Source organism: Pipistrellus hanaki (genome assembly GCF_964339955.1).
Source record: "Pipistrellus hanaki genome assembly, chromosome: 7".
NCBI lineage: Eukaryota > Metazoa > Chordata > Mammalia > Chiroptera > Vespertilionidae > Pipistrellus > Pipistrellus hanaki.
In genome coordinates, this window is record NC_140509.1 from 80,364,029 (window position 1) to 80,507,628 (window position 143,600).

Consider the following 143,600-nt stretch of genomic DNA (forward strand, 5'->3'; position numbering starts at 1 on the left):
TCCTATAAGATGCCTAAACCCCCAATTTTCTTCTTACTGTCTCTCAGTACCTGTCATTTTTGAAGTCCTATGTGAGAGCTGAGTTTTAAGCACAAAGGAGGAAGTATGCTATGTAGTGAGAGAAAATTAACACAAGAATTTCTCAGGGAGAACTTAGTGAATTGTGACAAGTTCCTTGAAGTTTCTCTGGGATAGATGTAGTTTCTTCTTCATTAACTAAAATGATTGCTGATAGATTAAATAGAGTAGGGCTGGAGACCGGGATGGCAGGACACAGGCTTTATTGGAAGGAAGAGTACCCCTGCCAGCTGCTTCCAGAGAGAGGGGCGGAAGAGAGCGAGGGCCAGGGTACAGGCACCTTTAAGGATAGGGGACAGGGCTTAGGGCACTCAGCACACGCTGATTGGTGATTAGGGACCTAGGTACTTAGGAATGGGGGGGGGGGGGCTTAGGGTATTTGGCAGGTGCTGATTGGTGGTTCAGTGGTCAGGTATGTCTGGCTGCAGGTGGGGTTTACATCTGTCCATCAACTGGAGGAAGAGGGGATCTATCGATGGCTGGTTTTGTTTCGATTGACATTCTCCTGGTTAGTTCAGCTGGTGAAAGCTGGTTCCAGCTAACTTGGATACTTGCCACATGTCCAGAGAGAGACAAGCTTATCCTGTGTGGGGAGAGTTCACCTCGGGGGGTCCTTTCCACCACCTCCTCCTGCCCCACAGAGTCCCTTTTTGTTGAGGCGCTCACCCTCTTGGCTGTGTTCAGGGTCTAAAATGATCTAGATGCCTCCGGCAGGTGAGGGCAGAGGTGATGTGGAGGTTGGTAATCCACCTTTAGGGCCCAGTCACGGTAGTTCCATCTTCCCTAGCCCTGAGAGGGTGGGTGGGACAGCTGGCCTCTTCCAGGGGGCGGAGATCTTTCAGCCTTGACCCCTCTCTTATGACAGGGGCCCGAGACCCACACCTGCCACCTCATTCCACACCATTCTCACCAGATCCGTTCCTTTCACTGTTCCAGGCCAGGCCTGTCCTGTCTTGATGGTGTGCTTCAGGCATGAAACAATTAGGGAAATACCCTACTAAGCTCTTTCTGGAAAACTCTAAATGGAAGACTCAGAGCTGATGGTACACCTGGGAGGAGCAGACCTGAGCACAGCTGGTGGAGAGCCGGAAGAGCCAGGAGAAAGTTGCTGGGAGCTTCTTTTGTTTTCTGGGCCTTTACAGCTGTTGGTGTAGGATCACATAGGATCTTCACCGTAGCGAGTGTCCACAGTGAAATGACTGGCTTACCTGTTTTATCTCTGAGAAACTTCTTTGTGTAGCTGCCAGGAACCTTGACCAACTTAAAAAAAAAAAAAATCACAAATGCTCCTTACTGCGTTTGAGCATCTTTGTGGCTCCTTTCAGTTGCCTGAACAGAAATGTAATGTTATGTACAACAGAAATATATTTAGTGTCTCCCTATAATTTTCCACACACACACACACACACACACACGCACACGCACACGCACATGCACACATGCGGTTTTCTGTTTATAACTTCCGTCCCCATCTCTTTGCCCCAAATCTTGTAATAATAAGCTCATTCATTCCCAATGCCAGTTGGCTGCATGGTGTGTTTAACCCGGTTGGTCCTGCAGTGCTTTCCCGGGTAAAAAGAGATGTTTGGAAATGGCACTGGGAAAGGAGCTAGCTGGCTCTGCAGGGAACACACTACCAGTGAGACGTGCAGGACCAGCAAACCGGGCCTGACTCCTAGAGAGATGCTCGCTGTCTGGACGCCCCCAGCCCCTTGGCCCACGGGACGGCAGCCTGCTGCCCTTTGGGTTTGGACATATTCCAGTGCCTGTGAGCAAGCGGGCGGCTTAGTCAGGAGCGAAAACTGGTCTGAAGAGTTCTCAGGCGTGGCGATCGCCTGATTGCACACACATTGCCTCCTGGGTTTTTCTCCTCTGAGAGAGGACTAGGCATGAATAGGAATGTGCGTGTGTGTGTGTGTGTGTGTGAGTGTGTGTGTGTGTGTGTGTGTGTGTGTGTGTGTGTGTGTGTGGAGCGGCGGGGTGGGGCCGGGAGCTGCGGAGACACTTCCCCTCCCTCGGAGGAGAGGCAAAGAGAAGAAAACCCTCCTGGGGAGCGCGGTGCCTCTCCCAGTCCCCTTCCCGGCGCTCCCCTCCCCGCCCAGGGCGCAGTCCGCGGGAGGCGGAGGTCCGTGCGCCTTGGCACCGCAGGGGGACGCGCGATCCTCGTCTCCGGGAGAAGAGGCCACGGGACCCGCACAGAGGACCGTCTCCGGCACCAGCCCCGCGCCCGCCCGTCCTCCCGTCCTCCCGTCCTCCCAGCGTCTACACCGCGGCCAGGCGCTTCTACGCGCACCCATCGCCGCTGCCGCGCGCAGCTCCCGCGCCCGGATCCCCAGATCCGCCTCCCGCGCCGGAGCCAGAGGGTCCTCGGCGCGTCTCAAAGGCGGCGGCCCTCTCCCTCCCGCCTCCCCGCCCGCGGCTCCCCCGTCCTCCCCGGGCGCCGGCGGGAGCAGGTGCGGGGCCCCGCATGCGGCGGCCCGGCCCGCGGGGGTAGCAGCCGCGCGTTCCGCCCGCCCTCCTCCGGCCGCTCGGCTCCGCGCGGGGACATGTCGGTGGCGGCGGGCAGCGGCGAGGCGGCCGGCGGGGCCGGCGGCGGCGGGCGGGTGTTCTTCCAGAGCCCCCGGGGCGGCGCGGGCTCCTCCCGGGAGGACCCGGCGCCCGTGGCCCCCGCGGCCGGGCAGGCTCCGCAGCAGCAGCAGCAGCAGCAGCAGCAGCCGCGGCGCCACCAGCAGGGAAAGGTGACGGTGAAATACGATCGCAAGGAGCTCCGGAAGCGCCTGGTGCTGGAGGAGTGGATCGTGGAGCAGCTGGGACAGCTGTACGGCTGCGAGGTACCTGCGGGTGGGGGCCGCCCTCTCCCCGTGTGCTCTGTGCCCACCCGGGGATTCGCCCGGGCCGGGCGCGCACCGATCCCGGCTCCCCGGGACCCAGCGCCGGGGCCGGGCGCGGCGCGCTCCCGGTCCAGGGTGCCCCTTGGCCCCGGGGAGCCGCGAGGGGGACGCCTTCGCCTGGGCTCAGCGGCCGGGTGCCCCCTTGCTGGCTGCGGGGGACGGTGGGGTTTGGTCTGGTTAAGCATATTGCATTTCTGGGTCCCCAGGGGCTCACCCCAGCTGCGCTTAACCTCCCTCCGGAGAACAGCTCTCGCTCCCGGGATCCTGGTAGTCCCATTTGTTGTGGCGAGGGAACCGAAAGGAGAGGTTCTGGGGATCTCAGAGGCCCCCTCTGCCCCTAAAATTCTACATCCATCCACATCAGGAGCGGAACGCGTTCCCTCTCCCACCCCCCACTCCCCACCCCCCACCCCAAAGCGTGTCCGCATAATTAATCCTTTCATTGCCCAAAGCTGCACACGTTGAGCGCTGTGGAAGCGGCTTTCTTGCTTCCTGGCCAAGCTCAGAGGCTCCTGTGGACGGTGCAGAATGAGAGCCAAGCTCAGGGGCTCCTGTGGACGGTGCAGAATGAGAGCCTCGGGCCACCTCGCAGGGCGGGCGCCTGGGTGCCAGGAAGATAGCTCAGAGGTCGGGGGTCAGGACGCTGTGACCTCCCGCCGGTCAGGGGCGCGGGCCATAGGCCACTCGGCCTGGCTTGTTTACATCGGATGCCAGGAGGAATGCTTAGAATAAGCGGAGACAAAGGTAGGCTAGAGAAAGGACCAAAGCCAGTATGATCCCTCCTCAGAGTCTTTAACGACAGCAATTTACAACGAAGCACTCTACTTCTCTTGCGGCAGTGGAACTTGGAAAGGGTGGAGGGGTGAGGAGGATTAGTGATCTGGGACATGGCGTCTACGTAGAAGCCAGGTCTGTGTCCACACAGCTGTTAAGGCTCTTCAGTGACAACGGAAGCCAGATGGACTCATTGGCTTTCCCACTGGTTTGGGGAACGAGATGTTCACACCTTTTGTGGCCACCTGTGAATGCCTATCTTCCCTAACATGCTCATCACACAAGGAAACAGTGTTCTCATTGTGGACTACCGCTGAAGGGTTATGGTATAATAAGGCTTGACTATGTGACTCATGGGCTTGTAAAATATATTGGTTTTCCAGCCCAGCTCTTATAAAAGGCCATTTTAATGTCACGCATAAAAGCTGGCCAACATCGGAAGTGTTCGCGTTTTTTCTTAAATAGGAAGTTGGCAAAACTCTCCAAAGGACGATATACTTGATTTGGGTGGGATTACTGTGCGCTCTGTCTTGCTTCTGTAGAATCCAATTGATTTTCACTTACTGGTTTCATTTGTTTCATACAGGCCTTTATACTCCATTTCGAAATGGAAAGATTTGGGTTCATAGAAAAGCTGTTGTTGAAATTAACAATGGAGACTGAATAGATGAAGCAACTCGAGAGCATTCCAGATTCTCAGTGGGTTGGCAATTCACATGTTTTAAAAACTCTTCACAATAATTGGGGGAAAACCGGAGGATTGATTGTTCACTGTATTGAACATGTAGGTACATATATTTTTTAAAGCAGTGGTTCTCAAACTTCTTAATGCCGTGACCCTTTAATACAGTTCCTCATGTTGTGGTGACCCCCAGCCATAAAATTACTTTCGTTGCTACTTCATAACTGTAATGTTGCTACTGTTATGAATCGTAATGTAAATATCTGATATGCAGGATGCCTTAGGCGACCCCTGTGAAAGGGTCGTTCGACCCCCAAAGGGGTCTCGACCCACAGGTTGAGAACTGCTGTTTTACAGGGTAAATATGACCTTGAATCTTTTCTTTTGTATTTCATCTTCTCTCACTTTAGACCTCCAGCATGTAGCAAACAGCTTTGATTTGGAAGATAGGTTTTGTGGTGAAATGATACAAGTCGCTGTGTGCTACCCTCCTGTCATTAAAATGTGACATGCACTTCTCTACCAGTTGTTTGTTCTGTCATTTTGGAGTGAGGGAAGATAAATCACTGAGAAGGCTGTTGGCAGTTTGTAATGAGTATGTTTGATGGCACGCCTCATTTAATAATCGAAAGCACACGGACAAATAATTAGCCATTGTCTTCTTCCATCTATTAATAGTTCTCCCCTGGTAGGGTCCTCTGTTAGCCTCGTTTCTCTGGCCTGGTAGCCTTTCCTTGCTGACAGCTTCAAGGACCTTCCCTGGCTTAAAGCTCTGAATCTCATGAAAGTTAGGAAATGCCTTTTTTTTTTTTTTTTTTTTTTTAACACAAAGTTGGTAATTTTTTCCCCCAAATATTTATCACATGATATGGACACAGAAAGCCAATATGCCTGAGCTAACAGCCAAGTTGGGGGTGGTGTTGGGGGAAGAGGGGTTTGAACACGTATTTAATTTCAGAAGAACTTTGATCAGGCAGGTCAGCAGTGAGATGACTTGTCCTTCACGGAGTAGGAAATAATGATCTTTGGGAGCAGCATAAAGCATGAGATTTAAAATTAGAACAGGGTGGGAAGGAAGAAATATGCTTCCTGGCTGTGGTCTTATCGGGAAGTTCGCCCTGCAGTCAGTTTTGTATGGAGAACAATGCAAAGACGGGATGTGAGGAGAGCTTCCTTGGTGCCAGGTGCTGTTCTAGGCACTCATTCACTTAGTCTTTACAGCAACCCTGTGATGAGGGTGCTGCTAGTATTTCTGTCTTACAGATGAGGAAACGGAGACCGAAAGGTTAAGAGGCTTTCCCAGCTCACATGGTGAGTGCCAGGGTGGGGGCGGGAGCTGTACCCAGGCCTGCCTGAAACTTGGCAGGATCTCATGCAAGAGAACAGATGGAGGCCCTCACAGCACACATCTAAATACTTTAAAGTTATAAATTAAGTCAACAAAGGAGCATTTATCTACCTACCTTGACACCAATGGCTTCAGAATGGCCTGGAAGGTCAGGTTTGGATTTGGAATTCTCAGGCTTCCCTGAGCTCCGAGCTGGAATGCGGTTGGGGAGAATCTTCCTGGGCCTGGGGTCCGCCTCCCTTTGCCTCCCACCTCCAGTGCAGTCCCACCTGGCGAAGGGTATAGTGTCCATGTGCATGTCCAGTCTTTGTCCACACCCGCTGCCACCCCTAAACCATGTCTCTGGCTCAGTGTCCATTGGGAGGACAGATCCTGGAGGAGCCCTGGAAGTGGCTTGGTGTTTGATCAGGGGATCCTGAGGACCTGGAACATAGCCTAAAACCAGTTTTGGCTGGGTCCACTGGGTTCCAGGAACTCTTCAGGAAAATGAGTGTGACAAGAGCGGGCCCAGCCTCCTCACCCAGTCGAAGGCATATGATTTCACACCACGTCTCAGAGTTGTTTGGATACATAGACAAGTGCTTTTTTTAGGTTCTAAAATGCTTAGTTATTGTGTTTACATTTATTTTCCATGTCATCTCCTTGTACAGCTTCCACCTAGGAATTTGGTTATAATGGGGCTGTTAGGTTAAGTCTATACCCACATTGAAGGCTTTCTGGTTTAAGACATTTTCCTATCTCTTCCAAACCCTGTCAGGTTTTAAGAGCATTTGAAATCTGGCATAGCATCTACATGGACAATATTGCAAGATTACTTACTGAGCAAGTCCTATTAGTTTTTTCCCATCTTTCCCAACATCTAGATAACTAACATCTGTACTCTCAATTGTGCAATTCCATTTGCTTTGGAAATAAAAGCCTGCTGTTAATCTCAAAATGCCGGGGGCCGCCTCACCATAGACAGGTCTGTGCATCGAGGGCTTTCCTGAATTGCTCTGCGGACTGTCCCTTTAGGAGGCCTTTCTCTTTGCTGAAGCTGGCTGCATTTTACGAAGTGGTATCTGGCACATTACACCTTTCCTTCCTCCCTGACTCCCTACTATCCTCTGGCTGTAAATCAGGTTTTTATTTTTTATTTTTATTTTTTATGGTAACTCATAGAAAGAAATGCCCTTTGGATTGCTGCCTGATACACACACACACACACACACACACACACACACACAGGCGTGTGGATGTGTGAGCAGAGCCACAAGTACCCCTAATGTTACTCTGTACATTAGAGAGAAAATTACAAAGGAAATGTAAGATGCGGCTTCATTCTTGCTTAGGTCTGATGTTCTGTTCTATTTCATTTCCCAAAGTTGCTCGCTGTGACCCTCTATCTCAGAACACATTTCTGGACCGTGTTCTATAGTTTAAGAAATACTGTAAGGTACAGCATAAGGAATATGGTCAGTGATATTCTAATAACGAGGCATGGTGCTGGATGGGTACCGGATTTGTTGGGTGTGATCACTTGTTAATTTATGTCTGGCCACTGAAACGAACATAATGATGTATGTCAACTGTAATTGAAAGTAGACAATGATTAAAAAAAAATGCTTCAAAAGGGAAAAGTCTAAACATATGTAATAAAATTAGCTGACGTTTATTGAGTGCTTTCTATGTAACAGGTATGATTTGTGTAATCCAAGTAACAACATCTGATATTCCATTTCATGGATGTGGAAATGGAGGCATAGAGAAGTCTGGAAGTTGCTCCAGGGCCCTCGGGTGGGACTTGGCCAATCAGGGATGTGCCTAGGAAGTCAGGGGGCACCTTAACCACTGCACTATCCTGCTTCCTGAGGGAGGACAGTGGGTCCCTTCTGTGAACCCCATCTTTCACCTACTCTCTAGGTGTGATGGTTGGAACCTCTCAGCTGACTGGCATTGCCTGGGTGGGGATTCCACTGTCAGCGGGTGTGTTTCTGTGCCTGCATCTGCCTCTTGTTTGAAGTTCAGGTCCTGCTTTGTATGTAGACCCATCGCTACAACGTCACATTCGCCTGCCGTGCGGCTTTGTGAGGCCCTCAGCTGGAGGTAGAAGCTGCAGCTTAGCATTTGGCCTGTGGATTATTTGGTGAAACACCATTTGTGTATTTGAGAGTGAATAGCATTTTAAACAAAACTGCTTTAAGAAATCCCCATAAAGTCAATCTGTAAAATAGTAAGGAATAAATTAAACATGTTAAAAGTCTATGAATAAAAGAATTCTGAGCTGTCAAAGGAAGGAAGGAAAACTGTACTTAGCACATTTCTGTTGGCAACAATGGCTACAGGAACTTGATGTGGAGGCTGTGGTTGAAAGAACAAATGCTTTGAAGCTAGATGAACCTGAAGTTACTGCAGGCCCCAGCATTCATTCATTATTTTAAAATATATTCTTCTTGATTTCAGAGAGGAAGGAAGAGGGAGAGAGATAAAAACATCAATGATGAGAGAGATCATTGATTGGCTGCCTCCTGCACACCCCACACTGGCGATTGAGCCCGAAACCTGGGTTTGCGCTCCAACTGGGAATTGAACTCAGACCTCCTGTTTCCTAAGTTGATGCTCAACCACTGAGCCACCCAGGCTGGGCAGGCCCCAGCCTCTAGTGGTAGTTAGAGATTAGGCAATTCTTTAACCTCTCTGAGCCTCTCTTTCTCCCTATATTTAAGGGAATCATTCTGGCCTTTTTGTAGGGTTACCATGAGGACTGAATGCATGAGACATAGAACCTGGTAGCTGGAATCATTGTTGTGATTTGAACCATACCCAGCCACTAACTGTTGGTTATTCTCTACGATGTGGGGAGAGGGCAGGAGGAGGAAGAAAACAGGTATTCACGTCTACCTGGTGATAGAATTTGGAGAAGGATGTGTCGGTACTTTGGGGTCAGAGATGGTGTGTCTATGGATTTGAACATTCTCTGTATCAGCGGTCTCCAACCTGTGGTCCGTGGACCATTGGTGGTCTGTGAGGTCCGAAAGGTTGGCGACTGCTGCTCTATATTATTTCCCTTTTTCCTAGAGCCTTCCTTATTCTGGAAGTTACTGTGGTTTTCGAGAAATTAGACTTCAACAATTCGAAGGCAGGGTCTGTCTTAATTTTCTTTGTCTATGGCCCTCGTAGAGCACAGTTCTCCAACCATGATGCATTTGGTGGAATGAATTGAGAAAAGGAAGGAAATATTTTGAAAAGCCACCGGTGTTGTAATATTGAATTAGTTGGTGGTGTTTCTTCGTCATAGTCATGGCTAAGAAATAAAATGGATCCATGATTTTGTTATAATAATTCATATTATACGCTTGCATCACTACTGCTTCATGTCAGCATTGTTGGAAAATATACCTTTCTTCATTGACTTATTTGCTCCAAGCAGGAATTTAAAAATAGCAGTGGCAGCTAATTGATTTTTAAGCTTAGATTGAGAGCATTCCTTTGAAAATGTGACCTTCCCTGAGTCCCCTGCCCACTCTCTTTTCCTTCGCCTCTACTGGGCCCCCTGCCCACTAGCTGTTCTCACCTCTGTGTGTTTGCATCCAGTGTCTTCTGTTTTTCTCCCAGCTTTGAAAAAGCCTGGCTGCCTGTGGCACACCTGGCCTCACTCGTAGCTCTCCTCAAAGAAGCCATCTCTTTCCCAATGGAGGGGAGGATGAAGGCTGAATCGTTCTGTTCTCCATGGGCTGTGTGCATGATTTCATTCTGTAGTTCACTCTGTGCAGTCTCCTATCCTTGCACTTGGCTCTTCCAAACCTTCATCTGTCTTCAAGGCACCTTTGCTCCATTTCTCTTCCCTTCAGAGGTGTCCTTGCAGCTCCTGTTCAAGCCAGTCCAGCACCCTCCCAGCTCTTCCTCCCCTTATCACCCTCCTCTCTTGGCTGCATTTTGAAACCCTGCCCTCCCCCACTTTTTGCTCCCAGCACATACACAAGTTGAAGTCTTTAACTTGGGTTAACCACTACCCCCTCTGTCACAAAAAAACAAACAAACCAACTTCCTTTTCTCAATCCTGTATCTCCTCTGGTTGGCATCCTGTCTTTCTCTCTCCCTTACCATCTATTTTTCCAGATCTTTCTCCACCCACAGTCTGATGTCAGCTCCCACCACGGCTTCCCTGAGGACCTTGTGGTTTCTCAGTCCAGTGGGTTTGCTTGGGTCTTATTTTCCTTGACCTTCTGTGCCATCAGGTCTCCATTTCCTCTAGAAGGCCTTCTCTTCCTGCTGCCCCCTTGCTCCTCTTGCAAACTCCTTCCTGGTTTTCTTTCTCTGCCCATCTCCTCGGTGCTGATGTCACACAGGGTCTGCCTCTGGGCCCCTGTCTTCTCTGTTTTTTTCAACCCTGCACGTTCTTTCTGGGTGTTAGGAATATTCCTGTGACTGCAGTTGCTGTCCATATGCCGACAACTCTTCGATCTGCATTTTTAGCCCCGGTGTGTTTTCTGAGCACCAGACATATTCAGAGAGTTTCGAAATGGACAACTCCACTCAGATGCTCCACAGCAACCGCATAATCAGCTCGTCTGAAAATGAGTTCATCATCTTCCTCTGCAGGCCTGCTCCTCTTCCTCAGTTCTCTCAGGTGTTGCCATCCACAGATGTCCCAGCCAAAGTCTGCGCTGGCCTCCTCCCTCCCGCCTCGCCCTGGCCCGCCACACCCAGTGGCCACGAAGTCTTGTTCGTGCTTGCTCCTTATGGCTCTGGAGACTAATTCCTTTGTCTGCCAGCCACCGCTTTGGCCCAGCAGCTTATAATTTCTCCCTTGTCTTATAGCAATAGACACTGGTCTCGTTTCCCCCAGATGACTGCTAGTACTATAGTACTGCTGCTATTACAAGTCCTCTGTGCTTGCTGTTATTATTACTATTTCTGCCACTAGTGCCGCTTCGTGAGGGCCAGGTTATTTATCAGTCGTGTCTCCTACAGTGAACCTCCAATGCCTTGGTGAGGTGGCTGGTATCATCTTCATGGCTCATGGTGTAGAGCACATGTGTCAAACACAAGGCCCGCGGGCCAAATCCAGCCCGCCAGGCCTTGCAATGTGGCCTGCACCGCGCTGTCATCACTGCACTCCGCTGTCAGTTTATGACATTGTCAGTTTATGACTGTTCAGTAAACCATTCGGCCCGCGATTTAGGCTGGATTTTAGATTTTGGCCCCTTCTCTGATTGAGTTCGACACCCCTAGTGTAGAGGAAGGCCCTGAGATCAGAGAAGTTGTTACTTGCCCTTGTGTAAGATCATGCTGATTCCAGAGTCACCTAGCCACGATGCATTTATTAAGTTCCTACTGCATACCCCCTCCTTCATAAGATCTCACTAAATCCTTGTAAAGGTTTGTGAACTCTTCGAGGTCGGTGAAGAAACTCAGTTCCTGCTGAGGAGGCCACATCCCGGAAGTGACTGAGCCAGGATGGCCCCCTGTCCTGTCTCTGACTCCCGGGCTGAGCCTCTTCCTCCGAGCCCTCACCTCCTTCTCTGTGATGCTTCAGAGCCCCCTCCACACTGCCAGGGCGCCTCTAAAACCCAGCCTGGAGCTTGCTATTCCCCATGGCCTTCAGGATAAAGCGTGAGCACCTTAGCCCGTGACCAGGGCTCAGGGGACTGCCCCACCCACCTCGCTAGTCTCATCTCTTGCCGTTGTCTCCACCCCACCCTTTCAGTTATGAACTGAGATCTAATCAGGGAAGGCAGGAGCCCCTTCACATTTGCTTCTCCCTCTGCCAGACTCACCCCTCCCTCCCCACCTTACCTGTCTACCTGTTACCTGTTCTTCAGGCTCACCCTTGTGCTGCCTCTTCCAGGCAGCCTCTCTGATAGGGCTCCTCACTGGCAGGCTAATAGGCCTTTGCTGGTTTTTTTCCTACACCTCAGCACTCTTTCTATAATCCTGTCCTCACCCAGGGCCCCTCACTCCCATCCCCCCAGCAGCAGCTTCGAGGAGGCAGAACCTTGTGGTCTTTGCAGTCGCACTGCCTCTTGCACACCTGGCTGCACCCGTGCCTGGCTGGTAAGGGAGTGAGACAAACAGGGCCTCACGGCCAGCTGGAAAATTTTCTGGTGCTTCGCATTCATGTAATTTGGCTCTGCTGGTATTAAAAACCTGCTCTTTCATTGGGACTGGAAGTTTCGGCCCTTTTTCATGGTTTTAGGTTATGTCTATGGAGTCATTTGAACCTGTGAACTGAAAGGAAGTTGTTACAGATGCATGGGCAGTGCAAGTCTCCCAAGGCAGTAACCACATAGTTCCTGCCATTCTCTTCTGACGTTTTCAGTTTCCGGGATGCGCATGCATACCACTCTGTTTGCTCAGTGACCGTTCATTTCTGTGGGAGTGCACGTGCTCGCTGTGCTGGGGAGCGGAGAGTGCTGCTCCACCAGCAGAGAAGACCCGAAGTCTTGCGAGAACAGGAGTGAAGGCCAGGATTCCTGCCTCTGCTCAAAAGTCCCGGCGATGCCTTCTCCCCCAGACTCTCTCAGTCATCACCGGCATTGTGGAAATCCGTTCCACTGCGTGAAAGCTTAGGAAAAAAAGAGGAGACCAGAGTGCAGATTAGGCCCTAAAGCAACTTTATGGTTGAGGAAAAGTAATCAAAGAAGGGCTTTTCCTCTGGAAGAATCAGGAAGGCTGGTTGTGGAAGGAGCTATGGAGGGCAGAGGTATTCATTCATTCATTCGTTCATTCGTCCGTTCAGCACATATTTACATAGAGGAGGAAAGGGTAACAAGAAGACTTCATCCTTATAAACTGTGTAAAGTTAGAAGTTGAAAAGTCCAGGGACCCTTCCCATAGGAGAGGAATGTGGGCATCGCTGTGAGGGCAGTCCCTGGTGTGAGCGCACCCAGTGAATGATTCTCTGCGTAGCTATGCGTGTGTGCTTCCTCCAGGGGTCTTCAAACTACGGCCTGCGGGCCACATGTGGCCCGCAGAGGAGTCTGATCTGGCCCGCCAGGTTTTTTGGGCAGTGAGCGCAGCCGAGGTGTTACAGTAGGAATTAGTCGTTCATATAGTCCGGCCCTCCAGCTCTCTGAGGGACCGTGATCTGGCCCCCACTTTAAAAAGTTTGAGGACCCCTGCGCCTGTTTTCAGGGAAAGGGTATGCAGAACTCATTGACACTGTCATATCAACAGCTGAAAACCCTTTATCTTTCATTTCAATGGAAAGTAAGGGCCAAGTAAGAGAAGGCAATCTTTTACCAGCTGAACTTTGGGGATTAATAAACCTGAGCAGGCTGATAAATAATTAACAGTATTTATGGCTGCAGGGCCTTGTTGGAATCTATGAGATCTGTGAAACCCAAACATGCCCAATGTTCCAGCATGATGGTGCAGGCAGGGCTCTGGTCGTGGAACTGTTATAGCTCAATGACCTTGGCAAGTAATGGCTCCTGATAGACTTTTGTTCCTAGGTTTTCTTTCTCCATCTGAAAAATTTCTAAAATCTCCAGACTTTAGAGATTCTTTAATAAAGCTGGCCCCACATTAGAAAAGATGAGATTTATCCAGGAGAAGGTTCTATTTAAAGCAGTGATAGAGCCAGGCCGGTGTGGCTCAGTGGTGGAGTGTCAATCTATGAAGCAGGAGATTATGGTTTGATCACAGGTCAGGGCACATGCCTGGGTTGTGGGCTTGATCCCCAATAGGGGGTGTGCATGAGACAGCTGACCAATGATTCTCTCTAATCATTGATGCTTCTATCTCTCTCTCCCTCCCTCTCCCTTCATCTCTGAAATAAATAAAAAATATATATTTAAAAATAAGGCAATAATAGAAAGGTCTATCACTTGCAAACCTAGATGAGAGCTAGACTAGTTCACCAAAGGATCATTCAATTTACATAGTTAATTTTAGTAGCTAAAGTGAGCATGTATTTATCCATCCTTTCCTTGGCATGATCTCTGGTGTGATGAGACTTAGGAAGGATCAGATCAAGAAGCATTAAAAAAAGAAAATCCTTCTAACCCCCTCTCCACTACAGACTTCCAACTTAAATTTGAAATCTGGTAAGTACAGTTATTCATAGCTAACCTATCTGCTTTTTTGCTTTAATTGGGTTAACCTTTGAGAAGAGCTGGCATATTTGACTTAAACACTTGCAGTGTATAATTTATAATACTGGCTGTCGGAGGGCCTTTCCTGTTCTGATTATTTGTCCTTTAGCTTGGCAGCTCATAATTAACCAATAGTGGTATTTATTTTAACTTGAGGAACATTTGTGTTGAGGTATAAAATGAGCATCTGAGAAGTAGAATCACAGCAGCTTTAGGAAATAAAATTTAAAAACTGTGAAAGCTACAAATTAGCCTAAATAAGAAGCCAAACAAATCTGCACTAAACAAATTAATTTTCACTGGGGAATTTATTTCTGGAACATCCCTTTATAGTTGGTTTCAGAACTAACATGACAGGATAGAAAAAAAAAAAAAAGTAGATTTCTCATGGGCAGTGTTGGTAAGAAAGTGAAAAGCAGAATTTATCCCCTTTGTAATATTTATTTATTTTGTGTGATGATAGAATCCATAAAGCACCCTGAGAAGGAAAAACCGCTATTTTGTAAAAAAACAAACAAACTGCTGTTTGGAATTTTCTGCTCTTAGATGACCTCTTATTCTAAAAATGTTTGCTCTCTAGTCTGCTTTAGCTTGTTTGAATAATGATGAAGATAAACTTAGCTGTATGACCTTGTAGGCCAGAGACTAGATATGCCCACTATCTCAATGCCATGCCAGGTGCACTTTTTAATTGGATAGAACTGTATTGTTTTCAAGGCCAGTATGGAGATAACCACTAAGTGCACATAGGGCTGGCTCTTTCATAAGGGAAGTTCTGCTTGTAGCCTTGCTTAGCATTTGAATTCATTTTCCCTAAGCCCATCGCGCTGGGCTGAATAAAGCTGAATAAAGTAAGTCTCTCCAAACTCTCCTCCTGCAGTGCTTGGTTGTTCAGGAACTCTGTAACATCACCAGACAATCCCATTCAATCCACACAAAAACTCTTTGATGTGAGTAGTTTTCTCATTTTTGTAAATGAGAAAACTGAGGTTCAGAGGGACTTAGTACCTGCCCAAGTTTAGATTGCCAGGAGGAAGAGGAGGAAGACTCAGACTGGGAAACAGCTGTGAGCATCAGTTTCCCCTTCACCACCTGACCATTTCCGTGAAGTCTAGTGTGTTTGACCTCTACACAGGGCAAGGCTTTTCTGCTTCATTTATGTGATACATTTTCAAATATGCTTCATCGTTAACAATTTACAGGCCTTAGAGAAACCATTTATCGGGTTAAGCTGTTTCTTTAGATAAATTCAAACCCATTAGTTCTCAAGTATATTTTCCCTTTAGCAAGCTACTTATTTCATTGATGGCCAGGTTTACACGTGCCCTTAGTATTAGAGCCATATGCTCTCCATCTATCCACTCAGATGGAGTGTTGAGGTGAGAAGTTAGAAACTCACCTGAAATAAGCCCGAGGATGCAGAGTGGTTATTTGATTCTACATGTTTGAAAGGACCAGCTGTTATTACCTTTGGCATGGGAGAGGTAAAGAAATAGAGTTTCTTCTAAATAAAATGTGAAAAATCCTTAACAACTTCTTCGGCTTATATTAAAGGCTGCTCTTGTTCTGTACACTGTGGCCAGTCATCAGTTGATATCTTTTATATTTTATATGTCAATAGTGTGGCTGATGTCGCTGTTTCATTTCTGCTAATATTAAAAATCAAATTTGATTCAAGCGATGTAGCTAGGGTGTTGAGTTTTCAGATTGGCAAAAATGTCTTTTCTGCCTAGTTCTTGTAAGCTAATACTCTTGTAAGCTAATTAGTTAACTGGTTTTTCTCCTGTTTGTCTTGGGGTGTGGAAACTCTGACAGGTCACAAGAAGATGAGTCATGGATTTGATGCTAAAACATGATTATACTTGCTATAATGAAAACACCTTCAAAAATATTACAAAATAACGTACTATCTCTGGTAGACAAGTGCCTTTTGTTCAGCTAAAATATTCTTTTAAAATATATATATATATATTTTTATTGATTTCAGAGAGGAAGGGAGAGGAAGAGAGAGATACATCAGTGATGAGAGGGAATCATTGATTGGCTGCCTCTTGCATGCTCTGTACTGGGGATTGAGCCCGAAACCAGAGCATGGGCCCTTGATTGGAATTGAACCCAGGACCCGTCAGTCCGCAGGCCCATCCTCTATCCACTGAGCCAAACCAGCTAGGGCAATATTCCATTTCTTCATCAAAGCCCCAATGGTTCAGTATTACGTAATCTCATGCCAGAGCAGTGTTTAAGGGTGGCTAATGAGAATTGTTTGTGTATCTAGGTAAACCGACTATCACCTGAACTAGGCTGAGACTCACAGCATTGAGCTGCCCGGGCTGCCTCAAACCTCTGGGATATGGCCATTATCAACTTTGGGGAGGACTAGAGGGCTGTGTTCAATAAGAGCCCAAGCTTGCGTTAACTTATTACTCCAGAGGAGGAAAAGAGAAGAAACTAGTTTATTGATCATTGACACCTTACATAAATTGCCTGGCATAAAACAATTTAAAACAGGGAAGGAAGGCAAAGAGTGAGATTTAGAGCCCATATAAAACATTGAGCAAAATGAAATTCAGGTTCTCAGTCCAGCCATTGAGACTAAGACGCTGACTTCCTGCTTCCTGCGGTAAGAGGCATTGAGTAGGCCCGGGTTGTGGGTGTGGGGCCTGCCTTCCTCTCAGCAACTCAGCTCCTCTCTTTGTCCCTCCTGGCCCCACTTCACAAAATCAAATAAGTGGAAAAGTCCCTAGAGATGGCTTTTTACCGGTTGTGGGAACTAGTTTTTCCCATCGCAGCGATCCCTATTGGTTGTAATCAGGGATTCTTTTTTTTTTTCTTTTCTTTTTTATGATGTATATTATAATCATATATTATATATTAGTGGTTCTTTTTACATATTTATGTCTGAATTCGAGGAGTCACACTCTGAGATAGACCCTTCCTTTTCCCAAGTGTGGGCTTGGTCCACCCAGGAGGATGGAGAGAGAGCTCTCCTGGCCCGCCTTCATTCACAGCATGGCTGTGCGTCTTCTCCCCTGGCTTCCTTTAACCACCCCCCTTTAAACGATAGAGCCCTTTCCTGGGTGTCTTCAGCATCAATAATGTTAAAAATCATAATCTCCCCAAGAAAAGCCCATTAGCAACATCTGTGACCTTTTTGCCATAATTAATTCTGCCTCATTAATACATATATTCAAATTAAAGGTATGTTCTTTGGCCACAAAGAGAGCAGACATTTTTATCATTTCTTTGGTGGGGTATAGGGCTTGAATGAAAATTTTGATCACACATCAGGTTTTATGAATATAGAATAATCTAATCAATATCTCAGAACAAAATATCTTGCTGAGAATTACCTTTTTAATTCAACAGAATTCTGACATTTGAGTTAAGTGGTAATTGATAATAATCTTTTCTGTAAGATACCTTTTATAATTGACTAAAATAGATTGCAAAGATTGCAAAGATATGTAATAAATATTAATTAGTGTCATTATGGGCAATGTTTATTTAATTTATGTTTTGTATAATGAACGTGTATTCATTTTATTAGAGGAGGAATAATCTAACGTCACAATGTTAAGACCATCTTTCTTAAAGAAGAAAAGAAAAGAAAAAGAACTCCTTTCATGGTGTTTTGCCTTCTCTTCTTTATGAGGCAGCGAGGGTTTAAAAAATTGTAAATTGTACTAATAAGTAAGGAAAAATAAGCCAACAATTGCGTTCATCTTCAGCTCTTTACACTTTCAGAATAAGCAATAACCCTTTTAGAAATTAGGGTGTCATCGTGATCTTTTTGGATAAAAAGACCATCTCCAGTGAGGATGGTGGCCCACCATGGGTCAGAGGAAAGTTAGAAGGAAGATTGTGTCACCTCGACCTTCTCTCAGGAGCCCATCCCTTCCATCTGCTCAGAACTTCCCTCTTCTTCACCTGCAGCCTCCCCTCCATTTCGGGAGCCCTTGAACTGCACACCTAAGATCTGTGCATCTCATGATGTGGATGATATACCTCAATACAGCAGTAGGGCACTCCCACCAAACTGTCCTTCCTCTCTCTTCAGTTTGTCTACTTTGTCCCCTTCTGCTCTCCTGTCAGCCCCCTGCTGTGTTGCTTATCTCTATGGAGAGGATCATGCCCTCCATGTTGCTAAGTCCCAGGTGGCCATCCCAGTTCTCATCTTCATGCTCTCAGAATGTTCGACTGTCCTGCTTCCCAGAGCCACTCCATCTATTATCCATCCAGCAGCCATCCCAACCTCTGACCATCCTCCATGAGCCGCTGTGCAGTCCATCTGTTCCTCCCTCCAATACCCAGCCACGTTCTGCCAGGCCCACTTAAAAAAATAAACCTAGCTTTTTAAATATTGTTAGAGTTACGAGAAAATTTTAAGATCCTTCCCATATACTATGTAACCATTTTCACCCATTCGTAACGTCTTAAATTAGGATGGTACATCTGTCACAATTAATGAGTCATTATTGGCACATTATTATTAGTAACTAAAATCTACACTTTACTCAGATTCCTTAGTTTTTACCTGGAGTCCGTTATCTGTTCCCAGATTCCATCCTGGGCACTGCATTACATGTAGTTGTCATGTTTCTCAGATCATCTCGGCTATGACAGTTTCTCAGACTCTCCTTGTTTTTAGTGACTTTGACAATTGTGGGAAGGACTGTTTAGGTATTTTGTAGAATGCCCCTCAAATGGGATTTTTCTGATGTTTTTTCTCATGATTAAACTGGGTAGATTGGAGTTATGGGTTATATCAGGGGTGGGAAACTATACAAGGCCCGAGAAATCATTTGGTCTGGCCCTGCCAAGACATTAAAGATGAATTAATTAGATGTTTGACTAACTATAGCAGATTAATTTTTAAGCTGATAATTTTCTATGGCCCGTGAATGATATTATAAATACCCAAATGGCCCTTGGCAGAAAAAAAGGTTCCCCACCCCTGAGTTATACAAATAGTGGTGAGATTACTGGTCTGTAAGGTCTGTTCAGCTGCCCTAGATATTCCCAGGCAAATTTCTTAAGTAATTTATTGACTTGCATTCCCACGGAAGTAATGAAAAGTCCAGTTGTTTTGCATCTTCACCAACACTTGGTATTTTATCTTTCCCATGTTACCACTGTTAGGAATATAGTGGTATTGCATTGTGGTTGTAATTTGCATTTACTGGGATTAATGAGAACTAGACCCTTTTAATTTGTTTATTGGTCTCTTGGGTGTCCCGTTTGTGAAGTGCCTGTTCAACTCTTTCCCCATGAAGGGGAAAAAACAACAACAACCCACTTTGGATTGTAATGTCTGTCTTGTTCTTACTGATTTTTATATAGATCCTGGGTACTAATCTTTATACGTATATCCCAGATATCAGTCTGTTGTCAGATTGTTTGTTGTATTTTCTCTCTCTTTGTGAGTTGTCTTTTTCACTTTTGTTAATGTTTAGTGTCTTTTGATGAACAGATGTTCTTAATCTTGTCTACTTTATCAGTTTTTTTCCTTTGTTGTTAGTGTACTTTGCATCCTGTCTAAGAAATTTTTGTCTGTGCAAAGGTCAAGATGTTCTCCTTTGTTGTCTTTTGGATGCTTCATTGATTTATCATTTATATTTAGATATGAAATCTATTTAAAATTGATTTTTATATATGGTACTATATAGGGAACAAGATTCTTTACTTTCTGCCTGGCCAGCATTGCTCAGTGGTTGAGCGTCAATCTATGAACCTGGAGGTCATGGTTCAATTCCCGGTCAGGGCATATGCCCAGGTTGCGGGCTTGATCCCCAGTGTGGGGCGTATAGGAGACAGCTGATTAATGATCCTCTCTTATCATTAATGTTTCTCTCTTTCTCTCCATCTCCCTTCTCTCTGAAATCAATAAAAATTATATTTAAAAGAAAAGATTCTTTACTTTCCCACCAGGATAGCCAGTTGACCCAGCACCATTCATTGAAAAGATCATGCTCTCCCCACTGCACTGTAGTCACAAACCAGGGACCTTGTACATATGGGTCTGTTATAGATTCTGGTGACCGTGTTGGATGGGGCTTTCCCGTCTTGCTCACTATACTCCCTCTCTTTTCCTGGCACAATGGCCCGTGAGCTACAAACGATTAGTAATTATTAGTTAGTTGATGGACTGGTCTGGACTTGCCTTTACGCATGAGTATTGAAAATACCTAGGCTAGCCCTAACTGGTTTGGCTCAGGGGATAGAGCGTTGGCTTGCGCGCTGAAGGGTCCCAGGTTTGATTCTGATCAAGGGCATGTACCTTGGTTGTGGGCACATCCCCAGTAGGGGGTGTGCAGGAGGCGCTGATCAATGTTTCTCTCTCATTGATGTTTCTAACTCTAACTCTCTATTATCCCTCTCCCTTCCTCTCTGTAAAAAAAAAAAAAAACAAAAAAAAAACAAACAAAAAAAACTATATATATATATATATATATATATATATATATATATATATATGGAAAATACCTAGGCTCAGGCTCAAAGTATAGATACTCAGATTTCATTTCAGAGAAGACTATCTGACTAGTCATATTGTTATATTGTTTCAACAGGCCCACATATGGGTTGGGCAAGTTCTGCTGGCTGAAGTCCTAGGGAAGGCCCGTCAACTTCAGACTACCCTGACATTTGTAGTGCATCTATCCAGCCATCCAGCCGGCCACACTAACATATTTGTAATGGGCATACTTTCTGCGAAGCATGAAGTATAACTATGGAATAATGGGATTCTTTCTAGAGTTTCTATTTTTAATATTAGAACATTTGTGTTACCTTACAAGTTAAATGCTCAATTCAAAGAGGGTAATTTTTAGAATTTTCTTCTATTTCTTGTGTATTTGGTTGTTCTGTTATAGTTATTTAAAAAAAAAATCTTATGTGACAGTCTGAGTAACAGGCAACAGGCCTAAGAATTAGAGCACATGTGTCAAACACAAGGCCCGCGGGCCAAATCCAGCCCGCCAGGCCTTGCAATGTGGCCTGCACCGCGCTGTCATCACTGCACTCCGCTGTCAGTTTATGACATTGTCAGTTTATGACTGTTCAGTAAACCATTCGGCCCGCGATTTAGGCTGGATTTTAGATTTTGGCCCCTTCTCTGATTGAGTTCGACACCCCTAAATTATAGCGTCTGTGTTGTTATCAGAATGTTTTTAAAACAAACAAAACCTTACAAGAGAAAGGAGATTTTTTATTTTTGCAAAGTACCTGATTTTATCTGGTAAGTTCAAGTTGCAGTTCAGAACTTTTCTTGTTTGCAGAATTGGTGGCCGCCAGTTCCAGCTGCTCAGAAGGCTTTGAGGCCTTGGGGAGAGACAGCTGGGGAGCTGGGCCTTGGGGCCCCATCCAGCCTCAAGGAAAGGAAAGAGCCTGTCAGCAGCACAGGGTGTCTGCTCTGACGTGATCACTCATGCAACAGGATTTTCTTAGTGAGTAAAGTTGGCTCCATTTGCTTTATTTTTTAGTTTGTCTGAATGGAATGTTTTCTTTATTTAATGATACCTCACCTATCCGGAGGTCACCAACCTCAATTACTTGGAACACAGTTAAAAACCTGGAAGAAAGCAGAGTGGGCACCTTTGAGGACGTAAGGAGTTGTTCTTTATTTATCAGAGAGATCCGCAGGCATTGCATTGGTCTTTCCTTTTTCACATGCAATTTTTTAAAATTTTCAATTATAGTTGACATACAATATAGTATTAGTTTCAGGTGTACAACTTAGTTTGTTGGCTCTTTCTTTAGCCACAGTTCTCACGAGCTTGGTTCTCTTCCGAGTTCACCATGATTTAGAAGCAACAGACCAGGCTGCTACACGTAAGTCCTGGGGGAACCTCTAGAAGTGGCAGCTGATTGGCTGACAGTAAAGGGCTGACAGCGAATCTATAAAAAGCTCAGAGGAGTGGAGCCATTTTGAGTAAGAGAAAAAGAGCTCAGTGCATGTCAGCGGCCTGGAGGGTGATGCAGCGCAGTAGGATGCCTCACCGGGCTGACCCGAGTCATTGACAAAACACTGAATTATATTGGTAGCCTCTGACTCAGAATGTGAGTAATACATTTAGAGAGGTGTTCACAGAATTTTAAGTGTTGGATATCTGAAAAAATTGCTCATATAGAGCCATTGTTTTCCTCAGGATACTAATAGGTACAGTAATTCTCCCTTTTAGTCTCTGTCATCCATTCTCTCTCCTCTCTTACTATGGGCCCCCTTTTGATTTCTGCCCTTTCTTTTCCTGTCCCCTTCCCCTCCCCACTGTCCTTTACCTCCGTTTCCTCCCCCCACCTCACTATCTCCTGGACTGCCTTCTCTTCCCCATTTCACTTTCTCTTCTCCTCCTTCCCTTCTCCATCACAATACACTTTCCCATTTTTCTCTGTCTTTGAAGGACACAAATGTCATTGGTTGCTGGTAAATGTTTAATAATAAGCTCTCAGGAGAAAACCTCCCTGATTCATCGCATTTGCCCATTTCCTTGGTGTAAATACTCCCACCATGGTTGATTCCAGGCTACCATTGTGAAGCCACCAGGCATGGAGCAGTAGCAGTTTCCTCCATGTGGACACAATAGGCCTAACTAACCTCAAGAACACACATAAGGGAAATATAATAAAATTGTTAGAAAGTGATGAGTTTTGAGTGTTTATTAACTTCATTTTAATTATAATTAGTTTATTTGTATGTTTACATTGTTTAATTTTAATAACAACTGTATTGAACAGCTGGTTTGTAAAATTCCTGAAAATGTAACAGTCATCTCTCCTGAGCTGCTACAAACCAGCTCCAGTGCACTGTGACACATAACCAACACCGTATGGCTGAGAGATGCCTTGTTATCTTTTTCGAGTGTAACAACCTCAGTTCTGTAAGAGTTCCAGAGCTCACAGTGATGATCTGTCCACCTGACACATTAATTCCATCTACAGCCTGGTGACCGAATATTCCAGGGCTTCTGCTGCTCAGATTCCTCACGCCCCCACACAGAGCCCGTCCATGATTGGCGCACACATTTCAGAGTTAAGGGAAGTTCTTCAGGCTCCAAACCAGGACTGGGAATTTAATCTCTTCCTCCTGTTGCTCTTTAATTTCATTTTCATGAAAACAATCCAATTCCTGATTGCATAATTTAGCACAAGATATTTTATTGTTAGAGATTGATATAAAAACTACCAAACCATGTCATTAAATAAAATGAACACATGCTTATCGCCACTTCTAATGTGATAGATGTTAAGAAATCTGTCCTATTTTTTTGTTAAAGAATTTACTGATTGTTCAACCATCTATCAAGGACATTCATTATATAGGTTGTATATAATTTTATTACATTTCCTTATTATCTATGCTCTTCAGGTTACATAATTTATTACATAATATATTCATTCATAGGTATATATAAAACATATATGTATATAAATTCATTATATGATACTTTTGACATTTGTTATTAACTAGAGGCCTGATGCATGAGATTGTGCACTCGGCGGTACGGGGATCCTCAGCCTGGATTGTGAGAGGGCGCAAGCCAGGCCGAGGGACCCCACCAGTGCACAATTGGGGTTGGGGAGGGACATGGGAGGTTGGCCAGCTGGGGAGAAAATGCAGGAGGGCTTCAGGGCATGTCTGGCTCTTCTTGCTCAATCCTGATCTGCCGGACCCCAGCAGCAAGCTAACCTACTGGTTGGAGCGCCTGCCCTCTGGTGGTCAGTGCTCGTCATAACGATTGGTCAACTGGTCGACTGCCTACCCCTGGTGGTCAGTGAATGTCATAGTGAGCCGTTGAGTGGCCTTAGCATATCATTAGCATGATTTGTTGAACAATCAGACACTTAGCATATTAAGCTTTTTTATGTAGGATGATTCAGGTTATTATAGGTAGGAAATAATTCCCGCAGGCCAGTGCAATGACACCTTTCTAGAAGATCTCTCTAACTCCAGGCATTGGTGCTTTTATGAGCTGCAGTTCTGTGTGTGCTTGTGAAAGCAGCATCCCATACCTGGTCTAGGCCCCTGGTATAATGGGAAGAAGATAGCCTTCAGAGCAAGCCAGTCCTCAGTCTAAAATCCAGCTCCTACGTCCATCATCTTATTCAGTCTTTAGGACAGTACCTATGAGGAGCAATTAGGAAACTGAGGCACAAAGAGGGTTAAATAACTGGCCATAGATGGTCCCACACAGCTAGTATGTGGTTGAAGGAGGATTTGGGCTGACACAGTCTGACCATAGACCTCAGGTGCTTAAGCCCCCCAAGAACTCCCATGGTACTCACTGTGTGCTGGGCTCTATTCTTAAGGCTCATTCCCTTAACAAACCTATGAGGTGGCTGCTGTCACTAAGTCCCCTTTTAAAAGGGTGGGAACCAGGCACTGAGAGGTTCAATCACTCACTGAGAGCCACCAAGGAGCTGGTGAAGCAGGAGGGATGGTTCCCCATGGGCCAGGTCTCCTGGATCTGCCCCTGTGGGGTCTTTGCCAGCACAGGTCACAGATGGACACAGACCCCACCTCCTCTTTTTGTGAAATCAGGGTGGTCATGGGCTGAGGATTCAGAACATTGATATATTGAGTGCATCTTGGGGAAAGTGAGTTGGCAAATGTTGTGAGCCTTATCCATAGTTAACTTCTTGCCCTTCAGGACTGCCTAGTAACTTCCTTCGTAAAGTATTACTTCACCAGCAAACAGCACAAATAGAGGCATTTCCGGAGCACGGCACATGTGTGGGTGCTTTTAACTGCAAGGAAGTGGCTCTGACAGTTTCTGGGTGGTGGGGTTTGGGTTTCTCCAGGATGCAGGTACCTCCAGAACTCTTACCTTCTGTGCCTTCCCTGTCTTCATGTTTAGTCATTTTATAGCATCTAACTAACCACCTGTTATGGGTAACCATTGACTTTGCTGGGATTAACACCAGTGTTTTTCTCAGCAGACTTGGTTAAAGTAAAGCTGGAAAATGCCATCTGAACCACAGGCACAGATTACTGGGGTGTTTCTATCTATGCTATCTTATTCAAAGTACCAAGTGCCTGGCCAGAGTGGCTCAGTTGGGCATTGCCCCATACACCAAAAGGTTGCTGGTCCTATCCCTAGTCAGGGCACATACCTGGATTGTGGATTCTATCCCCAGTTGGGGCATGTATGGAAGGCAGCCATCAATGTTTCTCTCTCTCTCCACTTCCTTCCTCTCTCTAAGCATGTCCTCGGGTGAGGATGAAAAAATAAAAATAAACGTGTGAGAAATTCTTTAGTTCATTTGAAGGAATTATTCTCTGTTCTAATCACAATATGCTTCTTTCTACGGCTATTTTAGTGATCTAGTGGATTGATGTCTCAGGGGCCATAAAGCTATGATCATCTTCATCTAGTCCACATTCTTTTTTCTTTTTCTTTTTTTAAAATATATTTTATTGATATTTTACAGACAGGAAGGGAGAGAGATAGAGAGCTAGAAATGTTGATGAGAGAAACATCGACCAGCTGCCTCTTGCACACCCCCTACTGGGGATGTGCCCGCAACCAAGGTACATGCCCTTTACCGGAATCGAACCTGGGACCTTTCAGTCTGCAGACCGACGCTCTACCACTGAGTCAAACTGGTTTCGGCCATGTAGTCCACATTCTAATAAAACCCTTTCAGGCCACAGTAGTGAGATCTTTCCTTTGCTCTGTTAATGGGAGTGAGGCCCATGTAAGGGCAGGTCCCTGCCATTGCTACCGGTGTCTGGGTTGGCAGTGAACTTGGAGTGGCTGAATCAGGAGAATCTGGTTCACAGTGTGGGGGAACCTGTGGGAGAGACAGTGGGTTTACACTGATTGACGAGGCCACTCAGGAAAGTGAGAAGCAAGACTGCTAGGAATAGCCAGTTAGTTAAGGCAAGTCCCACTGGGCAAGTGATCTGGCCCTACCCTGTGTACCAGCTAGCCTGTCATTCTCCTCCTCTGGCTTCCTGTGTTCTTGATTCCATGTCCCATTTGCCAGACATCCTAATATCCGTGTTTCCCAGCCTGCAAACTTCACCCAAACCTGACAGATGCCTTGCTGGGTGGGTTTGCTGTAGAGTTTCTGACCCCTGCAATGCCCTCTGGACAGGATTTAGCCTGTCTTAATGCTCAGCAGGAGGGTGCAGGCCTTTCCCTGCACTGCCCATCGGAGAGGGCATGGCACTCTCAGGAACACCTAGATGGTGCTTTGAAACGGAAAACAAGACAACCGCCTGGTTGCAGAGCCCTCTGCCTGTTGTCTCTGTGACAGGACCCGCAGAGAGAGAGGGAAGGTGAAGTCAGAGTTTGGGCCCATATTTGGGTCTCGCTTAATGGTGCTTTCAGGCCAGGGTTTATATTGGGAAGGGAACTATCTTGGCTGATAAGAAGTGAAAAGTCTTGCCCATGTGACTGAGGACTGGACCCTGTCTGTTGACAGCAAAGAGGGTAAAGACAGGGTTCGGTGTGGAGTGGCCAAGGGGCTGTGACTTGGCTTTTGTGAAGATGCAGTGGTTTCCCCCCGTAGCTGCCACTTCTTTCCTTCTTTCCAGACTGCTTTGCTGTCCTTTTCTCTGTGGTGCAGTGAGGCAGAGGGCAGGTGGGGGTGAGTTATTTTAACTGGGCCAAGTGGATCTGTGTCAGAACCCTGGGGGCCGGTTCTGCCCAGTGACTCCCAGTGAGTAGAAGGAAACAGACCTCATCCCTGGGCATGGGAGATGGGCTTCCCTCTGTTGCCTGTGTTTTTCCCCTTTGTTCTACTGTTAGCCTGGGACATGGTATAAATATTGTCTAGCTACTCATCAGCTTAATGTTTTACCTCACTCATGAGTAGGCTTCGTACTCTGACCATAATCTTCCAGAGGGCTTTGTGTGTGTCCCTCCTGCCCCCCAGGGAGCCCTGCAACCCCTCCTGCAGACACCTGGAGCTTTTGTGGAGGCTCTGTGCCCTCCCAGTCCACCTGTGTCCTGTGATCAGGGGCTGGAACCACACTGGAAAGGTTTACCCTGACCTGTCTCTGGGTCACGTGGGAGCTGGGATGGGAGATTTGGCTAAGGGTCCAGCTGGTCTGTCTGATAACCCAGCCCAGGTGGGGGGCGGAGGAAACCCTCAAGTGTGGGCAGAGGCATGGGGTCCCAAGGACGCTGGAAGCCATCTGTAGGTTGACAGAGGGGCAAGACCAGCACGAGAATCACAGGAGGCTCCAGCTGCAATCGGAGGGGAAGGGGATTACGCGATAATATCTGTTGTTCTCCTAACACGCAGGACCAGTGCTTGAAGTTGTGTTCTTCAATCTAAGTAAAGTGAACACAATTGATTTATAGACTTACTGGACATATCTCAACCAAGAGATTACCTAAACATGGTAACACAGTGTTTTTCAACCTTTTTTGGGCAAAGGCACACTTGTTTCATGAAAAAAATCACGAGGCACACCACCATTAGAAAATGTTAAAAAATTTAACTCTGTGCCTATATTGACTATATATAAAGTAATTCTCTTGAATAGGAATCAAATAAACACAAAGAAAGTATTTTATAATTACTTTATTATGAAATATTAAGTAAACAAAATAGTGAAAAATTATAAAATTCTTGTCTTGTCTGCACCTACGGCACACCAGGCAACATCTTGCGGCACACTAGTGTGCCGCGGAACAGCGGTTGAAAAACGCTGTGGTAACAGATGTGTTATCTTGACTGCTGCTTCCTCTTTCTTTTTTTGAATCATTAAAGATAAAAATATGCCTGGCTTTCAAAATTACCATTGTTTTACAAAATAGCGCATCGGAAATACTACAGAGGATCTTTTTTTTTTTTTTTTTTTTTTTTTTGCTCTTGGTGATGTGTTCCTTTGAGTGGAAGTGATCAATTAAGATGAAGAGAAAGCTAGTTTCGCTTTGTCTCACATACTTTGACCCAGCTTAAGGAGATATGGAGGCAGCTAGGTGTGCTCTCTGATAGGTCGATTTCCAGTTTCACAGGTGCCTGACTTCCTCAGCCTCAGAGAAGGAGAGAAAATGAGACCTGGGTGCCTCCTGGATGACTGGCCCAAAATGGGCATGGGCAGGCAAAGCCAGCTCTCCGGGGACGCCAGCCAGCTGCACTTGCCACTTTCTAGACGCTTTCTGTTCCTGGGAGGAGAGAAGGCCTACTCAAAGTTCTGCTCAACTCCCTCACATTCTCTCAAATCACTTCCTCCGGGTGGAAGGCAGGCCTGTGGGTCTGCCTGTCCCGAGATTAGAGCCAGTGTGGGGAGACGTGCCAGGGGACCCAGCGAGGAGAGGGTGAGGGGAGTGGGCAGCCCAGGTGAGGAGAGTCCCAGTCAGCGTCTAGACACACAGGCCTGTCTTATATAGAAACTATAATAACTACCGATTTGCCCTTTATTAGACTTGGAGTCCCCCAATACACATGTCATGTAAATCTTTGACATTGGTTCATGGACTAATAAAAATAGTTGATAATATCGATGATGAGGCTTTCCTATTTGTGAGATGAAACAACCTTATTATTATTATTTAGTATAGCTGTGATGTGATTAAATAACGTCATGCATAGAATGAGTAAGACAAAGAGTCTGAGTCATTCTGACCCTACACTGATCGATTGGGGAAATTTCTGAGCCTTTTTGTTCTTTGGTTTCTGCCAGATTTTACCCAAACAATTGGGGTCACAGGGGGGATGTGAGATGTAACTGAGGTGATCCGTCTAATACATAGCATTTAGCACACAGTCTGGTAGAGAGTAAGCACTCAGTCACTGTTAGCTGTTACTATGCTTGAGACAGAATAGAGGCTGGTACAAGCCTTGGCTTCCCCTTCGAGGCAAATAACTGAACCTCCCTCTCTGAACCTCAGCTTCCTCATCTGTAAGATGGGGATAATGATTCCACCCACATAAAAGGGTTGTTGTGAAAGCTATACATCGTGGGATTTGGGAAGGTGCTTTCATGAAATATAAACACTTCGGACTGTTGGACGTGTGAGTTTTAGATTTCATCCTGCATCGCATAAGGAGCACTACCTGTGTAGATAAAACACGTGAGCTCCGCCGTGTGTCTGTTTTCTCTGATGTCAATGTGGCCACAGCCCGACAGGCGCATCCTAGAAGAGCAATTGTAAGCCTGTGTCTTGAAGACCTCCCAGTAGTCACTTCAATAGGGTGACACCAGGGTTGCGGTCTGTGTCAGCAGCTTGAGAAGATGTAACCGGGAGATAAGAGTGAACCCAGAATAGTTTTGAAGACAGGGCCGTGGCCACAACAGGGCAGCTGGGACTGGGTTGTATGAAAACTCTAGGTTTGAGTGTAGAGAAAGCCCGGCGTGTTTGCAACCAGCAGCTGTGTGGTTTTGCTGTTTCAGGATGACTGACTGCCTATGTCATGACCCCGGAATGGTCGCTGTGGGGTTCTCCTCACAGTGCAGGCTGAGCTGGGTGGGAGGAAGGTAGGGAAACTCTAGCTTCTCCCTTAGGAGCCAACGGTTGGATTTTTTTTAAATTTTATATTTTATTGATTTTTTACAGAGAGGAAGAGAGAGGGATTGTTAGAAACATTGATGAGAGAGAATCATCGATCAGCTGCCCTTGCACACCCCCTACTGGGGATGTGCCCGCAACCAAGGTACATGCCCTTGACCGGAATTGAACCCAGGACCTTTCAGTCTGTAGGCCGACGCTCTATCCACTGAGCCAAACCGGTTTTGGCCAACGGTCGGATTTAAATGTAATGAGTGATTATGTTTTGAAAAAGTGAACTCAAGTAGCGCTGTCTTCAGAAGAACAGCTTTCATCTCCTCTACTGTGTCTGCTGATGAGTAAGTGGCTGATCACTTCCAGGGAGGATGGCATCTTAGGAGAGATTCTTGAAAGGGTTGCCAGGCCTGGCCTGGCACCAGGTTCCTCTGTAGGAGGGAGTATTCGGGTGTGTTTCAGGGAGGACAGTGGGCCTTTCTCTTCCTTCCCACTGGAGGATTCACGGAGGCCTAAGAGGAGAAGATCTAACAGAATGGTAGAACATTTTTAAAAATCTCACCTTGAATTTTCAACTGTTAATAGCATTGTCCTTGGCTGTTGCAATTTTCAACTGTAATAGCATTGTCTCCACTGTTGTGCTATTTTCTGTTTTATCTTCTCAAATTAAAAGAAATGTTTTTTTTGCATATAATGTTTTTTGTTTTTTATTCTATTTTGTTCTGCTCATTCCTTAATTAGGAGAAATGTCACATACGAGCCTAGTTTTCTTTTTTCTAATCTAGTGAGATGCTTTATCCTTTGCCCTAATGGCAGCATGCTGGAGAGCCAGGCCACCGAGGTTTGGGTGGAGCTGTGAGTCACCTTTGTGAAAAACAGCACACTTGGTGTGTATCTTTAAGATCTTTCATTAATGTGATGATGCCTTTTTTTATGTGGGCTGTGACACATTTCTTTTTCATTGCTTCTCTAACTTGAGACTTGAAATAAAACTGTGTTGTGCAATAAACACTTTTCGGTATGTTTATCCCTTTTGTCTCCTTCCATAGCAATTGCTTGATGAAGTGAGAAGTTCAAGAAGGGAGTAGGATAAGAACTCGTTTTTCTGGAAATTCGAGTTTGACACAGACTATATAACTAATTAGCATAGGTGTAAATGATATTAAAGAAACCAAAACTAAACCTTGTCATTTGACTAAATTCAGCTTCGTTGTCCATAATAGGAACCTGGTGATCATTCATCATTCCAATAAAGTCAGTGACAATAATCAGTTTAGTGTATCAATCAAGACAGATTAGGTTAGACTATAGTCAAGAAAGTCCCAAAATTTCAGTGGCTTAAAACAACAAAGTTGTATTTCTCACCCATGCTATGCACACAGTGTTGGCTGACATGGGTGTTCTGTTCTTCATTGGTCACCCAGGAACCCAGGCCAATGAGGCTTCATCAGGACACATGATTATGAAAGCAGGTCACGGGCCATGGGAGGCACCCATGGTCTCCGAAAACTTCCAGCAGGAAGGGTATCATCACTTCTACCTCCAGGTTATTCCAAAGCAAGTCACACGTCCATGTCTGTCTTCAGAGGGAGCTTAGACCTACCCATGTTCCAGGAAGGACCACCAGAATATTGTGCTGATGAGCGTTACCATCACTCCCCAAAAGGATTGCTCTTTGCCATGTCTCTACCCTCATTTGAAATAATCAGTTTATTTAGTCAGGGACAAAGGAGATCATTCCCTGGAAGTTTAGCAAATGGGGTTTTCTTTTCTTATGGTTTTTCAAAGCCCCAGGAACAATGTTCCTCTCCACTTTGAAGGAAAGAAGTCCACTGTCTAAAGAGCAAATGTGCTACATAATCCAGAGACAGACCTCAAGGGGGAGTGTTTCACGTGAAAGACCCCTCAGTGAACTTACTTATTTAAAAAATATATATATTTTTATTGATTTCAGAGAGGAAGGGAGAGGGAGAGAGAGATAGAAACATCAATGAGAGAGAATCATTGATCAGTTGCCTCCTGCATGCCCCACACTGGGAATCGAGCCTGCAACCTGGGCATGTTCCCTGACTGGGAATTGAACCATGAACACCTGGTTCATAGCTCAGTGCCCACCCAGGCCAAACTCACTTATTTTATTGGGCTTTTGCTGAGCCTCTCCATGGCCTTTGGTTCAGAGGCATATGTGACTTGTCATCGTATGAATTGGCTGCATGTCCAGTAATCCATGCAGGAAGCTAAGGCAGCCTCTGGAGAGTAACTCCTCTGTGCTCAGCACTGAGCTGGGAGCTGGGGTCCCTAGTTATGTGGTAAAGTGGTTAATAGACAAAATGATGGCTGCTTGAGGAGAAGGAAAGAGAAATGTTGTGTTAGAACAAGGGAAGGTTAAGCCACCTGAGATCAGTTAGGGGAGGACCTCTCCTAAGTGAGGACTGGGGGTTGAGAAGTCAGCTAGACCAAGGGAAAAGGAGGGGTATGGAGAGCATGAGAAGCTTGGGGGCCAAGTCGGGAGTCATAACTTTATGTTTAGTTAGAAGCCATTGAAGCAGGGAGAGAGGTGATCAGATTTGAATTATTTTTATGACTAATACAAAAGATTGTTTAACAACAAAGTTCACTAGTTCATGTCATAGTAAAGCAGGTGCTCTGGAGATCAGAGCCATTGTGTGTGCTGGTCCGAAGACTTCCAACATGATGGTACTATTACCTTGTATTACCTCCATTGCAATATTGTTCTGTTGCCCACTACCTGCCATCTTCACACATTCATCTGTCACAAGATTCATAAAGGGATCAGAGCTCCCCAGTATTCCTTGGACATGTCTACCATCATTTCATTTCAATGATAGCTTCTTGTCCACAAATTTTTTTTTCTTGGGAGAATGAGCTTTGCTCATGGTGTCTACTTGGTGAGCTCCAAAATACCTTCCTCAAAACAAATTTCTTGATTTTTTTGGGTTAAGTTATATTTGATTTATTCATTATTGTCTACTTGCTTTTTGGGGTTTAACTTATATCTCCACAACTAATTTCTCTATACAATATTTCCATTTTAAACCTAAAATTATATTTTAAACTGAATGACCACACTTAAGTCTGATCCTTTCCAGTATTTTTCATTCACACAGAAAATTCAACAATGTGAAAAAAATCAAAGTAGAATATTATACTCTAACATAGATTCAGTCACTGTGGAGAGAGATAGATTTATCACCAGGACTTTTTTATTTCATTAGGTGATGACTACAACTTGTTGTCAAAATTTAACTTTGTATGTATTACTTAAAGCATTGAGGGCTTCTAATTCAGAATACATTCATCTACTTCCGGTTTTGCTGGTTTTGCGGTGAGATAATCTACTTATTTGAATCTTTCTTCTTTTAGTAATAGCTTAATTAGATGGCCAAATCTTTACACAACACATTAAAAAACTATTAATTTTGTTCCTAAGTGGTTGAAGGCAGGTTAGAGTTTTGAAAAGACAGTGTGGCTACTCTGTGGAGAATGGCCAAGTGGGCAGTGTGGGAGATCAGGTGATAGGAAGCCGGGGGAGGCTGTGTGGCCCAGACCAAAGTGTTGAAGGTGGGAATGGGGAAGGGTTGGCAGATATGGGTGCTTTTTGGAGGTAGGATCAACAGAATTTGCCAGTGATTGAGTGTGACATCTGGCAGGAAGGTGACAGTAGTCATTTGCTCAGTACACATTGTCCTGGTGGGTGGATGCCATTGGGAAATGAGACAGGAAATCAGAAGCTTGATTGGTGAACAGAACAAAGAGCACCACCTTCTTCAGAGGTATTTTAATTTACCCTTTGTTCACTCATTAATTCCCTTCTTGGCTTTAGTTTTGTGGATCTAACCCTGGAGGGTCTGTGTGATCTTTTTCCTCCAAGGTGTCAGATGAAGAGTGTTGCATTAAAAATGTTTGAGGCTACTCCCCATCTCCCATGTCTTAACATATTTCTTTCTGTTGACACAGTGTCAGCTCAGACAGAGGCCTTAATGCAATAGAGCAGATTGCAATGTTCTTTGGTGACTTAATTGACACCCTCGTCCCATTTTTCATGGTCACAGTTATTGGATTTGAAGAAGACTCAGGTCTCTCCATTGGATAAGGAAGCCCTCCCGGTGTCCCTGATTGAATTCAGCCAACATTCTAGCCTTGTTATGGAGGACTGGGGAAATACCTGAGTCTCATTTGTCATTTATCATCAAAGCATCTTTTCCATTGGGTGGGTTTCTGGTGATGGCTAAGCTCCTCATGTTGATGTTGATTGTTTTAGCTTTTCTTTCAGTGGAAACATTTCCTGACCTCGCATTCTAGGGCTGCTCCCATTTGGAACCCTTAAAACCTTTCTCCAGACCAATATGGAATGTTTTATTATCAAGTGTGCCTCTGGATAGAGTTTGAAAGCTGTGGACACCTTAACACCAACAACTAGGGTTTGAAATCTTAACCTGGGCTAGTTCTACACTGAATCCAGCCCCTCCTCTTAATTCATATGAATCCCCCAGCCCTATCTCTACCCCCTAAAACAGAACACCTCTAGGAAGCTACAGGAAGGCCAAGGCCAAGGCAGTCACTGTTCAGTAAGGTCTTCCAAGCTCTTAGTCTGGCCTTGATTCCTCATCTGCCTGACCCAGGACCAATCACATAAGCTCCCAAAGTCTTATTTTTCTCACTTGTAATGATAGCACCTAGTACTGGGTTGAGATGAAAAGTAATTAAACTCTTGATTTTAAAAGTTATTCACCCAGTGCCTGGTTCTATGATCCTGATAAATATTAGCTATTATTGTTTTTATAAAAGAGGACTGTCTTACTAAAATTTGCACTTCTTGACCAGGCCCAGGTGTAGAGGGCCAAATGGGAAGACACCTGGACATTCTTTAGTTGTTGACTGGGCCCGGGATATAGGCAGAGTCATGTCAGTTGCACTCCCGCCCTGGGAGTGCGGAGATGTGTTCTTTTATTTTTATTATTTTTTAAAATATGCTTTATTGATTTTTTACAGAGAAGAAGGGAGAGAGATAAAGAGCTAGAAACTTCGATGAGAGAGAAACATCCACCAGCTGCCTCTTGCACACCCCCTACTGGGGATGTGCCCGCAACCAATGTACATGCCCTTGACCGGAATTGAACCTGGGACCTTTCAGTTCGCAGACCAACGCTCTACCTCTGAGCCAAACTGGTTTTGGCAGGAGATGTGTTCTTAGTTCCTGGCTTGTGTTTGTCCTGGAGGAAGGAATGGGTGGAACCTGGGCCTTCCCAGGCTCCTTGTTTTCCTGTGGAAACTTCCTTGTTGGATTGGAGTATAAATAGATGTGCTGCGTTGCTTAGGAGATTAGCAGTCTGTCTCCCCAACAGAGGAGGTCGGCGGCCCACCCACCTCCCAGCTTGAAATCTATCTCTGTGTCTTCTGTCTTTATTTCTAATATTTCTCAATCCCTGGCCACCTCCACTTAGAACCGGTTCGTTCATTTCTCTTTCCGTGCGGGATGCGGAAAAGGGAGATCCCCGCAGCTTCAGGCCCCCACATTCTGGCGCCCGACGTGGGACGAAAGAGGCAACAAGAGGTAAGGCAAGGGATCGCTCCCAAGAATTGCGCGAGCCACAGATTTAAGGAATTGTGAGGTAGAGGGAGGGTATTGTGAAATTGAATTAGCTGGGTGTAAAACATGGGTAATCCTTCTAAATGCTTTAAACTACGCTCAGAGCTCAAAGATGTTGTGTTAAGCATAGTCAGATTCTTGATTTCTTTCTTAAGGTTTGTTGATGAAACCTGGGAAAAGGTTAGAAAGCAGTTGCGTGACTAATACTCAGCAGAAAGTGCAGAGAAAATTCCTATTTTAATTGGTGATGGTCTTGATTCAGCACAGGAGAGTTTAAGAATGTTTAACTGGGGTGCAGCCAGAACCTTACAGCCTGGAGTGGAAGGGTGCGAATCTTTAAGAATACCATCTGCACCTCCTGCCCCTCCACATGTAAACTACTTGTAACCAAGTAAAAAAGATTAAAAGAATTTCTTAGCAACTGCCAATAATTCTTTATCTTAAAATCTTTTTCTAAAAAATAAAAATAAATAAAAATAAAAAAGTAATAAAATAGATAGTAGATAGCAAGTTTACATATGAATAGCCAGAGTTTTGCTCTTGATATTCAAGTTTTGAAAATGATAACATGTATGTAGTTTAGTTTTGCATTGGCATTGTTTGCAATTGTTTTAATTTAGAGTTTTATTCTTAATGTTTAAATTTAAAAAAAGAAAGGGTGAGATGTAGAGGGCCAAATGGGAAGACACCTGGGCATTCTTTAGAGTGTTGTTGACTGGGCCCTGGATATTGGCAGAGTCATGTCAGTTGGCAGAGATGTGTTGTTCTTAGTTCCTGGCTTGTATTTGTCCGGGAGGAAGGCTCCTTGTTTTCCTGAGAAACCCCCTTGTGGATTGGAGTATAAATAGATGTGCTGCGTGGCTCAGGAGGTCATCTGCCTCTCCAGCAGAGGAGGTCTGCGGCCCTCCCAAGCTCCCAGCTTAAAATCTATCTCTGTGTCTTCTCTCTTTATTTCTAGTATTTCTCAATCCCTGGCCACCTCCATTTAGAACCGTTTCGTTCATCTTTCTTTCCGTGCGGGACGCGGAAAAGGGAGATCCCCGCAGCTTCAGACCCCCGCACCTAGGAATGTACGGTGTGATAGTTTGTGGTTTACATAGATATTTTATTATTTTATTTTATTTTATTTTTATTTTTTATGTGCCCCAGGCATGAAACAGCTCTGGCCATTGACACAGGCATCAAGCTAGGATGAATGAAGGACTGTACATCTGCTTTGCCCCTGATTGATTGAAGAGCACCACCACCAATCAGGTGTCTCATTGCCCATGGCTATAGGGTTACACAGATATTTTAAAGCAAACAAACACATGGGCTCCAACTCATTGACATTTTATATTAACCGAGGTCCCCACTCTGGGACTGATTTACTGATTCTTAGAGGGTGTAGATCAGGTTAATTGCTAATCAGTCTTCTGGACAGAGGCCCACACTCCCTAAACGATGCATAATAAAACTGACATTCTGAGCTCTGTAAACAAAGGCATCACCCTGATCTGATAACAATTTGAATCAAGACTAATTTTTACCCTGGCCCAGGTCCACTGTTGATTTCCTCAGATTCACAGTAGCTCTCATTGGTGAAACACTTACTATAAGGCAGGCAGCGTGTTAGGCAAAGACATACTATCTAATCCTTGAGGCCCAGTGAGGTGAGTTCTATTTTTATTTATTTCCCCCCCCCCTTTTTTTTTTTTTTGGATGAGGAAATTGAGGTGCAGAGAGGTTATGTCACACAAATAGAGCAGGTATCAGAGCCCAAGTCTGCTTGGCTTAAAATCTGTTCTGAAGTACTATTAGGTCAAGCTGATGTCAGGTTTCAGAAATATTCCTTTAAGAGAAAATATTTAATGGAGTGTCAACAATGTGTAAGGTGATGCTTGAGGTCCACTAATAAGGAACCTGGATTATTTTAGCAAGTTCCACTTGCTCTCCCTTCTTCCTCCTTCATTCCCTACTACTTTATTCTCAGCATAGAAGCTAGAGTGATACTAGTCATATAAATCAAATTATATACATACACACACACACACACACACACACACACACACATATATATATGTATATATGTTATATATTAGAAGCCCAGTGCACAAATTCACGCACAGGTGGTGTCTGGCCAGCCCCATCCCCTGGTTGAACTCCTGGTTGAGGGGACAATTTGCATATTAGGTTTATATCATACACTGAGTGGCCAGATTATGAAGATCTCTGAACGAATAATAATCTGGCCACTCAGCGTGTATCCTATATAATAAAAGGCTAATATGCAAATTGTCCTCTCAACCCGGAGTTCGACCAGCCAATCTCCCATGTCCCCTCCCCCTGGCCAGGCTGGCCAGACCCTACTCATGCACAAATTCATGCACCAGGCCTCTATACATTCAGATATCATAATAATCTGGCCACTCAGTGAATAGCACATAGCAGGTGTCTTTACACTGATCTACATGGCCCCCACTTCATTACTCTCTGATCTTCCACTTCTTTCCTCTTCACTCTGCTCCCTCTACTTCCTATTACCTACTGACTTCCTCATTTCTTTTTTTTTCTTTTTTAATATATTTTATTGATTTTTTACAGAGAGGAAGAGAGAGGGATAGAGAGTTAGAAACATCGATGAGAGAGAATCTTCGACCAGCTGCCTCTTGCACACTCCCTACTGGGGATGTGCCCGCAACCAAGGTACATGCCCTGTGACAGGAATTGAACCTGGGACCTTTCAGTCCGCAGGCCGACGCTCTATCCACTGAGCCAAACCGGTCCCGGCTGCCTTCCTCATTTCTTAAGTATGCCACAAGTGTTTCCTTCTCAGAGCTTTGTGACTTGCTGTTCTTTCTGCCTGGTACATTCTTTCCCTAGATATCTGCTTGGCTCACCCCTTGCCTCCTTCAGAGCTTTACCTACAGTGCATCTTTTGGGATCACCTTTTTTGTTTGTTTGTTTGGAATTGCAACACGCTCAACACTTTCCATTTCCCTTTCCTGCTTTAATTGTTTTTCTCAGCTCTTATCTTCATCTAACACTATTCTGCTTATCTAAGTTCCAGGAGGGCCAGGATTTTGTCTGTTTTGTATACTACTCTATCCCCAGCACCTAGAATAATGCTTACCATATAGTAAGCACTCAAAGACTATCTGTGGGATGAATTTATCCACAAAGTGTTCATTTATTATAACTATGCACAAAGAAGAGTGCTTAGGGTTGGGAGTGGCACAAAAATAAATCGACATGTGTAATATTCTTGGAGTGTTCCCCACAGTATGACACAAGCCGTGCACACAGCCCCTCCTTTTTATTACTATGAAGTGCCCGGGTGATATGAGACTAAAAGACAGAGAGAGGCCTGACACTGACAGCTGTTCTGGAAGGAATGGTCTCAGGCATGGGAGTGGTCTACAGCTGGAATGTGAGGTGTGGGTGGGGATGCCTGTGAGGCAGGAGTACTCAGTGTGAGGAATGAGTCACTTGGTTTAGCAATTTTCATTAGCTTCTAAGTTTTCTGTTTGTGAAGTGCAGCGTCTCACTGGAGGGGTGCTGAATGCTTACCTAGGGTCCTCACAATGTAGAAATTCAAGGCGGGAGATTTGATGGGCTGCAGGAGTAGGCTGATCCTTTTTGACCTTTCTCACCCATTTTGAGGACTTGACTTGGACCTAGTTATTTACCTGTCTCTAAGACATGGCCCACATTGTTCACATCGTGCTTGAGTATACTTGCTATAGGATGGCATGGGCACAGTGCATTCGGTTGGCCTTTTAGTGGGGTGGAAAAAGACTCTATAATAGTCCGAGGGGGTCAGTCCCCTTTTTATGCAGTCTCTTTTCTTGATCTCTCATTTACTACAAAGTAAAAATTACTTATATAGGCTGCCACTAGCAGATGTGGGCCAGACTTTGATTCATGCAGAGAAGCAAGCTTAGAGGTTACAAAGTCCTGTGTTTTGAGAACTAGTTGCTTATCAGAGACATCTGGGAGCTTTTAGAATCCACTCCAGGGCTCCTTAGTCAGCATCTCCAGAGAACATGCCTAGTAATACACACTTGACATATATGAAGAAGTTGTCTGTGACCTGGAGGAGGAAGGGATGAGTGGAATTTAGCTCCATCAGCCTCTCTGGGTCACTTGGATCTGTCCTTCCGAGGCAGCCATTTGTGATAACAGCTCAGGCCCCATCCCTTCAACTGCCATTTCTGTGACGTGACTCCTGCCCTGGTGCCCCAAACCTCCTCACCCTGGCTCTCCTCCAATTCCTCAGGAGATGTTCACTGAATGCCTTTCTTATCTCCTTTCCTTTTCCAAATCCCTCTTCTATTTTGGTTACCTTTTCCTTACTCCTACTCCCACCTCCAAATGGTTACTCAGCCACTTCATAACCCTTCTGAGGGTTTGGACACAGCTTGAGCCAAGATTTATCTTTGTATTGCACACCCCTGTTTATTTTCTGATTTAAAAATGTGTACGAAATGATGCAGGATTTTAAATGGTGTGTGTAACTTAGCGAAGAGAACCAAATAATGTTCCACCTCCATTTGTATGTCATTAATTGTAAAGAAATAATTCTTCAACCGTCTACCAAGCAGTGGTTTATTATCTTAGGATGGTTTTTTGAATGAATGTTACTTAAAAATGATGAAATATCTTTCCGTTTAAGATATTTTATATTTTATTAAAGTATGCCAGCTTCTCCTCACTCTGCAATGACTCTCCCTTTTGCACAGAAAGAGTCAGGCTCCTCTAGACTCAAGTCACCTTCCGCACAAATGGTCCTGTCGTCTGTGAACCTGATGAAATGCCTGGCGTGGGTGGCTGGAAAGTATACAAGTTGCTCTTACAATTTGTTCCATAATTTAAGACCCTATGCATTTATTTAAATTGCTTGGCAGTAGATGGTTTTTTTTTTTTTTTTTTTTTTTTTTTTTTTTTTTTAGCAGCTCAACAAATAAACGGGAAGTCTGCTCAAGTACTTATACACGTTGACTACTAGTATTGACATGGAATTTAAAGGTGAGACTGAGCCAATTTATAAATATAACAATTGATCAAGAGGCTCTCTGTCTGAGATGAACCAATCAATGAAGGCACGAGTTAGAAAAAGAATTTAGCTCCACGGTCCCTTTGGACTGCCTTTGCTTCCACACCTAGGGCAGGTGCTGTTTATAGCTGTTCTTATATAACCTGTGTGACCAGCTCACCTCCAGTCCTCAGTCGATTTCAAGGGAAAACGAAGCACCCATGCAATTATGTGGGTTCCTCTCAGTCTTAACTCAAATATTCTAGGAAATAGGTTGCGTGATAGTTTTAGGCTTAAACATTGTATCTGGGAGAGAGCTTCCATTTACTTGCTCAATAGAAAAAAATTCACATGTATGTATGTGGGTTGGATATCATGCTATTGTTAACGAAAATAAAACAAAACATTGAAACCTGTAAAGAATTTTTTGTGAGCTTATTTGAGCCTAACTGTCGACATAAGCAGGGAAGCAGAACCTCAACGGATTGAGATAATGCTCCGGAGAACGGCAGGTTACATTTCTATATTTATACATTGCAATCAAAGGAAAGGGACGTAGGTGAGTTACGTGAAATTCATTGGTGATAGATTAGGGAGGTGGGACAAAGCGAAGTGTGTGTGGGGGAAACCTCTGGGATAGGGTAAAAGGTTAAATGATGGACATGAGCTTCTTTCACAGAGATGGATACAGGATACTCTAATGTAGGGGTGTCGAACTCAATCAGAGAAGGGGCCAAAATCTAAAATCCAGCCAAAATTGTGGGCCGAATGGTTTACTGAACAGTCATAAACTGACAATGTCATAAACTGACAGCGGAGTGCAGTGATGACAGCGCGGTGTGGGCCACATGGCGGGCTGGATTTGGCCCGCGGGCCTTGTGTTTGACACGTGTGCTCTAATGTAATTAACAGTTGACAATTAACTTGACAACAATAACAATGAGGAATGTCTGGAGGCCATTTGTTGTGCCCTGAGGGGCCCCGGGTAAAAAGGAAGTTAGAGATATGTTATCTCAGACGCTGGAAGGCAGATGAGTTCAGTAAAAGATCAAAGTTGATCTTTGTCTGGTGAAATATCTGGGACATGACTACCTACTATAACTTGTTAGATATTTAATTTTCAAACCATCTTTTGTGGTTATCTTAGGTCTCTGGGTTTGCAAGACTGCCACGCAGGCCTTCCCTGAGCTTGTCAGGTTAGCATGTGGCTCTTTTCTTTCACACTATGTAGGGGGGTAACAAAAAGAAATGAAACACCGTCCCTGTCCTCAGGGAGCTTTTCGTGTGCTGGTGGAGACAGCACAAGTCTCAATGGGCTTTAATGTGTTCGTGACTATGAAATTTAATGTGCGAATGGCCACAGATCTGTGGGAGGTCAGAGGACAGGAACTCCAGGTGTGATCACTGTCACGTCGTGGGCAGTGGTCGGCCTGCATGGCCTTCACCCCACCTCCAGATGCACACTGGATACGGAGGGGAGAAGGCCTGAGGCCCGTCAGCCTGCTCTTCATCTGGGCTGAAGGACCCACCTCAGTGAGTGGGGCAATGGGGTTCCCCCGGCCTGTGTCTTAGGGACTGAAGCTGTGGTCCTAGGAGACTGGCTCTTTCTAAGCAAGAGCACCCCCAGGGCCTTCAGAAGGGAGTGCTCACAATATGCAGTTGTTCTGCCCTCAGGGCCCCTTGGAACAGCTAGAGGCTGCCAAGGATTTATGGTCATTGAGGGGAGGGGGGACGGGACACCGACACTTGGGCAATCATAAATCTTCAGCCCTGCCTGCCTTTCTAACAAGGAGTTCACTAGCCAGGTCAGAGAGCCATTGGAACTCAAAACAAATCATTCTGTCAGTCACTCCACAGATGTCCACCAGGGTGAGGCACTGTGTGCTCTCCATTTATGCCCTGACTCAGCAAAGTGGGAGGAGCAAGGCATCAGGTTCTTGAACCTAATTTCTGTTCCCAGGCCTCTCTTCGTTTAATTGTTTTGAGCATGCCATTTTCAATCCAACGTGTTTTCTGCTCAGGAGAAAACTCAATAGAACTTTGGGGAAAGATTTGACCATACAGCACCTCTTTCTGAGAATAAAAACATAGAACTGTGTAAGGCAGTGATTTGTGTGTGCCACAAGTGTTTTTAAAACATTCAAAATACCTATTAAGGCAGAGCACTTACCTCTTTTCCCTTAGATTGTCGAAGAAAAAAAGAAAAAGAAAAAAGACAATAGCCAACACAACAATAGTCATCCAGTGTGAACGAATCCAATTTATACCCAATTTTTGGTCAGATTGGCAAAAAATAGAAATATTGTTTGTTGTGCCACAGAATTTTAGTAGTGTATGAATGCCATGAGATGGAAAAGGTTGGAAAATCACTTGTGTAAGGAATTTTCCCCCCTTGTTATTGGCCATCAGTTTTTTTTTCCTTTGAAAAATATATGCGTAGTGCAGTTGGATCATTTGTTGAAATTAAAGATAAGGCCTGGCATCCCCATTCCCTTCCATCTGTTGTCACTTGCCATCTAAGACAACGTCTGTTCTAGGAGCAGAAGTCACAGATGTCGGTGAGATACCAGCGCGCTGCTTTCCACTGGAAGCTTACCTTGGTGGCTGAGTCAGAATAGCTCAACCGGAGCCTTGGGAGTTATTGGAGTTGGGTTATACGCTGCTTGTCTGAATCTAAGCTACCAAGCTGTTATTTTAAAGGTGAAACTTGTCACAATCAGGGTGACATTTGTGGAAGACAGATGAGGGTTTCTGGGGCTGAGGAAGGAAGGCAGGGATGCTCTTTCCTGCCCTCCCTGCCCTTCACACAAGCCTAGCCTCACCCCAACCCCGACGAAGGCTTGAACGTCTGCTACTTGCATCACCCATGTGGTTTCCAGACATGTGACCTTGGGCAATGGCTCAAATCTCAGTCCTCCAAGGCCCGCAGAGGGCTACAAGGATTATCAGCCGTGCATGCCTTCCTTAGGCCTTGGAGAGGTTCCGGATGGGAGTGTTTTTGAGGGAGAGGAGAAAGCGAGGAGGGGAGCCCAGTGTAAGAGGCACTGTCACGTCCCTCGGGGAGGAGCCCTGACTTTCTAGTTCCTGCTGTTTGCCTAGGCGAGTGGTTGGCAAACTCCTTAGTCAAGAGAGCCAAGTATCAACAGTACAACGATTGAAATTTCTTCTGAGAGCCAAATTTTTAAAACTTAAACTTCTTCGAACGCCACTTCTTCAAAACAGACTTGCCCAGGCCGTAGTATTTTGTGGAAGAGCCATACTCAAGGGGCCAAAGAGCCGCATGTGGCTTCAGAGCGCAGTTTGCCGACCATGGAGTTAGATAGTTGCCCCTGTTTTACATGATGGGGCAAGGGTTGGAGGGTGAGCTCTCTTACCCAGCTCACACTGGTAGTGAGGGGCTGAGATGGAAGTTAAACCTGCGCCAGGCTCTCTCTGAACTCCGTGCACTGAGCCACTCACCCCCAAGGTCTCATCTGTGCTGAGAGGCAGGCCAGCGGGGCCTGGGAGGATTTGTTCCCTGGGTTCCTGTTCTGTGCCCTGTTGACCCAGCCCCTCCCCAGCCCCAGGTCCTTTTATTTCAGAAAAGAGTGGCCTCATGACCCTCTGAGACCATTATGTATGGTGGGACACATAACCCTATTCCATTATTCTGCCCAACTATGAGTCCTTTTCTAAAATCCTTGTCTGGAGAGGACGATGATCTCTCCAGAAATATTCATTTGTTCAATAAGTCGCTGTATGTTGGTTTTAAGAAGAGCAGAGATGGGGGGAGGAAGAGGAGCGCCCTGCATGGAGGGTGGGGAAGGGAAATGGGGTTCAGACTTGGGAAAGCACCTCCTCAGCTTGGCTCCATTTCACCCCACTGCTCCCCCTCCCCCCCAGCTCCTCCCTCCTGCAGTCAGCATCCAGTGCTCCCCTAACTCCTCGGACTGAGCACCTTCTCGCCAAGTGCCCCTCACCGCGGAGTCCACAGTGCCAGTGCTCACACCCAGCATTGCGCCCACTGCTGCCCTGCTCACTGGGTGGTATTGCTTCCTTGGCTTCCTGCGGGCATCGGTGCTGCTGGGAGGCCGGAGGGCATCCGACCCCTGTCCTTCCTTCGGAAAGCTTCCCCGTCCCCTTTCACCCCATGTTCTGATGCCCCTCGGGCGATGCGGCCAAGCTGGGCTCCTTGTTCACTGAAGAAATGTCTTGCAGCTCCCAGGGCTGATTGAAACACTTAATAATGTAATATTTAAACATGTACCACTTCAAACCACGTATAAACTCCTTCTGCTTATGGTTCTTCCAGTTATAAAAGCAAATCAAAATTGCAAATCAAACGTAAATAGCCGGCCAAGCACACTCAGCGGATGGCGGTGCCACGTGTGTGGGCTGGGAATGAGGGGCAGACCGCCCCGCTCCGCGTGCTGGGAGCCACACCGCTGGCTCCGCTCGGTGTAAACAAGTCATTTAAGTATTCAGTCTGCCCTTTGGCCCTGTTCTCAGTCGCCCATGACAACGTAGTTCCGCTCGATGCCAATGAGTACACACAGAGCCAATGTGGCTAGTGGCCGGCCAGACGATTCTTATAAGAATAAATGGGCCTCCTTACGGAACGTGGTGTGGATTGTAATTGGAGTCAGACCATGATGTGTAAATATTTTCACAGGCACTCACAGCCCCAGGCTGCAGGCTGCCCCTGCTCTCCGGCCTTCTGTGTGGGTGTCCCCTGCAGGCCCAGGCAAGGGGTGCTCGGAGCTGGTGGCTGTCATACCAGGCTGTCTCCGCCCCCCGCCCGCTGCCTGGTCTCCCTCGTGTCCGCAGCGCTGCCACCCCTGGGCACTTCACACCCCATTCGGAGGTGGAGACTGTGCTGTGAGCCGCTGCCACCTTCGGCAAGCTGTTAAGCTGGTTGTCATGGAGCTTGAAAACCATAATCCATTTTCAAACTGCTTTAGCCTGAGCAGTCCTGCCCCCTTCCCCGTGGAGAGAGGTGAGCGTGTGCATTTTTTAAAAGCTGACGCCCCACTTGACAGGCTTCATGGTGTAAAACTTCTGGCTAGTGAGAAGTGTGTGTGCATGTGGTGTACGTTGAGTGTATGTGTGGTGTGTGCACGTGAATGTGTGTGAGTGTATGTGTGTGTGTGGTGTGCACATGTGTATATGTGTGCGGTGTGTACATGTGAATGTGTGTGATTTGCGCGTGGTATACATGTTAATACACGTGCATGTGAACACGTGCATGTAAACATGTGTATATATGAGACTAAGTGTGTGTACATGTGAATTTGTGTGATGTGTGTGGTGTATACATGTGAATGTGTGTGATGTGTGCATGTAAATGTGTGTGACGTGTGCATGTGAATGTGTGTGGCATGTGCACATGAATGCATGCATGTGAGTGCATGTGCATGTGAGTGTGTGTGTGGCGTGTGGCGTGTGCTGTGACCCAGGCTGGCTGCTTCGGGGACCTGCCTCAGGAGCATTGCTGCAGCCTGGAGCCTGAGCCAGTGGGAGCTCCTGGCTGTGGCAGGCCTGGTGGCAGGCTGTGCCGCTGTCACTCAGCATGGCAGCGTGCCCTGGGTGTGCCAGGAGGGGGCTGGCCCCCGGCAGGCCTGGGCGAAAGGAGGAGGGGAGGGGGCTGCCGAGAGGCACTTTGCTCATCGATCACGGCGCTGGAAATGGCTTAACACGAAACTGCTTATTGGTTTGTGAAATGTCCCCAAGGCCCCAGCGTGGTCTTCTTACAGCATCTTCCTCCAAAACCTCTCAGCTCCAAACCTGATCTCCTCTGCTTTGTCCTTCTCCCTCGTCCACCATCCAAGTCCTCTTTAGATTTCACCTGGTTTGCCCTCCCTGTGTATCAGTGTTTGTTTGAAATCTTCTCACCACAGCTCACTGCAGTTCAAGCCCTGCGGTTTACCTGTGTTTGGGATGTTTGTTCTCGCCTTCAAGCACTGAGTTTTACCATGTCTGAAATGTTTGTTCTCGACTTCCTTCAAGCACTGAGTGTTACCAGTGTTTGGGATGTTTGTTCTCGCCTCCAAGCCCTGAGGAGCGAAGTGCCTCTCGGCAGCCTGCTCCGGCCTCCCTTCGCCCGGCCCCGCAGCTCGCCGGCTGCCCTCCCCGCGCTTCCCTCCCTTGCTCTGGAGCCCTCAGTGGCTCTGGTCTTACGGGATGAGGGCAAACTGTCAGGCTGAAGGATTTTGTTTGTCTCTCACAATATTTTGTAATGGCGTGTTCGTTCTGCTGTCTTTTCTTGGGATTCATTTTCAACAGTTTGCCACACTCCCCACGGCTCCTTACGAGCCCTATCTGCCTCAGCTCTCAGCTCTGTTTCCTGGGTGGCCTCTTTTAATATCTGCTAGCTGATTCAAGAACAGGGGCCTCTCTGCACTCTGTAGTTAGAACACACCTGTATTCTTGCCTCCTCTGTACCATTTTGCCTCTCGTGGGTGCTCCCCCTCCCCCTCTAAACCTGTCCAAATCCTGCTGCCCCACAAGCCGGCTGACATGCTCTCTCCTCTGGGACACCTCCCAGCCCGGCCGGGCCCAGTGGAAGTGTCCCTCTCCTTCATTGCCAGGGCACTGGGGCGGTCTCTCTCTTTTGGTGCCATTGTACATTGTTTTGTCCTGAGCTTAGATGGCATGCCCCTCTAAGGCAGACCCTCACAGCGTCGGACACATGGTGCCTCGTACACAGTGGCTTCCTGGTAGGAATGATGCACCAAATAATCAGTGCTGTGTTCTGTGGGTCCCCACAGGAGGGCCTGTGACTGATGATTTACCACAGCGGCTCTGAAGAGATCGTTTGATCTGTTTTTAATGTGGGGAAATCCCCACACCCAAACGAACTCGGGTACGCCCGAGTGGCCATGAGGATGGCATGTCACTCGTTTAGAGGTTACCTGATTTGTCACTATGGTTACACTCAGTGATACCGCTTTATACAGAAGGCAGAGGCACAGAAAACTTCAGTAGAATGTAGACTGTTTCCACACTCCTCATTAAAAATATCAAATGCCAATAGACACAGGGTTCTATACCTGATACTAGATCAGCTTTTGCTTCCCAGGCCTCACCCACATGTGCCTCTGTGGCCTGTGCCTCCATGTCCTTCTCATCCGGGCCTTGGTTTGGCATCATGGACGGTGGGAACACCCCTGGGTTCAGGCTCCTTTTACCGTCTCGTGGATGAGGGTGGGTAGCTGCATAGGTTGGTAGCCAATGCCAATGCCGATGCCTCATTGTTATTGTAACGACTCAGGGACTAGTTTGCGTCAGCTTTCCCACTGGGATAGCCATGCCCAGGGTTTCCCAGCCACCTGCCTTGGGTAATGGCGGTGGCCTTGTGATGCATTTTCTTTACTCCTGTTGAGGATCTCTGAACAGGGAGGGAGCTTTGCTTCCCACCTCTAGTCCAGGGTGGGTGGGCTCCAGTGCAGTGCTGTCCAGAGGAATGAGAGCCTCTATGGGGACCGTCCAGGGCAGTAGTCACTCACCACTGGTGGTAATTGAGCACTGAAATGTGGCTCATGTGACTGAGAACTGAATTCTCTGTTGATTTCATTTCAGTGCATTTAAATTTAAACACCACAGAGAAGCATGGATCAGACCATCAAACCCCAGAGGGAAATTAGGGGAGGGTGGGGGTAAGGGGGAGAGATCAATCAAAGGACTTATATGCGTGCATATAAGCCTAACCAATGGACACAGACACCAGGGGGGTGAGGGCATGAGTGGGGGGTGAGTGGGGGCGGGGCAATGGAAGGATAAGGACACATATGTAATACCTTACTCAACAGAGAAGGAAAAACACCCAAAACACGGCCTGGATCTCGAGGACTGGGGAAAATGGGTCATGTGGGGCCTGAGGCAAAGCTGGGTGGAGGACACCTAATTGCCCGGGCCTCCTACCTGTGCGGCCTTGATCTTGGGACACAAGTAAAAGCCCTTTTGACCAAATTAGGCGAGTCATCAAAGCTGAAAAACAGCTGCAGGAAAACCCTTCTGGGCTGTTCTGGGCAAGCTTTATTTACTTCTCATTTTCTTTAAGAAGCGCAGACACAGAGGCCCCTGTACCTGTGACTCCTGGAGCAGGTCCTACACGGTCTTTCTCTGCTTGATTTCATGAACCGTCACATAAATATAACCTGCTGCTCCAACCAAATATAAGTGCTGCACCCAATGACGGGTTTGGGGAGGGGGGGGGCATAGGCTGAGAGGCTGGGGCAGGGAGGCCCCGGGGCTGATCTGTGCTCACTGTGCCTTCCCAGCAGCACTCTGAGTCCGGGGGCTGCCAGTGGTGGTGTCATCGAGGGGGTGACAGGTGTCCCCCACGGGTTTCTTAGTCTCTTCTCGCCCATCCGTGTGGGTGGGGGGTTGGAGTGCAGGTATTCTCCTAATGGGAAGGTGCAATGCCAAATGACAGCGTTTCTCAGATGTCCTTTGACGTCAGCATTCTCAGAGGGATGGGGGAAGAGCAGGTAACAGAGGAAATGAGAGGCAGCAGAGAGCTATTTGGATTGGAAGTACGGGTTCCAAATCAGTGAGGCCTTTCACACATCCCAGCGGGACTTCCTTGCCCTCCTCTCCGGATTGGATGTCTTGAGTTTTGGGGAATGTTAAACTCCGGTCCTTCTGGCTGAAATGATAGCCGGGATTTACTTGTGAAGGTTTTAGAGGGGGTTTGACTCCAGAGCCCCCTTTCCCTGTTTCTCTGACCCCACCCCTTGTGGGGTCAGCCCCACTCCTTCCCGGTTCCATGAGGATGCTGGGTTCCAATGTTCAGGCGCAGAGCTTCCCCGGCCCTCCGTCAGATGGGAGGGAGAGTGAAGGGATGCGTCCGTTGGAAGAGCTTCTACTCCCAGACTCCCCCGTCCTCTCTTGAGTCATAACTGGGGCTGGGCTCAGGCGAGGCTCATCCAAGTGCCCCGCCTCAGAAACCTGTGATAAAATCAGGTTTGCCTCAGGCCCACAATCATAAAAGTTATTCAACACCCCCCCCTCCCCCCCCCCCCGCCCCCCCGAGAAAGAATCAAAGATCCGGTCGGTAGTCACTGAGAGAAGGGTAGTCGTTGGCTAGGAAACCACAACTCTCACTACTCTTTCTATAATTTACCAATCCTTATTGTGTACTTATCATTGCAGTCTTTGGCCCGAGAGCAGAAAGTCATTTTTGAAAATTAACCTTTCACTGCTTTGTGACCCTTAACCTTCCTTTGTTCCCCCTCCTCCATCCCCCTCCTCCCTCCCTCCTCTTTTTTTCTCCCTACTTTTTCTTTTTTTCCCTTCCCCCATTTTTCTCTCTCCCATTTCCCTGTCCTTCCCCTCCTTTCCCTCCTCTTCCTCTTAGACTCTTCTTCCCCCTTTATTTCAACTGGTGAACTAGTCATTTATTTAACTCAACTAAGTTGGTTTAGTTTCTCACTAAATAGAATGCCTTCTCATTTGTCCTCCAGGAAGAAGAAATGCCAGATGTAGAGATTGACATCGATGATCTTCTCGATGCAGACAGTGAAGAAGAGAGAGCTTTAAAGTTACGGGTAAGCAGCTTTCAAACTCCAGAACCTTCCGGTCGTCGCTGCTTGGGTCCCTGAGCTTGCAGAGGGGAAAGCGGTGGGATGCTAGGTAATCACCCTCATGAAGCTCATCACTGATTCTCTGACGGTAAAGCAGTTCTTGACAACAGTCAGTTCTTGAAGCACCTATGATGTGAGTTTTGCCAGCCTCCTCTTCTGAGGAGGGAGAGCTGGCTCTGCCTCCTGAGACCCATTCGCCAGAGAAGGAAGAGATGATGCTCCACAATTGTATGAAAGGGGCTGAGCTAGACCTGGGTGCCTAAACCCAGGACTCCGGTCTTGCAGTTGTGGATTATGTCATTTATGACATTCATTTCTGCATAAGATTATGTACAACATAATTCCGTTTAATAAAGTTTCTTTTATTAGACTATGCTCACCGGATAGCATCCTGGTACATGCTGAGATGTCTCATGTTTCCTTGGTCCACAGTAATACAATATTTATTTCCCTCCCCAGAGGAGGTCAAATCCATCACTTAAATACCTGTATTTGGGAGTTTCTAAAACCAGTCAACTTTTGACCTGCCAATGTTTTTAATGTACACAGATAATTACTGTTAATGGCAGTTAGTTATTACCAGTGGCAAAGGACCGCTAAAGGCAACTATAGGGCACATTTTAATATAATAATGTGTTAATCATTACTAACATCCCTTGAGTGGTGAACAGCCTCTGTTTAATGATTATTTCTTTTTGGTAAAGTTAAGCGGGAGATGCAAGTTAAAAAAAAAGTGAAGCAGGCATCAGTTTTATACAGCATGGAATGGCATCAGGTTCTCTTAACACTGAGAACTTGAACTTTGGCTCCCAGGTGAGGGCACTGAAGCCTGCAGAGCCCTGACAAGCTGGTTTGTGGCTGACTCACAGCCAGGCCCCCTGACTCTCCAGTGCGATTATCCAGTGAGACTCACCGCCTTTCATAGGCTGCCTCAATTTAAGTTTACCCTGTTTATTGTTATCCAAGTTGGCAGCTCAGACGAAACATGTGTGTGTATGCCTGTGTGTGCATGTGTTCTGGAAAATGTAAGGCATTCCTGTATATGAAGGATACAACTCTTTAATATTTAAAAAATATATGTTTATATTGATTTTTAGAGAGAGGAAGGGAGATATAGAACCATCGATGAGAGAGAAACATTATCGATTGGCTGCCTCCTGCAAGCCCCCTACTGGGGATCGAGCCTGCAATCCTGGCTTGTGCTCTGACCAAGAATCAAACGCGTGACCTTTTGGTTCCTGGGTCAAAGCTCAACTGAACCACACCGGCCCCGCACAGCTCTTTATATCTCTAGGTGGTCAGTGGGCATTGAAATAAAGTGTGATTCTAGATAGTCAACATGAAATGTTGATTCTCCATGTTTAGAATAATACTATAAAGAAGAAATGATTTTTAATTTCACCTTTAAAATACTGATTTTTAAAATAATAAAACTTACCTTCTGTATATTTCATTCTAGGAAGCTCTCGTAGACTGCTACAAACCAACAGAGGTAAACAAATCATATTTCCTAAATGCTATGTTTAAATTGGTTTTTATTAAATCAATTTGTCTATTTTTAAAGCCAACCACAATAAGTGGGTTTGATTATAAGTATATACTAAGTAGCAATTATTCCCCATAATTACTTGTAAGCCTGAATATGCCTAGTTAAAGAAGACTTAAAATGAATTGATTTTCATGTGTTGCTTGCTTTCATATAAAAGCCAAACTTCAAGTGTAATTGTGAGAGCTTTGGAATCATTTTAGTAGGGGTTTTAGGTTGTAACTGGAGAATACATTCTATTGGTGTCTAGGTGTGTATTCTTAAAAAGCTTACAGCTAATCCTGTCGTTAAAAATTGAACAGCTGCCTTTCTTGGAAGGAGCAATTTTATGACTTGTTTGGATACTAACCAAGTGTATAATACAACTGTACTTATGGGTATTAGTTTGGTTAGACCAAATCATTTAATGTATACACAAAAGACCAAAAGAACAATGTAGGAATTGGGGGTTTGATCACTTAAGAAAATATTGGTAAAAGAAGTACTTTCACTGTATCTCTGTGCTAAATCAGAGAAATAGGAAGATTTATCAGATGCTTTGAGTCCATTTGATGGTAGGATTTCTGCTTTTTGAAGTGACGTAATTACAAAGTGAGGGGAAAGCATGCTTTTTATAAGAATGTGTAAGATTTAAATGACTGGGGTGTTTTATGATCATTTGGCTAGGGTGTTTTATGATTATTCTTATAATTTCCAGTTCTTCTTAATATTGATTTTATCTTGCAGTCACAGAGATTTTTAACTTTAGTTATTAAAAATATTTTAAAATATATATATATTTTATTGATTTTTTTACAGAGAGGAAGGGAGAGGGAGAGAGAGTTAGAAATATCGATGAGAGAAATACTGATCAGTTGCCTCCTGCACACCCCCCTGGGGATGTGCCTGCAACCAAGGTACATGCTCTTGACTGGAATCTCACCTGGGACCCTTGAGTCCACTGAGCCAAAACTCTATCCACTGAGCCAAACCGGGCTAAAAATATTTTTTAATCAATATAATACAAAGTCATAATTTCAAAAGTCAGATATAAGATCAGGCTTCTAAAGAAAAAAAATAGCAGTTTGTTATTAAATCAATTGTCACCGCCCCAGATTTGAACATCCATTTCTTTTTTTTCTGAAGAGGCATTAAAATAGAGCTGATTGAAATGTAGAAAATGGTTGTCTTTATGTAATGCAAGAAGAAAAGGAGTATTTTTGTTTGGTTATTACTTGGGTTTGGAGGATCCATAGTTAACAGCGTAGTGGACGTTGTAGCAATCAGAGGTGGGGGTACTAGGAGGAGCTTGCTTTTCTATTTCTCACTCTAACTTTGCATGATTTTCATATCTTAAGATCACATAGGAGCACCCCCATTGTATTGGGGTGTGGACAGAAAATACATTTAATATGGGCTTGAGGGCACCTGTCTTAGCATCTGTTAAGGTGGTTGCCAGTCCAATCAACGGGTTTTTAAATATCTCGTCTTTTAGCTGAAGGTGGCTGTGCAGTTGTTGGATAAACAACAGATTTGTCTTTTTTTTGCATCAAATTTGTCTTCTGTTTCATTTCCACAAAACGAAGGTTGTGGTATTTCCTATCGCTTGGGCAATCAAAACTTGTAAGTGAATATTGTCAGGGGTTTTTGCAGATGACTAAGTCTAAGAGTAAGTGGTAGAAGCATCTCTGGGCCTCAGTAACCTGCCGAGTCATGGAAATGTCACGGCCACATGAGGTGCAGGAAAGGAGTATCTGGCTGTGGTTGTAAATAGAAGTAGACCAGTGCCTTTGGGGAGCAGGCCTGCTTTGGGGAGCAGGCCCCCCAGTGCACTCTGGGGAGAATTTTAATCCACTCATCTGCTGATGGACACTTAGCTATGGTGAATTGTGCTGCTATGAACATAGGGGTGCATATATCCTTTCTGATTGATTAAATATGTTCTCCCATACGGTGAGCTTTCTTGTTGTTTTGTTGATGGTTTCTTTTTCTGTGCAAAAGCTTTTTATTTTGATGTAGTCCATTTGTTTATTTTCTCTTTAGCTTCCATTGCCCTAGGAACGGTATCAGTGAAGAAATTGCTTTGGCATATGTCTGAGATTTCTCTGCCTGTGGATTCCTCTAGTATTTTTATGGTTTCCCATGTTAGGTTTAAGTCCTATATCCATTTGGAGTTAATTTTTGTGTATGGTGTAAGTTGGTGGTCTAGTTTCTTTCTTCTTTTTATGTATCTGTCCAATTTTCCCAACACCATTTGTTGAAGAGACTGTCTTGATCCATTTTATGTTCAACCCTTTCTGTGTAGGCAGCAGGAAGGCAGAATCCCCAGCTTTTGCCTTGGTCTCACTTTTCTGACTCGCCTTGGTGGTGGCCATTGTCAACTCATACTGATCACATCATTCTTACCATCATTCTTAAAGGTAGCATTTTAACCTGTTTTTGAAATATTCTTGAGTTTATGGAATATGCTCAGTCCCTGTTCACTGAGCCAATTGCAGGGGAGAGAAACTATAAACTGGATATTTACAACACAGAGAGGTTATGTGGGTGATCAGAGGAGATGCGGCATGGCATTTTGCCATAGTTTCTTCATTCATCTGCTCAACAAATGTTTTTCCAACATCTATGTGTCTATAGCTAATCTAGGGACTCAGATAAAGCAGTGAATCTGTATGTTCATTTTAAAAACAATCTCTTATAAGGCCACAGTGCACTGTGGGGAGAATTTAAATGCTGAAAGAATATTAAAGAAGGAATAACAGGACAGAAATTCCAGGGTGTCAGCTTATCCCATGGTTCTCTAAGTTAGGAACCAAATTGCTTACTGGAATATGATTTAATGGGAATCTGTACTTGCTAGAGAAACTGAGGAAGGGGGCATTCTCTCCACTTGGATGGGTGTGAGTGTCTATATTCAGGGGAACCTTTCCATGTGGCTTCTCATGGGGTTTCCTAAAAAAAAAAAAAAAAAAAAAAAAAAAAAAGACTGCAGTTTGGGGCTGAGTGAGGAATAGAGCTTGAATACTAGATTAAGTGGAAATACAACCTTTGAAAGCTGCCACCTTCAGAACAATGTTTCTGAATAGTGAGAGAACTGGGAGCTTCCAAAGAAAGACTGTGATCAGATGAAAAGGACATTCTAGTGGTTGTAGCCATCGGCCATAAAAGCCTTATGTTTTACTGTAATTAGGCAGGTAAGTAATAAAGGAGTGGTACTTATTAACCAGAAACATGAGTAACCTTACCTAATAGCAAAAAAAAAAAAAAAAAAAAAAATTGGTCCCAGTACGTCAGTTGGTCACACACTTACAATAGGGCTCTTTACACACCAGGCCTCCTGGGCCCAGGAAAAAGAGCCAGGCCATGCTGGAGCTGGCGTTTGGATCCACATTTGAGTTGACATCCTGTACTCTATCTACTTCTTACCTCCTTTCTCTGAATTCTTACTGGGTGAGCACACGCTCCACTCTGGAATATTTATTTATAAACCTGATTAAGATGATCTTCATTGAGGAAAATCAAGCCAGAAACAGTACTAGTAGGTGAGCTTGCCAAAGACACGGAGTCATGGAGCAAAGCTTTGCATTTACTTCCTAGTCTTCATCCCACATCCTCTGCCAAGTTAGGGAACCATCTACAACACCATTCTAGCTTCTGACACCAATGGCAAGTGCAAGACCATACTCATGTTTGCTATTTTGCTAGGACCCACCAAACTCACTGAAAGTTGTCACGCTCACAGTTATGGCTCATCACAGTCTAAGGCTACAGATGAAAGTCAGCCAAGGGAAGAGATGCTTGGGACAGAGTCCAGGGAAGTTCTAAATGCAGAGCCTCCAGCCGTCTTCTCCCACGGGAGTCACAGACAGTGTTGACTCTCAGCTACGATGTGTGGCAGTGTGGAGAGTATTGCCATCCAGGGAAGCTCATCTGAGCCAAATATTTTTTATTGGGACTTGGTCACATAGTCATGGTTGACTGCCCACAGTGACCTCAAGTTACCAGCCCCTCTGGACATTGAGCTGATACCATGTGACCCAAAGCCCCCACCCTATGTCACATTGTTAGACTGTCTTTCATGTCCCAAGGCCCCAGGTGAACAAAGACACTCACATCAGGCAGAACATTCCAAGGGCTTAGAGCTTGCCTCCTAGGAGCTGAGGGCAAAGGCCAGACATCTTTTTGGGCTTTAATACACACTCTTAGAAGCAGTTTGACCATGAGAATAGCGATAACAATGGTGATAACAATAATTGTGATGTAACATAAGGAAAGAAAAAAGAGATGCCTTGATAGAAAGAGCCACACATATTTTGCTTTTGGGTACTTTTCTTCCAGCAATTAATGATTGTTTTGTTGTTGCTTTTTTAAAGTGAGATGGAGGCCGAAATCAGTTTGGCTCAGTGGTAGAGCGTGGGTCTGCGGACTGAGGGGTCCCGGGTTCGATTCCAGTCAGGGGCATGTGCCTGGGTTGCGGGCACATCCCCAGTAGGGGGTGTGCAGGAGGCAGCTGGTCGATGTTTCTCTCTCATCGACGTTTCTAGCTCTCTATCTCTCTCCTTTCCTCTCTGTAAAAAAAATCAATAAAGATATATTTAAAAAATAAATAAATAAAGTGAGATGGAGGAGGAAGAGGGTACAGGTTTTAAAGGGCAGTGGACCTTTAAAATGGTTGGCATTTTTGAGTGAGTGATTGTGATTTTGTGGCCTTTACTTTTCTCATTAAACTCACAATGAATGATCGAGTTTCAAAAGCTGGTCAACTTTATCTTAAAAACAGCTCCACATCCTCTTCTTGTGTTTAGATTTATCTAGACAGAAGAAGGAATATGAGTTCAGAGCAATTTAACACATGCCATTTAGATTGCTTTTTTTTTTTTTTTTTTTATTTTTTTTTAAGCAAAGGGAGTTGCTATCAAAACCAAATTTCAAAGTTTGGAAATGGGTTTCTTTCATTTAGATGAGATTGAGGTTCTTGTAGGAAATACTAATGTCCCTTACTGGTAATGGGATCCTTGCTGAAGTTATTTTTGTGGTGATTATAAAATGGGAGATTATAATTTTGCTGAATTAACTCCATTGGTTATTTATGCATTGGTTGGATTATTTACGTGGATTTTATGTTGTCTGAATTCCAAGTGTGTGGAATTTGAGAAAATTATTAGTAAGTGAGGGAAGAACTAAATGCTGCTTAGGTTGAATATGGTAAGAACAAAGGAACTGTTGTTCTGTATACAAATAAGGGCTAGAATTTGGGTACAAAATAAATTTGCCTAAGAGCAGTGGTCTGAATCTCTAAAGTAGATTAAGGGGACTGCTCTTATCAGCAGAACAAATTAATCTTTAAAGGCATATAGTAAAGAAAATAAATGGACAAAATAGTGTCAGTGGTTTTTAAGTTAACGGAGATTGGGTGTGTGTGTGTGTGGGGGTGGGGTGGGGTGGGTGTCATCCAGGATGCCTAAGACCTTCAGGAATTTCTGTTGGCAGAAGTGATTATAACAACAGTAGGCACAAACGTTTACTCATAACAGATTCATGAGCCTCTTTTCAGATAATGAAAAATAGGGTCAGTTCTGGTGTGCCCTGCTAGCAAATGAACCTCTCCAATGATAAACAGCACTATCCACTCTCTCCTCTGAGAGGAAAGAAATTAAATATCTCAGTGGGTAGTGATGACGGTGCTGAAAGCCTGTGACTGCAGGGAGCAAATCCCAGTGTCACATGGGCCGGGGACACTGAAGCGGTGTTCTCAGTGCTGAATTGCTGCCTGTCCCTTTGGCTTCCTGTGTGACATGAATATTTAAGCCAATAAAAGTTTACAGTGTGATGTTTAAATGCTTCGCTGGTTCCTTGGGTGAGGATATATTACCATTTGGAACCATTTTCAGGGTTGCCATCATGTTTTAAAAGAGATACCTATTATCCTTCCATTGTCCTCACTTACCTAAACTTTGTTAAATCTAGAAATTCATCTTACAGAGTATGGTAACTAGAGCTAAAACTGTATTGTATATTTGAAAGTTGCTAAGAAAGTAGATCTTAAAAGATCTCATCACAGAAAAAATTAGGATAGCTCTGTAGTAGTGAATGTTAATTAAATTTGTGAGTATGTCATGATATTGCTGGTGGGAATGAGGTCCTTCCACTGAGTTGTAAGAAAAGCATTTTGAGGATCCACATATAAGAGGATGAGATGTAGTGGTAAGATTTATTGGAATAGAAATAAAAGACTGTTCCCAGGTTCTTGATGTCCCATCTCCGTCTGTCTCACTGCGGAAGAAGTCCAGCTTTGTCTTCATCAAGTCCAGAAGTAGAGTCAGAGTCTAGAAATTCTGTGCCATTGCTTTGGAGCCTGCCTGGCTGCCATCAAGGCTGAGCTTGGGGCCTGCGCAGCTGCTCGGCCCGCGTGGCTGCTATGGAGAGAGAATGCACTGTGAATGGTGGAAAGCCCTTGCCATTGTTGAACTTCGATATCTCAGGCTTTCCAGCTTACCAATCTCTTTCCCAGTCCTTCATGGTTTGTGCTGGGTCCACCCCCCTAACTAATCCTTTTTCTGGATCTGCCAGGGTTTTGTGTCCTTTATCCAATCCTACCCTTTCCCAAGGCTAGGCGCCTCCCTTTTATGGTCACCATCTAGGCTCCTGCTACACATGCACCCAGCAAAGAAATGATCCCCTTTTTATGTTATTTCTCCCTCAGTCTTCCTGGCTAGTGACCAGCAATGATCCTTCCACCTGTTTGGAGAATTGGGTGCTGAGGCAGAGGATGCAGCCATCCTGTGGACAGCCTATGAATGCTGCAGCTTCCTAGTGAAGCATCTTAGTGTTCAATTCAGTTCCCTAGTTCATTATGCTTAATGTCTGATTCCCTTTGCTCCCTTCCATTATTAACATTTTTTAATTGTTTCTTTTTATTTTTCAATTACAGTTGACACACAATATTACATTCGTTTCAGGTGTACACTCCAATGATTAGACATTATAAAATTTGTTAAGTGATCATCCCCCAAAATCTCATGCCCATCTCATACCATACCTAGTTATTAGAATATTATTGACTTGTATTCCCTATGTTGTACTTTAGACCCCCATCACTACACTGTAACTACTAATTTGGGTTTCTAAATCCCTTCACCCAATCCTCCAACCCCCTCCCATCTGGCAACTGTCAAAATGTTCTCTGTGACTACAAGTCTGTGTCTGTTCTGTTTGTTCATTATGTATTTTGGTTTTTAGATTCAATTGTTGACAGCTATCTATTTATTGTATTTTATTGTTTATATTTCTTCTTTTTCTTCTCCTCCTCCTCCTCCTCCTCCTCCTCCTCCTCCTCCTCCCCCTCCTCCTCCTCCTCCTTTTTCTCCTTCTCCTTCTCCTTCTTCTCCTTCTTCTGGAAGATCCTTTGATATTTCATGGAATATTGGTTTGGTGGTGATGAACTCCTTTAGCTTTTTCTTATATGTGAAGCTCTTTACCTGACCTTTAATTCTAAATGATAATTTTGCTGGGTACAATAATCTTGATTTTAGGTCCTTACTTTTCATTACTTTTAATATTTCTTGGCACTGCCTTCTGGCCTGCAAAGTTTCTGTTGAGAAACCAGCTGACTGTCATATGGGTGCTCCCTTGTAGGTAATTAACTGCTTTCTCTTGCTACTTTTAAGATTCTTTGTCTTTAACCTTTAGCATTTTAATTATGTATCTTGAGGTGGGCCTCTTTGCATTCATCTTACTTTTCTTTTTTCTTTTCTGATGGCATGTTTTGCTTCCTCACATTCCAAATCACTGACTTGATTCTCAGAATCCTCTACTGTTGTTTTCCTATAAATTATTCTTTATTTCAGTTAGCGTAGCCTTCATTTCTGACTGATCCTTTTAAAAAATATATTTTTATTGATTTCAGAGAGGAAAGAAGAGAGAGAGAGAGAGAGAGAGAGAGAGAGAGAGAGAGAGAGAGAGAGAGAGAGAGAGAGAGAGAGAGATCAATGGTGAAAGAGAATCATTGGTTGGCTGCTTCCTGCACGCCCCTTATGGGGGATTGAGCCCGCAACCTGGGCATGTGCCTTTGACCTGAATTGAACCTGGGACTCTATAGTCCGCAGGCTGATGCTCTATCCACTGACCCAGACTGGCTAGGGCTCTGACTGATCTTTTTTTATGTTGTTCCTTAAAGTTCCTTGAAGTTCTAAGTTCCTTGAGTATCCTTATAACCTTATAACCTTGGTAGTTTGCTTGCTTCCATTTCATTTAGTTCTTTTTTTCTGGGGATTTCTTCTCCTTCTCCTCCTCCCCCTCCTCCTCTTCTTCCTCCTCCTCCTTCTTTTTTCATTTGCCACATGTTTCTTTGTCCCTGCATTTTGACTATGTCTCTGTGTCTGTTTCTATGGATTAGATAGAGTTGCTAAGTCTGTTGGATTTGGTAGAGTGGCCTTGTGTAGTAGGTATTCTGTAGGGCCCAGGAGTTTAGCCTCTCCATTTACCTGAGCTGGGCAGTCCAGATGTGCCCCTGTGGGGGCTCTGTGTACTGTCCTATTGTAGTTCAGCCTTGATTGCTGTTGACGGCACTGGGAGGGATTGATCCTTAGGGCAGTTGGCTGAGAGGACCAACAGTGACTACATTGGAAGAGCTGCTGTACAGAAGCTGACCCAGTCTTGATGGGGTTTCTTCTTTAATTCCCTAATTGTAGGACTTCCGTTCAGCCAGATTTCAGATGGTTCTGAATGATGGTTGTTTTGTAGTTTAGTAGTTATTTTGATGTGCTTGTGAGAGGAAGCGAATATTGTGTTTACCTATGCCGCCATCTTGACCTTCCTTTATTTGTATTAACTAGTTACCTACATAAACAATAGTGTGTATGTGTGTGTGTGTGTGTGTAGAATCATTATGTTGTACTCCTGAGACTAATATAACATATGTCATTTATGTCTCAAATTAAAAAAAAAAATTCTTCTCTTCCTCTACCTGATCACAACTTACCTCACTCTCATGTCATCTATTCAATGCCATGCTTTTTGGAAGAAATGTCAGGTAGATGTGCAAGTTGGGGGCTGGGTGAAAAAAGGGATTGAGAAGTACAAATTGGTAGTTGCAAAATAATCATGGGGATATAAAGTATAACATAGGAAATACAGTCAATAATATAGTAATAACTATGTATGGTGCCAGGTGGGTAATGGAAATATCACAGGGATTGCTTTGTAAAGTATATAATTTCTAACCACTATACTGTACACCTGAAACTAATACTAAATTATATTGGAGTTGGGCAGGGGGAGAAGTGCAAGCTGACTTGATTTGCTGTCATCCAGCAGAGAGTCTCAGACCAGGAGCAGATAGTCCCTGTGACTGTGCATTTTTAAGAAAATGACTGGTGCATCCACTAGGATGACAAAGAGAAGACAGAACACAGGGAATCTGAATCTCAGCCTTCAGAAGCCTCACCTGCTCTTTCTCCTCATTCCACCCTGTACTCTGTGTAAGGGGTGAATACTTTTTTGGAAAAGCAGGTCCAGCATCCAGAGTTCTGCTATGCCCACTTTATTGGAGCTGGCATGATCTATATAATTAACGTGTTTGGTGACACCAAATGGTTTAAGCATTTCTTTCTAAATTTCTTTTTTTCATAAAATACTTCTAATCAAAGGGCTACCACATAATATCCATTTTACTTTATCTTTTTAAATGACTTGAAATGCTGCAAGAATGCCATAAAGGCAGATTATGCACAAAGCAGTGACTTGCAACTGGTGCTGTGGTTTCTGCTTTCCCTACTTTCCAATGGAGCCATCTTCGCGTAGGCATTGCAATATCCTCAATGAGAGAAACAGATGAATCACTCAGTGTCTAGGGAGGTTCCCAGACGCCTGGCTCTGGTGATAATTACCAAACCGGTGTCCATCTGCCACTTCCTGCACAGGATGGCGCTGGCGGGAGGAGGTCGAAGCGGAGAGCCACAGGGCCGGGGAGGATACCAAGGGCTGAGAGCTCAGAGTACAGTGTGGCCACTGTGATTTCATGCCCTCTGACAGCGCCACATGGCTGAAACTCCGGAGTGAGGGAGGACCTTCTGTGTTCACAGTGGCTGCCAGGTTCCCTCGGAAACCTGCTTTGGCTTCTTTGTTTCTTAGAAGTCTCTTGTAAATCGGGTGGCTGCATGTTATATAAAGTCAGGTTTCCAAGGTTACTGGAAATGTTTATTTTCTTCCTATTGCTTTTTTGGTCTCTCAGGTAGGGCTTTGTGTGTGTGCTTGTACGTGTACACACACACACACACACACACACACACACACACACATGCATCCTAGACTCTGCCCTTTCCTAAATGCTTCCCATCTTCCCTAACTTCCCTCAGGCTGGCTAGTGTTTCAGGGCTTAAAGGAAACTCTCTAGAACCTTCCCCCATAGTAGCTGCTGCCAGTTGATACCTGTATATAATTCCACACACCCCAGATGATACACAACGGCCCCTATCTTGCCAATTGAATAGCTTTGTTTGTCTTTGACTTTCTCAACCTTTATCAGCTCTTGACTTCATTGAGCACCTCTTCCTTCTAGAAACACTAGAAAACCCTCTAGCCAACACTTCCCTTGCCTTCTTAATAGCACTTAATAGCATACTTTAGCAAGCATGTCAAACTCGAGGCCAGGGCCGCATGCCTTGTTCAAATAAATGAGGTATGTGGACCACTGGCCGTGAGTTTGACATGCTTGCTAATGCGTTTCCCCATCTCTCTCTCTCTTTTTTTTTTTCCAGTCTCTTTTTCTGACTCTAACTTCTCTAACAGACCTCACTTGTTAGAGGCCTCTGGCCTTGGTCTCTAGTCTTCTTTTCCTCTCTACTTACGCTTTTCTCCAATGTTACTGCATCTAGTCCTGTGATTCAAAGCATTATCATCTGCTGTGTCCAGTAGAATTTTCTGAGATGATGGAAATAATTTGTATCTCAGTGTCCATTATAGTAGCCACTAGTCACATGTGGCTATTGAGTACTTGAAATGTGGCTAGTATAACTAAGGAACTAAATTTTAAATTTTATTTATTTTCATTAATCTGAATTTAAATAGACACACGTTAAGGACTACTGTATTGAATAGCCTCAGTCTAAATCATTGTGTTTATAAACTATGGGTGATAACCCATTAACTGGTTACGGCCTGTGTTTTTTCAAAATAAAATAGAATGAAAATATCAAGATGTATTACATATAGAAAGCATTGTCTTGTATAAAATGTTGGTTTTAGTCTTTTATCTCTGTCTACTAGGCTGCTATAACGATGTGTGGGTCACACATAGTATTTTAGTTTTTCAGTTTGTTTTTTAGTTGAAAGCCACTGATCTAGTGCTGACGGTGCCCATATTTATGTATTCAGCCATGAACTGAAACCCAAAGTCATGTTTATTCTCTTGATGTCTCCCCCCAGATGTTTAGTAGACATCTCATATCTGTAAATCTTTTCCCCCGTTCAGTTATTCCGTCTCCGCGAATGCCACTGCTTTCTTCTAGTGATTCTGAGGAGGTCCTTAATTCCCTTTTCTCCTGTCCCTGCTCCCCCCTGCACCCTACCCCATTCAGCCCACCAGCAAGGTCTTTTGGCTCTGCCTCTGAAGTGGATCCTGAATCTATCCACTGATTTCCATTTCAGTTTCCAGCAACTTAACTCCAAGAGACTGGCATCCCTTGCTTGGACCACACAACAGCTCCACACTGATCTCTCTTTCCCTCTTGTCTTCATAAAACCCATTCTCCACACAGCAGCCAAAGGGATTTTTTAAAAGCCCAAACCCGATCATGCTCTTGTCCTTGAAAGCAGCTGGTGACTTTACATTGCACCGAGAATGATCTCTCATCATCTAACTGTGGCCAACAAGGCCCTAGTATTTCTACCAGCTGACCTTGGCTTTCCTTTGCCAGGAATGCCCACTTTCTCACTGGTTTCTCTGCAAGGCCTCTGTATGTGTGCCGTGACCTAGCCCCCCCATGCTGGCTTCATTTTGTTAATTCAGGGCTTAACTCAGATGTCATTTCCTCAAAGGGTTAACCATTCTGTGACCAAATGAATGTCCTTAACTCAAGTCTAAGTGATCTGTTTTGGAAGTAAATGAGATATGTTATTACTTATATAGAATATTCTTGAGTAATAGAAACCAAGAGCTACCAATCAGTATTTTTGATTAGAGATCTTTGAATTTTCTTTGTGAATTATCTTTAATCAACAAATCTTTTTTGCAAGTGGTGTTGTCAAGTTTCTATCTGGAGAATATCTGAGTTTAGCATCTTACTATGCAAATTTAATGAACAGTTTAAAACATGCACAATAGGGTACATTAAGTTATAGACATAAATTATGTTAATATAAAATTTAAAATAAGGTTTTTATTAATGTTAATATATCATAAATACAAGATGAGTTATGCATTTTAACTTTTTAAATCACTCAGATTTTTATACATCATACCCAATGTTTTAAGGAAATTTGAATTTGATTTGAATTACCAAATTTCTCTTGTCTTGAAGAAGAAAGGACTGTAGTTTAGGTTACGTCTTTTCTTATATGATTTTAGTATTATTTTATAATGATCTTTATGAAAAATATTATTAAAATTGTGAAGGAAAGTTACCAGACTTATTAACAAGATAAATGATAGGGTTTGCAATTCTGACTTTTGCTTGAAAAAAAGAGAGAGAAAGGAAATCTTCACTTAAATGTTGGAACTTTTAACAGATTAAAAACACCACAAAATTGAAATTGTATGTGCAGCATACTCTGCATCGTTTAAATCACACAGTAAAAGGGGCAATAGGAAATGCATTTAACTTTTCAAAATGGAAGCTGACTATAAGTGAGAGAATTGAGCATCATTTTATCCTAGAGAATTCTTAAAATTAGATGAAATAGTGTTCAGAAACTGAAATTAGGGCCTCATTTTATTCACGTGGATTTCATTCTGTCCGAGTTCAGAAATGGGTGGCGATAAAAATGTTTTTGTCCTTCGACCCACTTTGGGATTGCTGTCCAAAGGGAATAATCCAAATTGCAGGCGAAGACTGATGCACAAAGGTGTTAACTGTGGCATTGTTGATCATTTTGAAAAGCCAGGAACCAACCAAGTCTCCATTGGTGGGGGAAATTGAGCAGATTGTAAAAATTAATTTTAATGGTTATACAATCTTTTCTTTTTAGAAAGACAATTTAATGTTGTGGGGAAAAGTTATGACATAATGCTAAATGGGAAAAAAAAGGATATATGTATGCAGTCTGATCTTAATTAGGCAAAAAATACTTTCCATAGAAGAAAATATGTTAATGGTGGTTCATTCTGAGGAGTAATTGTTGCTGGTTTGTATATTCTACTTTTTCTAGGCCAAGCTCATACTGCTCTTATAACAGCAAAAAGATTATTAAAAAAGGAAATAGGGTGTCTAATAGAAGATGAAATATTCAAGCTTATTGTGCTTTAGAGCCGGAGAATGGTTGCAGGCATCATTAGCCTGGGAGCTGGTGACTAAGGGCTGTAATTGGGGTCGGAGATAGTCCAAGAGCTTAACCAGTGCAGAAGCGCAATGCAGAGGAAGGTTCCTTCATGTTTTTGCTCAGTTCTGCATTGCTGGCTCTCACTTGCTGACCAGAACATGTCGGACTGCTGTCCTCCTTGTCTTTGACCAACACAAATAGGAAGGCTAAGTCATTATCTAATAAATGTGATCTATTTAGTGGCCACATATTTTTGTGTGAACGCCAGCTTTGAGTTTTATTTCATTGCAAGCGAGGCAACCTATGTGCACATTCTTTTTCTCATCCGAGTTCTTTAACTGCTGAAATTGCCCTTAAAGGGACCACAAACATTGTAAAATGTGTGTAATTACTAACTCATTAAGTTTTCCTGTCAATTGATACCAAATATTTTAAAACATGAGGTAATCATGAAAGATTCCTGATGCTGTAAATTGGAAACCATTCTATTGGGTCGGCAGCTAAGTAATTGCAGGTTTCACACATATATGGCTTCAGTTGAATTTTTAGGTTTGCAGACGTAGTAAAATGTAAAACACATTTTGTTATTTGATAGTTGGCTATTCAGCTGTTAATCAGTAAAAAAAGTTTTTTGATCTGTTTTGTAGTTTTCGTTTGGCGTTCGTTGAAAAATGGAAAATCAAAAGGAACATTTTCATCATATTTTGCTTTTTTATTTCCGCAAAGGGAAAACGCATCGCAAGCTCATAAAAAGTTATGTGCTGTTTATGGTGACGAAGCCTTAAAAGAACGGCAGTGTCAAAATTGGTTTGCCAAATTTCGTTCTGGTGATTTTTCACTCAAAGATGAAAGACGCTCTGGTCGTCCAGTTGAAGTTGATGACGCCCTAATCAAAGCAATAATCAATTCGGACTGTCACAGTACAACACGTGAGATTGCAGAGAAGCTTCATGTATCACATACATGCATTGAAAATCACTTAAAACAACTTGGCTATGTTCAAAAACTCGATACATGGGTTCCTCACGAACTGAAAGAATCACAGTTAACGCAACGCATTAGCAGCTGCGATTTGCTAAAGAAACGTAATGAAAATGATCCATTTTTAAAACGACTGATAACTGGCGATGAAAAATGGGTTGTTTACAACAATATCAAGCGGAAAAGATCGTGGAGCAGGCCAGGTGAACCAACTCAAACAACATCAAAAGCTGATATTCATCAAAAGAAGGTTTTGTTATCAGTTTGGTGGGATTACAAAGGAATTGTCTACTTTGAACTCTTACCACCCAACCGAACGATCAATTCTGATGTCTACATTGAACAACTAACGAAATTAAACAATGCAGTTGAAGAAAAGCGGCCCGAATTGACAAATCGAAAAGGTGTTGTATTCCATCATGACAATGCAAGGCCACACACATCTTTGGTCACTCGGCAAAAATTAATGGAGCTTGGTTGGGATGTTTTGCCACATCCACCATATAGTCCTGACCTTGCACCATCTGATTACTTTTTGTTTCGATCTTTACAAAACTCCTTTAATGGTAAAAATTTCAATAATGATGATGATGTCAAATCGTACCTGATGCAGTTTTTTGCTAATAAAAACCAGAAGTTTTTTGAACGTGGGATTATGATGCTGCCTGAAAGATGGCAAAAGGTCATTGATCAAAATGGGCAATACATTACAGAATAAAGTTATTTAGTTCCATGAAAAAATTGTCTTTGATTTTCTTTTAAAAATCCGCAATTACTTACTTGCCGACCCAATAGATTGTTCTTCAGTGTTTGGGTACTCAGCCATGAATCATGAAATCACTTCAGTGGGTCTCCCAGCATTACTTTGTAAGTGAAATTAGCATACATAGAAACTATAGGGTCCATTGTGCATAGTAAGTATAAGTTCTTTCATTTTTATTTTAGGGGTGTGTTTATATGTCCTGGGTTGTAAATGGAAAACGTGTGTGTGTTTTTAAAATGATGATTTGCAGGGGGGGAAAAAAAAAAGTCAAAAGTCTTCTTGTGACATAGACCGGTGCTTTTCAGTAAGATCCCAGGACCAGCAGCATAGGTGTCACGTGGGAGCGTGTTACAGATGCGGATTCTCGGGCCCACCCAGACCTACTGAGTCAGACACTCCGGGGGTGGGCCCAGCACTCTGTGGGTTAACAAGGCTCCCTGGACATTCTGGTGCACACTCAAATTCAGAACCGCTGGTCTCACCCTGCCTTCCTGGGTGTGGTCCGGAGTCTAACACTGGCATCACCGGGCAGCTAGCTGGGAATGCAAAATCCCAAACCCCAACCTGGATCTACTAAGTCAGAATCTACAGGCTTCAAGGGTGATTTGTATGCTCATTTAGAGGTTTGTCAAAGGTTTGGAAGCACTGATCTAAACCACATATGCCTTCAGGGGCCATGTGGACAATGTCAGTGAATGAAGGCAGCCTGGACTTCTCCGTAAAGATCACAGCTTGTCCCTGACTTAATGATGGTTCAGCTTATGATTTTTCTATTTCATGATGGTGCAAAAGTGATAGTTTAGTAGAAAACATACTTGGGCCGAAACTGGTTTGGCTCAGTGGATAGAGCGTCGGCCTGCGGACTGAAAGGTCCCGGGTTCGATTCCGGTCAAGGGCACGTACCTTGGTTGCAGGTACATCCCCAGTGGGAGGTGTGCAAGAGGCAGCTGGTCGATGTGTCTCTCTCATCGACGTTTCTAACTCTCTATCCCTCTCAATTCCTCTCTGTGTAAAATCAATAAAACATATTTTTTAAAAATTAAAAAAAAAGAAAACATACTTGGAATTTTGATATTCTCTCTACTAGCAATAAGCAGTATAATATTCTCTCACGATGCTGGACAGCGGCAGTGAGATGACTTTGCCCAATAGTAGTGCTGTTAGTGTTCTGAGCCTGTGTAAGGGATGCTAGGCTAAGCTATGATCTTCCATAGGTTAGGTGTATTTAATGCATTTTTAACTTATAGTATTTCCCCCAAATATATTTTTATAATTTCAGAGAGGAAGGGAGAGGGAGGGAGAGAGAAAGATAGAAACATCAGTGATGAAGAATATCATTGACTGGCTGCCTCCAGCATGTCCCCCACTGGGGATCGAGTCTGAAACCCAGGCATGTACCCTGACTAGAACTGAACCGTGACCTCTTGGTTCATAGGTTGACACTCAACCACTGAGCCACACCAGTCAGGCTCAACATACAGTATTTTCAACCTAAATCCCTTGTACGTTGGTCGAGGAGCATCTCTATAGCAATTAGAAGGCATTATGGTGTGAAATGTAAGCACTTTTCATGTGTTTAAAAATGTCCTGCCTTATATCAGTTGGGATTAATGCATCCAAACAAACTCATCAACTGAGGTTAACTTCAATTGACATCCGTTACTTTGAGCAGATTTCAACCCACAATTTTAATAGAGTGACCCCCACACATTAACGTCTTCTGCTCTCTATTAGGAATTTATCAAGGAGCTGCTCTCTCGGATAAGAGGCATGAGGAAACTGAGCCCCCCGCAGAAGAAGGCTGTGTGATTCTGCACAGGATGGAGCTTCCGGGAGACCAAGACAGGGTCCCGGGAACTGGACTTCACTCAGACTATTCTTCAACTTCTTTGGGGGCGGGGGGATCTGTTAGACATTTATTCAAGAGTGTTCCGTTTTTGGTTTCTAGAGGTTTTGTTAGTGAACTATTTTATTAGCAAAGATATCATGACTCTGGTTTCAGCCTAACCAGGGATTGTCAAATCAGACAGCCATCCAAGGATGGGCTGGGCTAGGCAGTATTTTCTTCGAGAAATCCGATGTTGCTGACCTAACTATACAGGGATGATGGTTTTGTTGTTGTTGTTGTTGTTGTTGTTTTTACAACTAGTTGGGTAATTGTTTTTAATTAAGTTCTGCATTTGACTAAGACGTCGAATTTCTCCTCCTTGTATATATCTACACACACACAGAGTTACAGCGTAGATGTGCGCTTTGTTTCACATTGATGAAATGAACGTGTGGTCGTCCTTTAACGGGAGGTCACAGCGCGTGCGTTGGCCAGAGGCCACTGGGTATTCTTCACGTGAGTGCTGCTGACCCCCGACATCCGCTTCGTGCACCAAAGTAATAGAATCCAGTGTACCCGTTGTTTGAATGAGCTACACTTCAAAGGTGTTGAGTTGGTCAAGGGCTTAATTTATGGACTTTATATGATTTCGTTCATTGGGATGCTTTGCCAGGTCATGTGCTTATTGCCTCGTTTGTGGTATTTTCTAAAGTTTTACTAATCCTTCGTTGGGTGAACTACTGGGGTGTCTAGAGAGCAGCCCACGCTATCTGGGCAGTGCTTTCTGTGGAAAATGGGAGCACTGGGTAGCAACGAATTCTCTGCTTTCAACCAAGTACTGTGTAATATCCTCTCCTTTGGAAAGCAGGTCAAAAGGAAGCCAGCAAATTATGCAGCTCCCTTCTTAGAAGTAGGTTCTGGTCACTTCTGTGCCTGGGCAGCAGCAGACCAGAGGGGTGCGTGCGCTCAGTGGTGAGCAGAGGGAGAGGTGGGGAAGCCTCTCCTTCTCTCAAGAAAGTTGGAGGAGGAGTATTGGCTGGTCGGGAAGCTTGGTGGAGAGTGCGTTTCTGGTTTCTCAGAGGGGCATATGGTGAAGACTCTGGCTCTAGGCACCCCGATTCCCTTGCCTGGAGGTAGGCCTGGGGCGCCTGCCCTGCCCCTCTCAGTTACATACCAGCTCCTTGGGGGAGGCTCAAAATTCAGATGGACTCTGGTGGAGTAAAAGGTCAGAGTAGAAACTCTTGCTTCCCTCCAGGAGGTCCCGCTGCCTCCCCACAGAGGCCCCACCTGCAGTGAGCGATGTCTGGGGGACCCTGTTGGAGCACAGGGGTCAGGCATTTTCTATCAAGGGTGCTTTGAACATATTTTATTTTTTAAAAGAACTATGTTTGTGAACTTTGTGTATACTGGCAAGCTTTTGAAAATGTATTTAATTTTGTAATGTTTACCAATGATTTCTTTACAAGCTATTTACTCAAATAAATGGAGCTGCTTACAACTCTGCTCACCATTTGCCTTGTCAAAAAAAAGGTCAGGTGCTGACTTCACTCTGTCAGGCGCTCTGCAGAGGAGGGGCCGGGCCGCCATGTCTATCTGTCCTTTCTCAGGCAGTGGGGCCCGGCCCTCTCCTGCTGAGAGCAGCAGAGCTAGAGGACTTTCCAGGGTTGAGAAGGAAACAGAAGGTGAGTTCCGGGCACTTGGTCCCCCCTGCCTTCTGTTCCAACCCTCTCCTCGGCCGTGCCCCTTCCTCGTATTAAAGATCCCCTTTACCCCTTTACTGATATAAATCCTCAGGAAGATTTCAAACCAATCAGCTATCCAATTACCGTGAGAATGCCATGCACCCTGTAAGTACAGAAAAATGCAGGATTTGTACAATTTTCCTGAGGCTTGACCAGCCCAAGTTATGGGCTTCAAATAAAGCAAGATTGAGCTTTTCCTCTGAAGGCTTTCGATTCTGCCTCAGAACACACTCCCCCCCTCCCCCCACTTCCTTCCCTCAGGGCCTGGCATCACCTGATGTCCCCTGGGCACTCAAGCCACTAGCGTGGGCCTCATCTGACTCCCATTCCTGCCCCCAACACATGCTCAGTCACTATGCTCATCTTCCCCTCATATCTCTGATCCGTCCCTTGTGAACGCTTGCCTTCATGGCTGGCACCGTTGGAGTTGGCTTCTCCATGTCCAGTCTTGCCTCTCTCTGATCTGCTCTCCACCCAGTAGCCAGAATAATCTTTCTGAAAGACAGCTCTGATCATTCCACTTCCTACATAAAATCCAGACATTGCTACATTTCTTACAAGGAATTGGTCTCTGGGTCTCCCGCCCCACCTCTTGGCCTTGCACTGATGGCTAGTCAGCTGAATTCTTTGGGATCTCTGGAATGTTCGACATATTTTCTCGTCTGGGGCTTTGCAGGAACTATTGCCTTGGTCTGGAACCTCCTCTCTGCAGCAGGCTCTATCTGAAGAGCTTCCAGTTTGACTCCTCATGGCATGTATATTACTGTCACCTCTCCTGTTCGTCTCTTCTGTTACACTAGAACCCTTGAGGATGGGACTGGATTTTATAACTCAAGCACCTGCTCTTGTGCTCGGTCCATCAAAGGGATCAATATGTGTTTGCCAACAGAATAAATAACATGAAAGGTTCTTCAAGAAAGCTCAGTTGTTTCCTTCCCAGCTGGGATAGTGGTTCTTAGACCTTAATGTACATTTGTTTCATGCGGAAGCTTTCAGAACTGCTGAAGCCTAGACCCTCCTCCTGCCCATTTTCATCAGCAGTTATAGGAGCAGATTTTAGGCACGCGTCCTTACTAGCTCCCGGACTGAGACCCCTGGGCCACTGTGTCATTCTTGTGTCGCCTGATGCGTGAGTTGGACCTCAGCTCACCATGTCTGTGCTGTTACAGCAGGTGGCAGCTATGACATCAGCACGCTGACTAGTTCTCATTTTATTTTCTGCTGGAGAGGAATGAAAGCCCAGCACTGGGGGATGACTCCTCAGTCTCCAGCTTCTAGTCCAGTGCTCCCTTCAACACTGAAAAAATCAGAGGTTAAACTTGACCGAGTGGCCTCTGTTCGCCACAATAATAGTAACGGTTCCTGCTTATGTATCACTGTGCTCAGGGCTTACATATCTTAACTCATTTAATCTCAACATTATTGGTACCAGGTAAATTGCACGAACCTCGTTTTACAAATGAAAAAAACGAACTCAGAAAGGTTGAGCAGCGAACCTGAGGTCATACAGTTACAGAGCTGACATGCAAACCCAGTCCTGTTGGATCCACACCCCTGGACCATGAGGCTTTCCTGCCTCTCACAGGGGGTTAATTTCATCCTCGCTCACATGAGTGAAAGCCATGAGCTGCATCTGATGTGAGCTGGGCCCCCAAGCCTATGTGTGGGGGTTGGGGTGCTCTGAGATTGGAGAGGGTCCCTGGCTACCTGCCGCTTCTTCCTCACCCCAGGGGCTCTCTGCTCCTGAGCCGGCTCCGTGCTGCTTCCCCCCCTAACAAAAGGCTCCCGACGTGGCCGTGGCTGCTGAGCATGGACCGTCTTTTCATCAGCCTCCTGAGAAGGCAACATTGGGAGAAAGAGTGGCACAGGGTACAGTGCTTTGCAATTCCTGTAACAGGCAGGTGTCTGATTTTCCTGTACCACCTGGAGTCCCCACGAAAGACTGTGCAGAATCAGCTTCTCAACAATAGGTGAGTATGTGGTTATACCTCACTCTTCCAAGATGATCCAGTGGTTGGAAACATGAGGTCTTTTTTTTTTTTTTTTTTTTTTTTAAATTTTATTTCAGAAAGAGGAAGGGAGAGGGAAAGAGAGATAGAGACATCAATGAGAATTATTGATTGGCTGCCTTCTATATACCCCCTAAAGGGGATGAGCCCCAAATCTTGGCATGTGCCTTGACTGAGAATTGAGTCGTGACTTCCTGGTTGGACACCTGAGGTCATTTTGAGCCATGACTACCACTTCCCTACCACTGACTGAAGGGGCCCAGGCCAAGACAGAGCCAGACTGGCCCAGGCACTAGGCCTACTGCCTGGAGAAGCAGGTGGGAGAGGACCCTTTCCCTTTCGCAGTGCAGGAGAGGCTGCCAGGGGGAGCCAGACACTTGCCCTGTGGCCTAGCTCTGCACTGGGCATGCTCCACACTCAGCCTCCTGGGATTGAGTCTGTCATTCCTTATGCATCTTCATTTTTAACAAAAAAGTTTTAAAAGTTAAAAAAAATAGAAAATTTTAAAATAGCAAAAAGCTTATAGGATAAGGATATACATAAAGAAAATATGTTTGGATAGCTGTACAAAGTGTGTTTTAAGCTTAGTGCTATTACAAAAGAATTAAAAGTTGAAAAAAAATAAGTTGATAAGGTAAAAATGGCATAGTAAGCTAAGGTTAACTTGTTATTTTAATGATAAATTCTTTATATGTATAGTGTTTCTGAAGTCTCCAGTGTGTACAGTATGCTCCAGGCCTTCACACTTACTCATCCTCACTCACTGACTCACCCAGAGCAAGTCCAGTCCTGCAAGCTGCGCTCATGGTAAGTGCCCTCCCTGTACAAGTGTACCATTTTTACTTTAACCACATTGTACTGAACCCTGTCTATGTGTAGATACATAAATATTTACCACTAGAGACCTAGTGCACAAATTCGTGCACAGGTGGGTCCATCGGCCTGGCCGGTGATCCAGGCTGATTGGGGCCCTCTTGCCCAGTCTCAATTGAGGTGACTAGGTCTAGCTGGCCAGGGGGAGGGACCATGGGAGGTTGGCTGGCCATGGGAGGCTGGTTGTGGGAGAGTACTGACTACCAGGGTGCAGTTCCTCCTGAGTTGAGCATCTGCCCCCTGATGGTTATTGTGTGTCACAGCAACCAGTCAACAGTCTCTCTCTCTCCCTCTCCCTCTCTCTCTCTCTCTCTCTCTCTCTCTCTCTCTCTCTCTCTCTCTCTGTCTCTCTCTCTCTCTCTCTCTCTCTCTCTCTCTCTCTCTCTCTCTCTGGTCTAGTAATAATTAATGTCGTTTTTAAACATTCGTTTAAAATCTTGCTTGGCGTTGACTTGTATTGACATAACCTTCAAACACGTGGTATCTACAGAACGTGTAAAGTGCAATTAACAAGTTTTGCTTGAAAAAGTTTGTGTTTGGTTTGGTTTTTGTTGCAAAACTAGGGCTAAGAAGATGGCGGATGAAGAGCATATTCGGCACTGTATGCTTTACGAGTTCCAATTAGGAAGAAAAGCAAGTGAGGCTGCAAAAAACATCTGTAGTGCTCTTGGTCAAGATGCAGTTAGTGCCAGAAAATGCCAGCATTGGTTTGAGAAATTTCGCGAGGGAAATTTTTCGTTAGATGACAAGAGTGGTCGAGGCCATGTGTCCAATTTTGATCAAGAAGCTCTTCAAGCTCTTTTGGTGCAAAATCCTCAAATTACCCAACAAGAGCTTGCGACAACTTTAAATTGTTCACAAAAAACAATTTCCAATCAATTGCGTGCACTTGGCAAAGTCCAAAAGTTTGGAAAATGGGTTCCTCATGAGTTGACCAACAACCGTAATCAAAGAGTCACAATTTGCAGTTCGCTCCTCTCTCGTCAAAACCGTTTGCCGTTTTTAGAGCAAATTGTTACCGGAGATGAAGAATGGGTGCTGTATGTTAATTTGAAAAGGCGGCCTCAATGGTTGGACAAAAATGAGGCTCCGCAGCCCACGCCAAAACCTGACTTGCATGCGAAAAAAGTGATGTTGTGTGTTTGGTGGAATTTTAAAGGAATTCTTCATTATGAACTTTTACCATCTAACCAAACCATTACAAGTGCAGTGTATAGTGCCCAATTGGAAAGGTTAGCCCAAGCTTTAAGAGAAAAAGAACCCGCGCTGATTAATCGGAAGGGCGTAATTCTTCACCACGATAACGCACGACCGCATACTGCAAGAATCACTGCTGAAAAACTGCGCCAGTTGGAATGGGAAGTTCTCCCTCAACCTGCATATTCTCCTGATATTTCCCCTTCTGATTACCATTTGTTTCGTTCTTTGCAAAACTTTCTTCTTGGAAAAAAATTTAATAATGAAGAATGCCTCAAAAATGCATTGACCGAATTTTTTGCATCAAAATCACAAGAATTTTACAACAGAGGGATTAAAATGCTTCCTGAGCGTTGGGCACAAGTAGTAGAAAACAACGGCAACTATATTGTTGATTAAATTTTGTTGTATTGTTTAAATAAATTCGATTTAAAAAGTATTAGAAAACGACATTAATTATTACTAGACCTAATATATATACTGTTACTATATATATACTGTTATTATATATATACCGTTACTATATATATACTGTGTGTGTGTATATATATATATATATATATATATATATATACTGTACAATTGCCTCCAGAATCAGTACAAAAACATGCTGTACTGCTTTCTAGCAATAGGCTATAGCTTACAGCCTAGGTGTTTAATAGGTTAGACCATCTAGGTTTGTGTAGATGCAGTCTATAATGTTTGCATGACTATAAAATCACCTAACAACACATTTCTCAGGACCTATCCCTGTTGTTGACACGTGACTCTATACACTTGATCATATTTATATTTTTAATTCAGTGTTACCATTGTTGGGAGAAAATTCCATATGGATCTCTCATGTTTCTGCATGTTTGTGAGCAGAGACTACCATAGTTCTGAATAATTGTTTTATGTAAGTATAGCAAATAGCCTTGGAAGATATAGTTTCTCCCTCTAGGGCAGTGATTTTCAACCAGTGTGTCCCAATAATTTTAAAAATATGCACGTATTGGTGGTATATCAGTTGAAAATCATTGCTCTAGAGCAGTAGTTGGACCACTGATGGTTGGTGAGGTCTGAAAGGTTGGCGACGCTGCTCTAGAGCAAAGAGCAGAGGAACTTACTGCCCATTATAAAAGGTGAGGGTTCCCTAAGTTCAGAGTTCTTTCTCCTGAAATGTAACCCACGGCATGTGCAGCTGTCACCTAGCCTTCTTTGCAACCCTCTGTGGGAACTGAGACTTGATAAATCAGAGCCAAAATACGTTGCTATTCTAGCTACTGCTATTTCTGTGATAGAGTAATAAACCACCTTTCTTTCTGACCCCGGATCATTCGGTCTTCAATAGGCAGCGTCAGTGATGCTGTCGTAGGCAAACTTGTCAGGTTGTGGTAGGGTCCAATTTCATAGCCTACACAAGTCTTGACAACAGTCAATCTTCTCGGTCTCTTTTAGTATGACTTGTATCATTCTTATGGCTAGGAGATACCTCCTTATATTTACACTCTAACTCAGACTACTCATTTTCAACTATTAGGGTCAGATGTTTCCTTTAAAGGGATCTGTGCCTAAAAAATGGTTGTTCTGTAGACAGAAATTACTTTCTCCCCTCCTCCTTGTCAGCAGCAAAAAGGGAATGCTGCTGGTGGAGATCGGGGAAAATGAGCAATAGAAGAGAGACACATTTTACAGAAAAATGACACCCCCGGGAAGTGGAGAAGACAGGCAAATGGCAATTCTTGCCACCACATCTTTTCCTTTGAAATATGTGCCTAAATAATACGTGTGGCACATTATCACTTGCTATTTTGAAGTTTCTAAATTAAACTCCAAAAGCAGTTTTGAGGCTAATTTATTTGCAGTATCACAGTCCACCCCAGTGGTAGCTGAAACCAAGAATAGACACTGAGCTCATGGAATATCTGGTGTTACCAGATTGGTCCTTGTCAGGTCGAAAAGTGATCTATATAAAGGGTGACCCCACATACCCTGCGGGCCACAAGTTGCTGTGAGTGATTTACCATCTGGTTTTTCTATTGTTGGCGACAGGTGCTGATTAGGTTTATGAAAGGGGAACTCCAACCTCCTTTCTGATCGCTCCTGGGAAGGAGATAAATAATTTATCTTTTAAAAACTATTGTATAGCCAAAACCGGTTTGGCTCAATGGATAGAGCGTCGGCTTGGGGACTGAAGGGTCCCGGGTTCGATTCCGGTCAAGGGCATGTACCTTGGTTGCGGGCATATCCCCAGTAGGGGGTGTGCAAGAGGCAGCTGATTGATGACTCTCATCAATGTTTCTAACTCTCTATCTCTCTCCCTTCCTCTCTGTAAAAAATCAATAAAATACATTAAAAAAAAAAAAAACCAACCAAAGAAACAAAAAACACCTAGACATTGTTGATTAATCTCTGTAAAACCACCTGTGGTTAACCCCGCATTTAAAAAATAAATAAATAAAAATAAATAAATAAATAAAAACTATCGTATAGCACTGAGCACAGCACCTCACTTTTCGGCTATCAACCCAACACAGGGGAACAAGGTTCAGACTACTGTGGAGGCTGCTGTCACTTTCAAGGCCTTCGAGAAGTGCATCTCTCTGAAACTGGTGATGAGTCAAACTTGTCAAGCAGTTACAAAAAAAAAGCACAGTTTGTGGTCTTTTCTCTTTCCCCCTTTAAATGTTATTTCAGTTTCAAGCATGTGTGCTCCCTTTGGAGCAGAGAACTCCCTGCCTCGATCTTTAAACCAGGGGTTCTCAGCTGCTCAGGCAGCTTAAGAGTCCTCACCTCCTCTAACCCTGGGAGGAGAGGGGACAGATTGAGACAGAACCACAGGCAGAGCCACCGAGAGAGACCCTGTGCCGAGGAGAGAGTGCCAGAAAGAGGGAGACAGGAGGGCAGCAGAGGCGAGAACATTTCGGAAGGAGCGGGTCTGTTCTCCAAGGCTCACAACCCACGACAGGCACAGAGCCAGGCCCGGGATTCGGAGGCCCTCCAGGCAGGAAGCCAGGCTGCCGGGTGCCCCGTCAGGCAGGCCGCCCTCGTCCTTCTTGGTCTGTCGCCATCATTCATCTGATGCTGCTCAGCCGCACGTGTGAGACCAGGACGCTCAGTGGAGGGGACAGCGCGTCCTGACTGCGAGGCCAGGGTTAGGAGGTGTCGCCAGAGCCAGGCTGGAGCGCCTGCTGTGGGGCAGACCCCTGCACCCTCAGAATTCCCCTGCTCTCCAAGTCCAAGTTAGACTCGGGAGACCTGAAACACTTAGGTTTTCGCCTTCGTTGTCTGTGTGTTACACTTCCTACTTGTTCATTTCAAATGTGTTTTTGCCATTTCTCTCTCTTGGGGTCATATTTGGCTGGGGGCAAAGGTCGCAGTTGAGCAAAAATCTCATATCCAATAGCTATCCCAGAGGGCCAAATTATTATTATTTTTTAAATTCATTGATTTGAGATAGAGAAAGGGAGAGAGAGAAAGAGAGAGAGAGAGAGAGAGAGAGAGAGAGAGAGAGATCGATTTGTTGTCCTACCTATTTGTGCTTTTCTATTTTTTCCATTGGTTGGTAGGTTCAAAGAAGGAGAAACCCATCCAACAAGGCACACGTTTCCCCAGCATTTCTCAGGGCCTAGGTTTTAAAATCAAGGACAAGGTGACGGCTGAGCATCTTTAATTAAAGCTGCAGCAGCCCCTCTGGCGCTTGGTGCTGTGCTCACTTCTCAGGGGATCCCCAGCAGGGCCCTTCCTCCGCCCCCGGGCTTTGCCTGCAGGTCTCACCGTTCTCCAGCAGCTCTAATGGGTTCGTTTCTCTCGGGAAGTTTCCTTGGCAGGATTCCTCCTTCCTTGGCTGGATTCCTTTGTTTGCCGCCTTAGGCTGCATCCCTCTCCCCCAGTGTCTTTGTGGTGAGCCTGCTGAGGCCGCTGAGGCCGAAGCCTGCTCTGTCCACAAGCCACCGGCTGGCCGCCCGTCTCCATGCGCCTGTCATCACCCCGAGGCCACCACTCCGGCTTCTGCTCCCAATCTGTCTCCACTTAAAGTAGTTTAAGGAGGATGACCTGCATGTCCTGCTGCTTCCAGAAAGCAGCTTAGGGAGGCGATGTTTCCGCTTCAGACAGAAAACCCCACGTCGAAAGGACTTCTGGAAAGAGAGGGGCAGAGCCCCCTCAGTCACGCCAGACCGGCTGACGTTCCCCCTGAAAGGATCCGAAAAAGTCAGCTGGTTTTTAACATCTTCATCACTTGATAACTTAATCTCTCGAAAGGGACCAGAAAGTATAGAGTTTCTTACATGTGATCTATATGCTAATTTTAAAAGACTTCTGCTTCCTGGGACATCTACTTGGAGTAGATTACTTAGCAGTAACTTAAAATCATAACAATAAAATGTTTATGGTGCACAAATCATCTAAGGGGTAATATTGAAATGTCTATATTTCTCTATGTCGATATAAATGTAACTGCCAATCGTCTATTTATGTGTCATGAAGTTTAAGCACTGAACTGTGCTCATGAAGGCTTTTGATTTTTATGACTGTGCAGGGGGAACACATGGGAAATGGAGGAAATCCTGGAAGACAGAGAAAATACCAACACAGAACCATCTTGAAAATACGAAAGCATGACACGTCTTTGTGGGCGGTGAGTAGGAAGTCACATTTGTCATGAAAAGTATACCACAAGGGGCTTTAAGAAAACAGGGCAATCCCGGACTCTGGGCAGCGGGGCTTGGCACAAGCTCACAGCAGCCTCCCCGGCACTTTCCAGTGGAAATGATAATCCTGGAGGAGTGGGCTGTCTGGGAATGGAGAAGAGAGCATTTTGTTCTCAGAATCGGTTTGCTGGCCTGGGTGACACATGGCACTCTGGAGGCCCAGGGAAATACGAGAGTGGCCCTGCCCGCAGGCAGGGTGGCACTGGGCTCTGCTAAAGCTACTGAAGAGATGGGCTGGGGTCACAGCTGCCTGAAGCTCCTGGTGGGCGAGGAGCAAATGGGCAGTCCCACGAGGCTTCAGGGAAACTCAGCAAAAGCGGCAAAAAACTCAGCAAAAACTCAGAGTTGTGTAAACAGAGAGACACCCGCAGCGAGTCCCAGTCAGCGCAGAGAGGGAGGCTGTGGGCATTCTGGCAGCTGCCTTGTTCACACCCCTCCACCCTGCACCCCCGAGAGCACGCCTGGGGTGTCACGCTCCCAGGCACACGCTCCGTGTGGCTACATCCGCATCCTGCACTCCACATCTTTCTCTCACTTCTTTCATGCCTGCTGACCCAGGGGCACTAGCGAGGTGGCACTCCCCGCAGCTGACACCTCCTAATGCAGAAAACAGCAGGCGCACCCCTGAAGTCCATTTCTGCCCGGCGGTAGGTCTGGCGGCTCCCTCCCTGCCTCTCAGGTCACACGGAGGCCTGCTCAGTGCTCAGGGACACCCGACACAAGCTCTGTGTGGCCCAGGACACAACTCCACCCACCGCAGGGCTGAGGAGCAGCCACACCGCGACAGGCATGGCAGCTCACACGCCTGTCCGCTGTTTTGGTCATGCATCTCTTAGGGAGGTCGCAGGACTGGTAGAAAAGGCCTCCCTCCCTTCTGTTGCCATGGCAATAGTGAGCTTGTAGGCTGTGTTTGTCCTCCTTTCTCCTCTTCCAGCCCAGCAAGGACAGTCCTCGGCAGTGTATCGATTACCCCCGGAAGTCACTCACTGTGACCTCAAGTGCTCCGGCTTCACTCCTTCTGACCGAACCAAGCACCCCCTTTTCATTGTTTCACTTTGAGGTCCTGTTGCAAAGTCTGAGAGAGAAATAGTTGCCTATTATTTATAAAAATACATTCCCGTTGGATGTAATAACTGGTAGTAGTGACATTTTATTAACAAGTGTTTTCACCCATATCATTTGATACTCAAATCAATTCTATGCAGTAGGTGAGGCAAGTGTTATCATTCAGAGTGTTTTTATTGCCATGTTATACTTGAGAAATTTAAAGCTTGAAGAGAATTTTTGGCCTTTCAGAATTTTCTCAAGTTCTCAGAGTTGGTACATGATGGATCTGGGACTTGACCCAAATCTTTAGTTCTGCAAAAATACTGTGTTTTTCAACTAGACTGTTGTTTAGGTCAGGGTTCTCCAGAAAAACAGAACCAATAGGACACATACAAATGCACATACACATATGCATATACCTATACAAATACATATGTGTGCATACGTGTATGTATACATACATGCATATAAGCATATATAACATATTATTTAAGAAATTGCATAACTTTATATGTATACAATATATAAATGTTTATATATTGTTTGTTATATGAAGAATGCATATCAATAAGGAATTGCTATTGTCTTGTAGAATTGGCTATGTGATTGTAGGGGTTGGTATGTTCAAAGTGTGTTGCGCAGACCAGCAGGCTGGGGACTCGGGTAAGAGCTAATGCTGCAGGTTAGAGGCAGATCTTCAGACTCTTCTCGCAGGATCTGGAATGGATTGCATGAGGCTGACCCACATTGCCAAGGTTACTCTCTACTCCAACTGATTGTAGAAGTTATGCACATTTGCAAAATACCTTCTCAGCAACATCTAGATTTCTGTTTAACTGGGTTACTGAAGCCTAGCCATGTTGGCACACAACACTAACCATCACGACTGTATTTTAGAAATCCTCCGAGGATAAGTCCCGGTTTTTTTAGTGGGCAGATGTAAGCACCAGCACAGAGGAACAAAAATGAAACTGAAGACCTATGTAGTGGTTCTTATTCCACAGACAACGTGTCCTCTGCAGGCAGGGTCTGCATCGAGTTCAACTTTGGACCCCAGAGCAACGCCTGGCCATAATAGGCCATCCGTTGCTTTGGACCCCAGAGCAACGCCTGGCCATAATAGGCCATCCATGTGTGGAAAGAATACATGTAAATCCTCCTTGTTATCTCAGAGATGCTGATCTTGGAATTAATCTTATAAAACTAATGGCTTCTAGGTCTTGCTAGCCAGGAGAGGTGTGCTCTGAAGTCTGGCTTCCAAGGATCGAACCACCTACAAGTTGAGCCACCTTAGGCAGGTCACTCTGACCCATTTTCCTCACTTGAAAGTCGGGGTGATCATTGTAACACTTACTTGGGGTTGTTCTGCAAATTTAATGAGTTAATTCTTCTGAATGGCACAACTCAGTTCCTGGCACATGGCGACACCAATCCACATGAGCTGCAATTTGTATTATTATTTACACATCTGTCCTAAAATCTTTTGCTTTGAGCCCTGCATTCTTCACTTGTAGGATATCCAGGGTTCCACCAATTCTTCTCTCCCAAACATTTCCCACTATTCTACAGCTAATGTGCACCCCAGAAGCACGATGGTAAAGCAATTGATAGAATATTACCTTATGAAAGAGATATTACCTCTCCAAATTGAAATAATTAAGAATAGCCTAGTACAGTGGTTGGCAAACTCATTAGTCAACAGAGCCAAATATCAACAGTATAACGATTGAAATTTCTTTTGAGAGCCACATTTTTTAAACTTCTTCTAATGCCACTTTTTCAAAATAGACTCGCCCAGGCAGTGGTATTTTGTGGAAGAGCCACACTCAAGAGGCCAAAGAGCCGCATGTGGCTCACGAGCTGCAGTTTGCCGACCATGGGCCTAGTATATTAGTTGGCTAGGGCTGCCATAGCAAAATACTACATGCAGGGTGGTTTAAATAGGAACGTATTCTCTCAGAGTTCAGGAGGCTAGACATCCAAGATCGAGGTGTTGGCAGGGCTGGTTTCTTCTGAGGACTGTAAGGGAGAACCGGCTCCATGCCTCTCTCCTGCTTCTGTAGCTGAGCCTCGGCGTTCTTTGGCTTGTAGATGGCTATCTTCTCCCTGTGTCTTCACGTTGTCACTGTCTTTTTTCCATGTGTGTCTGTCTCTTTCTTATGAGGACACCTGTCATGGTGCGTTGGAGTCTACCCTAAGGACCTCATCTTAATTTGATCATTTATGAAAACCCTATCTCCAAACAAGGTACAATACTCAGGTACTGGGGGCTAGGATTTCAATATCTTTTGGTGGAAGGAACAGGTGAACCCATAATAGCCAGCTTTCATTCTGGGCCCAGTGAATTGTAAAATGTGCTTATGCTCTGGCCCTGAGGCAGACGCATAAAGAGCTGATGACTAAATACCCAGTTCCAAACTACACTGTGGCATGTGCAGAGGAACCCAGCCAGGGTGAAGTTAGGGCCATGGTGCCATTATTGTAAGGTGCATTGCTGTTATATTTTCACATACACTATTATTATATTATATACCTCGCCATCAGCGCTCATTTAGTTGGCAGTGCTCGTGCTGAAAGATGGGTTGGGATGAACTTGAGAAATAAAAAGCTAGCAGGAAGGCCCAGCACCAGGATGCACCATGCTATTAACTTCAGAAGCGAGCGAGCTTGCTGAAATATTAAAGATGACGCTAAATAATTTTTAAAAAGCATGACTGCATGGCTGTTGATTTGCATGCTGTGGGAAGTTATTTTTTCCCCACGTTACACTTATTTCTATGTAAAAATTAGGTTGGATTACACAAGATCTTCAGGCTGAAACCCTCTGCGTAAGCCCACCGCCTGGTACATGTGACATGCTGCATTCTCTCCCAAGCATTTCACTAGCATCTCGTCATCAATATTGGTTAAATAATACCTGTAGGTGTCATGTAACAAGCTGTCACCCAAACTATACAGGGAGGGTGATCCTCCCTACTTCTAGGTGCAGTAACTGACATAGAGAGAGTAGTGAGGACCTAAGCTCAGGCAGAGACCTTGTTAGGAGAACAATACAACCCTTTTATGTCTGTACACTGCCGAGCCCAGACAACCCAAGGCAGTGGTTCCAAGGCTCTCAGAAAGACAGGAAAACCCTTCATGATGGCAAAAGACAAAATTGCCCAGTGTCCATTCATTCCACGGGGTACTCTTTATTCTTGAAGTGGAAATCAAATCCTCGGTAATGAGTTGTCTTGAGGTCTCCTTTTGAAAGTGATTGGCCACAAATCCATTGCCTGATTGAAGAAGACAGTCTTGCTGTTAACTGAAGGTCAAGCTGGTCACTAAAGAAACCACCTGTTGGGAATCGCTCTCTGTTTTCTGCTCCAGGCATTCCACAGCCTTCCATAAACATCTATCCTGTCATCACCTCCCTTCAGATAAGATCAGATGCCTTTCCTGTCCACTGCGCCTGCCTGGAGGGAACTCATGCTGGCCGGGTTCTGGAAGGATTCCCTGAGAGGCTGTAAGGCACAGACACGGCTGCCAGCTAGAAATGAGTCAGAGTGTGTCATCCCAGACTAATCAAGAGCCTCTCATTTTTTGGAAAGTGTGCTGGGTGCTAGAGTTCAACAGTGAATGAGGGTGGGAGCTTCCTTTCTTCCAAGGACTTCCCCTTTGCCAGCACAGCTCTACACACTTCCCACGAGTAACTTCGTTTAATCATCACAACATTCCTGTGAGGCTGCTACGTACTAAAGCTATCCCTTTTACAGATAAGAAAACTCAGGCTCAGGATTGATAAGAAATGTATCCAGTGATTTGCACAACCCCAGCTGCTGGGAAATGCGAGTGCAGGGAGGGTTTTTAATTTGGAGGCATCCTGGGAAACTTGAACTCTGTTGACACACTCATGTGGGCATTGAAAAATCCAGTGGCTCATATCACCTGAATGGGCCCTTCCAAAGTCAAACTGGTACCATCTGGATAGAAATGCCACCAGCTGGAGACTGGAATGTATGTCTAGCCGGAGAACAAAGTGTTTCCTTTTTCATTTAATTTCTTATTCATTGCCATCCATTTCCTCTCCCTTGTCATGTCTTCTCTTCTGATCCCCGCCTCTTCCTTGAACTCCTGTTTCAAGGGTGAGGGCCCCTGGACTAAGCAGGTATACTACTAATCTATTCACCAATCAGATTTACCCAATGACTGACCTAGCAGCTGTCACCTGTTTAGTGCACAGCCCCTGGTTTCTAAGGACTCGCAGAAGGGTGACAGTCACCAAGCATCCAGGCCCCACAGGAGGAAGACTGAGCATGAAACTGTGCGGGTGGCCCGCAGTGCTGCCGGAATTCAGAGAAAGTGAAGAGGAGGAGTCCGATTCTGATGGGCAAAGACAGACACCCAAGGTCTGAGGATTACTATGAGCACAGCCCGTGAGGTCAGAGACCCTAAGACCGGCCTTGCCGGTGTGAGAGGACCACAGCCTTCTTCAGACAACAAAGGAATTGCTTGGTAGACCCGCCAAGGCGCCTGGGGGTGCGAGGGGGCGCACTGAATTAACAAGGGCTTCCTGCTTTCAAACAAAGTGTGTGGGCAAAAGCTGTGCTATGCAGGCAGCGTCTCTAGAGAGCTCCCTGATAGGTGCTCTGATTCTGCCATGGAAGCCACAGAGAGTTAACATGGCTTTGCCTTCCCCGTCCCCAATGGAACGTGACAGGCCGGGCCATGTCTGTCCAGCCTGCTGCAGCTCTTGCCCTGGCAAAGGAGTGCCTGTGGCTTCGCTGCCCAGGAACATTCTTCCGAGGGCTCCCCACGGGCCAGGCCGCCTCTGATCCTGTGTGGGTGAGGGCAGACGGCCAACCTGGCAAACGCCTGGGCTGAGTAACCAACCATCACAGCAGCTGGGGTTTGGGTTGGGTTTGAATTAAATAAAACCGCACACATCTTTTAGTCATGTTCCAGTAGCTCAACAAGGCAAATTAGTTTTCAAATGATACTTTCAGGGGCAAACCACACGTCCGTTCTTCCTCCTCAAGCTCTGTAGGTGGCCCCCAAAAATTCCGAAATGAATTGCCTTCTCGGGTCTTTTGATGAGAGAGACCTAAAGGTACCAGGATGATGGCGAAACAGTCACCCCAGGACAGTCCACTCTCCTTTGCGCTCCTTCTCTCCACTAGGATTCTCCCCCCTGCTTTTCTTCTCATGGCTAACAGGCCAGACGCATCCAGGAAACAGGGTCAGGGCCGGAGGAAGTAAACTTAGAAAACTTAAAAGGTGCTGAGAAGGGAGGGCTTCAGGTCTGAGCAGTGCCGGAAGCTTTTGCCTGCTCTTCTTTGCTTTCACTTTCACCTAATGTCCTTTTTCAGCTCCCAGATCCTGTTTTTTTCAGGTCTCCTTAGGCTTCTCTTCCCTGTGGTAGCTTCACAGATTTCCCTTGATTCTGATGAACATGACAGTTGTGAGAAGTACTGACCACATATTTTGTAGAAAGTCTATCAAATGGCATTTGGCTGAAATTTTTCATGTTTAGACTGGGGTTATGGTTTTGGGGAGCAAGACCACAAGGGTCCACTTGCTGTCAACATGATTTATGACTGTTGTTGACCTTGATCACCTGGCTGAGGCAGAGTCTGTCAGTTTCTCCACGTAAAGATATTTGGGGTGTGGGAGGGGACAATGCTCTTTTAGCCACAAAAGAGCCATGCTCCCCAGTTGGCTTTCTCAACAACAAAGCTGACATTTTGACCTCCATTTGTCTATCCCTTCTGTCTTATTTCTCTATTGTTCCACACTTGAGAAAGGGAAAAACAAATGGATGTTATATATTGAGCCCCTACGAATTCACTACTGTTCATCTGGTAAAATATTGCTCAGCCTTTTAAGGCATTGCCTCCTGGAAGCCTTCCCTGATCTCCAGGCAGAGTCTATGTGCCCCCACAGCCTCCACCTTCATCCTGAGGGATCTCTCAGTTGGCTGTCATGATCCATTCTCCCTGTTTTTTCCTCCACAGGACCATCACCCTCTCCAGGGCACTGCCTATTAGTCTTCATGTCCCTGCAACCCGTTCAGAGTCACCTGCTTAGTTGCAATTTAGAAGCTGTTTTGTAAATGTTTACAGAATGAAGAGCCACTCCCCTCTCAGCAAGGGTGACCTGACACCTCCAGGATGGAGACTTGGTGGAACCATCCCTGGGGATGGTCGGAGGAAGGCATCCCCCAGGACCCGTTTCATTCTCCTTAGAGCTCCTTGGGAAGGAGACAGGGCTGACTCGCTGGTGCAGCTGGAATGCTACTCAAGTCTAGAACCCATGTTCAATTTAGACTAAGGACTCCATCAGTATTTGTAGTTGGTATTGAATGAACAGCAGGAGGAAGGTCATTCTCTCTGGATATTAGTCTTCCTGTTGGTTGAGACTTTAAAAAAAAAAATCTCAAAAAAGGAGTGTAGTTTTAGAAACTGATATATACTAGTAATCATCATAATAGTTATTATTGCTGAACAAATGTGGTCAGCACCATGTTATATGTTTCATACATGTGATATTTAACTCTACAACTCTGCGGGATCATTGCCTGTACCTTCCCTGAAGGTCAGATGACTAGAGACCCAAAGAGATAAAGCAACTTGCTCAAGATCACACAGCCATAAAGACCTGGGCCTATGTGACTCTAATTCAAAGTTCATTTTACTTCTACTGATTCTACATGGATTCCCTTTATCAACTTTCTGCCTTTTTTCATTTCCTGCTTCTTTAAGGAGCTTATAGTCTAAGAAATGATGTGAGAAAGGACACAGTAGGTTCTTTTTTTTTTTTTTTTTTTTTAAATAAAACTCCGTTTTGTAATCTTGCCCAAAAGAATGCTGAGTATAAACTGTGTCTGTACAGTTTACCTGAATCTTTATGCCACATGCATTCCTGCTACATAGAAACCTGATGGACATTCGCCCCAGAGGCTCAGACTGCCCCTTCTCACAACCACCCAGCTGTTATTGAGACCCTTCTCAGTGCTGCCCAAAGAATAAAGTGGCAAGTGCTCCATCACAAGGAAGACAGGTTTACAATAGCCGGGCCAAATGCCTAGTAAAGGCCCCAGGAAAGGGACAGAGCTGTTAGGCTGAGCTGAGGGATTCCCTGCTCTTCCCGGCCTTTGTATTCCGTGATTCTTAGGAGGAGAGGAGCCAAACTCTGGTTGTGTGCAATAATGAATAAAATGGCCTGGCAGGATGTCAGCTGGCCTACCAAGCATGCCAGCTGGCAAGGAAAGAACAGAGAACTTTCAAGAAGCTGACTCGATTTGCATGTGTAATATGTTCATATATGCTGTCTGCATATAGATGATATGGCATCCATGACATACAGGACTTTGGGTCCCTGGGGGGAAAAGAGGCTCAGAAATAGACATTTCCGGGGTAGCACAAATCAGGATAGAGATTCCGTTCTCACACAGGACGTGATTGCAGCTGTCGGAGGACATTTTGGCAGCCAGGGAGGCACACACGTAAGGACAAAGGAAGTTGTTCCCACAGTCAGGGCCCCAACCTGAAGCTCAGAGAGGGAGGGGAGTTGCCTGGCAACAGTGGAGTCTTCCTGTCTCTCCAGCACCTCTGTCAAGAGCATGATGAGATGCCTTATCCTTTTTTATTCCTTCCCTAGACTTTACATATATATATTTTGTTGATTTTTTTTACAGAGAGGAAGAGAGAGGGATAGAGAGTTAGAAACATCAATGAGAGAGAATCATCGATCAGCTGCCTCTTCCACACCCCCTACTGGGGATGTGCCCGCAACCAAGGTACATGCCCTTGACCAGAATCAAACTCGTGGCATTTCAATCCACAGGCTGACGCTCTATCCACTGAGCCAAACCTGTTTCGGCGCCTCCCTAGACTCTCATTTTCCACTTGATTTCATCTGAAACTATTGGGAACCCAGTGTAATTTGTTAGAGCCCTCATAGGTTAATGGGACCTTTCCTCATAGGGAAACTGAGTCCCGGGAAGCAAAATCTCATGTCACTGAGGTGTCTGGTTGCACTTATGGGCTTGCCAACTCCTCCTCTAGGCAAAATGTGATGACAGATGACAGCTAGGAAAAGGGAGGTGACATGGTTCCAATGCCTGCAGAACAGCAAATTCTTAATTTGTGTGCTTCTTCCTACTGCAGCCCATCCTGATGCTTTAGAGACTCGGGCACTGGCTTCCGGCCCAAGATTCACTCCTGGTTTCCTGAAGTCACTTTGCCTCTGGAGACCTCTCACTCTCAACCTTTTACTGAAAATGAACTCCCATCTATCCATGGTGTTGTGCTCTTCTGAGATTTAGGTGAGGGTGAAAGAAAACTCATTGAATTATAAAAGCTCTTGAGGACGGGACCACCACTTAAATAACTGTGTTTTAAAAATATAGTGGTTTTTTTTTTATTGATTTCAGAGAGGAAGGGAGAGGGAGAGGGAGAGGAACCTCAATGATGAGAGAGAGACATTGTTGGCTGCCTTCTGCAGGCTCCTCACTGGGGATCAAGGCAACCCAGGCATGTGCCCTGACCGCTAATTAAACTTATGACCCCCTGGTTCATAGCTCAATACTCAACCACTGAGCCACGCCAGCCAGGTGGGAGCTCTACTTTTTAATCTCAATGTAACTTGTAGCATCAAGGCCTTTTTGTTTGTTTGTTTGTTTGTTTGTTTGTTTGTTTGTTTTTACACATCAGGTTCTCAAAAAATGTTCATTTTGTTGAATACGAAGATGCATATTTCCTGTGGGCTGCCTGGCCCTGGCCTTTCTGGTCACACCACACCATTTTGTTTGGATGTTGAAAGCCAGGGGGACACCCAGAAGAAAGGCTTGGAACCACAACAGCAAACACTGGGGATTACATTCTAAGACATTGCTGTGAAAGGGCAGGGTTGGGATCATAGCACCTGCGCACTGGTGTAGACGGAAGGAGCCGACTACTCCCTCAGCCAGTGCGTTCTGCCGGTGGGATACTGGAAGGGTCAAATGGATTGAACACTCCTGGTCATTTCGAGTATCACGGGAAAGGGAGTTCACCGTGTGGTGTATGTCAGGTCAGAACTTCTCCGGATTGTTTTACAGGGAAGATACGTTTTTCATGTCCTTGAAGCTTTGAGTTTTGGGACTGGGGAGAGGGCAGAACTTGATGGGGAAGAGAAGTGACTTCGCTGACTGCTGGGCATTTTCTGACAACGCAGGAGCAAATAAAGGGCAGGGGCTCTGCAGGAAGCGCTGGACTTGGGACTGTCTGAGTGAGATGGCAGGACTGGATGGGAGACCCTACGCTTTTGGTGGGGCTCTCGCTTAAGCCTTCTAGTTTGCATTTCTAGTAGTGTGACCCAGCTACTTTTTAAGATGTCTCTTTTTTCTTGTTTTAAATTATAGTTTCTTTCTCTTGCCAGTTCTGAACTCTCTACCACTGCTCCCCGCGCCCCCCAGTGAGCATTTATCTGCATTATCTGCAGGTCTGGTTTCTGAGCCATGAACCTAGAGGAGAAGTAAAATGTCCCACTCACTCCCCAAAGCAGATCAGTGTCATCCCAGGACCCTTGCACCCCAGAAAGCCAGGGTCACAGGCCAGCCTCAGGGCACTGAGCCCTGTCCTCATCTTTGTTCATTCTGACAGAGTAGGGGGTTTACTTGGTATGCTGTTTTCTTTAGGAATGGTGGTGGTGGTGTGGCTGTCAATTTTGCCAAGTTTGGACATGGCTTTTCTCAGGCTGTCTCTGGTCATTCTAAGTCTTGAGCTTTAAGAACACTTAGGGAAAGCTTACTTCTCTGATATTTCCTCCAAATAGCTGACAGTATCAAGTCTAAATGTATGAAAACTGAAGCTTATAAAGAGCCAGCTCATCTCCTTATAAAAACTAAAATGGATTCTTTAAACTTACCTCAGGGCATTCAGGTCCTTTTCCAGAGAAGAAGAGCGAGCACCAACTACACGGAAGGTCGCCATCAAGCCCTGGTCATTGCTGTCAGAAGAGCAGCAGCATTTCCAATGTGAGGAGAGATGTAGCGGGTACTTCATCAGGCAGCTGAAAGAGCCTGCACACCGAGGTGATATTATTGGCCTAGAGCTTGGTCTCAGATACTCACATCATAATATTATGATTTCTATCTGTTTTAGGGTTCATGAAGTACAACTGACAACTAAAGTACAATATATTTGAAGAGTACAGTGTGATGATTCGCTATCCATAGATATTGTGGAGGGGTTCCCACCATTTTGTACCCTGCTAAAGGAATGAATATTAGCAATACTATTCCTAGGCAACAGGCAAGAGCCAAGATCTAGTCTCTTAAACGTTGAACGAGTGCATCTGTTATCTAACAAATTACCCTACCACTAAATGTCTGGATACAATAAACATGTCTTATCTCACATTTCTGTAGGCCAGGAAGCCGAGATTAGTTTATGTGGGTGGTTCTGGCTCAACTCTCTCACGAGATTACAGATAATATATTGGCCTGAGCTTGCTTGGAGATCTGGTTGCAGGATGGCTTCCTCTTATGGCTGTTGGCCAGAGGCAGCAATCATGGGGCTTTGATACTGACAGAAAACCTTCTGAACTGAAGTGTCCTCTGCAGCTTTTGTCAAGGGCCAGTGTAACGGTGGCTCTGAGCGAAGAAAAAAGTCGCTGTGAATTGGTCCAGGGAAAGGCAGGTTCAGTGCAGGCAGCCTGGGGAGGTAGGGAGGGGGGGGGGGGTGAGGAGGAGAAGGATGGGATCAGTTTAGGTTATGCAATCCCAAAGAACATCTTTGCAAAGCTGCTGTCTCCCTAGACACAAAGTGATGGCATTTCAAAGCATGAGCGCATACCTGGGCAAGAGGTGTGGCATCTGATGGAGAGGATGTTGAGTGATAATGCAAAGGCCTTCAGCACCAGTGATAAGAGCTCGAAAAGAACCCGCTTCTCCACCAATCACAGCTAGCCATGGGGTGGAGTGGAGGCTGGACCATGAGTAAGCTGCCGCCAGAAAGGGTTTACTGAAAACTACTCATGCGGGAAAGAGCTGGATTCAACGGTTGCTTTTCATTTTCTAGAACTCCAGCCTATTCTAACTTTCAGGTATCAGACATACATCTGTGAACTCTGGGGTAACATTCGCATGCCTGAAATGTTAGCAAAATGTTTCCCTATGGAATTTAAGGATGATTCTTGTCCAACAACACCATCTTACAAGAATGCTAGGTCCCAAGAGTTGAACTGATATCCTCAAGGCCTCTAAGTTGAGTGGCACATCTGAACTTCCTGTCGTCTGCCCAGAGGCCCAGACATTTTCTGTGGTTTTTATTTTTTTCTATTAAGTTACTAGAGAGCCACAGGCAAGGCTTTAGAAGACAAAGCCCGCCTCATTCCAGTTCCCCAGCAAGGTGCAGGGTGCGCCACTTGGAGCTGCTACACAGCTGGAAATACTCTTTCATCCGCAGACCAGAGGGCGAGGAGGAGGGAAGGGACTGCTTATTAGGAAAGCCATCAGTGTGTCCTCTGACACCCAGGCCTTCTGCATTGTGACACAAGACACAGCTAGCACTGACAAGCCTTTCTGAAGGAAAAAGATTTGCGCAAAGAACCCTGGCTCAGGGCTTTGTGTGGTTGTCCTGGGCTTCCAGAAACTAGCCTCCCGTGGCCTCCGGGGTCAGGGCACCCGTGTCCTTTATTCCATTCCCCGCGGGCCACCCGAGGCCACCCAGGCAGGCCCTGATTCTGCCAGGAGAACCCACAGTTTTACTTCCCCGGGTCTTCGAAGCCTTCATGTGGGTGGCAGGGACTCCAGGCCATCCCCTGGTGACACTGAGTTGACAGACGTCACCAACATATTAGTGTCAGCTTTTCAGAAACGCATGAAGACGTGTTCACGTCAAATCAGTCTCGATGGTGCATCATAGGAATTAGTGACTCGCTTTTTGAAGGCTGAGCTTGGAGAACAGAGGCTGCAGAGCTCCAAGCACTTAAAAGAGCGAGTCATTCATGACGGCACTTCCTTCTCTGCGCTGTTCCTGTGTCAGGGTCTGGGGAGTTTGACAAGGAGGGAAAGAAGAAAAGGTATGCAGCCGCAGGCTGATGGGCCCCTCGGGGGTATCTTCAGGGAGGCAGTGGCTTTAGATGTTGTCATTTGTCCCTAGATCCCGGCCACAGATTTGCTTCTCACCCAAAAACTGACATCCTTTACAAGATAATTATTGAGATAATCTATGTTAAACTATGGTCCTAATTTGTCTTAGCATTTATTGTCCCTGCTGCCCAACAATTCATTGCACTCTTTCTGTGTGCAGCTGTTGAAGCCCTGGGGTGTCTGCTCCAGGGCAGTGTGTGTGTGTGTGTGTGTGTGTGTGTGTGTGTGTGTGTTTGGTGGAGGTGGGGGTTTAGGGTGGCCTAAATCAGTGGCTTGAGCAGCTAAGATCAAAGCTTAATTGCAAGTGAGAATGAAACTTGATTGCAAGTTTCACCCTGAGGCAGGAAACAGCGGTTAGGAAATTAGCAGATATCAGTCACTGGGTGTCAGCAAGGCTGTGCCAGACTTAGCATGTGGCTTTATTGTATCCCAAGGTGCAAGAGCAGTGTGGTCAGAGGTCACAGGAGTATCCCAAGGATGCAAGAGCAGTGTGGTCAGAGGTCAAGGGGGAAAGATAGCAGGAGTTGTGAGCTAGCTCTCTGGGCCCAGAGCAGGTGTGAATAAGCAGGTCTCTGAGCTGGGGGTGACAGGTCTCTGAGCTGGGTGTGAATAAGCAGGTCTCTGAGCTGGGGGTGAATAAGCAGGTCCCTGAGCTGGGGTGGCAGGTCAGCTGGAGCTGTATGATGCCACCTTTTCCGTTCACTGTGTGATAACATCACCAGCATGGCACAGAGGGAGCCAGGTCAGTTCTGGAAGATTCCCATCCCAGTGAATTTCAACTTTAATTAATGGAAATAGGTTTCTCTTTCTAGCATAGGACACACCAGATTGATTACAGAGATAACAGAGATTTCTAGAACAAGTCACCCTACGGAAAGGATGTGATGATTATCTGCCTTCTGAATGCCAAGGATGAAGGTACATTTTATATTTTTTAAAATATACATTTTGCATTGATTTCAGAGAGGGAAGGAGAGGAAGAAAGAGATAGAAACATCAATGATGAGAGAGAATCATTGATCCGCCACCTCCTGAACATCCCACACCAGGGAATGAGTCAGAAACCCGAGCATGTGCCCTGATTGGGAATCGAGCTGTGACCTCCTCAACCACTGAGCCATGCAGGCTAGGCACATTTTATCTTTTTTTAGAAAATTGAAACCTTTACCTGCCATCAGTGGGATTTACTTTCTATGTGTTCTGAGATGGGGGGAAATACTGGTTTTAAAAGGGGTTTTAGAAAACATAATTACGTTTCCCTTCCATCTGTCTGTTTACACAGTTCAGCACAGAAAAGGGTTGAATTCTTTGTTCAGAACCTGCTGGAAATTGGAGGCAGAAAGCTCCCAATTCTGAGGTTCCCTGGAGACAAGATGGTGAAAGTTCTGCAGCCAGTTTCCATTAAATGGCACGCGGGCAGAGTTTTCATTTTCTTCTTCACACAAAGCCAGGTTCGAGGAACCAGAACCAGCAACAAGGCTCTCCACGTGGTGGGATGGGCCAGCGAGGCATTGGCTGCTGGCAGTCAGAGCCAGTTCGTCTCCATGTTTGTTTTATGTCAAGTAGCCTCATTAGCGTCTTCTCTACTCACTACATGAGCATTGGAAAAGCGTACCTCTCCTTCCAAAGGCTTGGCTAGTTCTGCATGGAATTTATGAATGAAGCTACAGATTTGTTTTCTTTTTTAGGAATCTGTAAGTCCCTGGGGACTGTCCCTGAAGACAGCATCCAGGGTGTTTGGTTCAGAGTCTGCCCGTGGCGGAGATCCTGGTTCAGCAGCACCGCCAGAGGTATGATGGGATCCTCTGAACCTGCTCCCGGGGTGGGGTCTCCAGGCACCCCATCTGTGATTTATTTATTTATTTATTTATTTATTTATTTATTTATTTACAATACATTTTATTGATTTTTTACAGAGAGGAAGAGAGAGGGATAGGGAGTTAGAAACATCTCTGAGAGAGTCATCTATCAGCTGCCTCTTGCACACCCCCTACTGGGGATGTGCCCGCAACCAAGGTACATGCCCTTGACTGGAATCGAACCTGGGACCTTTCAGTCGCAGGCCGATGCTCTATCCACAGAGCCAAACCGGTTTTGGCTCCATCTGTGATTTAACAAAAGAAAATGAGTCTAGATAAAGAGAAAAGCTTGATTTAGGGCTTAACCAAGGACTATGATAATGATCATTTTAAAGATAAACTTTTCTTTGAATCTACAATAATAATCTTAAAAGCTTTGTTGGATTAAAACAAAGTTCTCCGTTCTGGCTTCAACTTGGACAGATCACTCTGTGACCTGGCTCAGAGCCTTCTTATCTGAGGGTCAAAGGGCAAGTGAACAGCTCTCAACTCCCCAATTGCTCACGAAGGCTCCTGATCCTGAACAGCGTCCCAGCTCTTCCTCCAGCTGCTGGCTCAGAAGAGCCCCTCCCTGTGAGTCAGAGCTATCAGCTCGTCTTTTCTCCTGCTGAGCTCTAACCACGTGGGGCTGGCACCCATCACACCATGTGAGAGCTGGCTGTTTGCCTGCCGTCACCCAGCCAGACAGTGATCACGTTCCATTTCCGTGTTACAAATGAAGTTTCAAACCGAGCCAACTTGGATAATCCTTTATTGACTCATGCAGCCAAGCAGTGCAGTTAGTTGTAGGCCTGGCCAGATTCAGGCTGGCAAATCTCTCCTCCCAGTCTCTCTCCTCCCAAGATGTTGGCCCCGTTCACAAGTGGACATGAGACAGCTGCCAGCATCCTGCGATCACGCCCACCCTCCGTCACTTCCCGTGGTTCCAAAGGGAAGAGAGACTTTGTCTTTCCCAGGAGCCCCTGCACATCTCCTGTTTTATTAACTGTTTAGGTCAAGTGTCTAATCTTTGAACCAATTACTCAGGCCAACGGGATGATGCGAAATACCAATAATTAGCAAAGGCAGCTAACCTGCCTGGCTGGGGACAGGGAGGCCGAGAACCCTCAGATCCCCAGGTGACAAGAGAGGCAGGGGCAGATGCTAGAGTTCCCTTCACACCTGAGGAACACCTGCACTACAGCACTCGCTGCTGCTTGCTCTACACCAGTGGTTCTCAACCTTCCTAACGCCTCGACCCTTTAATGCAGTTCCTCGTGTTGTGGTGACCCCCAACCATAATATTATTATTTTTTTCTTTTTTAAAAAAATAGGTTTTTATTTATTTTAGAGAGAGAAAAAAAACATCAATGAGAAAGAAAAACATCAATACACTGCCTTATGTGTGTCCCCTACTGGGGATTGAGCCCACAACCTGGGCATGAGCCCAACTGGGAATTGAACCAGTGACCTCTTAGTGCATATGAAGATGCTCAACCAACTGAGCCACACCAGCTGGGCCATGTTTTCATTTTCTTGGACTTTCTCTAGGAGTGGAACGGCTGGATCATATGGCTCTATATTTAATCATTTGAGGAACTGCCAGGCTTTGTCCAAAGTGGCTGTACCATTTGATATTCCTAATACCAGTATATGAGAGTTTCAATGTTTCCACATCCTTTATCTTAGCCATCCTAGTGGCTGGGAAGTTATATTTCATTATAGCTTTCATTTGCGTTTCCTTAATAGCTAATAATGTTGAACATCTTTTTCTTTTTTTTTCTTCTTTTTTTTGATTTTTTTTAAAAAATCAATTTTTATTGTTCATATTATTACAAAGGTAATAATTTCTTCCCCCCTCCACCAGGTTCCCACCCCACACTCCGCCCCCTCCCCATCCCCCACCGTCCTCATCCATAGGTGCACAGTTTATGTTCAGTCTCTTCCTCCCTCCCCTTCCCCGATAGTAAATCCCATTTCAGCTAGCAAATCAGTTACTTAGCATTTTCTCATATCAACAGTACCTCCACATGCCCAATGATACACTTCACACAAAAGACATTTCCAAATAGGTCAACCAGCCTCATCCAGGCCCCACCCAAGGCACTCACAGATCAACACCCCAGCGCTATACTAACTCAACACATCCAGATCTAAGCCTTCATCACTTGATTCAGCAGACCCTCAAGTTCCCACAAAAGTTTCGAGCCATGTCTGAGAGGCAGCCGTGGGGCAGGGGCAGGCGAGGAGCGAGCTGTTCCGGGCCTGGCTGCTCCGGGCCTGGCCTCTGTTGCTCTGGTTCGTTCCACAACCAGCTGCTCCGGGTCTGGTCACTGCCGCTCCCAACCTAGTTGCTCTGGACTTGGCTGCTGCTGCTCCAGGCCTGGCCGCACAAGACCCGGCTACTCCGGGCCTGGCCACTCCCAGCCTGGCAACCGCTGCTCCGGGCCTGGCCACACCAGACCCGGCTGCTCCGGGCCTGGCCGCTCCCAGCCTGGCAGCCGCTGCTCCAGGCCTGGCCGCACCAGAACCGGCTGCTCCGGGCCTGGCTGCTCCCAGCCTGGCAGCCGCTGCTCCGGGCCTGGCCACACCAGACCCGGCTGCTCTGGGCCTGGCAGCTCCCAGCCTGGCAACCGCTGCTCCGGGCCTGGCCGCTCCCAGCCTGGCAACCGCTGCTCTGGGCCTGGCCGCACCCGACCCGGCTGCTCTGGGCCTGGCCGCTCCCAGCCTGGCAGCCGCTGCTCCGGGCCTGGCCGCTCCCAGCCTGGCAGCCGCTGCTCCGGGCCTGGCCGCTCCCAGCCTGGCAGCTGCTGCTCCGGGCCTGGCCGCTCCCAGCCTGGCAGCCGCTGCTCCGGGCCTGGCCACACCAGACCCGACTGCTCCGGGACTGGCCGCTCCCAGCCTGGCAGCTGTTGCTCCGGGCCTGGCCGCACCAGACCCGGCTGCTCTGGGCCCAGCTGCCCTGGACCTGGCCGCTCTGAGTCTGGCCGCTCCCGGCCTGGATGCTCTGGGTTTGGCTACTGCTGTTCTGGCTGCTCTGGGCCCGGCTTCTCCGGGCCCGGCCACTCCTGGTCTGGGTGTTCCTGGACTGGCCACCCTGGGCTTGGCCGCCTCCGCCTCAGGCCTGGCTGCCACTGCCCCAGCATAACATTATTTTTGTTGCTACTTCATAACTGTAATTCTGCTACTGTTGTGAATTGTAATGTAAATATCTGTGTTTTCCGATGGTCTTAGGCTCTACAGCAGCGGCTCTCAACCTGTGACATTGTGAGGTAGAGGTTTCCTGCAATGCCTCTGTGGTCTCTGCTCTCAGAGGTGCCTCTGGCTGCTCCCAGGAGCACCGGCTCCCGGTCCGGATGGCGCAGTGGGGTTGAGAGGAGGTCAGTGAGGAACGGCGGCGGCCTGGGCCTTTGGCGGTGGCTCTTCCTGGCCAAGGTAAGTGCGTGGGGCCTCCATCCATTCACTGTGGCGGAGCGCTGGTGAGTTTCAGCATCCTGGGAGTTTAATGACCTCCCACATTTAGCTCTGGAGACGGCATATACCCCAAAAGAACATAAGTGGGGATAAAAATAAAACACCGCCGAAACCGGTTTAGCTCAGTGGATAGAACGTCAGCCTGTGGACTGAAAGGTCCCGGGTTCGATTCCAGCAAGGGCACATGCCTTGGTTGTGGGCACATCTCCAGTGGGGGGTGTGCAGGAGGCAGCTGAATTGATGTTTCTCTTTCATTGATGTTTCTAACTCTCTATCTCTCTATCTTCCTCTCTGTAAGAAATCAATTAAAAAAATATATTGAAAAACCACAAAACAAAACACCAACCAGCAGCCTGACTTCCTTTTCCCAGTGCTAATCCCGCCTCCTCTGATCTCTACCAGAAAGAGATGGGTGAGTGGCAGGAGTGGAAATTAGCTTTTCCGAATTCTTGAGGTGCAATCTGGCATTTAGCTGGAGGCAGCTACTGTGAAAAGATCTGTGACAGCAACTGCGCAAGAGAAATGAAATGTCAGGATTGGCTTTCCGGCGGGGCCGGCCCCAGGTCCCTGCCCAGGCACCCCGCCATGCAGCGAGCGTGCTGAGAATATATATTAAAAAGTACTTGTCAACTTAGCCAACCATGGCACCCGAGCATAATGGAGTAGGAGCTAGCTAGTAGGATGCGGTGTGAGAATGTTGATTAGCGTGGATACGGCACTTGAAATAATGTAAGTTTAAAAACACACACACACACAAAAAAAACCCCAGAACCTAGAGCTCAAAATAGCATGAACACATTGACTCTAGCTCCATAAAACATATGCTCATTTTTAAATACTGGAAGAGTGTCTGGAGTAAAGTAAATAGTTTGTGAGAGTGGAAGCCATAATTCATGATTAAATAAAAAGGATTTCTGCAGAATGGTCTTCTTGGGGCATTTGAGTAAGGCATTTTCAGTTCCTGAAAATGGCTGCATTGCATTGATCACACATCCCAGGCCAGTGGATGTGGGCAGTGGTTTCAATCTAAAGCCAGGCGTGGAGGTGGGGGAGGGTGCGAGTGACCCAGGTCCCGGGTGGTTCAGGGTTCAGGTTTGGGCTCTGGAGGAGGCCACGTGCAAATGAAAAAGACAAGAGAAATGATAATTTGGAAATTGGAGGCCAGGTGGAAGCCCAAGGAGGAACTCTGCTTTGCTCTGGCCTTGCCATCCTTTTATTTAGGTTTGGGACCCACCCATATCCTGTAGGCAGGCAATTCCAGTAATAGCTTAGTGACAGCCTCTCACAAGGATTTACAGGAGACTACAAGGTGGAAGTTGCTTCAGCTCCCTTTGTTTCCACCAGACTGTGGGTGTATGGCTCTGACCCTTGCCAGAGCCTCAAGGTTGACCAGCCTTCCGGACTCCTTGTCCACCCCTCTCTGCTAGTGAAAGAAATGGGTGGCTTCCTGCAGGAGAGGAAGAAAAGAAGGTTGGAGGGAAAGGAGGTATGAAGGGGCAATTCCTGGGTTGCGGTTGGAGGTGGGGGCTGTGTCTCCACGGCTCACCAACCCTGTGGGAGAGGGGCAGTGCTACCCAATGGTGAGGCACAGAGACTGGAGCCCGGAGTGTACTCTGCTGCCTCCTAGCTGTGGGCAGGTGACTTCAACTCTCTATTTCCTCCCGGGGATAAGGATGTGCCCTCGCTCAGAGGATTGTGGTGAGGGCTGGCTGGAATGAGGCTCTTGTGCCCGAGGCTCTTGTGCCGGAGACAAGTGTTACATGTGGGGAATAGCTGAGATGCTCCGGAGACAGACGGGTGGGAACTTGTGTGTGTGGGGGGGCGGGGGGGTTGCAGTTTGGGCTGTGCGAATCCGGTTTGCTTCTTTCACGCACTCTGGTTTCCTTTCTCCCAGGCGTGAGAGTGACGCCTCCCACCCAGAGGGCCGTGCTGAGCTGTTGGTGTTATTCGCAGACTTTGGCCTGGAAAAATCTCATTATTTGGAGCCTTGAAAGTGATTTGCCCGCTGGGGAAGGGGCTCCCGGGCCCAGGTTTCTCTGGGTGTCTCTGTCCAGGACAGGTGGCCTCCACAAGACCCCCAGTCCCTAAGCACATGCCCATCACCCAGTAGGCCCTCCACGGGGTAGAGGGAGGGCTGAGGTGGGTCATCCTGTCTCTGGGCAGAGTGTTGATTTCATGCTGGGGCCCTGCGGACGCCGTGTCTTCTCAAAGACCACCTTCCCTGGGCTTCAGAAGATTTACACGGGAAGGCAACACGTGCAGTGTGATCAATGCAATGCAGCCATCGAATCAGGCTCAAAATGCAGTCTCCGGCGTAGAGTGTGTTTTTACCATCACCCCCACGTGGGTGGTGAGATCTTGCAAAGGCGCTGATTCCTCCAGGACTGGGAGCCACATGGGCCCTTCCTGGGAGGCAGAGTGAGCCCAGGCACAACATGAAAGCAGCCTTCGTTCTGAGAGTCGGTGTCTAGGAAGAACGCACACTCTGTGCTATTGACCTCTCCTAAAAAAGAGACCCCGTTTTCATATGAACAGGCCATGTTTTCATATGAACAGGCACGAAAGCCAGTTGGAACTTTTGTCCCCAATGTTCACACCCGCCCCTTCCTCCCCCCCTCCCCCCCCCCAAAAAAAAGAGCGTATTAGCAGCATTACCAGTAGTGGAAGCCAGAAAACTGAGTTAAACTTGACTCGCCCACCTTTCCCGGCCCTGGCAACACCTAACCTGCTGAGGAGCCCTGCTTGTTCCTCTTCTGTCATTTCCAGTCCTTCCTCTTTCTCTTCTGCCCAAGCCCCCCCAACCCCCTCTCTGCATCCACTGCAAAGCTTCCCAGCCATTCTCCACTCTGCAGCCACGTGATCTTCTCTCTCTCTCTTTAAAACTGTTTACTTTGAAATAACTTAGATCCATAGAAGTTGCAAAAAACAACGTACAGGGAGATTCCATGACCCATCACCCAGTTTCCCCCGGTGGTGACACAGCAAAGCAGGAAGTACCCCGAGTGCAATGCACAGAGTGGATTTCATCAGCTTTACGTGCCTGTGTGTGTGTGTGTGTGTGTGTGTGTGTGTATGTGTGTGTGTGTGTATGCGTGCACAACCATAGGGCATGTGTTGTTTGTGTAACACCACGATTAAGAGAACGATCTTTAAAAGCTGTAATCCAGGCTGTTAACTCCCTGCTGAGCTCTCTCCGCGGCAGCCCATCCTTCTAGAACGCAGTCAGGCTCCCACCCAGCCGCCTAGGCCTCCCGCCCACCAGGGTGGGCTCGCCCTGCTGCCGGGCTGGGCCTGCACCAGCCCCCAGGGCCCTGATCACCAGCTGCCGCTTCTCCGGGTGAGCTTTGCTCTGGGTGCTTTCCTGTGCCGGCCAGCTAATTTTTCTCCCCTGGGCCTCGCTGCCAGGCTGCCCCGTCTGAGTCGCACCCCCTGTCACAGCCCCATACGCTCGCTCACGTATCTCTCCGATCCTCGGGATATAAATACCACAGAGGCAGGTGCCTTGTCCACAGCTACCCCTCGTTAGGGACCGTGGGGCCTGGCAGCCTGCAAACACGTCCCACGCTGATGGAGGCCATCTGTGTCCTCAGGCCCGGAGCCAGCTCGTCTTCATCGGAACCCGCCCGGGCTCCGGACTGAGTCTGGCTCCCGAGAAAGGCCTGCAGGGTGGTGGTACTCTGAGAGTAAAAGGGTTCAGATCTCTGTAATGTGATGCTAGTGAAAGTCTGCATCCAGGACTTCCTATTCTTTACCAAACTCCCTTTTCGGCCAGTGCTTGAGACAGTTCTGTTTTAAGACAGTTTGCTGCATTGTACTCTGAGTCCTTAGGTGAGGATGGAGCCCATCTTTCTACAAACACTGAGAGTCAGTGCACATTCCCAGCAGCGCGGTGTGGTAGGGAGTCCAGACGTCTGTGCCTGACACCAGCTCACGCTGCTGCCTGGGACAGTGGCCTCTGTCCTTGGCGGCGTCCACACTGGGCTCCGGGCCTGGTGAGCGGTTAGGCACAGCCGGGGGGGGGCGGGGGTGGGGGCAGGTGCGGCTGCAGAGCGGACCCCAGTGAAGTGAGACCACTGCGGGCTTCCTGCCCCTTGCCAGCAGCGTGGCATGGAGCATCTTCTGTTTACGCAAGTGTTCCTCTTTGTCACAAGCGCCTGGGATGTGTCACATCATTTAAAATATGGGGGACCTTTTTTATTTTATTTTATTTTTAAAAATATATTTTATTGAGTTTTTACAGAGAGGAAGGGAGAGGGATAGAGAGCTAGAAACATCTGTGAGAGAGAAACATCCATCAGTTGCCTCCTGCACATTACCCACTGGGGATGTGTCCGCAACCAAGGTACATGCCCTTGACTGGAATCGAACCTGGGACCTTGCTGTCCACAGACCTATGCTCTATCCACTGAGCCAAACCGGTTTCAGCAGGGCCTTTTTTAGATGTAGCTGCACAGAAGCAATGCGCCTGCGTTGTCGGGACAGAGGGCACTGCCTCTGCTCCCTGTGAGCTGAGGGAGTCAGCGGCGGTGCACAGGCCACTGGGGACACAGGCTCTTCGGTCAGGTTCACTGGCCATGTCTCCTGTGGGGGTAGGGGTGGGGTTGCCCTGCTGTGAGGGAACCGTGGGGACAAGACGGAGAGGGAGAAGGAAGTTGCTCTAACATTTCTCCTCATGTCCTCCCTCTGCCTCCTGAGGGTCGCCCACTCAACTTTCTTGCCCCTGTGGGTAGCACACAGGCAGGGCCCAGCTCTACAGGCTCCATGGCTCCTCGGTGCTAAGCCGTTATTTCATTGAACACCCACGAATTGGCACTGCCGTGGGCCAGGCACAGTGTCAGGGATCCACAGATGAAAGACACACGTGTCTGGCCGTGAGACACTTCCTGGGCCAGCCGTCTCTGTAAAACACGAGGCCGGAGCTGGTCAGGTGCCTTATGTAACAAGCCTCGTGGGTGTGGGCCCGGAAAGGCAGCTGAGAAGGATCAAAGGAAAGAGGTAGGAGCTCTGAGCAAGGCAGCGTCAGCCCTTTCAACAGAAACCCAAGCCGCCGTGGACACCTCCTGCGGACAAGCTCAGGGACAAGTGGCTTGTCCTTCAGCTGCCCTGGGCAGCTCACTCCCCCCCTGCCTGACCCTGCAGCAGGCTTTGTGAAATCTCCCAGACCCTGACAAGTCCGGCCAGGAGGTGGTGGCTGATCCCTTTCCCTGTTTTTTTTTTTTTTTTTTTTTTTTCTCTGTTGCTCTTGCCACCTTCTTGATGCCCCGGGAGATGTGGTGGCAAGGACAGGAAGCTCTGTGTGACCCTGGTACCGGGAAGGAGGCCCTGGCTGAGGCCGGACGTGGAGGTCTCAAGGTCACCACCTGCTCCACTTGTGCGTTCCATCTGATGAGGGGCCTTTGCAATGTCTGCATACACCCCAGTTGTTTAAAAAAAAAAAAAAAAAAAAAAAAAGATGTATTTCACACTGCTAATTTGTCTTTTATAAGTGCTTTCTTTCTTTTTTAAAAAAAATATATCTTATTGATTTTTTTACAGAGGAAGAGAGATGGATAGTTAGAAACATCGATGAGAGAGTCATCAATCAGCTGTCTCCTGCACACCTCCTACTGGGGATGTGCCCACAACCAAGGTACATGCCCTTGACCGGGATCGAACCCGGGACCTTTCAGTCCGCAGGCCGATGCTCTATCCGCTGAGCCAAACTGGTTTCGGCTTATAAGCACTTTCTTAATTGCATTTAGGACAAGGGCGGAAGAAGGAAGAACACTTAGGAGGCGATTCCCTGAGGAGAAGGACTTAAATCAAGTGCTCCCGGGGGAGACCATAGCAAGGGCAGGCCTGGGAGAGAAGCACAAGTGCCCTGTGGTCAGAGGTGGAGAGGTCAGGGCCCTGGCTGACAAGTCCGGAGTTGCAGCCAAGACTGAGCGTGGCCAGCAAGCAGTGGGATGTAAGCCAGAGGGCACGGCAATTGCTTGTTCCCATTTTAAATGTGCGTGGGATAATGTTTGTAAACGGCAGAGAGAAAACCTGAGGGCAGACACACACGGAACCTGAGTGTGAGGGAGGACTCCCCTCTGAGGTCCCCCTCCTTCTGTTTGAAACTCTTTTATCTACCGTATTTTCCGGCGTATAAGACGACACTGTGTTCTAGTAAAAAGCCTGCTCAGATTGGCCAGAGTCAGAGAGGCGGTCTATTAAAAAAAGAACTGGTGACATTGCCTCGGAAGTGGGGGGTAGTCTTATACAGCGAATATGGGCCTAAACCTATGTGTGTTTTTTTGTTTTGTTTTTTTAATATATTTTATTGATTTTGAACAGAGAGAAAGGGAGAGAGATAGAAAGCTAGAAATGTCGATGAGAGAGAAACATCGACCAGCTGCCTCTTCCACACCCACTACTGGGGATGTGCCCGCAACCAAGGTACATGCCCTTGACCGGAATCGAACCTGGGACCTTTCAGTCCGCAGACCGATGCTCTACCACTGAGCCAAACCTGCTTCGGCTAAACCTACCATATTTTTCTGACCATAAGACGCACTTTTTTCCCCCCAGAAGTGGGGGGAAAGTACCTGCGTCTTATGGTCCAAATATAGCCTACACATATACTGTAAAAAAAAAAAGTTTTTTTACTTGCCCAGCTCTGTGTGGTCTCTGTGTGCTTGCCCGGCTCTAAAATGGTTCTAAATGCTGCTGTTTACTTTACAGGGTTGATTACATGTGTTTATGACTGTGATGTTGGGTTTTAATGCACATAAAATATTTTAGGACACTATTTGTTTCAGAATCTTTTTTTCTTCATTTCCCTTCTCTAAAAACTGGTGCGTCTTATGGTCCGGTGCGTCTTATGGTCTGAAAAATACGGTATGTTTTAACTGTAAAATTAGGGGGTCGTCTTATATGCTGGAAAATACGGTAATTCAGTATTCCTGCTGTCCTGCTGGTAGCGTTAGGAGCTAGGTGAAGAGCAGAAGAGCAGAAGAAGCAGCACAAAATCAGATTGCTGCTTTTTTTTTTTTTTTTTTTTTTTTTTTTTTGCAGGATTACGGGTAAAAACTTCATTTTATGTGGCAGCCCAAGAGGAAGCAGATAAACCAGCCGTGGTCTCTGAGGCTCCCTCTGGCTTATCTCATCTCTCATGGACAGAGTTCAGATGACTGCAGAGGTCTGTTCCTGGAGGCTTGGGTCAGGGGCTTGAACTTGTGGTTCCTCAGGCATCTCCTCGAGTTAAATTGCTGACCCGGGCAGGGAAGAGGAGCACAGGAGACCGGAAAGCTTAGTGCAAACCCTGGGCTTCCCACTCATTTGTGACACGACCTTGGGCAAGTCACTGAGCAGGTGAGTTCTTACTCCTGTGAGACGGGGGTAACAGCACAGCCAGTCCTCCTTCCTCACGGGCTCAGCGTTTAGGAGTTTGCTCACTTGCTAACATGTATCTGTGTCCCCCAAACCATCCCTTCAGCATGTTTGTTGTCATAGAAGGACTTATGCAAAGCAGCGAAAAGCTGGAATCCCCAATGCGCACACTCCTGCTGCCCTGGTGGAAACAGGTCACGCTTTGGTTGTTTGCTTCGTGCTCTGTCTTTGCGTGTGAAACTTGGTGAGTTCTTTGGTGACTTAAATGGCCCACATCTAGTGCCGAAGTGCTGTTCGGTGTTCCTAAGGCAAGAAGCTGGGGTGTGTCTTGTGGGGAAAATATGTCCTAGGTAAGCTTCATTCAGGCATGAGTCAGAGCTGTTGGCCAAGAGTGCAGATGAAGTAAGGTGTTTGAACAGAAGCGTGCACAAAGCAGGTTTAGGTGACAATGGGCGGGTGCACATGACATGAACAGAAGCGGGCAGGGCCCAGGCCACTGTTTCCTCCAGGAGCAACCTTCAATCTTCACCAATCCAGCGTTTGCCGAGACACTATAGGACGTAACTGCTAGGAATAATGAGAATAGACTATACTTGTTCTACCCAGCTCAGAAGATGGCTGTAAAGAGCAAATGAGATGCAAAATGCAAAACTGCTTTCTAAACTATAAGAGCCAAACAGTGGGAGGTGGTTACACTTTTTCGGCGGTTGACAGTCTACAAGTAGTAAAACCTCATGATCACGGGAGATCTCCCCACATCCCTGTGACAGGATGTGCTGTGCTGGCTCATGGCCCCAATGTGAGGAAGTGAGGTGCCATCAGCAGTGGGAACTCGAGCTCGGTGCCAGTCCCAATAAAATGAGGAACATGTGGGTCTCTCATACTTCGTGGACACCGGAGTGTGGCCCTGAGTCACCGACTTGTGTTGGGTCGAATGCATTTCTTCTCACCTGGGAGGGTTCGGACTAAACAGCAGGACAGGCAGTAGGAAGCTTTCCAGGTGTGTCTCCCGCCTTCCCTCTGAGCTTTGGCCACTGAGAAGATAGTTGGGATGAGCTGAGGAGAGCACGAAGGTCTGGGGATCCTGCCCTCCCACTAATCAGAGAGTCTGGGAGAGGGTAGTCAGGTGATGCAGGTTCTCGGGAGTGGTTGTGCCCAGCTTCCCTGAGGTGCTGAAGTGACCTAGGTGTAACCCACAAGGAGCTGGGAATCCCCTGTAGGTCCTGCCAGAGAAGGTTCTGCAGGTGGGGACAAGGGCTAGGGAGAGGCCACCAACTGGGCCAAGCGGGACTCTTGCCAGGCCTGGAGGGGTCTATTGCACTGTGACATGGGGTGAGGCCTATGAGGCCAGGGGCAGACCTTACCTCTAAGGCAGACCTTACCCCTAACAACCTCCATGGCTAGATGCCCCCAGGGCAAAGGGAGGGAGGCAGGGGAAGGCTCCCTAAGATCTCAGCATTATTATATATCAGAGAGGCTGAACACTGGCCCCAAAGGGCCTGTCTCAGAGCCTCTAAAAGTTTATGTGTGAGAAGGTTGCCTGGGGATCTGATGCAATGCAGATTCTGCACCATGTGACCTGGGTGGAGCCCAAGACTTGAAGGAGCTCCACCTGATTCGGTGTCACCTAGTAATCAGTTATGTTCAGACCACATTCCCACGGAGCAAGAGCAAGACTCAATGAATCTGCTTACAAAGGAAGCTGAGCCCCAGCAGTTTTCACTTCCTCTAACAGTGGTGGAGACTCAAAAGGTGCCAGAGACCACAGAACTAGTGAAGCACTTGCTGGAGAGTCACAGAAACGGATTAGGTCCGGCTTCCACTGCTCTTCCGTCTCACAGGGCCTCTGACTGTCAAGTTCCTGTGCTTCCCCTAGGCTGCCAGAGCCCCCCCGTTTCCAAGGCCTAGAGCGGTTCCCCCACTCCAGTCCATTCAGAAAGACGCAGCCCCAAGGGAAAGACCCAGGCGAAATGTCGGAGAGGTCAGGTGTGACCAAGTCAGGGTTTGAAGGTTCCTCGTGATGACAAAGACCTCGGTTCAACATTCACTGACCATCTTTCAGGGTAGACACAGTCCTCTCAGTGCCATCGGTGCAATGCCATTGGGCACACAGGATGAGAAAGACAGTTCTGCCCCAGGGTTTCCTGTCTAACTGGGAGGAGAGGCCACCAACTGGGCCAAGTGGGACGCTCTGTCATGTTTGGAAGGTTCATGTTTGGAAGCCTGACAAGAGTCCCACTTGGTAAAACCGGGACTCTTGTAAAACTTAGGGCTATGAAGTGTCATTGTTCAGTAGCATCTAATCAGGCCAGGTAGAGTCAACTGTCTTACAGAAGTTCTAGAATGGAAAAATAAAAAGTGCATTTCAACTTTTCCTGGCAACCCCATGACCTTGGTTCCCTGCTGATTGTTCCGCTCCTGCCACCTAGTGGCCATATGAGGCTCAGTTCCTCGCACCTCCTTGAAATTGAATCTGCAAACATGAAATATCAGTAGATGTTTTCTCTTTGCTGTTGGATGGAATATCCTCCCCACTTTGGAACCCTGACAACTTATCACTGTTGTGCCCTCAGCTACTTGGAATTTGTGAAAAGTATTACCTTTTGGCTGATAAGATTTTAGTGGGTTGATTTCTGAAAAGTAGAGTGTTTGAAAATGTTTTCAATCATGGTTTGGTGTACCAAGATAATGAGAAAGAGGGAGCAGGGGGGAAGGGGGAGAGAGAGAGAAAGAGAGAGAGAGACAGAGAGAGAGAGAGAGAGAGAGAGAGAGAGAGAGAGAGAGAGAGGGAAAGAGTGAGAGAGGGGGTTATTAAACATAATAAAATATAAACTATTTTTAGTAAAAAGATAATTATTTCTGAAAGGAATAAACAATCAATAGCACCCAAAGTAATGCATTGTTGCAATACATATGAAAAAAAAAGTATAGTACCCCACTTAAAACCACTGTACATTACTATATATCTCCAAGATGGAGATATAGTTACTCAGCACCTTTTGTTCTGGTGCGAGGAATTGTAGAGTAGGCTAAGCAGATTATTTTACCACTGAAGGTTCAAAACAGCAATACTATTTTTAGAAGTTACCGCTAGGAAGGGAAGGGGTGAAGAACAGAAAAAACCAGTAAGTAGAGACAACAGGAAGTCACATGCCACTTGGCGCCCAGAGGTGGGGAATGGCGGATCTATACTAGTACATAGCTTCCCATCTCATAATCTTCACCAACCCACTTCCCCGTGGCATAATGCCAACACCCGACATCAAAAAGCAGCTTTAAGCTTCATCCTCCAACCCTACTGCTGCCCCTAGCTCACTCTTATATAAATTGCAAGGCCACCATCTCTATAATATCCAGCCCAATGCCACTTCCAGAAGTAAAGCCAAAGGTCTTAAATTCTAGTTCACTGTTGTTAAATTTGGTCTCTGAACAGGGCTGGCATTTATGGATGAGACATCTGGTTGAAGGACTGAAGAACTTTCTGGCCAGTGGCTATGGTTACCGCTTTGACAAGGTGCACACCAGTTGGGCAAGTGAACTAGTGGATTTCACTCGTGTGACTCAGAGGCCTGCCAGTCATGAAACAAAGCAAGCCATTTATTGCATTTAACTGCCTGATCTGTGAGGCTCAACTCACAAGTTAGTTTTCTTCTGCTGAGAAATTGCTTGTAATTCACATTTCTCATTCCCATGACCCTTAAGATGGCAAGGTCAAAAAGTGTTCAAGATTTCAGGCGAGGATACATAATTCATACCTGAAATAAAAGCGTGATGAAAAGAAAGAAGTTGTTTGAAAGGGGTTGGCTAATTGTAACAGCATCCATAAATAAATTCAATGGTAATCCCCAAAATTTAGCACAAAGCCTCCAGTGTAACTACCGAAGAGAAGTTGAGATGGGAGGTTTAAAGATATGTGATCCAGGTTATTTTAGCATTTTGTAGAAACGATGTGTGCCATTAATAGCTGATGGGTATAAAAACTAAATCATAGGAGCTAACGGGGAGAAGAGCAGAGCTGTGGTAAAGAGGTCGTGTAGCTCATTTATTTACTCAACGTTTATTTATTGAGTTTATTGAGCTCCTTCCTAGATTTATTTATTTACTCATTCACTTCAGCATTTGCGTGCCAGATTCTCTTTTAGGGAAGAGTATACCAAAGCCAGGCTGCCTCTGGGCTTATGGAGCTTACAACCTAGAGGGGGAAGTAGGTACATGAATATTAAGGATCCAGTTAAAGAGTGCCTACCAACCTAGCTGGTTTGGCTCAGTGGATAGAGTGTTGGCCTATGGCCTGAAGGGTCCTGGGTTCAACTCCAGTTAAGGGCACATGCCCAGGTTGTAGGCTTGATCCCCAGTAGGGGATGTGCAGGAGGCAGCCAATCAATGATTCTCTCATCATTGATGTTTCTATCTTTCTCTTCCTCTCCCTTCCTCTCTGAAATCAATTTAAAAGAAAGAAAGAAAGAAAGAAAGAAAGAAAGAAAGAAAGAAAGAAAGAAAGAAAGAAAGACTATATTTAAAAAAGGGACATACAGGTCCAGAAAGACTCCGGAGGAAGTGACATTTGAGGTGAATGGGGTCAATGACTAGAGAAGAGGGTAAGAGTCTTCTAGATAGAGCAAACAACATGTGCGAAGGCCCTGTGGTTTGAGTACCAAGGACTGTGGAAGGATCAGTGAGGCTTCCGTACAGGGAGGGGCAGGAGATGCCCGCCCACCCGTGGAGGCTGGTAAGAGCTGGAGGATGCAGGGCTCTCAGAGACATGCTGGGAGTGAATGGATAGTGTGCTGGGCTCTCCTGTCCCCTTTCTGCCAGGGTCAGCCCGGCAGGTTGAACCGGGCTGAGGTAGGGAGGTGGGAATTGAGAAAAGAAAGAAAGACAGGAAAGCGGGGTCGGGAGGACTACAAGTCATCGAGGAACTGTAGCAAGTTTATTAACTGTGCAATGCTTTTTATACATAAGACACTAATTAGGAGGTCTGTCAAGAGGAGTGTTTTTCTTTGTTCCTCTTAACCTCTAAAGGAAAGATAGAGCCAAAGGACAAATTTTTAGTACAATAAATCTTCAGTAGATAAATACAGACTTCTTGGCAAGACATGAAAGGTTGCTTTCATACTACATAAATTACTTTAATTCTACTGATAATCACTATCCAAACAAGTCAGGGAAAACTGTTTGGGTAGGGGGTCAGCCCTGCTACCCCCTCAGATGCAAGGACCTTGTCAGCTTACATCCTGTCACCAACACCTTTCAAATGCCTAGGAGATCTCTTCTCATTGCTCAGGAGAGGGATGTGACAAGGCAGAAAGCAGAAAATGCCTGGCAAGACTCTTCCAGGCTTCGATTGCCTTCTATAAAGACTTTAGAGGAATGCAGGGGACTCTGAGCTCAGGCCAAATGTTTAGAGAGATGTCACGAGACAAAGGAAGGCCCCTTTCCTCCAACTAGAAAGGAAGAGAGATGAGAGAAAAGGGCAGGGTGATGGGTGTTGAGGGCTCTGCCTAGAGGGGTCCAGCTTCCCTGCAGAGCCCAGGGAGTGCCTTGGGAAGCCAGGTAGGTCGGGTCTCGGACAGTCTCCCAGCTGGGAAGCAGCAGCCCGTTGGGCCTTGGACTGCGTCCCAGAAAGGCTGGGGGGCTGTCAAAGGAGGCTGCGGGCCCAGCTGATCCTGTGGTCCCAGGTGGGCAAGATGAGGGATGGCTCAGTGTGGCCTTGGAGACCAGTGGCTGGATCGCTGGTTTGGCCTCGGGGAGACCCCTGGACTGACCCAGTTCCAGGGAAGGCAGAGCAGAGTTTGTGAAATCTGCAAATTAATTGAGATTCAGTGGCTGCAAATGCTATCCCTACCCCCCCCCCCCCAAAAAAAAAATAGAGAGAAAAGGAGGTGGGCTATATTTATTATATGTGCTCATATGGCCATGGACTATCTCTGGAGCACTGGGCTACTCGGTTGGCTGTGGTTGTCTTTAGGGAGGGGACCCTCCTCACTGACCTTTTGTCTTTTTGACATTGTGTCCCGTGCACCTCTTACCTCTTCTCAAAAACGTGATGGATGTGCCACACTCAACCTCTAGAAATAGACTTGCATTTTCTCTGTGGGCTTTCCTATTGGCTTCAGCCCATAGTTGGCAAACTGTGGCTCTCGAGCCACATGCAGCTCTTTGGCCCTTTGAGTGTGGCTCTTCCATAAAATACCATGGCCTGGGTGAGTCTATTTTGAAGAAGTGGCGTTAGAAGAAGATTAAGTTAAAAAAATGTGGCACCCAGAAGAAATTTCAATCGTTGTCCTGTTGGTACAGTGGTGCCTCACACAACGAACTTAATTCATTCCAGGAGAAAGTTTGTTATGCGAAAAGTTCGTTATGTGAAACACGTTTTCCCATAACAATACATGTTAAAAAAAATAATTCGTTCTGTAGCATAAAATATGCTAAGATGACATAAAAAAAGATAAATTTTTTGTTATTATTTTTATTTAGATACATCTAAAAACATAATTTAAAAAAAACAAAACACATTTTTTAAATTTTAAGACAGACTAAGTAGAGTCTACCGAATCTTGCACATCTTCATCCATTTTCTGCTTTTTGGCTGATGGTTTCATGAAAAACCTGTCCAAAGTCGTTTGTTTTTCTCTTTTCTCCAACATCTGCCGGAAATAACGGACAAGAGTATCGGAGTAAAGATCGTTGATCCTGTTTGCTTCAGCTGAATCCGGATACAGTGTATTGAGTTTAACTTAAAAGGACGACTGCCGTGATACGTGCGTGATTTAATTCGTAATGAAGAACGATTGCCGCGATACTTGCTTAAGTTAAGCGCAGTGACTAACGACTGCCTGCAGTGCCTGCGCGGAAGGATGCAATACATCGGCAGCGATCGTGGAAGCTCGGGCGAAGCAGTTGTGGAAGCTCGGGCAAAGCGGTCGTGGAAGCTCGGGCGACTTCGTTGTGTGAAACGAAGTTCGTTGTATGAATCATGAAATGAAGTTCGTTGTGTGCAGCGTTCGCTGTGCGAGGCGTTCTTTATGCGAGGCACCACTGTATTTGGCTCTGTGGACTAAGGAGTTTGCCGATGGCTTAAGCAGATAAGAAAACCTGCAACCCAGTGTTTTTCCCTAAGGGGTGCCAGGTTGCTTTGCTCTGGGGAGTGAGTGCAGACTACTTTAGGTACAGTCTTGTCTTTTTTTCTCCCAGTGGCTAACATCTTGTATCTTTGTTCTTATCTTGATTTTTTAAGTTGCCTCAAATCCTTTCAGTATAACACGTGGCACAAAGAACATTACTTAGGCTGTTTACATTTTCCCTAGGAGAAGATTCCTGAATTGTTCTAGATAAGTGAATGCATTTATATTCCTGGTAATGATGGGGATGTTGGAGGAGAAAAGGAGGTGGGCGAGGAGGACACTATATTTATTATATGTGCTCATATGGCCATGGACTATTTCTGGAGCACTGGGCTACCAACCATGACAGTGATTTCTCATTTTATGTCAGAATTTACCTCACATCCTTAGTGGTTGGAAGGGGAATCCTAGGTACATATATTCTGGCTCATTTTGAAACCGAAACTCTAGTAGTCTGTATTATGAATTTTGTTTTAATTGTAATTTCAAAACTCCCAGTCAAAGCAGAATCCAAGAAAGCAAACTTGCTGAAACTGGTCTAGCTCAGTGGACAGAGCATCAGTCTGTAGACTGAAAGGTCCCAGGTTTGATTCCAGTCAAGGGCATATATCTTGGTTGCAGGCACAACCACAGTCGGGGATGTGCAAGAGGCAGCTGATCAATGTTTCGAACTCTCTATCCTTCTCCCTTCCTCTCTGTAAAAAATCAAATATATATAAATATATATATAAATATAAATATATAAATATATATATATATATATATATATATATATATATATATATATATATATAATGCTGTTGGAATGCTGGTAAACATCTGTGGCAGTAGGAGCAGAATTTCGTGACATTAACCTTTAAAGACGGTGCTGGAACTCTGGGATCACGTTCTGGGAGGGATGTTTGCTCTGGAATTAGCAACAGTGGCGTTGGAACTCCTGGGTGGCGTCTTATGATGAGAGTAGCAGGGTTGACTGCCCTTGGGTGAGGTCTCAGATGACTTCTTTTTTAGATACCTGTATCTCCGATGTAACCTTCAGAGTCCCAATGATCTGCAAGGGATCTGAAAGCCCCTGCGTGTAGCAACTTCCAGGCTGGCTGAGGCTAGGAACGGGGTGTGCCTGAGAGCTCGTGTGTAGAACAAATCTCTCAGCTGATGGGTGAGCCTAGCCCACCACCAACTTCCCTTTTTAAGTCTATTTAATCTCAGATTGAGGGAGATATAATAGCACCTGCTTATGACTGCATAACAGGTTGAAAGTGGAAAGTACTACTGAGACTGTCACAGAAACTGAAACCGAAGAAGGTGGTTAAGATCTTACAGTAACTCTTTATTTTTAAATCTATTTTATTGATTTTTTTAAAGAGAGGAAGAGAGAAGGATAGAGAGTTAGAAACATCAATGAGAGAGAATCATCGACCGATCAGCTGCCTCCTGCATACCACCCACTGGGGATGTGCCCGAAACCAAGTTACATGTCCTTGACCGGAATCGAACCTGGGACCTTTCAGTCTGTAGACTGACACTCTAGCCTGAGCCAAACCTCTTTTGGCCTTACAGTAATTCTTGTTTCCCTTTTCAGGTTAAGGTGGGAGTCTGGCTGGAAGGATAAACAGCAGAACAACAGTGATGCCGGGAATGCCCTCCTTTCCTGCTTCCGGCTTTCTCTCTTGGCAGGTGCTAGTGAGGGCTGGGGTGCCTGCCAGTTTCCCTCTGGGCCTGGAGGAAGTGGGAGAGGGAAGGTTATGACACATCTTGGGGCAGGAGGTTTGGCCACAAACCTTCTGGAAGCAATTCGGATGTGCCTGTTGTCCCAGCAGCCTGCCCTGCCCAGCCCAGGCCTACCTCTGCACACCAAGGCGTTTACAGTTCCATGCATTTGGGCTAGCCTCTTCCTGTCAGGATCCAGGACCCTACCAACCAGTCATCACTCACATCAGCGGAGGGAGGTCCTGCCCTCGGAGGGAGAGTCAGAACGATAGTCTCCCTTTTGTGCAGTTGCCCGCCCAGTAGGACCCCTTTCTCGCCCGTCTCACTTGAGCAGCCACCTGCGAAGTAGGAAGAGGCAAAAGGCTTTGTGGGCCTCGTTTTGCAGATAAGAAAAGGGATCAGAGAGGGTAAGAGACTTGCCCAAGAGCAAACAGCCTGTAAGTGGTTGAGGGGGACTTGGGGGCTGGCTGGGAGGACATTCAGGAGAGCTGGTGGGTATTTCAGGACTGACTAGTGGTGACCCTCGTAAGCCACTGCTCAACGGAGAAGGGAGAAGCTGCGGTTACCGGGCGGGGGCGGAGGGGGGGGGTCCCCAAAGCTCCATGATTCTCTGTGCTGTGGGAGGTGGGCGATCCACTATTCTCGCCCACAGACCCCTGGAGAGTAATTCTCTGGCTTGGAAATGAGGGGTACAGGGGAGCGCTGTCCACTGAGGTTCCATTTCTTTCCGATAAGTAAAGATAAAGAAAAATCGCCGGGGAATCAGCAAAAGCCCTCGGCATGTTACAAATCTCGCTAAGTAACGGGTGCCGCCTGAATGACAAGGCAGGCGTGTGGGAGCAGCTGGCAAGCTGCCCGTCTGATTACAAGCCCGAATCTGTTACGGCTCATAGAACAACAATTAACCTTTATCCGCAATTCTGCCTTAGGAAAACCCATTCTTCAAACCCTCCTCCAAGGATATGTTTGTTTGTTTTGAACTGACTTTGGAAAGAGGAAGAGAAAAAGAGAGAGGGGGAGAGAGACATCAACGGAAGAGAGAAATATCGATCAGTGCCCTGCCCCCAACCAACCGCCAGGGCAGGAAGTGGGAGAGCCTCGGAGGATGTTGTGGTTTTTACTCCTGTCTCTCTTCTGTGACTTCTTTTCTTCTTCTTCTTTCTTCTTTTTTTTTCCCCCCAGTGACTTTTCTGCTAGTGTTTCTAATCTTCAAAACAGACATTTTCCCTATCAGCAATGAAATGCGGTTTTCTGAATATCGCCTTGATTTCTATGGTAACCCCCACGGGAGAAACAAAGAGATAATTTCACATCATAGAAAATCCATCTCAAATCCACGTGGGGAAATGGATCTGCCCTCCCCGCCTCCCCCTACTACTGCCCTTCCGCTCAGCAGCACTTCCCGGGACAACCCCGCCATCAGCATCACTGGCCGGCCTTGCTCCCGCAGGGCGGGGTAATTGATGTGGATGTTCCAGTAAGTGAGCGGGCGATGAGCCAGCCGCCTCTTAGTTAAAAGACAGTTTGAGTCCATGGGGTTTGCTGAACCACTTGACGCTGATTTAATTTTATTCTCCTGGGACCGGGCGGGCGGCGGCTCCCGGTTCTCTCTCAGCTGTTCACTCCGCTACGCTCTCTGGTCTAGACCTCTCTCTCTCTGGCCCCCTCCCCCAGATTCAGGGCGTGAGGTGGAGACATAAACCCCATCCCTTTGTGGGGAGGGGGTTCCTCTCCTGTGAGGTCTCCGCTGCAGGGATCCTAATGATGCCCCAGTGAAGTATCCAGGCTGAGAAGAGAAGATTAAGAGGAACAAGAAGATATATTTTTAAGAACCGTTTCTTTTAAGTAATATTCTGGGTCAGTGTGTCACCACACGAGGGCTTCTTGGCCTTTCAGGGTGGCTTGTGTCCCCTGGGACTCAGGAGCGGGGTGTCGTTTTCCGAAGGCACGGACAGAGATGTGTGATGGCTTAGCTCCAGGGGCCGCTTTAACAGAGCATCGCAACCAGGGGCTTCATAGCGGCAGGTGCTGTGTCCGAGGCCTGGAGGCTGGCGTCCAGGGGTCGGCAGGGCCGTGCGCCCTCTGACACCTGTAGGAGAGGCCTGCCTGCCTCCGCCGGCTCCCCGTGTGTGCTGGCACGCCCTGGCACGCCCTGGCATGCCCTGGCATGCAGGCACCTCCCTCTGACCTCCGCCTCCCAGGCCCCGGGACTGTCTTTCTGTATCTCCGTGCCAGCATCTCTTGCCTAATAAGGACACCAGGCGTATGACGTAGTTTTAATGTACCTAATTACATCCACCCTGGCCCATTTCAACCTAAGATCACACCCTGAGGTCCCAGGGTTAGGCCGGCACCACACCTTCTTGGCGGGCACCATTTCCCCCTCACCGGGACACACACACACACACACACACACACACACACACACACACGGACACAGGGTCCAAGCTTTCTGCAGCTGTGTGGGCAGAGAGCTTGGGCAGCGAACACGGGGAGCTGGTGACTGGTGGGACCTATTTGGAAGATGATGCCTGTGCCCCCTTCCCCCCCCCAATTCTCTCCTCTGCGGAGCCCGTCAGGGTGCCTGGAAGGTTACCTTCCACGAGGCTCCCGGGTCTTTCAGGCTCTCACTCCTCTGCTTCCCATTTCAGTTTCCTGTAGAACCGAGGGACTTGCCTCCTCAGTGAGGGGTGAGGGAAGCCCCTGCGTGCGTGCGTGCGTGCGTGTGTGTGTGTGTGTGTGTGTGTGTGTGACACTTCTATTTCTCTCTCAAAGGGAAACTCTGACCCTTTCTAAGTACATGCCTGCCATCTTGTGGCGGAAACTGAAACACTCAGGAGTTTTGTTTACTTTCAGTTTCTTAAAGGAAAACAAGATTTATTCCCTTCAAAGCCCAAGGGAAGCAGCCGGTCCAGCTGCTCGGTGCCCTCCTAGGCAGGGCCGGGCTCCTCTGAAACCGGTAGGAAATCCCGCCTTTGCCCTGGTCTTCATCAGGCTAGACCAGTGCTGTTTGGCCCAGTTTGTCTCCTCTCATGGGTGTCTCTGACCTCACGGATGACCCTGGGACACCACACTCCATGGGTACTCTGGCCTATACTTAGTTCCTTTGTAAGTCATCTTTTCTGGTCTCGGTTAATGGACCCAACCTGTAACTGTCAATCAATGAGCTCAGTGGCTTTCTAACTTCATTGACCAAGGTCGGCAGGGAGTTTGCTTTTTGATCTTGAACCAATACACCCATAGAGAAATATTTTTAACTCCGTGAGGTATCATGAAGCAACATTTACCTCTACAGAACGTCACACACTCCACTTTCTATTCCATTTTATTCTTTTCAAGGCTAGCCTCGGCTGTTGCACTTTTGGGTGTGGTTCACAGCCATTGATTTCACCACCCGTGCCATCAAGAGGCTGCAACTTGCATTTTGAGCAAAGCGACCCAGCTGAAGGCAGGCATCTTTTGAACAGCCTCCCTGCATCTACCCTCATTTCGCCTCAGTTTGTTTTCCACCCAGCAGCAAGGATAATCTTTTAAAAGCCGAAATTAGATCAGGTCTCTCAAGTACACGCTCAAAGACCTCCAGGGTCTTTTCTTCTCATCCACATACATGAAACCCAGGCTCCTTCTCAGGGCCTTTAAACTCGTTCCACACTGGCCCTGGCTCACGCCTCTCCAGCTCAGTGGCTTTCTTGCTGTTTTCCAAACACTTACTAATCCTGACCTTTGACCTCTTTGGTGCTTCTTGTCTCAGTTCCTAAGAAATCTCCTCAGAGGCCTATCCTGACCACAGGAATCTGCCCCATCCCTGCTTACCAACTTCCCCTATTTCATATTCCTCCTGGTACTTAGTAGCTCCTGAGGCTATATCACTTACCTCCGGTGCTCCCAGCACTCTGTGTGGCAGGTTGCCGGCGACTTAGCATCACTAGGCAACCACAGCGTCCCTGTCTTGGCCCAGCCTCCTCCCTCACATCACAGCGTGTGATGTCACTGAGGGCACGCTGAGCGTGCACCTCTGCGCTGGGGAGGAGGAGACTGGTGCGAGGGGAAAGAGAGGTGCTGACAGAGGGGACACTGAAAAATAATTTTAAAAAAAGCAATAAAGAGAAAAAAGGGAGAAGGAAAAAGAAGAAGACAGAGAGGACAGAGAGGACTGGAGAAAGAGAAAGAGAGGGCTTGCAGTGTGACTGTCACTGGGAGTCGGGCCTGTATAGTGAGTGGAGAACAAGAGCCTGAAAGAGAAAACACAGCAGCCAGGTAAAAAAAAAAATTAACAGATACTAATTTTTGTTGTTGGTTAAGCATGGGAGACAGGTCCTTTTGTAAGGTGTACACTGTAGGAAATTTGTGGCTATTATATAAAAAATTATTTTTTAAATAAATAAATTGTTATTTACATTTTTTATTTAATTTATTTAATTTAATTTACAGAATATTGGGGGGCATGATGAATTATTTTTATGGCATGCATAGCTCACTAATTAATTTACAAAAATATTGGGGGCCTGATGAATTGTTTTTTTTAAAAAAAGGTGACTTGTTAATTTAACGTTTATTTCTATGAGGAGGAGTAATTCTGAGGGGGTCAAACAAAGAAATAATAATTTAAAAAAAGTGGCAAAAATTATTTTTATGATGAGGAAGAGTAATTCTGAGGGGTTCGGAAAAGAAATAATAATAAAAAAGTGAGAAAAATATTTTTATGATGAGGAGGGCTTCTTGAGGGGGTCAGGAAAAGAAATTATTACCAAAAAGTGACAAAAAAGTTATTTTTATAATGACGAGGATGACATTGGGCCCTCATTATTAATTATTATTTACATCAGGCACACGTGTGCCTTGGGAATGTGTTTCCTAGAATAGAGCTTTCACAGTGTGCTCTGCAGATGGGCCAGTCCATCCCCCTTGATCACCAGTCACAAGTCTGGGACATGGAACGTGCACTAGTGCGTAAATCCCGGTAATTCAACCACCCGGCCACACCCATTGTTTAGGTGCCTATTTTTCAGTTTCTAAGAGCAGCACATTTAAAGCCATAAAAAGGAATGATGTTCTGATACAAGTTAAAACGTGGATGGGCCTAGAAGATATTAGGCTGAGTGAAATAAGCCATTCAGAAAAGGACAAATACTGTATGATTCCATTTACATAAAGTATCTATAGAGTATAGCCTGAGTCATAGAGACAGGAAGTAGATAGGTTAGGTTGCTGCTGGGGCCCTGTCAGTCCCAAATCTGGTTCACCCACACCAGATTCCCTTTCAAAAGTGCACAAATCCATGCACCGGGCCACTAGTTTCTAACAATAAGTGATGGAAAAGTATCTTACACCATCTTCCACAGCATCTGCCCTCAAAACTCCTAACTTGATGAGGAATATTTTAGAACTGAGAGTAGATAGGTGTATCTGGGCCTTCCAAATTCAACAGTATGGCATCCCTCTGTCCCCACACTACAGTCTCTATGAAGAATTTTACTCTCTTGATTTTTTTCATGAATGGGAGGCCTGGCCATGGATATTGTGTTGGTTGTGAGAAATGGAAAGAGCCACTCAACTGAGCTCAGGTGAGCGGTGCAGAAATTCACATGAAGTAAAAAGGGAAGGTCTCCTGGATATCTATGAATAAGAGCTCTAGGAAGGCTACCCTTTGCTGAGACTAACACTGCCAGGTGCTTCGGGATAAGAGACAGCTTAGGGACCAAACTGTGCATCTCCCTTCCACAAATCATCCACCAGTAACTGTCTCCACTCCTCTCTGCTGGTTTCCCCTCTCACCCTTTACCAGATCAGAACTGCCAAGTTCTTTTCCCCTGTGCTCTACATATTTTTAAAACTCTTTTCTGCATTCCTCCTAAGCTAAGCATGAGTCATGGGGGGTGGTCTTGGTTAGCTCAGGCTGCTATAACAAAAATACCACCACTGGGTGGCTTAAAAACGCAAATATTCACTTCTGATGGTTCTGGAAGCTCAGAGGTCCAACATCATGGTGCTGGTAGGTTTGGTGTCTGCCGCAAGCCTGATTCCTGGCTCATAGGTGGCTTCCCTCACACTGTGCTCTCACGGGTGGAGAGAGAGCTGGCCAGTTTCCAGGTCTCTTCTCATAAGGACACTGATCTCATTCATGAGAGCTCCACGGTCATGTTCTAATCACCTCCCAAAGGCCCATGGCCCCAGCTTGCGGTGAAGAAGCAAGTGACATGGGCCTTTTAAGCTAACACCCAGGGGTTGTGATGGCCCCCAAATTAGTATGTTGGAGCCCTCCCCCCCAAGGGGATGGTGTTAGAAGGTGGGCCTTTGGGAGGTGATTAGGGTATGAGGGAGGAGCCCTCCCAGGTGAGACTGGTACCTTTGAAGAAGAGACACAGAGAGAGGATCCTTCTCTGCCACGTGATGGCTCCGGGAGAACACGTCCATCTGAGAACCAGGAAGAAGGTCCTCGCCAGGAGAAAAGACGGCGGCACCTTGATCTTGGACTTCAGCCTCCAGAACGATAAGAAATGAATTCCTGTTATTTAAGCCACCTGTGCTATGGTATTTCCGTTAGGGCAACCCAAATTAAGACATTTTTTAAAAGTCCCTACTTAAATTATTTTAAATTAATCAAACTGTTTGTATCACTTTTCCTGGACCAACATTTCCCTCTAATGCAAACTAAGAATTTTTTTTATGTGTTGACACAAGCTTTTTTTTTTTTTTTTGTCAAAACCTCAGGGCAGTTTCAGAAACAATTTTTAAAAAAATGCAGATGATCGCCCCTCTTCTGGGAATTTTCTCTCAGCAGACCTGAGCTGGTGCCTGGAAATCTGTTCTATTACAAAGGGATTATCCAGGCGATTCCTAGTTTCGGGCACACTGAAGACAGGTCTCGGCTCTCAGAGAAAACATTCGGGAGGGAAATGAATGCCTTCTACGCTGACTGGCGAGATCAGTGCGATCCTGGCAGTCATTGCCTAAGAATGCATTGGTTGAGTACACAACTCAAAAAGGCGAATGCACCCGGGCATTACCAGACCCACAACACACCCCAGCCCACTCAGCTGTGACCTTTGCTCCTTGGCAAGCCCTCAGAGCTGGAGCTCACTTGGTTCCCCCAGGCATGCCCTCTGCCCCTCTTTCCCTCTCCTGGCATTCTGCCCTCCCTCTGTTGACTTAAATACCAGAGAGTCATTTAACTGGGAGGTGAGCACTCCATTCTCCGACTTGTGAGCATGTTGTCCCTCACTCCGGTCTTGATAGCAGTTGTCTGCGTTTTGATCGTGTGGATCTTTAAAAATGCGGATAGAAGCGTGGAGAGAAGGAAGGGGGAGGCGAGAGCCAGGTCCCAGGCTCAGCCCTGGGTGGATGAAGACCTGAAGGACAGCACTGACCTCCAGCAGGTGGAAGAAGGTAAAGCCGTGGGCCATGCTGTGTGCTGCACCTTGGGCATTTTGGGGATGGGTGCTAGCTGATGGCAGGTCAGTTTCCTCGTCCACCTCTATTACTACCAGCTCATGGGTGACAGGGACAGGTCGTTCTGCTCGGTGGCAGCCTTCGCCTGCTGGCACCAACCCTCCTTTATTCCCGAATTCTCAGTAAAAAGCCAGGAGGGCTGCCGTGTTCCTGGCTCCCACCTGCTGTGGCAGGTGAAACCTTCCTGAGAGGGCACCTCACAGGCTGGGGGCGGCCATGGGTGGGTGGTCAGGTGTTGGTCAAGGACTTTGAAATTTAAAAAGTGGCCTCAATGTAGGGACTTGCTACCTTTGACTGTGCCAGGCCCTGTGGCTTAGAGACAGGAGTGGCAGCTGTCCTCAGAGCTGAATGTCTTACTCAGCAGACACGGCAATAAACAGGCAACAGAGGGAAGAGACGAACCAGGTGGAACTGATCCCAAGCTGTTGGGAGAAGGCCTGGGGGTGTGATGAGGCGTTAGCACGAGGATAAACCAGGCTTGTCGAATTAGGAGGGCATGACTAGCAAGGGTTAGGAGGTATCTCAGGTAAGAGGAGCAGAAAGAGCAGCTCCCTGGGAAAGACGCCGAGAAGATGGGAGGACGGCCCTGATCCAGGAAGAGTGAAATGAAGTGGGGTAGTGGGGGGTTCAGGTCATGGCTGACCTGAGAAGGAAGAGGTTCTTGAGGAGCCCTGGGTAGTCTGTGTTTGAATCTTGTCTGAGGTTGGCCTGTGGGACGGATTCAATTTGGAAGAGGCTCAGTGATTCTCAGCTGGGCTAGCAATGCTCCCATCCTCCAACAGAGGCCGCTGGGAAGTATGCATGTGTGGGCATGTGTGTGTGTGGGTGTGTGCGTGCGCGCATGTGTGTGTGTGTGTTCTGAGGTGGCCTAATCTCAGGTTTGGAGTGAGGTGCACCGCTGGCAGGCAGTGCTATGAGTTATCGCTGCCAAATTATCACACAAGCTTCAAGCCTCTCAGGAGCACTGCGTCCTCTCACTCTCCTATGTTGAAGGCTGTGGCCCTCCCTGGAGTGCCAATTGTGCCCAATGGAGAAGCGCTCCCCTTAAACGACACAGGAGCTGCCCCTGGTGGTCAGTGCACTCCCACAGCGGGAGCTCCGCTCAGCCACAAGCCGGGCTGAGGCTGCAAGTGCAGTGGTGGTGACAGGAGCCTCTCCTGCCTCTTTGGCAGCACTAAGGATGTCTGACTATGGGTTAGCTGGCAGGTGGACATCCCCTGAGGGGTCCCAGACTGTGAGAGGGCAAATGGGGTAGGATAAAATCAACTCCCCACCTCCACCCACCCCTGTTGCTGCCAGTGAAGCAGTCCATCTAGACAGCAGCTGGGGAAGTACCGAGAGGCCATGCCGGATGAGTCAGAGGACGGTGGTGCAGTTGGAAAGGAGGCGTCCCCAGGACAGGTGTTGAGCCCTGAAGTCGCTCCCAACCTCACCTTCAGAATCTGTCTACTGTGCTAGCCCATCTCCCTCTGCCTCATTACATTGCTCCTCAAGGCTCCCAGAATTCACAGAGAGGGAACAAGGATGGCATGACACCAATTGGCCTGTGGTTTCATAGCTTGAGAATATTTGGCCTTCTTGCCAAAATTTTGGAGTAGAATCAGAAAACGGAAAAGAAACTTCTGTAGAGAAGCAGCCAAACCCTCCCCTCCCCCCCCCCCCCCCCACACACACACCTTCATGTTAAGCATTAAAGGAGAGACGTGGCCTAGAATTACTTGGTCATTAAGCCTAATTATGGAGCAATTTTGTGTTCCTTGGCATTAAGCAATGACAAAAGGTGAGTTGCTTCTGGTATTAATAGCCAACCCCAAGTGTGGGAGCATGGGGCGTAAATTAAAAAGCAGACCGCACTAGCACAAATTTGTTTCAGAAATGTATGGACTGCACAGCTAGGGTGACTTGGCTGGCCTATGATAGAGGCAGGACAGCTGTGCAGTTTCCAGAGGTGGTTCTCTTTCCTTTTGGTGAGGACCACATTCCTGGGGGCCATCAGGAGGTCAAGGGGAAGGAGAGAGAATTGGTGCATTTTGCATTTGTGTTGGTTCATGTCGAGAAACAGCAGCCTCCCCTCACCTGCCTCTCCCACCTTGCATTGCTCAGACTGCCCTGCAGGACAATCCAGCCCAGCAGTGATGAGGCCATTTCTTCATTCCCCTAGAGTGAGAGCACCTGAACTGTGTGCCCAGCTGGCACGCCCCTCGTGAAGCTGAGCAGGACGGTGAAGGATTTAGAAAAGACAGACAAGAAAAAAAGCTGGGTCTAGGTGGGACACTGCCCTTTCTAATGGATAGACAGCACTACAGCCTACAAGGCAAGTCTCTGTTTTATAGCCAGTTCCCACAAGGCAAAGTAAGGGCGTGCTTACAACGTTCTCTCAGGCTTTGGATCTACTCAGTTACATGCACCTGATCAAGCTTTGTTTACTTGCTGCACCTTCCACAGCCCGTATCACTCAGCCACGGGGGGCCACAGGTTTGGACCATAAAGTCAAGTTTACAACCATAGCCTTTGGCTATAATTGTGCTGGGACTTGCACTTGGCTTTGCCAGGAGAGGATTGTGCTCTCTCATTAGTCCCAGGCTTGAACCTGTGCAAACGCTGTAGCCGCTCTCCACAACGCTGTACTTTAGAAGCTGCACAAATTGCCAAGCCATGACCTTAAGCTGCCTTTAGTTTCTATAAATGCTGGTTGAACGGATTTTAAGAGTTAGCAACTTAAGCTCCAGTTCAGGAAGTGATTCATGGTCTTGTTCACTGACTGTGAACTGATTACTGAGGTTGCCAGACTTCATAACAAATGGTGGAAGTCTTTGTTGGCACAATTGAGGAAGTTCAGGGTTGGTGATGATGACATCTGGGTTTGATTTAGAATTGATTGCTGAAAGCTGATAGCTGATTGTTGCCATTCCCCCATCACACCTACTTCCTTTTAACTTAGTACCTAGGCCTTCTCATTAAATGTGTATAGTCCCGGACCGGACTGCCCTGGCTAGTAAAATGTCAAAAGAAGTTTCTCACTAAGAGCTCTGAGCCAAGTGGAACCTGCTAGTATTGTAGTTGGGTTCTCAGTCCCTTTGGAGTCAGTCCCTCTTCATGAGAGTCCCCTCCTGCCTTCCTCCTCCCCATACCCAGATACCTAGGAGTGAGGTGTGTGGGAGCCAGTATCAGAGAAGGTTAATCCTCTACCCGAATTCCACCTGGCATGCTCCAGATCCTCAGGCCCTGGATCTCCTTGCTCTCTTCCCTCTGTTTCCATGGGTAATTCACTCATACTAAGCTCCACATCACCAAACTTAATTACAATTTCAGACCCCCAGAAATGGAATCTTAAACCAGTCGATCAGGAATCGCCTGATCGGCACTAGTGAGGCCATCTGCCTGATAGACCCCAGCCATGTCCTGCCATGTCCTAAAAGAACTTAACTTTGCAATTACCAACCCAATTTTTTGTCTACAACAGCTTCCTTGCTCCTGCTTCCTTCTGTCCACAAAAGTCTTTCACTTTGTACAATTCTTCAGAGGAACTATGCTTTACACTTGAAACTCATAATATTGTACATCAACCATACTTTCTAATAAAAAACACATTAGGACTTAAGCATGTAACTCATTGGCCTGTATCAGGAGCATTTAGCCCAATGGTATTCAATGCACTTTTTCTTGCTGCTTTTTTAAAGTTATTCTTTTTTAAAGTTATTCTAACTTTTTTAAAGTTATTCTTTAAAAAAAAAAAAATATATATATATATATATATATATATATATATATATATATATATATATTAGAGTTTTGTTTTTTTTACAAAGAGGAAGAGAGAGGGATAGTTAGAAACATCGATGAGAGAGAAACATCAATCAGCTGCAATCAGCTGCCTCCTGCACACCCCCCACTGAGGATGTGCCTGCAACCCAGGTACATGCCCTTGACCGGAATAGAACCCGGGGACCCTTCAGTCCACAGGCCAACGCTCTATCCACTGAACCAAACCAGTCAGGGCTCCTTGTACACTTTGAAGTGCTGCTCAGAAAGTGCATGTGCCATCTATTGGAACAAGTGGTAATCTGGAGGAGCAAGATCTGGTGAATACAGCGGGTGGGTTAATACTTCCCAGGCAAGATCTTTTAATGTGTCTTTAACTCCTTTTGAAGTGTGTGATGGTGCGTTATCATGAAGCAAAATTACTTTTCTGTGTCTTCTGGCCCATTCTGGTCATTTTACAATCAAAGTGTGGTTCAAATTGACCTGGATGTTGTTTGTCCTTCACATCAAAATCATCATTTTAAAAGCATTTAAACAAGCATTCACAAGCATCTTGAGATAGAGCATGTTCACCATAAGCTTCCTGACGTATGCGATAACTTTCAGTAGCACTTTTCTTCAAAATAGTGAATTAAAACTTCCCACAAATGCTTTTTTTTTTTTGGCACAAAATTTGACATTTTTAAGCGTAAAATTATCTATGATGTTAACACCTTCAGAAAATTTGACATATGAAGTTTTGAAGCTGGCTATCACTACAACAAAATAGCATACATATCAAATCGCATATATATCAACATATGTGTGACTCCATCTAGTGAAAAAAAATCTGCATTATTAACTGGTACACCTATTAGCTAATTCACGATTAATAAAAAGTTGCATTCTTCATCTTTGTGTAGGAGAAATTTTTCTTTTCCTTGATTTATAACCAACCAATCTGGAGTTTAAAGGATTGGCAAGATCCAAGTCAAGATTCTGTAGATCTATTAGTCTCATTTTTGTTGATGCTTATGAGCTCATAAATTTTTGAGAACTTGATCTCCTTCTCCCAAGTGGCCACCTGATGACTGAGAGAGATCATTAATTTGCCACTCTTCTTTTTCTTATTTGCAGATGCTGATGAGTGGCAAGAGTCAGAGGAAAGTGTTGAGCATATCCCGTTCTCCCACACCCGATATCCTGAGGAGGAAATGGTTACGAGATCCCAGGAATTTTATGAGCTTCTCAATAAGAGACGCTCAGTGAGATTCATAAGTAATGAGCAAGTCCCAATGGAAGTTATTGAGAATGTCGTCAAAACAGCAGGTCTGTAACCGCATACTGGGTCTTTGAAATGTCAGCTGCATTACTGCTGTGACAATAATGAGCAATGTTGAAGCTCAAACACAGTGAAGGAAGCCTAGAATGATAAGCTTACCTATAAAGTCTTACCCAAGTGCTGACTGACTGCCAGAAACATAATTATTCCCACTTTTTATAAACTTTTGACTATTATAAACTCCTTGGGAGCAGATGTGACAATAGTTCAAAACTTCTGAAATTACTGATCATTATGAACTTTCATTAAAAACAAAAATTTCTAAACACACTATTATATTGGAAGAGAAACATCTTCCTTTCTTATCCTCTTAAAACATCACACACACACCTACACACACACACACACACACACACACTCACATACACACATACACTTACATTTATATATTTCTCTTTTTGGAACCAAGTTTCTTATATCATACTCCATAATGCTCTAACACTATATTCTGATGACCTACCAAATTTACTTGTGTGAATTTGCAAAATAAGTCAAATAAGAAACACCTATTTTCAATGTAAATTGTTATCTCTACAGAGAAAACAAACAAAAACATGAGAACTACAAGAAAGTAGGAAGATAAATAAGAGCAACCCCCTTATTTGAGAGTCTTCTGTAATTGGAGTTTTATTCATTTTAATTATGAGTACAAATGCACTAAGTTGTTGAGTCCTTTATCTAACTAATTACAGTTATTAAATTGCTTCTGTGTATGTTATCTGTATCTATGTGTGTGTGTGTGTGTACTTGTGGTGCTTAGATAAATTTGGAATAATTAAAAATATTAGGGATGAATTTATTTCTTAGGATAGTGACGCAAATACTTACTGGGCAGATAACATCGGTACAAACTAAACTGGAATCCCTCTGTGTAGAAATTTGTGCTTCATGTTTAGCTTCTGGCTTGCCAAAGCATTTCACAATTTAATCATGCCCCCTCTACCCTGAGGAGTCGTGGGTGGCAAACAAGGACGTCATTAAGGCTGGAGGCCTGAGTCCCCTCAGGTAGAGTTTATGCCATTAAATTACTCACTGGGAAGAAAGGAATAGTTGCTTCTGAAATATCCCACCAGAGGATCACTGTGGTCTAGGAACAGTGGGGCCATTTCTAGGGCTGAGGGGTGATCAGATCCAGATCAGAAGCTGGCCCAGGCCGTGGCTGGAACCTAAAAGGAAATGCAAGCTCCCTGGGCACTGAGATGTACTATGAAGCTTTGCTGGGGTCCCTGGGATGATCAAGGTGTGGGCTGAGTGCTCCTGAAGCCTGTGAGAGGCAGAAGACACACTGATGTGTGTACTGAACCCAGGACCAAGAGTTTTTGTGTGTCCCCAACGAAACCACAAGCCCCACCGTCCATACTGAGCGCTTCGATGTTGGCATTAAGCTATGTATAGTTCCATTGCCTTTGGAGGCATATTTTAAAACCACTTAACCACTTAAATTTTACCATAAGCTTTATGACTTCATCCTTTTCCAAGGATATCAAAACAGATGACATTTTGGAGAATCTGGGCTATCAGAATTCCCCCTCTGTGATCATGATTCAGTTCCTAGGGACGTTTTCTCCCACTTGGCTCGAGAAGCAGTGATAGGGCCCTGTGGCCCTAGAACCACTGGCCTTGAGCTCAGCCAGCGGGTTCAGAGCTTCCTACAGTGAGGCCGAATGAAAGGATGCAGCAGCAACATACCAGGGCTGCCGCCAAGCGCTCTGTTTGCCAGAAGAGGTACCTTCATTTTTAGCAAGTGTGAATCTCTCTATTTATTCTTAATTCATAGTCGCACATTTTCCTGCAGTTTTAATTTCTGATTTTAATTGGGGACAGGAACAGCCCCAAGTGGGGCCCACACAGAGCCCTGGACCTTCGTGGTTGTGAAGGACCCAGACATGAAGCATAAGATCCGGGAGATCATTGAGGAGGAGGAGAGAATAAACTACTTGAAAAGGATGGGACAACGATGGGTCACAGACCTCAAGAAAATAAGGTACAGTGTTGGTGGGATGAGGGATGTTTGGGTTGACTTCTTAAAATGAAGTAACGATGGCTTTGGTTTCCTGGTTTTGTTTTAGGTGTTCAACTGTTTGAATCTACCTCTGTGAGGAATTATGGAAGTTAGGACTGGTCTCATCACTTTATTGCCTTGAGCATATACACTGAGTGGCGAGATTATTATGATCTTTGAATGCATAATAATCTGGCCACTCAATGTATAGCCTATATAGTAAAAGACTAATATGCAAATTGTCCCCTCGACCAGGAGTTCGACCAGCAGGTAGGCTGACCAGCCAACCGCCCATATCCCTGGCCAATTGGCCCTCCCCCTGGCCAATCTGGCCAAATACCACCCATGCACAAATTCATACACAGGGCCTATATATATATATATATATATATATATATATATATATATATATATCACACACACACACACACACACACACACACACACACACGCTGAGTGACCACATTATTATACGTTCAGAGATCATCATAATAATCTGGCCACTCAGTGTATATCAGGTCTGGGTCAAATCTTAGCTTTGGTCTTCTCATTGCGAAACCTTGTTATTTGCAACATAAATAAGCTAAGTAGTGAAAAGAACAAAAAAATCATAAGAGCAAATATTTTCTGGAACATCTTTTCTTTCCCCCTTTAGAACTAACTGGATTAAAGAGTACTTGGATACAGCTCCTGTTTTGATTCTCATTTTCAAACAAGTGCACGGCTTTACCGCCAACGGCAAAAAGAAAGTCCACTACTACAACGAGATCAGTGTGTCCATCGCGTGTGGCATCCTTCTCGCTGCCCTGCAGGTATGTCAGCCTCCCACCTGAGAGGTGATGCTTGGGGGCCAGCAGCTGAGCTTCTGGTTCAGGGACATTCGGAAATTGTTATTCTAAAGTTCAATTCCTGAGGGAGGTAACTCTGATGTGAAAACTGACCCTGAAACCAGGCTGGGTGAGTATAATGGTTCAATGAACTAGAATTCTTCCTGGAAATTCACCTGGAACGTCATTGTAGGTCAGAAGAAAGGCCCTTCTGTGCCTTCATCTGTGACATGTGAAGGTCAAGGGTGTTGGGAAACACACTTTCAGAGCCTGGAAGTTCCAGGGACTGGCTTCCTAGCTATGTTTGCTGTTATTTGTGCTGATGGAATGCTTCAGAACTGTAAGGAGGACAAGGTCACCAAGCTTCTTTCCGGAGAAGTTGAGTTTACATTGTATTGCATCAGAACCATGTTCATGTACTTTAACAAAGTCCATCTACCTAGTAGCTAGAGCAATACTGAGCAGGAAGCAGAGTAGCCGAGGTATGCCTTTCACCTGAGTCAGCTCAGTCCCTCAACAAATCTCCTCTGGGTTCCTTCTCTGTGACAGATTCCTGGAGGCACCAGGAATAGTTGCCTCATGAACTCTATGTTTTGCTGGGAATTGGGGTTCTGGGGTGGAGAGAGACAGTAAATCTGTAAACAAGTAAAACAAAGAAGACTAGCCGAAACCGTGGATAGAGCGTCGATCTGTGGACTGAAAAGTCCTGGGTTCGATTCCGGTCAAGGGCATGGACCTGGGTTGCGGGCACATCTCCAGTAGGGGGCGTGCAAGAACCAGCTGATCGATGGTTCTCTCATCGATGTTTCTAACTCTCTATCCCTCTCTCTTCCTCTCTGTAAAAAATCAATAAAAAAAAACCCCAAAAAACAAAAAACAAAACAAAACAAAACAAAAAACCAAAGAAGACTGTAAGAGTAAGAGAGCATACTGCCAAGGAACAAATAAGTCATTGTGTGCTTCCTCACCATCTCAAAGAAAAGTCTGTGCATCAAAAACAACTCACAAAGTGTAGTCATTGTTTTCTCTCAAAAGAAAAATAGATTACTTGAAAATTTGTCCTAGAGCAGTGTTTCCCAAAGTGTGGTACGCGTACCCCCAGGGGTACGGGAAGAGTTTGGTGGGGGTACACAGTGCACCGGAGTTCGGTGGGGATATGCACTGCACCGTGCTTAGCTGCGCCTAATTCTACGTTCTCATGAGTACGAGGGGTACTCAACGTTACAAAAATTATAGAAGGGGTGCACATACATCAAAAGTTTGGGAAACACTGTCCTAGAGGAACTGAAACTTCTTTATTTCCCTCCTGAGACTGTACATAGGGCACCTCCATCCACCATTCCCCTCCCCTCCCCTTTAAATAGTTTTTCCCCCCCGATTATAATTGATGTACAATATTAGATTATTTCAGGTGTCCTGGGAGAAGCGTGTTGGTCCTGGAGTGAGCTCAGATCACTAGTGGTTTGCAGGCCTTTGACTCAGCAGCCTTTTGCCTCTTTAGTGTTGATTTGCTGCCCTCTAGTGTTCCATAAGGCATCTTTCTGAGTGCAGGTCTTGATTTGCGAGGGAGGAAAGAGAAATCTCCCGAAGCCCACATCGGGGCAGAAGGCATAGTGACTGGAGTTGTGCAGGACTCTCAGAGGTAGTTCCAGAACTTTCTGGCTCTGGCTTGGAGGTGATTGGAAAAGTGAGGGGTGGGAGGGTGGGAGGGTTGAGAGGGCCAGCTGGGAGGTGCCTTGAGGCTACACATGATTTTTATTAGCTGTTTATTAGCTGGGGGCTTGGGGAGAGGTTGATGAAGTATTTTCTCTGTCTCCCCCCTTGGCTGCTGGGTCCTGTCTTTCTGGATGTGGAATTATCAGCTGGGACAGTCCATGGTTGGATCATAGGAACCACTTATTTTTTTTTGTTATTCCTTTAGTAGAGTTGGATTCCCCAACTTCCTTTCCACGAAATAATCATTCCTATTTCTTAAGCTTTAAAGAAATGCAAGACTGGTGTTTTTCTTCTTTAAGAACCTTCCCACTGTTTGGTTAAAAGAAGGTGGGGGCTGGGGAGATTGAGGAGAGCAGGCATGAGTCACGTTACCCAGGTGCCTTTTGGTTGCCCAACATCCGGGAACTGAAAGAACAAGCAGGCCTGTCAGGGCCAGAATGTCCCCAGCCTTGAAGCAGAGCTGCCTTTCCATGTACTCTCTGCTGCTGCCATTTCCATGTCCTCTTTTTCTTTCCCGTTTCAGAACGCGGGACTGGTGACTGTCACCACCACGCCTCTCAACTGCGGCCCCCGTCTGAGGGTGCTCCTGAGCCGCCCCACAAACGAAAAGCTGCTGCTGCTGCTCCCCGTAGGGTATCCCAGCAAAGAGGCCACGGTGCCTGACTTCAGACGGAAACCTCTGGACCAGGTCATGGTGACTGTGTAGGCTGGACACCAGCAGGGAGAGGCTGGAGAGGGTGTCGCTGCTCCCTCTCTTGCTCCTCTCGGGCTCTGGCTGCCTTTCTCTGAGTTTAGGTCTCCCCAGCACTCCACGCCACGGGCGGGTGAGGTGGGGGGGCACTCTATGTGTGCAGAAAACTTTCCACATTCCCCAGCACTTGGAGTCTGAGACCCCTGCTTCTGACAGTGGGGTTTGGGGAACATAGAGCAAGATCAACAGGTACACTCTCTTCCATTTCTCACCCACTTTGGAAATGGATTACAATTTTACTGAAAATACGCTCTGGTGTTTAAGTGTTTTATTTAAAAAAAATATATATATATATTATTGATTTTTTACAGAGAGGAAGAGAGAGGGATAGAGAGTTAGAAACATCGATGGGAGAGAAACATCGATCAGCTGCCTCCTCCACACCTCCTACTGGGGATGTGCCTGCAACCAAGGTACATGCCCTTGACCGGAATCAAACCTGGGACCCTTCAGTCCACAGGCCGACGCTCTATCCACTGAGCCAAACCGGCTTTGGCAAATGTCTTTTTCTTATGTTTAGAAACTATTTGTGCCCAGGGAGCTCTTTGGCAGTTTCAGTTCACCGTGCTCAGGTGGGCTGGGAAGCTGGCCTTTGGGGCGTGGAGTGGAGAGGGAATCTGGCCGGGGGTGGTTGTCTGAGTACAGTCATTCTAGTACAAAGCCACTTGAAAGGAAAGAAAAGTCTAGAGTGCGCCTGAGTTAGGGGCCCTCAAGGAAAAGAGTGCAGAGGGCTGGCCACCCTCCAGATCGCCATGCCCGGAAACAGGCCTGGTTTGTCAGATGGCGAGCAGAGGTACAAAGGCACAGATATGGGACGTGCTGCAGCCAGCTTTCTCTCTGGGGGATGGAATTAAAACCAACGCGGTCCCCAGAGCACAGCACAGATGGATTCGATTCAAGTTGCTCTTCTGGCGTTTGCCAGCTGGAGGCCGCGGAAAACAATCTTTTAAAGGCTCATTTTCTTCATCTGTAAAATGAGGATAAACGTAGCACTTATCTCAGAGTTACTGAGGCGATTGAACGTGATGACTCACATGTAATTCTAAGCTCATGGTGGCGAACACTAAGCTTTTAGGGCTGGCTCCTGGTATCATGGTTAGTACTGTTGTTACTACCACTTATACTTGTAATGTTTCAGTCCACGCACATCTACACACAGTGATGAGACACATGCTGCTCCAGCTATGCTGCTCGGTGCCCTCACTCCCACACCAGGAAGGCTGGGCAGACCGACTAGTGTAGCCCAGTGGTTGAGCCTCGACCCATGAACCAGGAGGTCACAGTTTAATTCCTGGTCAGGGCACCTGCTCCTGTTGCAGGCTCAATCCCCAGGAGGGGGTGTGCAGGAGGCAGCCAATCAATGATTCTCTCTCAGCACTGATGTCTCTCTCTCTCTCTCTCTCTTTCTCTCTCTTCCTCCCTCCCTCTTTCTTCTTCTCTGAATTCAATAAAAATGTTTTCTTTTAAGAAAAGGAAGGCTGGACAGTCCAACAAAGAGGCACTTGTCTACCTGCTAGAGAGGTGACTGCAGAGAGCGGAGGTGGGGATGGTAAGGAGACTCCTGCACCTAGTGGAGAGAATGGGCTGATGCACCTGAGGTTGAAGCAGATTAGCTAAGGAACAGGATGTCCTTGACAGGCAACTCTGGAGGGTGAATAGCAGCACCTGGAGCTGAGTTCCCTGCGTCAGATACAGTAGTTGTGAGGAAATGGGAGATACTACCGTGTTTCCCCGAAAATAAGACATCCTCCGAAAATAAGACCTAGTGCATGGAAAAATAAGACATCCCCTGAAAATAAGATCTAGCGCATCTTTGGAAGCAAAAAATTAATATAAGACCCTGTCTTATTTTTTGGGAAACGGTATCAGCCCATTTGGAGAATTCCCAACAAGTCCCAAGGAAGGGGAATGGTTTGTGTCTTTATCATGAGAGTCATGGTGTGGGGCCAATTGTTCAGGATTAAACCCAACAGCCTTAAAATTCCCTTAGAGCAGCATGGAAAAATGCTAGCAATGTCTTCAGAGCACCAAGAGCATAGAAGCCAATGAGGAAATAACGAAAGTGAGCTCACTTGGGTGGAGGTGGAGCTGCTGATTTTCATCTCTTCCAATAATTAAAAACAAAGAAGAATAATGGAGAGGAGACTGGAATTAAGGTTCTAAAATCAAAGCCCACTGAAGGATGTCCCCTGTTGTCATAGTGACCACAGAAAGGGTCAGGGCACTACATGCCTTCTGACTCTGTTCCTAAGGGATGTCAGCTTATCTGAGATGTTCACCATATTGTGGTCATGAGTTCCTGACCCGGTAACTCTGACTCCCTTGAGGTAGAACATCTGCTCCCTGGTTAAGTGACTTTCCACATCTGGGAATGTTTAGAATTAAATATGGCGATGATGAAATAAATCAGACCCGTAATATTGGTACTTTCATGTTGAGCTTAGGAATAATCTTGCGTGTGTTTCTTATTTAAGTGATTTTTTAAGTGGAAACTTTTGGTTCTGATTTAAGACATGAAATTGATTTTAGGCTTGTGATTTTAAGTTGGAAGATATAAGAAAATTTGACTGAGCTCATTAATAGTTTTAGGGTAGATTCACAATATTTGTAAGTTTAACTTATTAGATTTAGGAGAGATGTTTAAATATCTGAGAACACTTGGGCTTACTTGGCTGTAAACTTGCCAGGTCAATTATTTGAAGTGTTAAACCAGAAACTCAACTAAATTATTAAGTCTATACAAGCAATTTAAAGTGTTTAAGAGATTTTTAATAAATGATGCTTGTAAATGAGAACAATGGTTTAAGGGAGTTTAGCCTACTCAACTTGAGTTAATTAAACATTAATCATAATGATTCACTTTATTTAAATTTACTAGATTTATAAACATAGTAATAAAACATATGTATTAGGTTAGAAAGCTTTTGGCAGAAAGCAACAAATAAACAACCCCCACTCTCCATAGTGGACTAAATAAATAGGGGGTAATTTCCCCCCATAATGACAAGTTTGGATGCCGGTCCATTGGTTTCATGAAATCTGCCAAGATCTCAGTGTTCCCTTGGCCTTTCTTCGTGACCACAGAATGCTGCTCTAGCTCCACCCATCACAACCAAGCACAGTGCTTGAACTATAACAGGCACTCAATAAATATTGGTGAAAGAATTTATGCAAAAACTTTAGATAGATCATAAAGTTTTAGAATGTGAGATTCGAACGGGACCTGGGTGTCTATGTTTTTCACAAGCACTCCAGGTGATCCCACTGACAGAGAAGGCTGGTGAACTCGAAAGCATTCTCTGGTGACCTCATTCATCTCAAGGCTCTAAGTACCTGTCATCCCACAGGGCCTCCCAGGTCTATTCCTCTAGTCGTGATCTCTTCCTTAAATTGCAAATGCTTGCACCCAACTGTTCCCCCCCCCCCCTTTTTTTTAACTGATTATGGTGTCACATAATTGTTCTCATCCCCCCAATCCCATCCCAAACCCCTCCCTACATATGCCCTCACACACCCCCGCCCCCGTTGTCCATGGCCACTGGCCAGGCCCATATGCATGCACACAAGTCCTTTGGTTGATCTCTTCCCCTTTACCCCCACCCTCCCCAACTGTTTTTTAAGAACCTGGATGGGCCTTAGGCATCTCAATGGTTACATGCTCTAAGTTAGGGGTGTCGAACTCAATCAGAGAAGGGGCCAAAATCTAAAATCCAGCCTAAATCGCGGGCCGAATGGTTTACTGAACAGTCATAAACTGACAATGTCATAAACTGACAGCGGAGTGCAGTGATGACAGCGCGGTGCGGGCCACATTGCAAGGCCTGGCGGGCTGGATTTGGCCCGCGGGCCTTGTGTTTGACACAAGTGCTCTAAGTAGTACTTCGGTGTCCTTGTCCTCCCTTACCTCGACCCTCAATTTGTTCTTTTGTGGGTGCAGCCCGACACCTAGAAAGTACCTTAAACTTCTACCATTCTCTTATCTCCCACATCCAAATCCATCCTCTTCCTGACTTCACCTCGAATAGTGCCCCTGGGAAGGAAGCATGGAGGACCCATGTGAACATGAAGCTCATGCTGCCTGCTGGCGTGAATAATAAAATCCTTTGCTCTGACCCAGATGTCTCGTGTCTACTGCCAGCTCCCATGAAAATGGCAGGCTACTTTGCTAGCTTGCAAGCAATGTATAACCTCAGACCCTTCACAGTTCCCAACATTTTGCTCTAAAATTTCTCTCTATCTGAAATGCTCCTGCCCTAGATGTTGTTGTGGCTGGCTCCTTCATGTCATTAATGTTTTCAGCTCAACTGCTACCTGTCTGAGAAGCTTTCTTTGACCACTCAACCCAAATACCCCCATGCCAGCCACTCTTGATCACATCATAGCACCCATCAACCCTTATAATGTAAAAAAATTTTTAAGGCAACATTTAAAATATACCCACACTCCAAAGAACTTTTCAGTAAATACTAGCAGCTATGTATTCACAGCTGAGGTTAAGATCAAGAACATTATCAGTACAGCTGATGACCCATATACCCCTCTCCAATTCCATATTCTTCCTTCCCTCCGAGGAGGAAAGCATCAACCCAAATTTGGCATTTTTCATTCCCATCCATCAAAAAATAAAAAAATTAAAAAAATACTGCTGCTACTCAATAATATATAATGTTACTTTGCAAATTTTAACTTTGCATAGATGGTATTGCACTTCACATGGTTTCTGCTACATGCTGCTTTAAGGCAGTGTCATGTTTGTGAGCAGACTATGCTGATTGTGTGTAGCTTGGGTTCATTCATTTTCACCGCTGGACATCCTAGTGGGAATATATCACGCATTATTTATTCTCTTGTGAGTTGACATTTACATTCTTTTATTTTCTTTTTTTTTTCTCTCGTGTAAACGTATAAGAATTTTTTAGAGTATAGACCCAAACTTAGAATTGTTGGATCAAAGGGCATTCATATTTCAACTTTTCTTAATATTACCAAATTGTTTTCTTAAAGTTCTCCCCTCCCCCATAGTTTTTAAAAAAAATCATTTCTCTCCCATGACCAGACACCTTCTAAGACATCTTCTCAATCATGTGCATCTCTATGCCCCCAGTGCTGTGGCTGCTACATGAATATGGGTTGAATGGCTGAAGAATTATGTACTTAGAGGGCACTGTGACTTGCCCAGGATTACAAAGGATCTTTAGTGACAAAGCTGGGATTGGAGTCCAGGCTGCCAACTCCCTAAAGCCTGACCAGGAGGAAGCAGTTATTGTAAATACCATCCCGGGTCCAAGGTCCTGTCCTGGGAAGAAAGTCTGGAATGAGATAACAGGGATGACCAGGTCCCTCCACAGTGCCTGCCTGCGCTGGTGTGGGTCAGACACATGCTCCCCAGGAGGTGGGAGGTATCCTTCCTGAAGATCCTTAAGGAAGTGAAAATTTGACTCATGAGTATAGGGACAGAGCTGCTGGGACGACATGGGGGATGTGTGTGTGTGTGTGTGTGTGTGTGTGTGTGTGTGTGTGTGTGTAGCGGGGACAGGCCACTGTGCTGGCAGAAGTACTGCCAACCTAGCAGAGGCTCCCTGTGGAAGCCTGAGATCACATTCATCTTCAAAAGGAAAGAAGGGACTCCAAAGGACCTTCTAGCTCCTGGCATGGCCTTGCGAGGACCACTCGGAGTGAGCTGGAGAGCTGGAGAGGACAGACAGCTCAGATAGATACACAGCCTTGGAAACTGTTAGTTTGAGGTCTTTAAGTTTGTGTTTATTCTGGCCTTTCCTTAGTCAATTTGCATTTGGTTTCCATCCCACAGGGTCTTGGAGCCAGCCTGGAATGTATAAATCATTTAGCAAGCAAGCAAACAGCAGGGCCACCAAAGGATGGAAAATAAAACCCCCAAGGTGGGGTTGAGGAGAGGCAACTGGAGAAAGGAAAGTGGGGCGGGTGTGTGTGGGGGGAGTGGGCTGAGTTCAGGGAGTCACAGAGAGGGGATGTGAGTTACAGGCAGCCACGGTGTCTCCCAGTCCCTGAGGGCCAGTTCCACCAGACTCAGATACTGAGAGAGAGAGAGAGAGAGAGAGAGAGAGAGAGAGAGAGAGAGAGAGAGAGAGAGAGAGAGAGAGAGAGAGAGAGAGAGAGAGAGAGAAAGAGAGAATGGAGAGAATGTGTGCACGAAAGAAGACGATTCCAGCATCAGGGTGTCTGACAGTCACTGAGATGATGGTCTTCCCCGCTTTGGGTCCCCCTTGCTCCACATGGAGCATCTTCTGCACCCCTCAATCCCCCATGGCTGCCCTTTCTGCTCAGACCCAGAATACCTTTCCATAAACTTCCGTGCTTTATCTTGAAGGCCTGATTTTTACTTTTTTGAAGGAGTCTCGCCAGATTCTCTGGTCTGACTCTGTCAGGAAAGACCAAGGCTGTGCTTGCCTCTCTCCTGGGCAGCCGCAGTGGGCTCTCATATGGCACCTGCCATCCTCTTCCTCAGGCCAGCCCTCTACGAGATGCTCAGCAGTTGGAGAGCAGGAACCGAGTCTAGCTCAGCTCTGTGCCCCCGCCCGGCACGTGGCCTGGCCCATGCAGCCCTTGGTCAATGTTGGCTGACAGCACGCACACTGCAGCGACCCCCCTGTGATCTCATTGGATGGTGGGTGGGAGACTTCCCCCAAACCATTTCTGCATTTTTGGTGGAAAACTCTTTGGGCGGGGGAAGAGTCTGAATCGCTTAGATTTAGTAGCTAGATAAAGCAGCTACAACAAAACCCACATAATTGTGGGCAGAGAGGAGGCATGCGTTTGAAGGGCAGGGGTGGAGTGAGGTTAAACTAAGTGCAACCTCTCTGCTCGTCAGCATCCTGCATTTATCATTTCATCTCTGGTCACAAACTGGGAGCATTTGGGCTGACTTAACAATAGATTTCTGGAAATGCTTTGGGCTAGAAAAGGAATGGAAAGGCTGTTTCTAAGGCCCATTCTCTACACGTGGAAGGGATGGAGGCCACCCCTTAGCCGCATGCTGAGGGAGGTAGGACAGGATGTATTAGATAGCACTCTAGGCATCTCCATAACGAGATTTAAAACAAGAAACTGGTTGCACAGGTGATGGGAACACGGGAAACCCAAGGTCACCATGAGCAACAGCTGATGGACATTACCCTCTCCATCCTGGGGCGGGGCCAGGGCGGGAGGGGGTGGGGAGGCTCAGCCTGGAGGTAGCTGGAGCTGAATGACCTGCCGGTAGCTACCGGTTTCCTGGGACTTTGTGGCCACACCTGAGGACACCACCTGAGACAGAGGTACCTGACTTTGTCCTTCCTCCCACCCTCCAAACAAACTTCCCACAAATGCTTTCCATTGCCTGCGCCTCCTTCCTTTCTCCCTGCCTGTTTGCCTTCTTCCTTCCTTCTCTATCTTTAATATATATATATATAATGTTTTCAGAATAGGGGAAACATTTCCGGAGCTTTCCAGACACATCTAGCAAAGAAAAACCACACATTTAAAATTAGAAAGGAAAAACTATAGGTAGCCTAAAAGCAGCGAGGAACTCTGCCTTTCCCTTCTTGGCCTCCAGGCGCTACACAGCCCGCAGGCCAATGGCCCCATCTCACTGGAGATGGTGAGCCGGGTGTGTGTGTGCTCCCTGCAAGTGCCCACCTCCCCATCGGGGTCCTCAGGGGCGGGAAGCTGGAGATGATCACGGTGGTCCTGCCTCCTGGGATTCTCATAGGGATGGTGGAGTTGACACGCTTAGGGGCCTAGGCCAGTGGTCAGCAAACTCATTAGTCCACAGAGCCAAATATCAACAGGACATGGATTGAAATTTCTTTTGAGAGCCACATTTTTAAAACTTAAACTTCTCCTAATGCCACGTCTTCAAAATAGACTCGCCCAGGCCGTGGTATTTTGTGGAAGAGCCACACTCAAGGGGCCAAAGAGCCGCATGTGGCTCGTGAGTGCCTGGCAAACAGCAGGAGAAGATTCCAAGTAGCCCTGGGCTCCTCGGTGTCTGCCCACAGCTTGGGGATAGAAAGCCCGCTCCCCCTCTCCTGCTCGGATGGAAATACTGGGGCTCGGAGGTGAGGTAGCATCCATTTTCAGCCTTTGATCAAACACATGCCATTTCCACCAATGAGAGTCCGTGCTGTCCTGGCATCCTGACAAAGGCCCTCCCGTTAGGACACAATGAACCCAGCAGCAGGAAGGCCGAGAGACAAAATAAGCCCCTCCCTCATCTCAGGATGGCATGCCCAAGGCTGCCAGGCTCTGCGGGGGCCCCAGCACAGACCAGGGGTGAGGTACTGCACCTGCAGAGTTAGGGCCTGGGGGTCAGTTTGTGCTGTGGCCACCCCACCGGCCACAGGACCTGTGAGTCCACGCCACCCCAGGGATGGTGCAGGGTTAGGTGCGGCTCCCACACTGTTTCAATGGCAGGTTGGGCCTGTTCGTCCAAGGCTTGCAAGTTGGTTTCTTGCATGAGGTGACCCACTGGTTTCTGTACGGTCTTGCTTCTTTAGCTTTTAAAGTGATAGTATTAATTTCTGAAAGAATAATAATTGGGCTAGTGATCCCGGAAGGCTACCTGACCTCAAACTCAACATATTAACCACAAAAACAAAACTTACACACATACAACATATCAAACATTTGAGACCACCCAAGTATCAATAATTCAGTTCATAAAATTAAAATGGAATCTAATTTAAAAGCAGCCTAAAAAAACACATTTTTTTTTCTTTTTATAAATTCTTTGTGTACCTGGAAGTTGGTGGACTTCTGATTTTCAATTAGGTTTTTAAGTGTAATTAAATTAATACATCTGCATTCCACTTAATTAAGGTCTAAGGAAATGAAGTGGTCTAAGTTGTGCCAGTTTGCATCCACACATGAGGGTTTTTTCCCATGTTGAAAGTAAACCTCAGAGTTTCCTAGCTCAGAGGCAGAGAGCAGAGCAGTGTCAGTGTGAACTCCGGCAGTGACCTGGAAAGGGAAAACGGTGGGGCAGAAGCTGCAGAGAAAATAAAGCTTAAAAGAGGCAGAGATCTACTAATTAAAACTAATCGAACAGGAAACTCAAAACTTGAATTCCTTAAGACTTCAATATCCAAACACTAGTTTTCATGGCCACGTCCATACTTGTCGAAATATGAGTATTTGCTAAATGCATGGATCTCTCTTATTTTTTGAATGTCTACTTTGATGAAGATTTGACAGCTGAGTCTATTGAAACATATTTAAAAACAAAATAAACACAGAAAAGTTAAGAACAATAAAAAAAAGGCAACTCCTAACAATATACCTTCCTTCTTCCAGCATTCTTGGGTGCAAAGATATAGAATTTAAGATGATCACGTTACATTGTTATCTCAACATAAGATCTCTTGAAATCTGTGAGTGTGGAAAGACGTTTCTAAGGAATACGTCAGTGTTTGCGCGTCCCTTACAGCTGCTGTCTCAGCCCATTCTGCTGTGACATGTAGCCCATCAGTCGTGGAAAAAGCTATAGATCACAGCCATTGAGATAAACGGCTCACTTCAAAATGATGAATTATACGGAGGTATTAAAAACAGCTCTGAGCCTTACATACAAATAGATATGATTTAAAATGTCATCCTCCTTTTCATCAGCCATATTTCTGTGATCGATCATAAAAAGTGGGCTGTGTGCCAGCCAATTACCACAAGACTTGTCCGTTTCAAAGCCAGCATGAGGGAGACAGCTCCCTGACGCTCTTTAGGCAGGAAGCTGTGAGCCGGGATGCCCTTACTGAGAGCAGCTGGGGGCACTTACCTACCTAGAGTGCTTGCAGCTTTTAGTGTTAAAGGGTAGCATTCTGATCAGGCGTGCACCCCTCTAGGTGAACAGTAAAACATTGGAAGACAGAGGAGGTTATATTAAAATAAATATTTATTTTTATTTTCCTGTGGAAAATTTGGAACATATATGAAAAACACACACACTCTGACCTTGTAACTTAAAAATAATTATGGTTAACCATTCGTTTTATTTCCTCCTGTTTGCCAACATGTGCAGTAAATTTGCAGAGCACTATGGTTTTTTATTAGTTCATTTCCTAATGTCCTGGCCTAACTCTTTAAATAGAAGCTTATTGTTGGAGGTACTGATAGGAATCCGCAGACCCAAAGGAAGTCTGGTTATTCTCTCTCCTCAGTGCTGTGGGGTGAATTGGTCTTCTAGAAGAATCTATGAGGAATATTGTAACCATCCTGAAGTGGTTTTCTTATATTTTGATTAATGTATCTTGAATGTAAACATAAAATCTGCTGGCCTGCCTCCTTGAGCCGGTCAGAAAGGATGGTGGCCCCAGCAGTTCCCTGTGCATCTAAATGTCCACACACCTGTGGATTTCCTCTTTGAAATAGTCATTTGGTAACTTGAAAAATGCAGACAAGTATAGAGAACAGAAAAGCACACATGAATCCAGCCTTTCAAATTAGTGACTATTTACATTTTATAATTCTGCAGCCCTATTTTAAACACAATAAACAAAGCATTAGAAATGAATGTGTAAGGCCTTAATAGTCTCTGCTTGGTCTCAATTCATTCTGAAAGAAGGTTATCAATCACCAGCTTTAAACTGTACATCTTAGGTTTGCTCTGAGAATAGGATGAGATAATATACATAAAATGCTTAGTCCAGATATTAGCACATGTAAAAGACTAAAAAATATATAAGCCATTATTAAGGAAGATGTCTTAGGAAGTGAAATGTTAGCTATGCAAAAGGTATTAATGAACCAAGAACAGCTCTTTTTAATTTTTTTTCTTGACCATAGCTTCACATAGCTAAACATTTAGCAGGATTTTAGCAAGAGACAGGTGTCTCATGTGTTTGGCAAGTGGTTCTGTCAACAAAGCTCTAAGCTGGCATTTGAAAGTGAGATTCACTTCAATTAGATTCAACAAACATTTATTGAGTGACCAGTACTGACAAGAACACAGAGAGTCTAATCTAATAGAAAGATAAGCAAGTGAACAGGTATTTTAACGATATATCAGTGCTACATACAAGAAGAGAGGTTATCCTGGAAAGGAAACTTTCCATATGGTTCATAAGAATGAATTGGCCAAAGACCAATAAAAATGCCTTTCTAATTCATGATTGACATAAAGCTGAGAGAGGTAGTTAGAGAAGTGGAAACAGATTCATGAATCCAACAGATTCTAGCAAGCTGGTTTTATAGATCAAAATTTAAAAGATGAGATTTAATAAAGATCAATTCCTGCCCCATCCGTGTGGCTCGGTGGTGGAATGTCGACCTACGAACTTGGAGGTCATGTTTCAAATTCCGGTCAGGACACATGCCCAGGTTTCTGGCTCAATCCCTAGTAGGGTGTGCAGGAAGCAACCAATCAGTGTTTCTCTCTCATCATCGATGTTTCTGTCTCTCCCTCTCCCTTCCTCACTGAAGTCAATAAAAAAATATTTGAAAAACAAAAGATCAAGTCCCATGAGCTTTAAACACTAACTGCTCGAGAACAACGGGATAATAGAAAATCATTCAATAAAAGTATTGAGGGTTTTAGCTGATTGGTGCAAGTGCAATTTGTGCTCATGTATTACATAGTTGTAAAAAGTCAGTCTTAGAATACATTACTAAGTGTCATGGCCAAATGATGCTCTTGATGTATCCCTACCGCCAGGATCATAGCTTGCTCACATTTGTGTGTGCATGTTTTGAAGGATATTGACACATTTTAGCATCTAGAAGAAGGCATCAAAGATGCAAAGGAATGGGGTCCTTGATTTTGTAGAAAAGGTGAAGATATGGAGATAGTTAGCTTAATGGAGAGAGATGTTGAGGACAGAGGCAGGGTAGATGGCATGATTTAGTTCAGGAGTTTTTATGGGGCCTCAAACTTTACAGGGAATTATAAGATGGCAAGCTTTAAATGTAAGGAAGAGCATTCTAGAAATGATAAATAGAATGGGCCTTGTGAGAAAACGAGTCCTGTCATCGCTTGAAGTTAATGAAGTGACTGCCAGGAAAATCAGAGAGAACTTTCCTGCATCAGTTGGGGGAACCTCTTCTATGATGGTTCTGACGTTAAGACTCAGTGATTCTATAAACACCTTGGTAGCAGAATACATATGTAAACAAGCTGTGCAATCAACCCTTTCTGGTTAGAGAAGGTCAAATTTAAACAACCTTAATATCTAGAGAGATCTTTTCTAAGCTCAAATAGCATCCATTTTTCCCCCAGTTTATATTTGCATTAATAATTGCTCTTAAAAATCAGTGACCCTCTTCACACCCACTAGGATGACAATAATAATAATAACATTAATATAAATAATTATAATTTTTAAAACAGAAAATCACAAGTGTTAGCAAGATTAAAGCGAAATGAGAACCCTCATGCATTGCTGGCCACTAAGAGTTTAACATAGAATTACCATGTGATCCATCAATTCCATGCCTAGATATATACCCAAGAGCATTGAAAACATATGTTTACACAAAAACTTGTACATGAATGTTAATAGCAGGATAATTCCTAATAGCC

General features: G+C 45.8%; 2 protein-coding genes and 1 long non-coding RNA gene across 4 annotated transcripts; all 3 read left to right on the top strand.

Annotated features, from left to right (window-relative positions):
* Positions 1-2,020: 2,020 nt before the first annotated feature.
* PPP1R14C (protein phosphatase 1 regulatory inhibitor subunit 14C) lies at positions 2,021-69,568 on the top strand. Of its 2 annotated transcripts, none has more exons than XM_084890173.1 (4): positions 2,021-2,909; positions 49,378-49,461; positions 50,957-50,989; positions 65,146-66,077. In XM_084890173.1, the coding sequence occupies exons 1-4, from the start codon at positions 2,625-2,627 to the stop codon at positions 65,164-65,166; spliced, it is 423 nt and encodes a 140-aa protein (XP_084746299.1). In that variant the 5' UTR covers positions 2,021-2,624; the 3' UTR covers positions 65,167-66,077. The 2 variants fall into 2 exon arrangements, with proteins under 2 accessions (XP_084746299.1, XP_084746298.1); XM_084890172.1 differs by lacking the exon at positions 65,146-66,077 and adding an exon at positions 67,977-69,568 and having other exon boundaries at positions 2,031-2,909.
* Positions 69,569-92,632: 23,064 nt separating this feature from the next.
* On the top strand, positions 92,633-96,834 carry LOC311625646. The gene is made up of 3 exons (XR_014795549.1): positions 92,633-92,665; positions 93,436-93,537; positions 96,820-96,834. It is a non-coding gene; the product is annotated as an uncharacterized lncRNA (long non-coding RNA).
* A 23,339-nt stretch (positions 96,835-120,173) lies between these two features.
* Positions 120,174-131,323, top strand: IYD (iodotyrosine deiodinase). The gene is made up of 5 exons (XM_084890169.1): positions 120,174-120,632; positions 125,574-125,765; positions 127,603-127,762; positions 128,436-128,592; positions 130,847-131,323. The coding sequence occupies exons 1-5, from the start codon at positions 120,455-120,457 to the stop codon at positions 131,027-131,029; spliced, it is 870 nt and encodes a 289-aa protein (XP_084746295.1). The 5' UTR covers positions 120,174-120,454; the 3' UTR covers positions 131,030-131,323.
* Positions 131,324-143,600: the final 12,277 nt, after the last annotated feature.

Coding starts and splice junctions, on each gene's coding strand:
- IYD (XM_084890169.1), top strand. CDS start 120,455: ATGTTGTCCCTCACTCCGGTCTTGATAGCAGTTGTCTGCGTTTTGATC. Junction 120,633..125,573: donor CCTCCAGCAGGTGGAAGAAG/GTAAAGCCGTGG, acceptor TCTTATTTGCAG/ATGCTGATGAGTGGCAAGAG. Junction 128,593..130,846: donor TCCTTCTCGCTGCCCTGCAG/GTATGTCAGCCT, acceptor TTCCCGTTTCAG/AACGCGGGACTGGTGACTGT.
- PPP1R14C (XM_084890172.1), top strand. CDS start 2,625: ATGTCGGTGGCGGCGGGCAGCGGCGAGGCGGCCGGCGGGGCCGGCGGC. Junction 2,910..49,377: donor GACAGCTGTACGGCTGCGAG/GTACCTGCGGGT, acceptor TTTGTCCTCCAG/GAAGAAGAAATGCCAGATGT. Junction 50,990..67,976: donor ACTGCTACAAACCAACAGAG/GTAAACAAATCA, acceptor GCTCTCTATTAG/GAATTTATCAAGGAGCTGCT.